General features: G+C 41.5%; 3 protein-coding genes across 3 annotated transcripts in view; 2 read left to right on the top strand and 1 right to left on the bottom strand.

Annotated features, from left to right (window-relative positions):
• Positions 1 to 17358: 17358 nt before the first annotated feature.
• Positions 17359 to 21593, bottom strand: LOC112541387 (kelch-like protein 24a). Its single transcript, XM_025170665.2, has 4 exons — positions 21500 to 21593; positions 20513 to 20591; positions 19469 to 19696; positions 17359 to 18790 (listed from the first exon to the last, which is right to left on the bottom strand). Exons 1-4 carry the CDS (start codon positions 21591 to 21593, stop codon positions 17359 to 17361), a joined length of 1833 nt encoding a protein of 610 aa, XP_025026433.2.
• A 19876-nt stretch (positions 21594 to 41469) lies between these two features.
• SRRM3 (serine/arginine repetitive matrix 3) lies at positions 41470 to 111671 on the top strand. Its single transcript, XM_088152560.1, has 14 exons — positions 41470 to 41693; positions 56729 to 56830; positions 63694 to 63828; positions 68058 to 68138; positions 74766 to 74795; positions 76693 to 76761; positions 78753 to 78788; positions 80000 to 80050; positions 83095 to 83199; positions 84293 to 84470; positions 100123 to 100469; positions 103120 to 103335; positions 104076 to 104213; positions 111399 to 111671. Exons 1-14 carry the CDS (start codon positions 41470 to 41472, stop codon positions 111580 to 111582), a joined length of 1896 nt encoding a protein of 631 aa, XP_088008686.1. The 3' UTR covers positions 111583 to 111671.
• A 27055-nt stretch (positions 111672 to 138726) lies between these two features.
• HSPB1 (heat shock protein family B (small) member 1) overlaps positions 138727 to 144179 on the top strand; it is an 11253-nt gene continuing 5800 nt past the window's right edge. The window contains exon 1 of the mRNA XM_088152256.1: positions 138727 to 139159. Within this exon, the coding sequence (XP_088008382.1) occupies positions 138787 to 139159 (373 nt within the window). The 5' untranslated portion in view covers positions 138727 to 138786. The remainder of the gene's footprint in view (positions 139160 to 144179) is intronic.

Here is a 144179-nt window from a genome sequence, read left to right on the forward strand (position 1 = left end):
AGAATGCCAAAATTAATCTTCAACTGAAAGAATTAAATAAAGCAATAATAAAGCCACATCTCCTCAAACAAGACAATAAAATACAGAAATAAAACAAAGTTCATCTTGAAATGGTGGTCTAGAGCAGCATTTCTCAACCTCAGCAACTTTAAGTTGTGTGGACTTCAACTCCCAGGATTCCCTGGCCAGAATGGGAGTTGAGTTCTACACAGCTTAAAGTTTCTGAAGTTGGGAAACACTGCTCTAGAGAAAACAATCCAGTCTTGGAGCATTTGTTATCCTCCATTGGCTTGGGTGAACACATATATTTCAGCCATCATAGAAAGCAAGACAGAGTAGTCCTTTCCTTAGGAAAGAGTTCCATAAATGGGGTGCTGTCCCTGAAAAATGACTTTCTCCTATCCACTGAGGCACCTTCAATCAGTATCATTGGGCAAGACCCCAAAATCAAGTAATGGAAGATGAAAGAGCCAAAGAATGTTGTAATTTGCAAATTTCAGTCCAGGAAGGACGTTGCAGTCCCATCTTTATCAACATTGTGTTCATTCATAAATTTGTTCCATCCTGTTTTTAAATCAAACTGTACATTAAAAAATAAGATTAAAAATTGCATTGACTTTTATTGGGAAATATATCATTTTTGTATGAGTGTGTCTATGTGTATATATGCCAAGAAGTGCATTATGAAATTCAGGGAAGGGTAAAAAATAATTACATTCTAATTTGACTAATGGCTGGGAAGGGTAAATCAGGCTGTTTGCTTTAATATGTAAAGTAGATGAATTGTATTTTTCCTATTTTTTAAAGTTATTTGTGTGTTTGTTTGCTTGATTTATGGGCCAACCAATTCCATCACAACTCTGGGTGGCTACTAAATGAAATAAGGAAGACATGACACAACTGAATCAGGGGAGGGTTCTTTACTATGTAGTTCAACCTTGCATTCAAGGAGGAGAATCCAGACCTGTTGTAAAGCCAACATCAGATAGGTGACCAGCATCTGTGAAGCTTTGTTCCCATGCCTATTTACTCAGTGGTAAATTCTATGATACGAACCTCTCAAGATGGCCCTCCTTAGACCAGTGTTTCTCAACCTCTATAACTTTAAAATGTGTGGACTTCAACTCCCAGAATTCCCCATGCTGGCTGGGGAATTCTGGGAGTTGAAGTTCACATATCTTAAAGTTACTAAGGTTCAGAAATACTGGTCTAAGGAGGGCCATGTTGCTTATTTTTAAAGAATGTGATCTCTGTAACATCAGAGATCTTTGCTGGGTCATTGTAAAGGGGTGTCTGTTCCAATATTTTGTTTCCAACTATGATTGGATAGATGCTCATGGGAAAGTCCTAAACAGGGCAAGATAAAGCATCTGCTAGCTTACTTAGCTTTTTAATACATATATTTTTTTAAATGCACATCTCTCTGCTTATTTATTTTAGGGGTCACAGCCGGAGGCCCCAGGACTTGTACGGGGTTCCCAAAAGCCTTGGGTATGACCTGCAGATCCCTTCCAGAGTTGCTGCTAAATAGTATTTTTAATGTGATGGAAAGGGGAAAGTATTAAATGCATAGGGATTATTCACATTAACTGTATTTAATTAAATGATATAAATTAAATTTAGTTTTCATCTTGGCCTCCTCTCATGTTTGAAATGCAGCCCTCAGGACACCAGTAAAAGTCTAAGTGTGGCCTTTGGCCCCAAAATGCCAACTCTGATTTATTTGATTTACATCTGACCCCCTGAACAGCTTCCCAGGGCACTTTGCAAAAAGTCAAAATTACCATAAAAAAGATTTTCAATTGGCTGTGTTAACTGCCATGGGAGAAAAATTAGTAGGATCTAAATGTAAATTATGTTTGACAGCTAATGTAAGAACTGAAGCTGACAAGGCAGAAACTAGCAGTTCCCAGTTAGAGAAGGAAGTTATGTAAATATATTTCAGCCACCCAAATGCCCATGTATTTGTTAATATAAAAGGGCAGGAGGAGAAAGCTGAGAATTTAAAATCTGGAGCATGAAGATTCTGAAATTGTCCTGCAGTGGGCAATCAACTCTTGCATTAGAGAGTTCATACTTGTCTGTAATAAACTCTAATCTAGATGAATCGTATCTGAAAATCTTCTTCCAAGACTAGTCAAGTCCTGCATATGAGTCAAGTATCTGGAGAGCTGTGATTTACTACCAAGCCTTGGAGTGAAGTCTGGGAGCTAAGGTGATCATCACACGTTGATTATTGAAATGCATTGGGGCTAAGCAGTTAAGGAATTAATAACAAGCTATGGGGGAAGGACCACCATGCCATTCTTCTGGCAGAATGATCCTATACAAATTTATGCAATGACTAGGCTCACACACTGCATCAAGCTATAATATGCTTAGCTATGCATTATTGAATAAACTATAGTTGGTTGGGTTCACACAACACATTAAGCCAAACTCTAACAAATTATATTATGGTTTATCATGCTGTGTGCATCCAAACAATGGGGCTTGCTCCCAGAACTGATCCAGGATTACATCATCATCAAAGATTTATTACTGCAGAAATTTCATCCTAAACTTTCCTGGCCACCATTAAGTCAGATGAATAATGGATTAATCCTTGCACAGTATTCTTTTAGCCTTCTTCAACTTTCTTGAGAGTGTTTTGCTTTTGTCCTTTTCCAAGACTGTATTTACTGAACATAGTTAAACTGGTCACTTTGAAACTGAGCAGATCTTTTGACACAATATGCTAAAATTGGTTATTGTTAATCTTGATTAGTTTTGTACAAACAGCCTTTCAATTCGTTTATAGTTCAATGTATTGTGGGACCCTGTAGAATGGGTTAATTCAGTAATTAGTTAAACATCTTGTTCAAACACAACCACAACGTGTGTTGGGAAGCCCCCCTTTCAGCCTACACATTATGGCTACTCAGGTCAAGGACATCTCTTGTGGTGATTTATGGGTTTCTTGGACACCAGCTGCTGTTCAGTTTTGGATATGCTTGACAGCTGTTCAAAGGAGAAACCAATTAATGTAGCTGAGTATTTACATGGCAAAACTACAAATGCAAAACAATGGGAGGTAAGGGCTTCACGAGTCCTCTCCATCACGTCTGGAACTGATACTTGCCTTAACTTTTGAACAGGGACATTTTAAATAATTTCCCCCAGATGATGGTGTTTGGTGAAATGGATCAGTTAAGAAAGTAGAAAATATAGAAAATAAAATATATTATTGGGCTGTACTAAATTACACTTATTTACAATATTTGTAAACTGACCCAATCATATCGACTCTGGCTTCATTTCGTAGGCAGGACTAGAACCAAATAAGCCAGCTCACAAAAATCCAAGAACTAATGATGTTATTTTGTTTATATAAGAAAACTTGAAAAACCGTAATGAAACAGTTCTAGAGGCTGTTGTGTTTTAAGAGTGAGCCCTATGTATCAAAACAATTTTAAACCCATTTGTACCTCCTGCATTATATTAAGAGGTGGCCTGGTCCCCTATTTTGCACGAGAGAGATTATTTCCATCGGTCCTTTGTCTTTGCAACAATCAGATCTTTTTCACTGACTGCGTGAAAACGAGCTCTCCCATCTCACCTGCTTTAACTTTGAAATTCAGCATCATAGGATGTTGAAGGCAACGGTTCAGAGTGTTTTTGCCGAATATTCAGTAGCTAAATATATAGATAAAAATGTTGGGAAGAAATCTGATACAACCTGTTTACACCTTGCAGTCCACAATGACAATGAGACAATTGTTTTATTGTTGTCCCTATGCGGGTAGAATGGAACATTAGCAGCTTGTGAATTCTTTTGTTTGGTAAACAGAGCTCAGCAGGTGTTTTCTGTTGGGAAGTAAATACATGTACTGTAAATATTCACTTTCTTTTTATATCCTATTTGATGTAAGGGGGCACAGTTAGCAATAGGGCAAGGGTAGGCAATCTATAATCCATGAACAGTAATATGCTCATAGCCCCTTTCCTTGGTATCATAAGACTTCCTGTCTCACGTGCTTGTCTTTTTTTAAAAAAAAAATCTTAATTTTAAAAAAGTAGATAGATAGGAAGCCAGCATGGGAGTTGAGAGCCAGAGTTTCTCAGGACAGAGATATCAGTCATGTCAACAAGTTGCTGTGAGAAAAATGCCTTTAATTTAGGTTAATAAGAAACCAAAGCAATTGGAGATAAAAGAATCTTTTATTGGCATGCTCAATCACTGGGCTCCTTGCCAAACACACTGCAGAGGAACCCTGAACGAAGCAAAGTTACAGGTTTGGTAACCACTGGCTTGTGACATGGGAATGAGAAAGAAAATCTTGTCAATCATACTATGACCTCTATAACTAGAATGTCTTAGATCAGTGTTTCTCAGCCTTAGCAACTTTAAGATGTGTGGACTTCAACTCATGCTGGCTGGGGAATTCTGAGAGTTGAAGTCCACACATCTTAAAGTTGCTAAGGTTGAGAAACACTGTCTTAGATAATATTTAGGGGATGACCTTTCAGCGGTGCCCCTACATTCCTCTAAACCAGCAGTTTTCAAAGTATGGTCTGGAGGTCCCCAAGATCCTTTTAGGGGGTCTGCAAGATAAATAAATAATATTTTAAAATTTATCAGTTTTAATTTGTAATATAGTAAATATCAACAGATATAACCCACATAAACCAAACCTCTTTGGATTCCTCCATCATTTTTAAGAATGTAAAGGGGTCCTGAGACCAAAATGTTTGAGAAGAGCTGCTCTAAACTAACAGGACTCTATTCCTGCTTTGGATACTAACACCATGTATCATAAACATGATTATGCCCCTATACTGCCTCTTTTCACACCATTAGGACAGACAGCTGTCTGGCTTTTGTTATCTGTCTCCTTTTCTTTTGGTTTTGGTTATTTCCTCCCCTTGAAGGCATGGAAAACTGGTTGACCAGTTTCAAGGCCAAGAATTGTAAGGCAAAAAGTCCATTACACAATGGAAGAGGTGAGAGAAAGAAGTGCCAGATTTAAATCACTGTGGATATAAAAAGGACACTTTGATGTTTACAGAGGGCACTCAACTCTTTTAGAGGCCTCTTCTGAGCATGCATTATTCTTACCAGCCATGTCATGTTATGAACCCAAGTTCTTTAATTCAACTACAAGCCTAGTCAAGCTATGTTGAGTCAAGTAACTGGAAAATTCTGCCCATGATAGGAGCCCAGAAAAAGAGAGGAAGTGAGCTGGAATAGTAGGTATCATCCTGGGGAATATAGTGAGTGATGGGGAAGAACCTCTTCAATTTGCTTTTGGGTAATGGGGTATTCCATGACAGATAGAGTCCAAAATGGTGGCCATTTTTTGGAGACTTAACAAGTTTTATCCACCCCTGCCTCTGAAGAGCATCTCTTTCCTTTTTATCAGAAGAACTGAAAAGACCAAACTAAACTAGGACAGTGCCAATTAGCAAACAAATCCATATAGTGTAATTGTACTTCCTGATGCAGAGTCAGGAGGTGCAATTACACTACAACCACCCAGATGCTTCCCAGAAGTCTGTAAGCAGGACTTGAAGGTAGAGATGTGGGTTTTCTGGAAAAATATGAATCAGAGCATTTTCTGGAAAATGCCTCTACGTAAATGAGTATGATTCAAGTTAGCATATTCATCTCAGTATCACTAGGCTGCACAAGTATTTGGGTTACATTTTTTATACAAAAAATAACGAATGCATGTAGCCTATTTTATGTGGTTTGAATATTGTATTAAAAGAAACTACCAGCTTTGATATATGGAGAATGATCATATTTATTGGGGGATGGAAATTATTCACTTGACATCATTTGTATGCTACCTGCTTGCAACTAGCAGCTGGCAATAAAACAATAAGCTGCTTCTTAATTATTATTATTTTTTTAGAATAGTCGCCTGAAAGGCAAGCATCATACAACTTGACAAACCTGTGTAAATGGAGAATTTCACATGGAAAATTTTGATCTTGGGCCTGGAAACATTTCTGACCTGCCTCTCTGCTTTAAAAGCTCTTGATCCCTGAATGCTGGGATGTAACAGTACATCCTGCACTGAAAACTTAACTTTTAGTCCTTTTATCATTGATGTGAAAGGGCAGGGGGATAAGCAAAGTTCCCTGGGCCCCAAGACAAACCTTTCAGATGAAGCCCCACAAACAAGGCCCTACAGCTTGGCAGAGATTTGAAGGGAGGCGGTGAGAGAGCTCAGTTTGGGAGCTCCCCGCCAGTGGCATAAGGTAGGGCAGGAGTGAGAAAAGGGGGAGGAAGGTCCCATATAGCTATGTCTTCCCTTATGTCCCAGCAGTAGCCCTGAGCCTCACAAGGGTCTTGCCTCAGCTCCTTAGTCACCACAAAGTATCTTTTCCCCTTCCTGCTCGACAGTTAGACTCAGTGAGGGGAACTCATCTCCCATCCCATTCAGAATACAGCTGTTCCCCATCACCTTAGAACAGTGTTTCTCACCCTTGGCAATTTTCAGATGTGTGGACTTCAACTCTGGGAGTTGAAGTCCACACATCTGAAAGTTGCCAAGGTTGAGAAACACTGGCTTAGAAGATGCCCCCGGCCACACGATGGTCTATTTCTCTCTCTACTTTCTTCACAAGCAGGAAAGAGGAGAGTGAGAAGACAAAGCAAACATCAGGGAAGCCACCAGGGCCCCAATGGGCTCAGCCTTGGCTGCATGGCCCAGACCTTCCTGGCCCCACTTGCAGCCAATCCAATGGAGGACATGAAGAAGAGCAGGTAATGGCAGCAATGTTGCAGTGATCACTGACTTAGGAGCAATTCCTTCCCCACTTGCTCCCTCCTTCCTTCTGAACAGCTCTGGCAAGGCATGGGCAAAGAGTGGACTAAGGGTAAGCACAGGGGACCCTTTGCCTGTGAACTCCAAGGCAGTAGCCTCCCTTGGGTCTTGACTGCTGTTTGAACAGCAGTTTTATAGGATGCAGGTGATGTCCTTACCTACTAAAATAGCTCTAGCCATGCATCAAGTTTGGGGGAAAAAACAAGATTTTCAAAAGCAAGATGTTCCACTTTTTTTAAAGGGGAAGAAAAGAAAAGAAAAAAAAATCACCCCAAAGAACCCAACAAAACTGATTATATTCAATAATCACATCACAGTGACCAAGTTGGGAATGATGGGAAAGGGCATGGCTGGAACCGTGAATGAGAACCCTGTGCACTGCAACATCTTCATGCAGTTTATGATGACTAATAGCCACCGAATGACCTTTCCTCCTCCATGAATTCATCTAATCTCTTTTCAGAACCATCTAATCCTCTGAAATCTCTGCTAAGCTTTAGAGAATGCACATACAGTGTCTCCGAAAGATTGTTTGCCAGGATTTATATTTATTTGTCTTTCATGCATTTTTATTGGGTTAATGAGATTTGATTAGATCTTCACTGGCTTCCTGTCTGTTTCTGATCACAACTGACAGTCCTGGTTGAAAACCCAAATGTTCAAATAAAGCCTTATAGAAATGTTGGGCGGCAGGGGCATCAGACTGGGATTTGCTGCCTTAGCAGCTTTAGATCAGGGTACTTAAAGGGCCACCTTCTCTTCATCCTGCTTCCCACGTGGTTTGCTAATCTGCTTTGGTTATCTTTGGCAACCTGATCAAAGGGGCATGACCTTCTTGATTATGTTACCCCAGGAAATTCCTCTTGCTACTTTTTTAGTGATGGTTTGATGGTTGGCAAATGCATTCCAGTTTTCTGGGCTTCTACTTTTGAACGATTCCTGAGAATTAGGGCCAGGCGTAAGTGGTCTTTCAAAATAATTCTTCCAACTTGTCAGAGTTTCTGCAACAAGTTCTCAAGGTCACTCCCAGCGGCATCCAGGGGGAGAGTCAAAATTGGTATGATGGTACAGCAGCATCAAGACTTACATTCCATCCTTTTTTGTACATGTGCTTGGTGTCAGTGAACATACAAAAGGGGTGTTGCTTGTATTGGCACCTTGCTCTGCCATCTTGCTGATTTGCTCTGACCAAAATGTTGCTGACAGTGCCAAGCCCTTCAAGTCTGGCAAACTTGGAGGGAGCAAACCTTCTTAGATTTCTGGAAATGTCTTTATTGTTAGTAGGGTAAAGTAACAGAATCTTGAAAGCCTGGCAAACTAATTCTTCAGATCAACTTATACCTAGCATAATAAAAGTAGAGTTACTCCAAGTCTCTTTCTCACATTTCTTCCCTTTCCTGGACTAAATAATGGTCCTGCTCCGTCCTTCACTTTTCCAGGAACTGTTATCATTACAGGGAGTGACAATAGCATAAATTCCAAACTTGCCACATGTAAATGTTCCCTCCTGCTGTCTTTTCTTGGGATTGAACTGAAGTATGGAAAGCTAAGATAGCTGCACATATCATTTCTGGACTGGAAAGATGAAATACAGACTGTTCTTCCATCTCTCTGTGGCCAGTTCATAACTAAATACAGTGAAACCTTAATTTAATGAGCTCCCATTTAGCAAATTCAGATGCAACAGACCACATTTCTGTCCGCACATCTCCCCAGAATAATAGTCATTTGCATCCAAGATGGTCTGAACAAAGCACTTACATTCACATTAATTTTATGCCATTCTTGGCAATTTACATCATTTGCATAACTTAATTTCCCAGAGATTCCCGTTTGTGACTTGTCTTTCCGAAGTAAAGGATATCCTCTTCCCACAAAACTGACATTTCATTGCAAGGGTGAGAATATCCTCCTCCCCCCCTCCCCAGGATCTAAATCTCATTTCCCTTTTGAAAAAAAAAATTGAAAGCGATTTTTTTTCCCATCACATTGGACTGGTAGAAAAAAAGAGCAGGAATTTTTTTCTATCCAAATCAGTTCTGATTTTTTTTTCTCCAGTTCTTTGTTCATTTTATTCCTGTTTTGTTTTAATTCCCTATCTTCTGGGGATTGCCCCTGTCCCTATTAGCCACTTTATGCTGGAGTGGGCATGCCCCACTCCTCAAGGGCCACTCTGGTTTGGGCAGTGGGAGAGCCTGGGTCTTTCTAACTGGCCTTTCTCCCAACAATTGCCAGGTCTCTGAGCCTATCCCCAGCTTGGTGTTCTGGCTTTGAAAGAAGAATCAGTTCAACTAACAGGTGGCCCTCCCTGTGGTAGAGGCTTCACAGGGCAGCTGGAGGGAGACTCCCCCCATATGGAGCACTTCATCGGTCATCATCTCCCATTTGTCAGACTATTTTTAAACGTGGGTATACCAGTCTTTCAGAAGAGCACTCAACCCATATTCAAAAGCAGCTTGAATAACAGCTGACAGGTGCAGGCAGGTAGCTTAAGCCAACTCTCCAGCTGCACCACAATTTCCTCCCGCACTGACTGTCACCTGTTAGTTGGACAAAACATGGAGCGAGTTCTAACAGATCACCAAACCTGCTGGTCTCACCATCCATCAAAACGTGCCTCTTCCCCGTCATCATCCTTGGGTAAAGGGAGTGGTAGGTGAATGTTTTCCCATCATGTTGATATTAGTTGGGAAGGAAGGGAGATCTCTTTCCTTAACATACTCTGCATACAGTAAATCAGGATACCATCTTTTGGCAGTACAGGCATACCTCATTTTATTGCACTTCGCTTTATTGCACTTCACAGATATTGCGTTTATCAAACAGCATTGCATGCTACAGAGAAATCTTTCCTGAAAGGAAGAGTCAATTGATGCAGCAAACATCATTGTTGTCTAATTTTAAGAATGTTTAAAATTAAGGTACACATTGTTTTTTTAGACATAATGCTGTTGCATACTTAATAGACTACAGTATAGTGTAAACATAACTTTTATATGCGCTGGGAAACCAAAAAATTCATGTGACTCGCTTTATTGCAATATTCGCTTTATTGCAGTGGTCTGGAACTGAACCTGCAATCTCTCCGAGGTATGTCTGTATCTTATCTGGCAGGATAAGGAGTTGGCAATGGGGGCAGCAAATTTTTATCCCAGTATAGATTTTTGCTGGCTCAAGGACTGATCGATAGCACTAACTCAGCTGTGAGAAAAAACTCTCCTCCAGCGAGCTTGCAAAAGGCGCGTCTTTAATTATTGGGCCTCTGTAGTCCAAACTATGAGCAAATTTGTGCACATCAAGCAATTTACAAGCTATTTATAATGGGATTGTCTTTGCTGTGCTTTGCAATTCTCTGCCCCTTAACCCCCACACTCACCTGTACCCCATCTGTACCTTTTGTGTAATAGGACAGTTTATATTAACTATTGGTGCTATTACTATATACCATATCATTATGGGTGTCATTCCTTCCACTGTACTCTAAATGTAAAAGGCTTTAAAAACAGGGAAAAGTGAAAACTGAATATTGTAGCCCTGCTATTTTCTTTGATTCCTCCCTCTCCATCTGACAGCTGTCCAAATCAATTTTATAACTGGCAGCTGAAGGTTGCGGAAGGCCAACGAGTTCCAAAATAAACAAGGGATGGGGCTCCATAGCCCACAAGCTTAATTGCATTTTAGTAACTCAGCAGTTTGGGTCTCTGCACATGTTCAGAGTAGAGTGGCCATGGGTGCTCCAGAGGAGAGAACAGTCCTCTTCTTAAGAGCTCTCAAGATCAAATATCTCTTTGATGTGTCCTCTACTCTAGTCCAAGGCGAGTTAAAAGGAAAAGAGTCATAAGAAAGAGAGAACGCAAACACCTGGACATCACTCTTCAACTTTTTGGCACTCGGGTAGGTGACTGAACAGTTGCAGATATGGTGTTCACCTGGCCCTAGTCTTTTTTGCCAGGGTTGGAAATACTGACCTGTTCGATTATAATCATGTCTAAAATAACATGGCTAAATTAATAGGCATGAATTTGATCCCCATATGTTGCTAAGTAAGTGGATATCACTGGCATCCGAAGGGAGAGGTGGTCAAAATTGGCCAGTGGGTGGACAAGCGTCACAGTGCCAGCTCCGTGTCTTTTTTATGCCCCCCCCCCCAACATGCCCCTGTCAGATACCCTTGTTCTCTGGGTATTTCATGCATTTCTTTCCAAAACTGACTTTGGTCGTTTTTGTGGTGGTGGTTGTTTTTTTTTCATGGGTAGGTATCTGCAAGAAACCAACAAAAAGACTCGGCCAAATCCACAATCAGTGTAGTCCAGCAGCTTGTTTTCCAGAGCACCTATTGGCAGGCTGTAGGAAGCTGACTCCTCACTGACACCCTTGGGGTCATGCAGTTTAAAGCTTTTTAGAGAACTGCACTAAGACAGGGTTCCTCAAGCTCAGCAACTTTAAGATGGGTGGACTTCATGCTGGCTGGGGAATTCTGGGAGTTGAAGTCCACCCATCTTAAAGTTGCTGAGCTTGAGGAACCTTGCATTAAGACTTTGGGGATTCCTTGTATATTGCCCTGTTGGAGCTCTATTCTAAGCTAATGCTATTGTATCTCTTACTGGTCTTTTGTTTTATATAGGGTTTTTTCCTCTGTTGATTGTGTTATGTGCAAAGAGCAGCCTTAAATGGGCGGAGAGGTGGGCAAATGTGTTTGAAATAAATTTCACTCAGTGATGATTTCGTGTCTGGGTTCTATCAGATACATCAGGAGCCTCTGGCGATTTTAATATATCTTCCTCTACCTCCTGAGGATTTAATTTCATTCTGCTTGCATCTATTTTAGAATGGTCATTTGAGCATCACCGAAAAAAGCTGACAAAAGAAGTTCAGATCTGCATAAAATTCATATGGATGAATTTAGATGTATGCGGGCACATTTGGAATCCCTGTGGTTTTAACGGAAGATAAAGTACTGTTCATTATATATTGCAGAGGACTGTGATCCCCCTGCTTGTGAACTGGGCCTGCTGTCCAGGTGTTCATTTTGCGTGGACAACTTCCGTGTCCCTCCTCTTCTTAGCTTTTTTCCATCTTTAAACCATGCTTGGAATGATCTGCCCTGAAGACAGATGATGCTGGTTCTTTGTAAAATAGGGGCCCTGGCAGCCTAATTGACCAAATATTGATTAACTTTGTTAATCTGGATTGTTTGCTTTAGCAATGGGATTCTTGAAACTGGTAGAATGGCTTCAAAATGTAGTTTTGCAAAATGGGCTGGTTCTCCTATCCTTTGCAAAGCAATTCATCTGGCAGATGAAGCAAAAAGCAAAAAATCTGACTTTTATTATTGTCGGTAGAGCAACCATTAATATTTTCAAGTGACTTTCAGTACCGGTTTGCAGAACGAAAACAATGGTTTCCATGAAGTATTCCCATAATAAACTATTTGACTAAGCACCTATTCATTTTCTTCTTCTTTTTCTCATGTATGTGTGAGTGTACCAGTTCCATTGTTTTCTCTGGGAAGCTACGGACTCATCCCATTTTAACTTGGTTTTTATTCTTTTCCTCATTTTAGTTACATGAATGTTCTTAGGCAATGAGAGACCAAGTAATGAATGAAATTACGTGATAATGGATCGGTATAGCCAATTTAATTGGGCCACATGATATTATAGAGTACAGAGAGGGAACTTCCAGCTTGCAGTCCGGATATGGCCTACCAAGCCAGCCCTTCTGGCCTAGAGAGCCTTCAGTGAAGATTTGCCCTTCCAAAAGTTCCAGACCAAACCCCTCCTAGAATCTGCAACAAGAGCTTTGCTGGAATGCTGTAGCCGTAACTTCCTCAAAGGGGAAAAATGCAGAATTACTTAAGATTGCCTGCAAGTCTGGCTTTGCCCAGTGTCTTCCCCTCTTAGCTATGACACCTGCACGAGCAATTACACAAGACAGCCAGAAGACATCATTGGGGTGAGGCTTGAATTTTAGCTTCACCTTTAAATATTTTTTTATTTAGGGTGATTATCATCCCATGCATGACAAGGAGGAAAAGAGCTTAACTGCTAGGGCTCCAGGTCAGCCCTGTGCAAATGCTAGATCCATCTAGATAGAATGCAGAATCAATATCTTATTGCTAATTCAACTCTTGTCAGGTTTTGCTGGTGAGGCTATAGACCAGGTCTCCAACATACAGCCCCTGACTGCATGTGGTCTCCAGATCATGTTGTGTGGCCTGCAACAATACTTGGTTGATGCTGGGGATACTGTCCAGCAAGGCACTGGCACTGTGCATTACATAAATACACAGCCTGAGGCTCAGGAAACACTCTGAGAAGATGAGCACTCTGATGGCAGCATTATTTCAGCTCAAAAAGCAGGTCTTCTACCAAGAGGTAGTCCTGGTTGGCCAAATGACACAGTTGGTGCCCCAATGCCTCTTGTAGTGCCACTCTCTGAGAACCCCTGCCTGCTCTTGCACTTGGTGGTGGGGGCTATCAGTGGTCAAGCACTGACAGCAGGGAGGTGAAACTTGGTCACAGGAGGTGTGTTGGAGGCTGGTGACCAAGGAGGAATGCCAGGTCTGACCATCCCACTATGAGTGGGAAAGACAGCAAGCAAGCAAGACAAAGGAAGGACGGATTCTGCAAGGAAAGAGAGAGAAGAAAAGGACAAGCAAATGAAAAAAAGATACTGGGAAAAAAGATATCTACAGTATTTTCAAAAAGGAGAGAAGTGAAAAAGAAACACTGGATTCAGGCAGCTTTTACTGGGATGAGCTTCTTAGACTATATCTTCTTAAGTATGATCTTGAAAATATATTACATATCAACCCAGTAATAAAACCAAATGTTGGTTAATGCAAAATGCTATCAGTTAAATGGCTAAAGTGAAATGGCTCTGTTTAGCAAGCAGCAATATTTCACAGTAAAGTTTATTTATTTACTTATTTAAAAGAGGTATGTTAATGGCATACTGTGCTGCTTTGTTTTGGTCTCACCAAAGGTGCGTGTGTGTGGAGAGGCTTCACTGGGGCAGCTCTCAGGCTAATGAAGTAGAACCTGACAATGTCAAGTTGAGAACCTCACTTTGGACCTTACATAAAGCCTAAATTGTAATTCCACAAATTCCCAGCCTTCAGTCCCTCCCTTCAGTCCCAGACCTGACTGGTACTTGGAAATCCAGGCTATAGGCTAGACTGGGAAGCTTTAAGATTTCTGCATCTTTTGTAGTAAATCCTTTGTCATCCCCAGAGATTTGTCCAGAAGGATCAGTGGGGCATGTTTTCTACATTTCTAAATGCTGTAGGTTTATCTCTCTTCCATTTAAAATTGTTTTCCTGCATCACTATAGGGAGCAACAGGCTTTCTGGACCAGCAAACGAAGAACTTAAAGCCTGCCCAAGAAATCTAAATCTCATTTCTGAATTTTCAGATTTACGGAGACACATGAGGCTGGGGAGATTTTATGCTCTCTGCTCTTCCTTTTCATAGATTTCAAAGCGTCAAGCAGAAACATCTCAAGTTTTGAAGAAAGTATTCCTTTTAGCAAGGAGAACTAGGACTTGATTCACTGAAGTCTATCCAGCAGAGATGGACCCCACCTTCTGAGAGGTGAGCCCTTAAAGTTTTGTGAGAAACAGAGGAGGGACAGTTCTGCTTGAATCAGGGTTGAGCTAGGAAAGAAAGAATACTGTATGTACGTGATCATGAACACCTCCTTTTGGTGATCTTTTTTCTAAAAGTCTGCAGAACTAATTGCAGAGCTGTGGCAAGAGGAAATGTTGCTGTTTCCAAGGCAACTGGGCCCAGGCTATCTCATCTCATCCTATCCTACTTGGTTGACTAGTTAGGCAGAATAAAGAGAGGATATACAGCCAGATATGCCTGCACTCAAGGGTGCATCCCATGGGAAATAACACAGCTTGGATGGATGTTACTTACTTTCAGATTAAGGGTGGGTAGGTTTATTCATGCTCTGATTCACCCCAGCCTGTATTGCAACTCGTTATGAATTCTAGTGCATTCAATCTTCTCTATTTCCAGAGTTTGGGCTTTGAGTGTCATCTGTGTAACTAAAGCAGTGCCTGACACATACAGAAGAGGGAGATGACAGGCTTAGGGACCTGTCAACATGCATAAAAGTAGGAGAAAAAATCCTAAGGGGGAACCTCCTACAGAAGTAACCTTAACATTTTCAGTGTCCATGTTTACTTCTGGAACTGGACAAAAATGGAGAAAGTAATGGAATGGAACTTCTTTCCAAGATTAGTTTGGAAAATCTCTATAGTTAATTCAAGCTCTTTCAAACCACTTTTGTCTTTACTCTCCATATGCAGAGATATACTGCATTATTTATAAAGTGTTACAAAAACAGTGGTAATGAGATCATGGTGGTTTACATTCAGCACAAGTGAATCTTCTTACTACTGTATTACTGATGTATGGTTGGATGGGAGGATATCACAACTAAAGCAGTTCCAAAGGGCTAACAGGATGACTCCAAGGCTTTCTGAACCCATTCACTCTTCTTCAAGTGCGATTAAATTAGTACCTTCAAATATACAGAATTTGTTCTGAGATAGTGTAGAGGTGATTTTGATTATTTATTAAAAGAGTTAAACCTTCCAAACCTCTCTGAAAGAGGCCCAGATTGGGGTGGGGGGTGGGAATCATGCACTTGAAATGGATCTGAGTCCCTTTTCAGATGTTACCAGGATCCACGCTTCCTGCAAATTAGCAAAGCATCTAGTACAAAGAATTGTATTGAAATCAAGTGTATGTTTATGTCAAAGATAGGTTTATTGCAGTGCACAAATAGCAATCGGGGGTGGGAGTGGGGGTGGGGGTGGGCCTTGGGAAATAATCCAAATAAACTTCTAAGAACAAAAGTGATCGTAAAGCACTGTTATATGGAATAACAAGGGATCCTAAAGTATAAGGTTAGACAATTTTGCCCCTCCCAAATCCAGAAAAAAATGGCCAAGAAGAATTTCAGAACAGTTCTAATACAGTTCTAGATCCAGTGCATATCCAGCTATAGATACCATCTACTTAGGTTCTGCCACTTGCATTTGGAGTCTTTTTTAAAACTGACCACATGTAACTACAGCTAGACCAGTGTGTTACAATGCTGGCAGGTAATGCCTCACTGCAGAAAGTGTCAGCCTGGTTCTCTGGGCAAGTTTACCTATCATAAAGCAAGCACGGGTTGGGGAAACAATGAGAGTAAGATCTGCAGATGCAGCTCGTTCTTCGGGCCAATATTCTACAAGCTCACAGACAAGCAAAGAGATTCAAAAAGTAGCAAGCATGGTTTGTTCAGTACAGACCAGAATTGCTTCTGTGCCACCTGGGTATTGAATGCATCACTTTAAATTCGGTCCCTCTGCCTCCTGCCCTAGATATGGGAAAGGAGCAGACCACATGGATTAAAGGGACAGCTGCAACTGCTTGTCATCTCCTATGTTAGAAGATTTAAAGGTATGTGCCAGGACCCAGGACCCTCTTTTCCAAGATGACTATCATAAAGGATAGTCAGTAGCTGTTGGTTATAGTAAAGGAGGCAGAGATATCACTGGGGCAATCAGCTGTTCAGAAGCTATGTTGCTTTAAGAGTTGGCACTCTGCCTGCCTCCATCCTTTTCCATAGTGATTGAGCCATCCCTTTTCCTGTCCCCATATAAACTTCCTCTTCGTGTTAGCAGAATTTGTACTGTATGAAGCTCAAGGTGTGGAAATCACATGCTTTGCCATCTCCTTCTTTGCTCCTTGGGCTTTTTAGCCCTGCTGCTTTCTGTATTCACTCTGTGCATCTCCCATAGCCATAGAGGGTTTCCTTTTGAAAACTCTCTTTGTTTCTTTGACATGATTTTGTGTTGCCTCTGGATCATTTCCAGGGTGGAGGAACCCCAGAGGGGCATAGAAGCTTCTCTTAAGGATCCTTACCTCACAGGTGATGTAGGACTCTCATATAATATTTCACATGGTGCACTAAAATTGCCTTAAGCAAAAAGTGCATCAAGAAATGGAATATAGGCTGGTCCAGAGATTCTGCTGTAGTCTGTGTACAATTTTAGAGCCTGATAATGAACAGGCTGAAGTAAAATTAGGGACTCCTGTTGACCTTCTAGTTGTTGGCTGAAATTTGCATTTCAGAGAATATGTATAAATCAGAGAAAGTCTTAAGCATCCCAATTTTCAGCAGTTGCCCTGATTTTCCCAATCCTGCAGCAATTAGAAGGTCAGTTTGATTGAGATAGAAGAAAACTTACCCAGAGACTAGAGGCAAGATGCACAAAATGTTGAGCTCTGTGGGCTGTAGAGGCGAAGAGTTGGAGAAATCAAGGAGATAGAAAGGGGAGATGAGTGTCAAAATAACTCGTACAAGCCAAAAGCAGGAGAAGCTGCATTCTGTTGGCCCCAGAGGAAGTCTGAATTAATATTGTGATCTAAGGTAACCATCAGATATCTGCCTTCAGATCTCTTCTTTTAAAAATTAACTCATTAATGAAAAACAGCAACAATAGTTTGCCAGTTATGTTGGATGCCAGGTAGCATGCTTAACTGCACGTTGCATGCTCTGCTACTGCTGTGGCAGATCCCCTATGAAAGATGCTGAGGATATGTTTTCGAGGCACCTTAAGTGGTATGCAGCCAAAGCCAAATGCCCCATAATTAGGATCAGGTAAGCTTGCTGTACACTGGGTCCAGGTGTTTTGACCTGGCTCCCAGTAATGGATAGCACTGGAACTACGGTTGTTGCTATCTCCTCCAAAGACATATATCCTCTTCCTCCAGCAGGCAACACCAGGATAAGAGATGGCTATGGGGAGTGATGGGACAGAGATGTTATGGTTGGTTTTGCCATCTCTAAGCAGGCAAATACAGCGCTGGGTGAAGTGACGGTTTCCATGAGCGTCCTCTCCAGAGAGCCCACCAACCATAAAGATGCAGTTGCCCAGTGTGATGGCACTGGCTTCGTAAAATTCTAGGGCCATGGGGATCTGGGACCAGGCTCCCGATATAACATCATAAACCAGGAATCCCTTGTGGGGAACTGGCAAGTCAGAATCACCCATCTCTCCACCAATGAGATACAGTTTGCTCCTGAGTGCTGCGGAGGCAAAATAAGTCAGAGCAAAGGGAAGGCTAGAGATGGTCATCCATTCTTCTTGCTCCAGGTCATATGTCTCTGCACTTATCAGCATCCCTGTATTATCCCAGCCACCAGCAACATATAGCTTTTTTTTGCACATGAGGAAAGCATGCCAAGCTCGAGCTATGGACATGGAGGGGAGCTGGGACCAACAGCCCCCAAGGGTATCATATACAAGCAGGTTGTCAGAATATGAGCCGTCTAAATGCTGCCCACCAGCTATGTAGAGTTTATGGCCCATGGAGGTGCAACTGGGAGATGTGACTGATTTCAGGTCAGGGAGCTGATCCCATTGATCGATGGAAGGGTCAAAGAAGTGCACATGAGAATCCAACTCCTCATCCTCAAGATTCACTTCACTCCATTTTGGGAGACCCACGCACACCATTCCTTCATGATACATGCCATGCCTCAGCCCTCTACTTGCCCACAGCCTTTCTTCCACACTAAGCTCCTCCCAAGGGAGACGCACACACTCATAAAATTCTTCGGTTTGAGCCCGGACCTCAGCAAGTTCCTCTGGAGTCAAGAGGGGAAGGCGAACATGATCCATAAGTGCTGCAAGCTTCGGGAGACGCTCATCAAGATTATGGGTGACCCAGCGGTGCACAGCTCTGTACACAATCAGTTCTGAGTCCACTGCCAAGGTTTCTGAAGCAATAATGGTAGTGAGGATGCTAACATCCAAGTATAAGAAAGCAGGAAGCTCTGAGAGGTGCTCAAAGTGAAAAGCAATGTAACTTGAGGTTGGGTGGAGGAGAGGCCGGTGATTGTGGGAATATGCCAGCACATAAAGCCCCAGACAGTTCTCCGTGGAAATCCTTTCTCTGAGAAATCTATAAAGAGCAAGAGAGGGAACATAATAGACTGATGAAAATGAACCTTGGAGTGGAGAAAATAGAGAGAAATGTAAACCTAGAATCATTCATCCACACACACACAGCTTTATTTTGTGTACTTTCTTGTTACATTCTGATTAGTTTTTATTATACTTTAATGTACGTTTCTAAATCATTCTGATACTCAAAGGGCAGCACACATGTCTTTCAAATAGAAATGATAAATTAAAAGGAATTAGACAAATCAGGAAGATCCTTAATAGGTATTGGATGTGATGGATGAATGGATGTGATGGATAGAACCTTTAACAATGGGAACACACTTCTTACAGATGGGAGCAAAATGGTATGATTTCCGCAAACAGACTTTGTCATGGCATAGGAAAATAGCAGTTAAACAGAGTCTGCTGGCATTCTAGAGTAGTCAAGCTGGTATGGTCCAGAAATTTTGGGTTTCAGTTTCCCTCAGTGCCAGCCAGTTTGGCCAATAACAAGGGATTGTAGGGGTGGTAGTTCAATGCTTCTGGAAGTTACCAAGATCCTGGTAGCTGTCATTTCTGGTCAAGAACTTCCTTGTAGAAGTACTTATCTGGGAAACATTAGGAACAAGATCTTAAGGTCCACAAAAATCACCATCCCAATTGATTTAGATGCTTAAGACCCTCCTTCTGATACCTGGTGATAATGTCTAGTGCAGAAGTAATCTGAAGTCTACTGGCTGCAGTGAACAATTCTTCTGCCTCTTCTCCAAGAAGCAGCAATTCCCCAGTGTAGACATAATCCAGGAGACTTTGAAGGCAAGTGGCAGACAAGTCCATAAGCACAATTTCTCCTTCCCGTGATTCTTTGAAGGTGCTGGTGAACATGCGCTGGAAGTAGAGGCTGACAGAAGCTAAGAGTATTCTGCAGGGGAAGCAAAGATGAAGAAAAGAAGGAGGTAATGATGGTGGAAAAGAGCACACTCTTTGCAAGAAAATTGTTCTATCTTAATTCACAGTATCTCCAGGATCTCAAAAAGCAGAATTAATAAAGACTCAGCAGAGACCTTCCAGTTGGTTTAAGTTGCAGGCTACCATAAGGCTAGATGGAACAATAATTGCACTCAGTATAAACCTATTCAACTTCAGTTATGAGTTCCTCCTAAATGTATTGTGAGTTATAACTAGTGCCAAACATATTTTTATTCAATTGGATTAAAGAGGATTTACATTCAAAATGTACTTCAAAATTGAAGAGAACTTTGGGGAAATTCTCACGAGTGCAATGTGCTGTTCTTACATTCAGTAGGATATGGAGAAGGAGTATGTGCAAATGTCCTGCCTTTCAATGGACAGCCCTCTCTTTAGTGACCTGCAGTCCCCCCCCCAGTTTCCTAAGGTAAATTCCAAAGGAAAAAATCACATGGGAACTCCTCCTATTTAGGGATTTTTTTTTTCAGTTTCAGAGACATGGGCAGTTACAGAGGCTTCAAAATGACAGAAAGATGTGTACGAAATGAACAATGCCAGCAATAGCATCTCATTTGCCTCTGACAATAAAAGTAAGTTAAAAAATACTGTCAAGAGAAGTTTAAAAAAATTCAACCACCTTGAGAATAAGATAGAAAAATAGAAACAGAAACTGCAAAAAACCTCTTTTGCAGGGAAAAATCTTTTGAGAAACTGCATAGAAGATTTTAGTTCATTCATTAACCTGTAGTTAATGTAGTTCATTGCCTACCTGTGACATGGGAACCTTCTTCCATCAGCCACCAGGGTGATGTCACAAAGCTGTTGAGTCTGGTACAACTCCTTGATGCCTATGGGGCAGAAGAGATGATGCTACTGGATGAAAGGGATTGAGGAACAAAAATATTAAATTGTACTTCCACACATCACAATAGAAGTATATAAGAATATATTCTTGTTGGAATGGACCAAGCATTTGTGTTTCCCTCAGTACCAGCCAGTTTGGCCAATAACAAGGGATTGTAGGTGGAATACTTCAATACTTCTGGAAGTTACCAAGATCCTGGTATCTGTCATTTCTGGTCAAGAACTTCCTTGTAGCAGTACTTTTCTGGAACACATTAGGAACAAGATCTTAAGGTCCATAAAAATCACCATCCCAATTGATTTAGATGTGTAAGACCCTCCTGATACCTGGTGATAATGTCTAGTGTAGATGTATACAAAGATTATACTTATATTTTAAGAATTACATCTTGTGCTGAACAAATGCTATCAGGAAAGGCACCAGGTTGCCAGTCCTTGGTATATTAGATTCTAAAAGGGCTTAATTTGAGAGAAGGCTCATCAGATTTAAGCTACTGAACTCCTTTTCATCCTGGAATAAATGAAGCAATTAAAAAAGAAAAGTCTCAATATGAGTTTGCAGGATTCCTTTCTCTAAGTTCTGGATTTATGAGAACTTCAGAATATCTAGGACTGGAAGAAACAGCTTTCTAGCAAATAACAAAGGTCTTGCTAACCAGTAATTATTGATTGTAAAATATTTCAGTACTGGAGTCCTATAAACAACTTGGACTCTACAGGTTGGTTGCTATGCAAACAGATTGAATATCCAAGGGACACAAATGTGCATGTAGAATCTATCCCCTCCTCTTTCACACGTTAACCGGCATGGAAGCTTCCCACTTTTGCCAACACTTGAAAATATTTCCCCCTGAAGATGCAATCTAAGCAGTCAGAAATGATCCAACCTTACCCTGCCCAATGGAGTGCCTCAGAGAGGAGAATTGACTTGAAGTATCATCCAGCTGCATCTCTCTGCCCCTCAGAAGGTCTGTAGCATTAGTCATTGTTTATCTAAAGATATAGAACATTAGGTGCTGCTATTGAGCTTATGAAGCAGGAGGGGAGATGGTTGGGGAGGGAAAACAATGCTTTTGTTCTGACATGTTCACACAGAGATCCTTTACATCACCTCTAAAAAAGATGACCTTCAGTGAAGATATATAAAGCCAATTACCCTCTACTGCTTTATAGAAAGGAATCTGTAAATTTTCCAACAGTGGTGTGCTTTGCAAAGATGCAAGAAGAAGCATGCATATAACAACACATGGCAGTATGAACTTAAGATGTCCTGGGGCCAAAAATTGGGTGCTGGGAACTGCAGGCTGCCTATCTTATCCAGTCTACAAAAATGGGCAACTTGAAGCTCTTGGATTTCATGTAGCCAATTAATTCCTTTTATATGGTCACCAGTATCCCCCCGTCCCAGGGGGAACTAAGGGGCAAATCAAAATATTAAGTCTATGTGATTGAAGTCCCACCCCCTTTTATGTGCATCACATATTTGATGCATGCAAAAAAAGGGACAGGGCTCCGTTGCAGGGCCATGGCAACTATCTTGGCTTTTTTTATCCCTGTCCCCCTCACCCACAGCTGCTGAAAATCATTGTCATATTTCTTTCCTATGTAAAGTGGGAAACTCACGCCCAAAAACAGCCTAATCCTAAATAGGCTTAAACTTATTTATAAAACAAAACACCCAACCTTCTAATTCCCCAATTCCTTGCCCCCACTCATGTATGAGAAAATCCCATCCAACTTCCATCATTATACACTAGGGCTTTTGCTCCTGCTTTCTTTTAAATGTTAAACTTTTCCATCCTTGGTTAAAACCATGGCAATGTTGTTCAAGGGGCATTTGGCATAAATAGCTTCTCACCCAGGTAGATGGTCTGTGCTCTTGATCACAACTACGTGCCTAAAGTGATATCTGATTTTGATGACAGTTGTAGAGACTCAAGCCTTTCTTAAGCTGGTGTCTGAACTGCCATTTTGCATCTGGGGCCTCCCCGAAGCCTCTCTTTTGCTTATGGGACAATGTTGGAATTTAAGGATCTTGTCAAAACTGGAATTATGCCCTGCTATATGGGATGAGAACGGCACGACCTGTGCCAGGAGAAGGAGCTAATGAAACCATCCAGGTGGGGAATGAACAGGTGGGCGGGCAAGAACTACCCTGGAGGAAGCAGCAGGTGGGTTGCTAAGGTAACAGGGACACATCATCCAGTGGGGTGGGATATATCAGCTTGGTTGCCGAGGTGACCAGGGCACCCTTCCATTCCACCAGGCCTAGCTCAGGCAGGCTGTGGGGGGAGAAAAATGAGAGCCTTCTCTGGTACCATGGCAACAGGAGAAGCTCTAGGAAGCTCAAGATGTGTGGGAGCATCACAGGAAGAACTGAAATGGAGGAAGACAAACACAAATATGTTTGGGACACATATTAAGTAGGGTGGTGTGTAAATAAAATATAATGGAGGGAAGAACTGGCACTTACCAGGAATGAGATGGATAAAGTTTCCCCACCCAACAGTGATACTAGTTATTTAGCTGGGCTTGTTGTAAAAGAGGAAAAATGAAATCTGGGATCATTTGGGAGAGGTACCCATAATTCTCTGGCTTTCTCTGGCAATTCTGTAAGTGCTGAGACTAAGGGCTAGCCAAATTCCACGAATGGTTTAGTTCTCTCCTCGCTGTTCATCAGCAGTGGCATCGCCCCTCAACCAATTTGCCTGAGTGGGATAGTTGACTGAATTATTTCTCAGCATCCTGGCCACTAGGTTTGTTCCTTGGGCACTTAGCAACTGCTACCTTTCCCTTGAATATCTCCTAGCAACTCAGCACCTGATGTGGTACACACTCAGATAAACCTTATAAAAGTATACAGTAGAGGAGGAAAGAAGGTTACACAGGGACTGGGTGTGCAGAACAGACTAATCTAAGCTAAAATGGGGGTGTCTAGGTTATGGCTCAGAGGGTTGTGGGAGCTAATCTCTTTAGCATGTTGTGTGAAGTAGGGCACTATGTTGAGCCATGCTAAAGTAGGCTTAGGCATGGCTTATTTTGCTAATGTATCCATTGTGTTTTATTGATCCAAGATTAGCTGCTTTTCATGTGGTATGTGAATCCAGTGAAAAGTGGGTGGATAGAACCCAAACTAAATGTGGTTACATTTAAACAAAGTTAAGTAAATCAATTGTGCATATACGATGGTCCCTACCGACTTAATTACCCCTGGCCCCACCCTATGAAAAAACTGAATGTGATAACTTTTTGGAAGGGCTCTGGAAGGGACACCCGAGGATTTATGATTCAGATGCAGCCCTTTGCCCCACTTATGCACCTGAGCAGCATCTTGTACATGTGACTCGTGGCCACCTCATCCATGATGGTGGCATACTGCAAGCTGGGGACATATACAGGCTAACCCATTTCTCATTTTCAGCTAATTCTGAAGAAGCACTCGGATGCCAAGGAGAAATATAAATACAGCTGTCTAACCCTGTTGGCCTCAGCTTTGACTATGCATATCTTTAGCCTGCTGTCGATGCACAAAAAGAAGGGAGGACAGAATATAATTAAGCAATCAGCCACTTACCGAGGTGGATTCAGCAGGAGATAAGAATGATTGTTCTAGAATTACTAGAGAAGGGATAGAGTGCTGTGTGTATGAAAACAGAAAATTTTCCTCCCTGCAAGTCTGCAAATCTTTTGGAAATAGATGCCCTCCTACACGCACTCAAATGAGTTATTCCCCAAAATTATCTTTTCTAAATGTTGAATATTCACTAGATGTCTGAACGTTTCAACACTTGCAGGATATTTGCTGATATTAGAGAATAGCTATGGGTTTGGGGGTTCTGAAATTAGTTTTAAAAATGTTTTGAAGCAAGCAGTGATAGTAAAAGCAAACTCCTTAGAATATATCTATGAAAGTACTGGGCATTCTTTAATACCTAGCATATAATCGTATTCACATTTGATAATGAACATGTAATAGTAATTAGTAGGTTATTTCTTTATTTAATTGATTTATACACCTGCTAACAGGTAATTTGCTGACATGCAATAGTGATCTCTATTTGATGACATCGTACAAATGACAGCACTTTAGGGATTTCATAACTGACATGACGAAAAACAAAGCACATAACCAACAGAATCTGAGTTTTAAGAATCCTCCTAGCAATTCTCCTAGCAATTATTCTTCACCTAAAATATGGGCAAAAGGGTTTGATTTTAAATTATATGTAGAGGAAAATTAGTACAGTCCTGAGTTCTTTAGATGAGATAAGACACAAGAACATATGAGAAAATGAGCAAAGAAGTTAATAGCAAAGAAGAAATATTGCAATATTGTAAAACCTGACCAGTCAATTATGGAGAATTCATTCAATTAACTCAGAGCATGAGGTAACCCTGATTTAAATAGGCTATACAGGCCAGTTCTATGTGTTTTTGATTTATTTAAAAGTCTTATTATGTTCAATGGGGATTGTTCCATAATAAATAAATTTAAGATTGCTACTTGAGGATCCAACTACATGCATAATCTATCATTAAAAATTATGCCAGGTTCTCTCTCTCCACCCATTTCCCCATTAACTATAGACATTGCAGATGGCAACAGTTTTGATCTGGAGCCCATCATGCAGAAAGGAGAATTTAAGCCTTCCCACCTCAGCCACATTCACAATAAAATCCCCTCCTTTTGTTGCCCTAAGATTTGCTGGGGGAGAGGAATTCCCCCTAAACTTTATAGCAGGACATAAAAGGACAATTGCACCAGGATCATGTCTGGGGAGAGAAGAGTTAAATTGCTCCTCACTGCATGTTGTGATTCAAATGAAAATTGTCACCCATCTCTATTTAAAATAAGTGGATGTGATTTCCAATTATGAATTATACTTCTATGTATTGGCTGGCTGTCAATCTGGACTAGACTGTGATTGTGGCCACTTACAGAAGTCTGATCTCTGTACATTTTTGGAACATGGTTTTTCAAGACAGCCATCGAAGACCTGGTTTTCTCCATCACTGACATCAGTCTCTGCTTGTTCAGAGGAATAATTTTTTACATCCATTTACAAGGAGGCAGGGTTTAGCTAATCAGCAAAAATGTGGCAGTATCTGGGAAATGGATTGCATGTCACATTCTCAGATTGAAATTTATAGGGAGATCTTCAGCATCTGGCATTTCAGACCTAAGCAGCGTGCACTCAATTAGAGTCATTTGCACAGGTTGATGTGCCTGGCAGGGTCTGCCAGGAGCCATGTATATCTTGGAGAGGAATTGCTATGTATGTTTTTCTTCCCATAGGCATATTAGAAGTTATTAAAGGTGGGGGGGGGGGGGGAGACAGAAGGCTTGTACATCACTGCTCCTTAAGCAGGAGCTGTCAATCTAGGAGAACTTCCAAATTACAGAACACCTCTTTGTGAGGAGTCAAAGATGGAATTTCCCTTTGGCCACAAGCCAAAGCTATTCTGGCTTGGAGAGATGCAGTCAGAATCTGTTCCTCCCAACCCAAACACTGATAGCCTCTAGGTACTTGATCAACATGTCACCTGTTCAACCCAGGAATGAGATCTATAATTGGGTATCATCAGCATATCGATGAAACTGAACCCCATGCCAATGGATGTCCTCTCCCAGCAATTTCATATAAATGTTAACAGCCAATAGAAGAGACTATATGTAGCTCAGGGTTGAACTGTGGAGTCCTTGGGGTTCTCTGAGCTTGGTTGTTTGCTTGCAGACATTTTGTTACCTGTCTAGGTAGCATCTTCAGTGCTAGAAGGGAGTGGGGTTTGCTCTCTGTTTATATACAGTAGCTTGCCCTGTCAGTGTTGGTGAGGGAGTTGTTTTCTCCTTGGTAGTTCCTAGATTAGGCTGTTGTTTGCTGCTTGTTTGTCTGAGTTGGTAGTTCTTTGATTAGGGTATTGTTTACTGATTGATTGTTTGTCTGGTGTTAATGCTGGTGTTAATCCCTGCTTATATGGGTGTTGATTGCTGGTGAGGAGGTGTTCTGGTCTTTTTGTTTCTTTTTTATTGTATCTTTTGAATAGTGTGTAGAGGTTGTTTATCTCTATGGGCCTGTTGATGGCTACCTTGTCTGAATACCAAGCTTCCAGGAATTCCCTCGCATTTTCGGATTTAGCTTGGTCTAAGAAGCTGACAGTTTCCCAGTTGAAATTATAGTTAAGTCTGTCCATGTGTTGTGAGATTAAGGAGTTTTCATCATATCTTCTGGTTGCTAGTTGATATTCATGGATGTACTCTACCAGTCTTCTGCCTGTCTGTATTACATAGTGGCTGTTACAGTCCTTACACTGTAGGTTGTAGATGACTCCTGTTTTTTCTTTTTGGGCTACTGGGTCTTTTGGTCTACTTAAGATGTTTTGGAGGGCTTTGGTTGGTTTGTGTGCTATGGTGAAGCCGTGTGGTTATAATAGTCTGTTGGTTCTTTCTGAGACATTTCTGATGTATGGCAGTGTTATTCTTTCCCTAGCTTGTGTCGGTTGTGTTGTAGTGGGTTGAGTGGTTAGGCAATTTTTGATAAAATTGCAAAGGTATCCATTTTGTTGGAAGATGTTGTATATGTGGTTTGTTTCCTTTTTCTGCTGTTCTGGGTTGCTGCAGTCATTTGTGCTCATCTAAATAATGTTTTTACACAACTCCTCTTGTGGGAGGTTGGGTTGTTACTTTGGTAATGGAGCACTTGGCTAGTGTGGGTTGTTTTTCAACAGACTTGTGTTTCTAATTTGCTGTCATTTCCTCTGCTGATGTGGATATCCAGGAAGGGTAGTGTGTTGTTGTTTTCTTCCTCTCTGGTGAATTTTATTCCTTTGAAGATGTTGTTGATTGTTTCATGTGTCTTCTCTAGTTGTTCCTTTTCTATTATGACGAAAGTGTCATCTACATACCGGATCCATACTTTTGGCTGTATGCATGGAAGTGCTATAGTTTCTAGATGCTGCATTAAAACCTCTGCTATGAGTCCTGAGAGTGGTGATCCCATGGTGCCTCTGATTTGTTGGTATATTTGTCCATCAAACTGAAAATAGGTAGTGAGGCAGAGGTTGATGAGGTCCACGATTCTGGGTATTTCAATCTTTGTGTATTTGGTTAGGTCGTGTGTTGTGTAGTGCTGCTGCCATGGATTCTTTCACTAGTTCTGGGTCTATAGATGTAAGGAGTGCTATGACATTGAATGAAACCATCATTTCATCTTCATCTCTTTTTAGGTCTTTGATTTTCCGGAAATGCTATAGGGGGGAATTGATAGAATATTTGCTCCCCTCTGTGGGATATCCAAGCTTTTTTGTCAGTTCTTTTGCTATGTTGTATGTTGGGGTCCCTGGTAATGATATAATTGGAGAGGTATGTCAGGCTTGTGTATTTTTGGGCATCCATAGAAGCATGGGAAGATGGGTCCACTGCTTTTCATCCACCACTGTTCTTCTTTTGTGATATGGTCTTTCTTGGTTAGGTCATTAAGGGTTCTCTTGATCAGGTTGCCTAGTTTCTGTATTAGGCTGGTGTTTACTAGGATGTAGGTTTCTTTATTCTCCAGTAATTTTTGTTCTGGCTTTTTGTATGTATTGTAATCTACCCTCCAATCAAGCTCACTGTCCGGAGCTTCAGAAGTCACTGGCTGAGCTCTTTCCTTCTTGACTGAATCAAGAGGACAGCAGATACCAGATGCCAATATACAAACTGCCTCTGTATCTCCAGCTCCCTGGAATTATTTGTCAGGTCCAGGATTCTCATTACTTCTCCAACTGAGTTGTCTGTCATCTTCCTGGGGACAGGAGAAGAACCATGCCTGACACCAAATCCAAAAGGAAGAAAAAGTCTCGAAGACAAGCATAGCAGAAGGTGGAGAGAGTTAATTGGTCCTTTGCTGTCTTTTGACAATGCCTGGCAACCTTCTCCACCCCTTATTGCTACCGATCAAATGTTTAGGTTTGTGTAAAGACAGTGTTATTATTTACACATTTAGAGCATTTTAAACATTCGGCTTGCCAAGTAAGACGTTTCCAGAATGGCTTATAGACAGTCAGGGGGTCCACAGGGGGGTCAAAAAAGTCAGGGTGGCAACCAAAACCACACCTCAAAGCCCCAACCTTCTTTACTTGTGTCGATGCATGTAAAAAAAAGTCAGGGCTTTGATTGTGCAGTTGTAGGCTCCATCTTGACTCTTTTGACGCCATTCCTACAGACACTCTACTGAATCGGTGGGAAAAAGACAGCCCCAAACCATAGGCTTACACTTTAAAAGACGTAATACTAAGGAAAAAGGAAAACTAAAGTATAACCAGTATGCAATATTAGTGTAAGATTAAGCAGTCGTGGTATAAGCCGTAAAAACTGGAAGGTGTTGCAGGAGTGAAATTGCTTTCCTTAGTGGCATCCCTTTGGTTAGGTAAGTAAAGTTGCGGGGAAAAACCTCTCTGGGCTGCAGCCCTCAGAGGATGGTTCTAGTGGTAGGAATTCGGGGTTTGAGAGTTAATGTAAAGTTTCATATTTTAATTTCCTGCTCTGGGCTTGAAAGAAAAGATTAGAACCTGGGAAGAAGAGGTGTCCAAAATAAAGCACCAAGTTCTTTTCTGCTTGTCTTAAGAGAGCTTCTACCATTCCCTCGGCCTCTATCCATGTCTGCCAAGCCCTTCAAGTATCTCTCTCGGCCAAGCTTTCTTGCTAATTCATCCGGCACCAGATTCTGTATCCAACTAAAACTACCAGGTTTTACTCCTTTCAGGCCCCACACTAGATCCACCAAGAACCATCCTTTAATATTTTGTCTCTCTCTCCCCCCCTCCATCTGTCTGAATGGTCAGACGGGCACCATTTTTCCTCTTCTTTCAGGCTAAATATTGTGACACAATGAATTAGAGCTACAACCTGGAATCAATGAAATAATCTGCAGGTTAAACAAAGGTTAGTGTTAGTTAATTCATCAGCAAGAACGATTTTATTTTATTAGGCCAAGGGTTAAGAGGACACTTGTTTGTCCTGGGAAGCTCTTTTAATGTTGGTGTGTTTCTCAAACAGCGAGCAGAACATATATATTTTAAAGATGGCCTTATCATATGCATATTTTGCTTCTTAAATTGAAAGTCATTTCATACTTCCTTTGAGATCATTAAAAGGCAGCTGCAGTGAAGCTTTAATAATGGACATGTTGATTTAAATTTACTTAATTAATCAACCTGAAGATAGGTGATCAATCAGCTCAAAAGATCTTTAATGAGCAGACAGCCCTAAATACAAAGCAATAGAATGATGCTGATTGAATTTTCTATTCCTTAAAATAAATGCTCTACCAAAATATAAAGTGGGGCAAAGGTAGGGCAAGGTGAAGAAGTGATATTTGATTGACATTGCTAAAAGGAAAGTGGTAAAGTGACAAAACCAAAACTGATATGATCAGCAAGGAAAAGAAATCTGATTACATCAGACTTCCCCAGTCTGATGCTTTCCAGATCTGGTAGAGCTGAATCTCCCAGAAGTTTTAACCACTATTGCCAGGGCTTGGGAATTTGGGAACTGCAGTCCCTATACAACTGGAAGTCACCCAGTTATGAAAGGCTTTCCCAAAATCCCTGCAGGGGGTGAACAAAAACATTTATTTATTTCCAATATTCAGTTGAGATTCTGGGTGGTGTACAACATAGCAGAGTAAGATTCTAAGATATAAACAAAAGTAAATAAGAGAGTATTGTCCAGTATCATTCAAAGCATGTTCAAATGGAACACTTTTAACAGTCTTACAGAATCCCAGGAATGATGGGCTCAGAAGTACTTCCAGATGTGGGCCAGAATGCAATCCTTTTCAGGACTAGATGGTTTAGGTAGGGTTATAACTGGCACACCAGCTGAAGCTGGGCAATGTTCCTGGCCATGGCTTTCATCTGACTGGAGTTAAAAACATTGTCCCCAGCATCTAAGGAAATTAGGTTGCAGTTGCAGACAGAATGCTTGAAAGGAAAAGCATGAGTGGATTTTTGTTGGAAAGGGTTCTTAACTGGCACAGTATTTTGCATCTGTCCATGGTTGGTGGATCGTAAGATTCCATTGAAAACGGAAACAAAATCAGTCCTTCCAGTCTGAAGTGTGCTTACCATCTGCCTACAGAAGTATCTCATCCAGCTTTCTCAACCCAGTGCTTTCCAGAAGTGTTGGAATATATATTCCATCACCGTCCTCCAGCATGGAGCTATAATTGAACATTTCTGCAGGGTTCCTGCTGAAGGAAGGTTGATTTAGCCATGTTGGGCACAAAGTGCATTGCCATACACTGGCACTGAGAAAATGGTTCTGGTGTCTTGCGCTTGGAGTTCACTTCACCAAGTCACCGCAACAAGTAAGCCGTGCTCCCTGGAGTAATTAGCTCATTAGCAGAATAGCTTTCCCTGGCTCATGGTGGGGTTGCAGAGAAGGCTAGCTCCCACATTACAGAAGGCTCTTCTCATCTCCAATTAATCTTCCTTGCTTCAGAAACACCTAATTTTTAGAAATGCTTGTTTATTCCTCTCCCATAATCCCAGAAGTCAGAATCCAGCAAGAAAGCCAGTGGGCTGGCATGGCACATAAATGCCCCCTTGTACAAGGGGCAATGGCTAGATTCCGGCTTTCCTTGTGTCACGCTGGCTGGAGCACTGCTTGCATGATTCTTAGGCATGGTCATCCCAGGGGATGGGGGCAGTGGGCTACACAGTGAGTAAGGCCACATCACACAGATGGCCCAAAATAGCAGGGAGTAAGAGTACTGTATTTGTTTTTAAACTTCAGTCTGATGATGTAAAGATTTATGCTAGTTTTCATCCATTCCCCACCTCGAAATGGTTATGTTATGTTTTCAACAATCATGGCCAGAGAAGTACTCAAGGGCGCCATTAAGGGGACAAAGGCTGTGTGCGGTCCTGAAGTCATGGGTTTCTCATCATTGATCTAACAAGGTGATTAACAATGCTAATCTGTATATTACTTTCTCACAATTAATTACCCCCATCGCCCCCAAAAGGGTGCTTTATTTATTTATTTATTTATTTTGTATGCCTTCAAGTGAGTGTTGACTCCTGGTGACTCTCTATATGAGTCTCTGCAGTTTTCTTGGCAAGGTTTTTTGGAAGTGGTTTGCCATTCTTCTTCCTAGGGCTGAGAGAGAGTGACTGGACCAAGGTCACCCAGCTGGCTTTGTGCCTAAGGCAGGACTAGAACTCACAGTCTCCTGGTTTCTAGCCTGGTGCTTTAACCACTGCATCAAACTGGCTTCTTACTAATTTCTTACAGATTAATCCCAGATTTTGCTGGATATAGTCAGAGTTCTCAGAGTTGGAGGCATAGTATACCAAATTAAGCCACTTTCTGAGTTTGACAAACTGTCTGACTCTCACACACACAATATAAACAGGGTTAACACTAATGAAGCTTAGCATGTAACTGATCTGGTTAAATGTATTGTGTGAATACACTCTGTATTCACACAATCTGAGATTAACATACCCTGAGTCTTATTTAGAAGTAGGACATCAAATTTCTCAAGTGCTCCAGAGCAGATCAAAGCCTAGATGGTGGATTGGAAAGTGTAGCTATAAAGCTGCTCAACTGAAGCTCATATAATGCTGGAACAACAGTTAAATCCTGCTGTCAAACAGCTTTCTTGCTATTCTTTTGCTTCAGGTAGTCCTTGACTTATGACTACAATTGGGGCCTGAGCTTCCATCGCTAAGCGATGTGGTTGTTAAATGAGTCACGCCCGATTTTATGACATTTTTTGCCACGGTCATTAAGCTAATCTGTCTTCCCCCATTAACTTTGCTTGTTGGAAGCTCCCTGGGAAGGTCGCAGATGGTGATCACATGACCCCAGGACGCTGCAACCATCATAAATACATGCTGGTTGCCAAGCACCAAATTTTGATCATGAGACTCTGGGGACACTGCAATGGTCATAAGTGTGAAGACTGGTCTTAAGTCACTTTTTTCAGCACTGTTGTAACTTCAAACAGTCATTAAATGAATGGTCATAAGACAAGGACTACCTATACTTCTCTTGACATGCTGGACAGCTCCTTGCAAGGCAGGATTGATACACATGGCAGTGGTGGCAGAAACCCAGCTGTATGTAAGGGCAAGTATTATCTAATTTACCCCCTGCCCTATGCAGGAGTTCATCATGCAATGCACATTTTATTTTATTTATTTATTTACAGAATTTATATGGCCGCCCATTTCATACAATGATTCTAGGTGGTGCACAATAAGCAATAAAAACAGGATAAAAACAAAATTATCATTCCCCTCAGGCACCAGACCAAACAGCCTCCCAGCTCAACCCCCATCCTAGCGCAATGCTTGGGGGAAGAGCCAGGTCTTCGGGCCTTCTAGAAGGCTAAAAGGGTAGGGATTTCTCAGATCTCAGGGCCTGGGGTGGCCACCAAGAAGGTGTGCCTTTGAGATCCCATCAGGTGACAACATTTAAGAGAGGGGACCTGGAGTGTGACAACCCTATCTAACCTAGTAGGATGGGCAGATACCCTTGGGGAGAGGTAGTCCCAGAGATAACCTGGCCCTGTGCCATGTAGGGATTTAAAGGTGATAACCAGCACCTTGAATTGCTCCCAGAAAACTGGGAGCCAGTGCAGCTCATGCAGCAGTCATCTAACTTGGGTGAACCATGAGACACCCAAAACTGTGCATGCTGCTGCATTCTGGATCAGTTGCAGATTCCAGATGGTCTTCAAGGGCAGCCCCATGTAAAGCATATTGCAGTAATCCAAATGGAAGGGGAGTAAGGCATGACTTCGACCATGAGTAAGGCCCCCTGGTCCAAGAATGAATGTTAACTATTCACTAGCTAGTTTTGTTGTTCTTCAGTCATTAAGTCATGTCCGACTCTTCATGACCCCATGACCCATATCACAGCAGGCCTTCCTGTCCTTCACTGCCTCCCGGAGTTTGCTCAGTTTCATGTTCATTGCTTCATAGCTAGTTAGATTCATACAATATGCTAAACCCTAAACTGTGGTTAACATAATGCAGTATCTAGGTTTACATAACCTGCCATCCTCAGACAGTCCAGATTATGATTTTACATGGTTGCCTACTGAATTTCCTCAGCCAACTGAACCAGAAACTATCTGAACCCATTTTAATCTAGTCTACTGTGTTATGAGAACCTATCTACCCTGTCTGTCTGATCATTGTTGATTCCAAATCCCTTTCTGTTCCTCATGATGAGATTAGTGTCACATCATGCCTGGAAGTATAACCTATGAATTGGAAAACTCCCTGAGTGAATTTCAATCACAAATTAATAAGATAACATTAAGAAAACCATGGCAATGGAGAATAACAACAGAGTAGCTGAAAAAAGGACAATGGTTTTGTGCAGGATTCCTGTCCCTGCATGGCTTATAGAGACAAAAAGGTTAATTGTTACATCTGGCTTTCTAGAAACCACCCTTGTAGGGCTGATGGTACGGGCAGTTTGATTTGGGAGAAATTGCTGCTTTTTGTAAAGACCAGCCACCATTTTTACCTAGTTGCCTATCCCTTCTCCTAGCTAGCTCATATACTCAAGAAATAATCTGAAGTTACAAAGCAGATCCCAAGTCTCTGGTAGAGATTAAAACCAACTTTCTGCACAAGAATACAACCCTGATAAACAGCATTGGAGACTAAAAATAGATTCCCAGCTTAATACTTTCACTTTCTGATGAGTCCCTCCTTCACTCCATTGTGAATGACACTTTCTTTGGGCCCCTTATTTCTCTCCCTAACCAGGGTTTTTCCTTTGGGAACCAAGTACTGTACCTCCTGGTGCACAATGCCATTCATTCATTCATTCATTCATTCATTCATTCATTCATTCATTCATTCATTCATTCATATATATTTATTCTAATCTCCTTCCTCTTGCCCTACACCCCTCTCTGCCTGAAACTTTGCTCCTGGTGCATTGCAAGGTGAATGACTGAGCTGGCAAATTAGCTTCTTTTGTTCTGCGGAAGCAAGGAAAATGAAGCATCTTGTCTTCCATTGTGTCTAAAGCAAAGAGTAGGAATAGGGAGCATCATGCATGCAGGCGATACAAGCAATTACAGCGCCCATAATAAAACGCTCATAAAACATCTAAACAGAATTCCCAGAAGGATCTCAACCGCTTGTGCTTCCAAATCAGAAGCCCAGGAACAGAGTCTGATTGCTGAGAAGAATGCTGATAAAGCTCCACAACGAGGCAGTCTTCCCAGCCTAATTTCCTTCTGCTTGGTTTTTGTTTCCCTTGCTCAGGTTCTTTAATTAGCATAGCCTACACTAGCCTTTGGCTTGACGCAGATTAGAGTACATTTGTGCCCGGTCCTAGTCTGTATGGAACATTCTGAATCTTGTCACAGCTGCTACAGATGCAAAACAACCCACTAGCTGAGTACCGCAGCTCCAAGGTTGCCGAATGAGAAAATCCTTCCTTTGAATCTCACCTTTTGAAATGTTCTCACCTCCATTCTTTTGCTAAAGGAAAAAGCAAGCTAGCTGCAAATATGTGATAACATATAATCAGCAAACAGAACACATGATCTGAGCATGGCTTCCCTGAGTTTCTTTTAAGCAGCCAGACGTTTGTGTGATATTAGAAACCATACAATGATGGGCCCACAATGGAAAGAGTCCCATTCTTCATTCCTTCCCATTGAATTCCAGTCAGCAGGAAACTTTTGATGTCTAATGGATTGCGCAGGAAAACAGAAATGGAAGAAGGATGTTTTTGAGTCCCACACCAAGTGCATTAGGCAAGCACTTCTTAGCTTCAGTGTAGCTCAGCTGTTTGCAACAAAGGGACTGCAGACAAGGATTTGAAGTGGTGGATTGTAATAAAGTCTAAAAAACTTAAGCTTGTACTCCAATCCCATAATATCTGCTCTATTGAGGGAGGAGATAATGAAGATACCGCAACAGCCTACTTGCAGAGCCCTGTTGGATAAAAGCCATATTGAAATTAAATGAATGACGATAACACTAAGTTATTAATGGTTATGCTCACTTCACTTCTTCAAATGAGGAAAGAAACTCCAGGGTTACGTAACTTGTCCAGCTTTCATTCTCTTTTCAAAGAGGCCACTGAAGGTTTGTTGGGATTTTGGCTGATTTGTATTTATTTGCAATAATACAAGTTAAACATGGGTGGAAGCAGACAGTAAAAATTTCAGCACATATTGGTAGCCAGTACCTACCAAAATAATGCTAATTTTGGATAAGCTAAAGACAGCTCACTGTGTGGGTATTTTTTCCTCCAATTTGCTTGAATCTGCAGCTTTTCCTATCTTCCTCTTCCTCACATGCAGAATTCTTAGCTAAGGTTTAGGATTAGGAAGACCTGGCAACTTTCTGACAGAGCCTCTGACTCCCACTATGGTCCCATATCTAAAAGCAATTGGCTAAGAATCTAGTTTCCAAGACAACATATTGCCAAAAGGCTGTGTGTTGTCTTATCCAATCCCTTGCAATAGTGCAGCTCTACAAAGCCACCCTCCTCTCTCTTATTCCCCTATAGCCATGGGGCAAGTGTCAGTGATTCCCACAGTGTAATGGTCTGTGAGAAGGTCCTTGAGAAGCAGAAGGAGGAGGAGGAGCAGACTAGGCAATGGTCAGATAAGCAGCAGCTGAGCCCACAGAAGGAATGGGGGTGTAGCAAATGTTCCTAGTTTCTTGGACTGTAAAGGTGAGAGGGGAGAGATGTACTTTCAGACTTGCAAGATTCTGTTAGTGTAACCTTACAATAAAGGTAGTGTTAGTACTTATGACTGGTGCTTCTTGTTTGGACTACCTCTAAGGGCTGACACACAACTGGCCAGTAGGGAGGAGCAGAACACGGCAGCTTTACCCCAGCCTTCATTCTTAGCTCACTTTAGTTTCATTTCATGGTGGTTTCATTAAAACAAAAAGCAACAAGCCACAATGTGGGAAGAGTGGTGAAGTTGTACCTCCAAACAAATATGAAGGACTGGAGGATAGCACAAGGGTACAATAGATCTTTGCCACCTGAAGTGTGGGGAGGAGGACCTTGAAAGATGGGATGAATTTTCTTTGGAGCAGCAACTGAGCTATAACTCTGAACCCTCACAGTATTATGGGGACATCACAGGAGCATCCACAACAATGATCAGGCTTCAAAATGGGGGGCACGTGACTGGGGAATCATAGCCGTGTCCACCTTTACATTGTGCAATAGATGCAACACACATTACAAAGGGGCATAGCTTTGATTGCCTGATCATACCCTCCAGTAAAGTTAATGATTGTTGCTGTGGGTTCCCTGGGGACCCAATCCCCCACATGTGGAAAGAACCATCATCTTTCCCAATCTGGCATCTCTGTTGGGTTAGAGATGTGGTTTCCAGGGTTTGGTTCCTCCTTTGACCTTCAGATGACTAGAAATTGAAGGAATAGCAGGTCCAATCTCTCTTGAGGTCATCAGCAGATGTTTAAACCTGTTTAAAACAGCCTAGTTTAAATTATTTTGCAGCACTGCATATACATCATGAGGTTGCAGGTACTTTCTCAGCACTTCTTCAATGCCATCTCCCATCTCTTCCTCGGCTATTGCTGATTTTTATTAAACTGAAAATAAACTTCATGACTTAAGACTGGATAAGATAAGAGAGGGTGGGAGTGAGAATCAATTCATTAAAAAAAAGTGGATGGGCCTTTTTAATCAGATCTATTTGTCATACAAAGGTTTTGCAATTGTTCAAATTGACAATACAGTAGCTGAATTCTGGCAACCAGGTTTTGACAAAATGTGATATATAGCAATCAACATTTGACTGTTTTCGGTTACTGATACTGATATGCAGCAGTTTTGAAGATGTGGGTTTCTGATTGATGACTTGCAATAGCATTGAGTTAATTTTATATTAACTTCATGTATTCTAATCAATAAGATCTCACTCTGCTCTCTCTTCCCCCATTCAGTTTTATTCTCCACAATGAAATCAGATTTAGACTCTGAAATTCAGACACTCTGATTTGGCTCAGGCAATTTATCCCAGTTTCATTTGTTGGATATATTTCTCAGTGTCAGTATCAAGGATCAATTCAGATCAATTCTTTTAGTACTGGATATCTGTTGGTACATAGGATTACAGTGCTGTGCTTAAACATTAAAGCCGCCAGTTCAGCCTTCCTTAACCTGGTGTTTTTCATGTGTTAGATTTGAGATTCCATAATCTCCCAGCCAGCATAAGGATTAAAGGGTAACATACCGGAGGATATCAGGTTGGGAAAAGCAGTCTTAATGGCTTGAGAGCAAAATAAGACATGAATCACTCTGATATCAAGCTCCCCAAATGTTGAATGTAGCATTGGGAGCCCCTTTTTTTTTTTAATTCCCATATGGTAAATTTGTGAGAGACAGGACCTTTTCCATGGTGGCATTCAAAATGTAGCATGTGTTCCTTAAGCAGATCCTCTGTTTAAGTGGGCTCTCAAGAACCACTTAATGTTTCAATAACAAATGATTTTCAGATGCTTTTTTTTTACCTTACTACCATGTACATTTGAAGATGTTTTAATTTATTGATTGTCATGGCCATTTCTTAGCTCTCTAATTTTATGGGTCCTTGATTTTCTTTTCTTCCATTGTTTTCTTTTTTTTTTTTAGGACGAAGCATTCTGAGTGTGCTTGTGCATGTTCCTGAGAGCAAGAATTTTACCTGAATAATTATTAGTGAAGCAGATGTTATCACTATAACAGATACAATATTTATTTATAGGAAATGCATTCTAGGGAAAAGCGACACCTAGTATCTAGCTAATTACATCCTATCAGAAAGAGAGTCCAAGAGCATGTGCTTGGTGTGCGTGTGCGTGTGTGCGCGCCTTGGAAGAAAGGCAGAAGGGGAGGCAACACAGAGTCAATCCTTAATTCTCTAGCTACACCCCACTGCCCCTTTGTGGACAGAAAGCCATGAGAAGCTGAACACTCAGTGCCACTGAATTCACACATCTGCCCAACAATGTTTTAGTTGAGAAATGTCATCCAGAGGGGATAGATATTAATATAAGGGAACCTTTGACTCAGTGGCAGAGCACCAGAATTGAATGACACACTTCCAGAGTCCATTCCCATCCTTTGCAGGCCTGGCCTCGGGAAGACCTATCTCTGAAGCCCTGGAACACCTTTGCCAATAAGTGTAGGAAATGTTGACTTAAGGCAGATCTGAATTTTCTGCTGGGCCATCACCAGTATGGGCCACTCACCACTTCCTGAGTGCAGGAAAAGATGACATTGTCCTCCACCACCTCCCAGCTCATTGCCAGGGTGTTTTCCAGCTGCAACCCAAAACTGCTGTTTTCTGACCCAAGGGGTCTTAAGCCCTTCTGAGCAGATGGTCTCCAGGGCTGTGTTCCATTCTAGTAGCAGCCCCAGCTCTGATGGGCTGCAGTGCCTGGCGTTCCTCCTCCCCTTGGTCACTGCCCCGTGCAGCCATTTCACCCTGGGCTAGTGGGCTGCTCAGTTCTCTGCTGGTCGGCAGTTGCAGATTTTTAAATAATCTTTCAGTTGACCCAGGGATGACCTGTTAAGTCAATGACCTTAAGTCAGTCAACCCTAGAAGCTCGTGCACCATTCAACCCTTACATCTCCCTTTTGATTTCTGCCCAGGCTGGGTGAAGCATGTTCCCTTTGCTTTCCCACCCCCAGCCTAAGTTCTTCAAAGTTTCCCTTCCCTTCCCTATATCTAAATACCTTTACGTTGCAAGGTAGGACTGTTGCTACTTTGCTTCTGTGAAGCTGAACTCTCAGTTTTTCATTGCTACCAAGTTTCCATGGATCTATAGAAGGACACAGGAATGGAAGGACAACTTGTTTTGCTTTGATTAATGAAGCCTCAGAGCTATGATGCTACAGGAAGGTGAAAAAAGAAAAAAGAAAGGGCCTGTGTTAGTGTCAGAGAACATGTGGGAAGGGTTGTCTGTGAAAGCATCCACAAGTGCAAACATCTAAGAAAGAAAAGAAAAGGCCCAGGGACTAGTGAGAAGAGAACAATCCCTAAAAGGAAAAGCCAGGCCTGGGCAGATCATCCACACAGCAGCCAGCCAGTGAGGCCTGCCTTGCATAGATGGGAAGGCCAAGAAGCAGAGAAGCTTCCAATCCGCTCTGGTGGTGGGCCAAACACCAGCTTGCCCTGTTGCCAACCCGCTGCAATCCAGACTGGAATTCCTGAAGTTTGTTTAATTTATAAGCCACTCAACTCCTAAGTGTATGTGTATGTGTGTGTACATGAGTGTAAAAAAAATGGACCAGAAGAGCAAACTACCACAAAAGAGTTCAAACCAAAATAAGACAAAACTAAGCAAAGCAAAACAAAAGGGGGCTCCACAGTCCCCATATCTCCAAGTCCTGGGTGGACAACCAGGTCTTCAATGGTTTCCTGAATAATGTAAGGGTGGGAGCCATATGGACATCTGAGGGGAGATCATTCCAGAGGGCAGGAATTACAACAGAATGAGTACACTTCCTGGGTCCCACAAGATGACATTCTTTAAATGACAGGACCTGGGGTGCACCCACCCTGATGGACCAGATTGGATGAGCACAGACAATAAGTAGTCCCTCAGGTAGCCAGCCCCTATGCCATGAAAGGCTTTAAAGGTGATAAACAGCACCTTCATTTGCACCCAGAAGCCAACTGGCACCCAGTGCAGCTCATGAAGCAATAGGATCACATGAACCTAACATGGTGACCTCATCCCTGCCCATGCCAGCTGTAGCTTCTGGATGGTCTTCAAGGGCAGCCCTCTGTGGAGCGCATTGCAGTAATCCAATTGTGAAGTGACTAGAGGTTGAGTGACTGTCTGAAGTAGACTTCAGAGACTTCTGGGAGGAGTATGGAAGAGTGAAGAATTGTCCTTAGATTGAGTAGGAGCATTCTATGCTCCTAATGAGAAATGGCAAAAGTGCTTAGTCTGCAACAGTTCCCAACCTTCTGAAGAAGCAGTTACCTGTTCCCTTTAAAACAATCCATGTTCCATGCAGAGACCCAGTTTGGTGTAGTGGTTAAGACATGAGGCTAGAAACCAGGAGACTGCGAGTTCTAGTCCCCCTTAGCCACAAAGCTGGCTGGGTGACCTTGGGCCAGTCCCTCTCTCTCAGCCCTAGAAAGAAGAAGGAAAGGGAAATCTTGCCAAGAAAACTGCAGAGGATTTGTCCAGGCAGTCGCCAGGAGTCAACATTGACTTGAAGGCACACACACACAAAAATAAAAATAGAAAAAGACAACATTTTGTTTTATTTTGTTTTGTTTGTCATCTCCAGAGATGTTTGCCAAAATGTTTGGCTGGCATGATTACTGAAAATGGACTGTTTCCTCACATTTTCAGGCAGCAAAATAAAATAGATTTAATAGGTCAGAGGAAGAAGGAAAGAACTCTCAAAGCCAGGGAGAATAGTGAAATCTTGGCTCTGCCCAAATGTATGAAACAATCCCACCTATACTGCATTATTGCCTCTCTTTTGGACCTTAAAAGTATTCAACCCACTTAACCAGGTCAGTTAAAGATTGTAGTTGAGTCTACATACTACACTTGGGTTGTTTGTTTGTGGCTTAGCATATTGTGCAAAACTATCATGTTTAGTTCAAGATTCAATGTATTTTTCATATTCAGAAATGAATTTAGTCATCAGTAATTCATCAATCAAGTGTGTTGTGTGAATACATCCAGAGCGTGATCCCAGTGAAATTATCTGTCCCACTGATGTTAATTTTAAGTAAACTGTAAGTTGTTGAGAGAGGTCTTTTTCCTCCAGGATGAAGTAGTAAATGTGTGCTTTTCCTCTCTTCCTAGTCTCCAGCCTGTACCAAAGACCACCCAGCTTACATGTCTGTCTATAACAACGGCACCAAGATGCCTTCACCACAGGAGGCATCCAATGGCTTCCCCCAGCCCAGTGCTTCAGGCACTTGGCACAAGCCAGAAGATGAAGTGCGGCTGGTAGAAACTGGCTTGGTGAAGAAGGCACACCGAGAAATCCTGGACCATGAGAGGAAACGGCGGGTGGAGCTGAAGTGCATGGAGCTGCAGGAGATGATGGAAGAGCAAGGGTGAGTGAGAGTTGAGTGAGGGTTTGTCTGACCTAGTGCCCAGGTTCCCACAGTAGCTACCCCATTGTTTCTGAGAGATCTACCCTGTCAGGCTTCTCATGATAAACTGGACTGGAAACGTATAAACAGGTTCAAGAGCTTCTAGTAAGTAGATTTATTGCAGAGAAAGTAATGACGCTATTGTGAAAGGATTCCAGTAATTGCTGTGCATTAAATGCAAGTCCTATTTATAGTGAAATCAAGGATCAAATTCCCATGCCTCCTCCTGCTCACATGATGTAATGGTTTCCATCTACCTCTTGTTTTGGCAATAGTCTGGCCTTGTTTCTGGTTGTTTGCTTGTGGCCTTGCTAGAACAGGCTGTCATACGCTCATATTGTTCATACGAGAAAAGAGCAGCACGCCATGCAGAAGAACTGTCCCTAGGAGAGATCTACTGACTGAATTTCCTTTGGATGTTCTGCCCTTTCCCCATCTCAACTTCTGTCCCTTCTTGCTTCTGATCCTGCCACACTTACACAACTAAGCTTATACACCACATCAAAGCATAATGTAACGATAACAATAACACAATAACCATTGTGTATTGAATAAGCCACATTTGGTGCATTCATAAACTATGGTTTATAAGCCACAATAGCTGGGTTCACACCACACAAAGCCCAAACCAAAGAAGTCATATTATGCTTTAGCAGGGTACATGAACCAGCCACAGATTTTGCAGAGAATATTTTGATAAGCAATAAGGATTGACATGAAAACTCTAAAGTTCAAACAACTGTAGAATGAAGATGCATACCCAGATTTATAGATATTGTAACAGTTAAAAGAATGGTATTTAAAAAACAATCTTCCCAAATCATCTAAGGTAATTGTATTGCAAGTGCACCCACACAACTAATCCATCCATGTGAAAACTAGTACGTGAAGGAAAAGCATCTTAGCTGAGATGCTAGTTTTCTATACACTGAGAGCTAATTTTTTTCCCTGCAAGAGAGTAGTAAAAAATGCAGTTCCTCTTCTCATCACACGAAATTTCAAGTATTATGATGTATCCACTAGTCTACCACAGACTTGCATAGTCCCCTATTCAGGTTAAATCAACCTGAACATGAATCTGTGTAGTTCACATTTGCTGCAGGGCATCTTCTGCTTGAGTGATGGGTCTCCTGCATCTTTGAGAAGAAAATCCAGTTAGTGGAAAAGAGGATTGTTTGCTCTCAATGTTGGAAAGAGAGATCTCCAGGCAGCGCTATCTTCAATTTCAACTGTGCTTCGCTTTTCTGTTTTCACTCCTGGTGCACAAAGGGAGCGATGCGTCACAGGGATTTCCATGCTGGGGAGCAGAAGGACACTGGGAGGGTGTGACGTACGTTTTTCTGTCCTCATAAAGGGAAGCAGCTGCTTCTAACTCAGCCAGCTGGTTTGTGACTCAGATTTAGCCAGCAGCAGCAACGGCCTTAATAGGTCAAGCCTGTCAGATTCACTTCCTTGTCATTGGCAGAAGCCCAAGGGAGGGTCTGTCTTCTATTGCTCTCCGCAGAAAGACAGCATAGTAGGAAAAATATATACCCAAAGGGACATATATTCGATTAGAGGTTCCTAACTAATCAACTAACTGAGCAGGATTTTTCAACAGTTTAGGCATTCATTGGGAGTCATCAGCCTAGTAGAACAGATCCTTTGTATCTAGATATGACACTATCACTGTCAATACTTATCCAGGATTCCCTCACTGAGGTTAATTGCTTGGTGGACAATGCAAAATGCAAAATTCATCATGGCCCAAATGGCAATAATGTACTGTGATGGAATGTAAGGGTGACTTTGGAAGATGGGGGGAAGAGATGCCACCTAGGGAACAATCAGATAAAACAGAAGGGAGTCCGCAACAGAGTAATGGCCAGAAAAAAAACTCAGGAAAGACCTGCCCTAACTACTCAGGCAGTAAATAGGGAGGGTGGGAGATTTGTACTTTCAGACTTGCAAGATTCTGATGATGTAGCCTTACAATAAAGTAGAACTATTGTCATGTTTCCTGTCTGGTTTGCCTGGGAGGGCTGACATGTACACATCTGCTAGCATTCTTTATTCTTCATCCCCCACGTTGTATGAAACAATATATGAGGAAGAAGCATGAATAAATAATCAGAGTATATTACTGAAAGCGAAAAACATCCTGATGGTACCTGAAGTAAAACCTTGGATAAGTCATGTGCATGACTGTGCATCTTAGGCAAAGCTGTGTATGAAAACACACAGATTTTCTTTAAATACAAAGTGCAAAAGAATTGATGGAATAAAATAATGTTAATATATGTGATGCTTAAATGTATCCTGCATTTTTTTAAGACTCCAAGAAGCCTGTGGACAGAACATTCAGTTGCAGATCCCCCCCTCCTCAGTCAATGTCAATGTGTTTTTTTTCATAATTTTTTTGTCCACCAATATAATTGGGGGGGGGGGTAAGTTGGTACATGGGGAAAATCCAAAATACAGAGATGACTGGAAATACTTTGGATGAAAGTACTCTGATAAGTGAAAATGCAAATGATCAGAACGCTCTCCTAATGAAAGTGAAGAAGCACCATGAAAAAATGGGACTAAGCTTAAAGAGAAAGAAGAACAAACTATGACAACGGGTACAACCTCCCTTAGAACCGACAATAAAAATATTGAAGTAGCGGATCAGCTATTAACAGTAAAGGAGCCAGTAGCCAAGTAATATGCCACAGGGTGACCCTGGTAGGGCAGCAATGAAGACCTTGGAAAAGATACTCAGATGCTGTGATGTGTCTGTTCTTACAATATCAGAACTGTGCAGGCAATGGTTTTGCTTGGGACACTCTATGGAAGTGACTTTGGAAAAGCAGGATAGCCTTTTTTGACACCCCCCCCCCTTACACTCCTGATTCCATAATTCCTTCTCCCTAATGGTCTGTGTGAAATTCTACAGATTATTTATTTAGTGGCACCTCTACAATGTTCCCTGGGTAGAAATTGTGATGCAAATACCCACTTAACAAAAGTTAAGGATGCTCCTTGCATCTGTCTGTCTGAAATGCTGCAGATTTTTTTCCTGGATATACCCCTACACTGTATGTCATTGTCCTACACATCACTCACAAACAGTAGGAATGCAAGCAAATTTTTCTTCTATATTCTTTTGCATAAAATCCCTGCATCTATATGGCTGATATTTGGCATACCATCTCTTTGGATAGGGTGATCATGCCTACAGATTACTTCCAGTTGTGTCAAAAATGTAAAGTTACAGCTGCATATTAGTCTCCTCCTGTAAACTCCTCTTGGATGCTCTGACAAATGGCCTATTTTCAACAGGGCATACAGAAGATCATGATCAGAGCAGTTTAGAATTAATCAGATGACATCCCAAAGCATTAAAGGACTCTGGAGGACTCCCCTGATGAATATGCTCACATCCAAGAATCAGGCATAGTTTATTTAATTGGTAATGCTCTGTGTCTACTTCCTACTGAGCGTCACAGATTCTCTTCCTTGTTTATGATTCAGAGCTGTCCTACCAGGTTTTTTTTTCCCAACCAGCTCCATCTGCAAATAAATAAATAAAACATAAAGGGGCTAATAAGAACAGTGGCCATCTGTTGCCTCCCATATGGCACAATCTCTTGACATCCTGTCACCAAGTACATTGTTGGTATGAATAATGTGCAATGGCAAATATTTACCTCTTTCAGCAAGATCTTTCACCATCCAATGGGTGACTGTTGGTTGTTTTTAATCTCACAGGTCTGTCTCTAGAGGGCTCCATCTGAGCTGGATTAGTCACTGTGCTCACTAACCACATCCTACCAGTGTAGGTTTTGGGCTGATTGCAAAGTGGAAGACAGCAGAGCTCCACCTGAGGCTGGACTAATCACAGTCTACTAGATTGGCTATAGATTTCAGGCTGAGGAGAGTTTTCTTTGCCTAGAAGAAAGCCCCTTCTGCTTTCTTATTCAGATCCTACTGCTAAAAGTCAAGAACGGGAGCTTTAACATGGAAGAAGACAGTTGGAATCTCTGTTAAAATGGATCTCCTGGTAATTCCAGGGAAAAAATTCCATCTGATCATTGAAATCATTTTATTTCATGATCAGATGGAGTTTTTTCCCATTGGAATTACTAGCAGACCTTAAATGTTAACTTTAACATTTTAACTTTAAGAAATGGTGCCTGAAGTTCTTTTTTCTTCTTCCCAACCCAACACATCCCTTTATCCTTTCACATTATGGCTTTTAAATGGTAAAGTTTAGACTGGGACTGTTCCACCCTTACCTATCCTTGACTGTATAGAAGTCATTCAAGGAGCCCTATGCAGTAAAAGGTGTGATTAAAATGGAAGCATGGGTGAGTATTGTAATAGAGCAATGGAAGTATTGTATATAAATCCTGCCTATTATACCAAATAGTCAGGGTTATGGGAACTGTCATGCAAGTCACATCTGGAAGGCACCAATTGCCTACTCCCGATGTAGTTTCTACACATTGGTTCCACTCTCTTAAGCTTTCTGTTATGCAAGCAGATCCCCCACACAGGCCAGGCCTCACTCAGGAGTTGTAATGCTAATTAAGCCACTGGAGAGAAGCTGAATGGCAACTTGTTCTCCTGGATCTGGAGAGATGAATTCGTGAGTTATTTGAGGGATCCCTTTAAATTAGAGTTTTTCAAACTTGGGAACATTAAGACATGTGGACTTCAACTCCCAGAATTCCCCATGCTGGCTGGGGAATTCTGAGAGTTGAAGTCCACTCATGGTGCTCAGAAGATTGCAGACAGAAGAATGATTGAAATGGTGCTCAGAAGACTGCAGGCAGAAGACAACAAGCTTTGGGGTAGAAGATATCTGACCGTAAAATGGGCATAGTTCAGGGTAGTGAATTGTTGCTTGCTATGCACATGGTGTGGGATCCAATCCCAGGCTTCCCCAGATAGGTCTAGTAGAAACCATATCTGAAATTTTGGAGAGGTGCTTGATGACCCGGGCTCAGCATGTGGCAGTGTTCCAGGAAGCTGTCTTCAGGAGGTCCAATTCTGATTTTAAAAATCTTGGGTAACTAATGAAGCCAGAGGCAGGATCACTATAGAATCTAGAAACCTGGGAATGTGGCCTATAGCTCAATAACAGCTGCCCAAGATTTGTATGCGAAAGGTTCTGGGTTCTTAACCTTTTCTGACTGAAGCTCTGGAGAACAGAGTAGCAAGTTCTCCTAGACAGTAGCAAAGCTCTCCTAGGCTGATCTGAGGCTGATATCAGCAGGGGAAAGATAATGGATTGGATTCTACCCAGGAAGAGACGCATCAGACAATAAAGTACAGTAGATGTGAGAGTTAGCTCCACTGTAGCCTTTTTGCTCCTGTCAACACTGTTAACCCCCACTCCTCACCACAGTTAAATTATTTTCTTAAAATGTAAATCTTGCAAGATTTCTGTTTGTGTAAGATTGTGGTGGTCTTCCACAAAATGGAGACATCTTACTAGATCACTCATGAGACCCCCCACATCTTTTTGAGATCTCATGGGAGGACACTACAATTTCACATGAGCTCTCACTAAGTGTCTGCATTCTTACACCAAAACTCAAAACAAACTGTATTTATTTATTTAGAATTTATTTTATCACATTTGTATAGCCGCCCATCTCACATAGTGACTCTGGGTAGCATACATAATAAAACAAAATTACATATAGACCATTAAAAATACAATTTAAATTAAAAAACAAAATTAAAAGCAAGAAAACTTGGGGCAGTTTTGAGGAGGACATGCAATGGTGACCAGGACTGAAAACACTGCTGATCTCAGCAGCAAAGGCCAGTGATGAGGGAAGAGTTCTGCTTGATTCAGAATCAGCTCTTTAGTTCAGGAGGAAAAGAAGGCAATTGTTTTCTGGCTAACCTCTCCTGCCACATAGTGTTGGCACACTGGCATCGCTCTGCTTGATCTTGCTTCTTGACAGTGAGGAAATTTGTCCTAACGCTCAGCACTGCTTATATTATAGCCTCAATAGGCAAAGGTGTAAGAACTGTTGCCATAGTTATGGCATTCTTCAAGAAAACAGACTTGGCATTTTGCCTAGCAACAGCAGAGATGGAAAATGTCCTCCTTTGGCAGATGTGATAATGGCAGTTGTGTCCATTTCCGCTGCCTTCATACGCTGAGATGGAGGGGCCATTCACAGATAAGCACATCAGTGTGCAGAAACACACCACAGCCGAGCACATGCAAGAGAATACAACAGCAGCTTGCCACACAAAACTGTATCTAGGAAAGTAACACCCTGGAATATTCGTTTAATTATTTATTTAAATAATGTATATGGAGTCCTTGGGGCTGTCTGAGCTGGGTTGTTTTCTTGCAGACATTTCATTACCCAACTAGGTAACATCATCAGTGTTAGTGAGTGTGGTGGGGTTTGCTCCCTGTTTATATGCCATAGCTTCCTCTGCCAGTGTTGGTGGGGGTGTGATTTTCTCCTTGGCTGCTGGAGAGGATGTGTTCTGGTCTTTTTGTTTCTTTCTTAGCTTTTTTTATTGTCTCTGAATGGTGTGTAAATGTGGTTTATCTCTATGTGTCTATTGATGGCCGATTTGTCTGAATGCCAAGTTTCCAGGAATTCCCTAGTGTTTTTGGATTTAGCTTGGTCTAGGATACTCACATTTCCCAATTGAAACTATGGTTGAATCTGTCCATGTGTTGTGAGATTATGGAGTTTACATCATGTATATGGCCACCCATCTCATGTCAGTGACTCTGGGAGGTGTACAAAGATTAAAAACCTACCAATTACAAACAATAGCCCATGACACTCAAAGTAAATAATCCATTCCAATTGTAACATCGCATCAACAACAGAGCTTGCAAGCCTCCTGGCCCAAATGCCTGAGGAAACAGCCAGGTCTTCAGAGCCTTAGAAAGGCTAATAGCTTCAAGGCTATCTGGATCACCTGGTTCCGCAGAGCAGGTGCTGCCACTGAGAAGACATGACTCCTGGGTCTAACAAGGTGACATTGTTTAATAGAAGGGACTCGGAGCATGTCCTCTCTGCTAAATCTGGTGGGGTTGGCAGAAACAATGGGAGAGAGGCAGTCCCACAAGTAGCCTGGCCCTATGCCTGGGAGGGCTTTATAGGTGACAATTAGCACCGTGAACTGCACCCAGAAGCCTACTGTGAGCCTGTGCAACTCACAGAGCAGGGTGTTACATGGGCATAGCGAGAGATACCAAAATCTGCCCATGCTGTTGCATTCTGGACCAGCTGCTTCTTCTGAATACTCTTCAAGGGCAGCCCCATGTAGAGCCCCTTACAGTAATCCAAACAGGAGACTAAGACATGAGGAAGGCCTTCTAGCCCAAAAGGGGTCACAGTCTTCTTCTGTGTCTTTGTACTTGGCTGGGGAAGGCAGCCTACTCTTTTGTTGTCCCCTCCATTTTTATCCCTGCTGCCAGTTCTGCAATTGAACACCACCTAAAGGTGTGCAAGCTGACTTTGGTTTGTCACCAACAACGTTTAGTGCTAAAGAACAAAATAGCTACTACATTTTCCCAGCAGCTGTGGGGAAATTTAGGAATGTTGAGGAGGGGTCAAAATGGTCTAGACGATGCTGTGATCATGCAATGCCCCACCCCTTTTTACAAGTTTCATCTATACCTGGCAGATGAAAAATCTAAATCCAGGTCCTGATGCCAGAGGTCAGCCCCACAAGGTAGGCCAGATCAGGAAATCAACTGCATACAAAAAAAAAAAGCTAAAACTACTTTTATTGGATTTGGCTATAGTAACAGAATCTTGCAAGTCTGATTGTGTTATACTTTCTCCCTCTTCTTATACTCCAGTGAATTGAAGAGGTGTCTGCCTGAGCAGTTTCTGAATGTTATCTTATTGTTCTGGACTTTAAAAATGTTTCAGCCCCTTTTGCCCAGACAACAGAGCTGACATCACCATCAAAGTCATCTTCCTTACACTCTACACCACTGTCCACACCAACTTTAAAAACCAGGCTAGTTCAAAACACTCACCTGTTATGAAGCTTAGGAATTCATAGGTTGTATATCTTGGTTTGTAGCCACTTTCTCTCCCCCCCCCCCACCATTGAGCTGCTGAATTTTGATGTATATTTCAAAGACAATGATTTAATGAGCCAGTTATTTCTTGCCTTTTTTCTCTCTCCTCTTTGCCTCACCAGTTCCCTTTCATCTGACAATCCTCTTGTAATATCTCAAACCTGCGAGATAGTTTTCATGTTGTGGGTATCTTCCCCATGAGCTACTTCAGAGAACTGGCATGGTGGCAGTGGGGATAGATGGGGTAATCACAGGGAAGGAAGACCCATGGAAGCCAAAGCTGCTATTTATTCTGGTAATGTGCTGTGAATAATGGATTTTTTTCTCTCCCACTCTGTCATCAAAATCATCCTGAAAGAGAGAAATAAGCCAAGAGAACAGATTCATCAAGGTTGCACCTCTCAATGGTTATTAGTGATGATACTTCAGTGTACTAGGGGCTGAAGGAAGGCAACAGGAGAAAGCTGTTCCCTTTGGAACTTATATAGAAAATATTTTATGGTGATAGAGTTGTTACATTGCTAAATGCTCTGTAACCGGTTATCAAGCCCCGCGCAGCTGGGCTGAGATCAAGGAAGAAAGAACAGCATAGATATCAGGAAGCTGTCTTTAATGTATGGGGTAAATCAGTGTTTTTCAACCTTGGCAACTTTAAGATGTGTGGACTTCAACTCCCAGAATTTCCCAGCCAGCCTGCTTGAAGTTACCACGGTGGAAAAACACTGAAGTAAATAGAGAATCTTCGAAATGGTAAAAGGAATTTCCCACCCTCATTTTTAATGAATTTAATAAGTGTAGAGGGAATAGAGAATGGCCTTGAAGGACAGGAGGAAGAACCGCTATCAAGTCAACAGTCAGATAAGAGGGGCCTGAGCCTGGGCCCAGGAGGATGAGAACTATGCCAGAGGTTCAATCGTACTGGACAGGTCTCATCAGAGGAGTCAGACAAAGAGTGTCTTTCCCAGAAACAATATGGTGAGATGTAATTTACAGAAACCTTCTAGACAACCCATGACCCTTTGGGTCATCATTTCAGAGATATTTCCTTACCTAAACAGAGAAACAGAATGACCAAGTGCAAAAAAGCAGCGGAAGTGTGAGTGACTTACAACTTGCTGCCGGCTTCCCCATTGACTTTGCTTGTGGGAAGCTGGCAGGGAGCGTCAGGAATCTCCTTCCCTCCTTCCTTCCCTCCTTCCCTCCTTCCCTCCTTCCCTCCTTCCTTCCTTCCATTAATAGATAGGAATTAAATCCCTGTGTTCAGGAGCAGGGATGTCTTTATTTCTCTGAAACATCCATCTGTTTTAAGCTGAAAAGGGCTCCTGGAACTGCTAACAGAAGCAATAAGAATAATTCCTTAGGCAAAGGATTGGATGAGAGGACATAAATGACACCTTCCAATTCTATGATTCTATAAAAATGCAACATAACAGAAAATGTTTGTTCATTGCATTGATTGATACATCACCATCTCTCAAGGTTCCAGGTGGTTTATGAGCATAAAATTAAGTGTGGTTAAGGCACCAGGCTCAAAACCGGGAGACTGTGAGTTCTAGTCCTGCCTTTGGACTAACCCTAACCCTAACCAGAAAGGAGGGGTACCTTTGGTTTACAACCCTCTCCCTTCTCAAGTAGCTGGGACTGCGAGTATCCCCTCCCTCAGCAATTGCACAGGATGGGCAGAATCTATTTGGAGGAGGCTGTGCTTATAACCCAATGCTATCAACCTCAGGAATAAGTTTCAGAAAACCTCCAGGGCAGTGTTTCTCAGTCTCAGCAACTTTAAGATATGTGGACTTCAATTCCCAGAATTCCCTAGCCATCATGAAGTACACGCTTCTCAAAATTGCTAAGACTGAGAACCACTGCTCCAGGGAATAGCACTGTTATTTCTATTGAACTCTGTTCCTCCCAGGGCCATAGGACACCCAGCTTATTTGTTTCTGTGAGGTACTAATTGACCTATAATTAATAATCCTCACAGCTAACATAGAAAAAACATGCTAACATAGAAAAAATGCAAGAAAAACTTGTTGATATTGTTAGCCTTTTTGAGGTAGGCCAGGCCAAGAAACAGGCATAGCAGGAATGTTCTTTACTGCAGTAGGGTAGGATAAAGCCTATCCAAGTTTCCCTCTGTCCCATCTTATACTAAACAATATCAAGGTAGTGTTATGTTGAGTCTCTTTTTCACTCTTCCCTCTTTCTCCAGACTGAGTAATTTCTTCTGCAAGACACCCCACCCCATTCTTTCCCTTTCCCCAAGATCAACTCTGTATTCCTTTACAAATTAAATCTCTATAATAAGCAAAATATAGCCCAAATGAGGAGGGCTGTGCAATGTGTGATTCTCCAAAGATTTTAATTCCAATTAGCATCAGGTCTTGCCAGCTGGGCAGTGGTGAAGGAAGCTGGAACCCAGTGACATCTGCAAGGCTACCCAAAGCACACTGCTCCCCTTGCCATAAAGTGATAAACCGAAGGAGTATAGCAGAGGAATTAAAACTAGCATCCCTGCCAGAGACAGATCAAAATACAATATATAAAAATGTGAAAAACAGAGAGAGCCATATAGTTTTATATAGAGAAAAATAGGAACTATAATGCATCCAGTATTATCATCATCATAATCATCTCCACGGCAATGATCCCTTACATCTGGTTCGGCAGATGTGTCTCACCTGCCTGTGGGGAGTGAGAACTATGTGGAAAAAGAAGGGGAGTTGCTTTGCGCATTTCTACACCCTGTTCCATGAAGAGAAGAAAAGGGTCACCCACAATAAAAAGATGCAAGGCAGACGGAGGGCTGGCGACAGAGGTGGGGAAGAGCTGACAGTCCCTTCTGTATATCTGAACGCCAACACAAAGTCAACTGTTCTATTATTGAAAAGCCAAGCGTGCGAGGAAGCCATGAAATATTCATCGGGGTTTTGATGGCAGCTGAGCCATCCGCAAAAGCCCACACAAGCTTTTTGCTTCCATCTTAATAGCAGAAACAAGCTGCCTGCTTTGGAATCAGTTTGATTCCTCCATTTCTCAGTTGGTAGGATATCTGAAGCATCGTTTTCTACCTTATTTCCTTAACTGTATTTTTATTTACCTGATTGAATTTGTATGTATGTATGTAAATATATGTATATTTAATATTGTGAGCCACCTAGAGTTGGTTTGGAGTTTGGAGGCACTGAAATCAAATCCAAATCAAACCAGTCATTTGGACGGGTCTGTTTCTTCTTCTGGAAGGCAGAAGAGGAAGCAAATAAATATGCGAGTGCCTGTGAGCACGTATAAAGAAAGCTTGCCTTCATTGCCAGTCAAAAGGACTTGTCACACACTTGCACATACATGTGGTGCACATGTAAGCAAAGCTCCCTGATAGACAAAGTTGGTATTAGGGCTAGGCCATGTGACGGGTCTTTGATAAGAAGCACAAAAAGATCCAGGAAATTTCTACAATTCAGAAAAGATGCAAAGGATGCAAAGGCAAGAATTACACTCTCAAAACACCCAAATCTGTCTTTTTCTCTGCAAACATGGGTTAACCATGGCTTACATTTGCTTCATCATTCACCCTACTATGGTCTTCACCCCACCACACACACCCAACACCAAATATTAAGTGCAGTGCCTGCATGTTCTATTCTGGGAAGATAGACTCCAAAATTTCATAGAATTATACACTGGATTCACATAATATAATTAACTTGGTTTCTGAATTAAGCTATTTTCTGGGTTCACACACTACATCATACAATTAAATAATAATCTGAGTTGGCTTCACTCAACATGCTAAGTCACAACAAAGTTAACTAAGGTTTACACTAACCAAAGTAAGCAGTGGAGTGTACAAAAACAGCTGCTAGATCTTCATCAGACCAGGTTAAATGCAATGTGGGGATATTGTCTTCCATCTCCTTTCATTTCTCCTGTCTTGGCTAAAGAGAGGGTTGACTCTTTATCTTGATACAATAGCAGAGCAAAAACATCTTACAGTTAATTATTTACACGCCCAAATAATTCTGCAATCATTCCTATTTTCCCCTTTGACATAGCCTTTATCTTGTTCTCAGTCCTCAGAATGAGATAACCTTAAACAGTTATGACGATGTTTCTCAACCTTAGCAACTGTAAGACGTGTGGATTTCAGCTCCCAGAATTCTCCAGCCAGCATGGCTGGCTGGGGAATTCTGGGAGTTGTAGTCCACACGTCTTACAGTTGCCAAGGTTGAGAAACCCTGGGATATGAGCTGTGATGGTATAAAAGTAGCATTTTCCACTTACTCCAGCAACGTCCAACAACAGCCTCACAGTCTACAATATAAAATCTGTTAAATGTTGTTAGCCTTTACCATGGAGAGAAATCAGGTGACTTGCCATGATTGGGAAAAGGAACAATCGAAGCAAGATAGGGACTGTTAAGGGGAACATCAGATTTAATGCCTTCTGCCAACTCAAGAGTAAAAAGCTCTTTAATTCATTTGTGGGGAAAGATGCTGCATGGAATTTAGTGTTTATGCCATACCTTTAATTGTTCATGCAGGATATTTGTTTATTTTCATTTATTCAATGTCTATGGCTTCCCACTTGCTAAGCAACTGTGGGTACCTAGCCACACTGAAAACAACCCCTCAAATACATCAGTAATAAAAATTCAACAAAGCAGTAGAAACACACACAACACCTATCTTATAGAGATAATGGATAGAGAAGTAAACCACTTCATATTTGGGATTTAACTTCTAGGGCAGTGGTTCTTAAACTGTTTGACCCAATTTCCTCTTTTCCCAGTCTCAAACGATGTCATTAACCTCATAAACATCCCAGACTCCATTATTTTACACAAGCATCTTAGCAGCAGCAGCAGCAGTCTCAAACAGGATCCTTGACTCACAAACAAGCAATGCCAAATTGTTCCACTACCCCTAGGATATGCCCAGATTATCCCCTTGGGGGTAATTCCCCCAGTTTAAGAACCGCTGTCCCATGGACATTCTGAAGCATAGATGCACACAGAAATCAGGTCAGTGGCTGGCTTCATACATTGCTTTAAGTCCTGGTTTAATTTAAATGGGATTTGTTGAATAACATCACACTGAGCTAAAGCTAAACAAAGCACATTAAGGCTGAGGGTAAAGTGTGAAGACAGTCAGTGATTTGCCAGGTAGATACTGGCATCAGAAAATAGGAGAAAGATGAAGTTTTGAATGAGGGAATTTCTGATTTACAGCTGATTTCATTCATTCATTCATTCATTCATTCATTCATTCATTCATTCACAGTTGCTGTAAAATATATCACTGAAGATGGAGGGGGCAGTAGGAAGATTGGGGGGATGAGGGGGTGATCAAAGGACAGGCTGGTGGGAAGTTGCTGGGAATATTGGAATGGTGGCCAGCGAGTATATTGGGTAGCAGCAGTTGATGTTGAGAAGATTGCGGGTGGACTATCTCCAGACTGGTTGTCGGGAATATAGGTGACACCTCTGCCTCAATAACAGTAAGTTTTATTTGACCGGAGCTGTTTATGTAACACAACAGTTTCTCTATGCAAACACCATTCCAAAGGCAAAGCTGTAATTTGAAATACTGCCCGCTTTCCAATTTGTGTGAAAGTGCATTCCAGTTCTTTTAGTATCTATGCCTTCCTCATTTCCTGGATGTCTGTGAGGTCTGTTCCACGTTGTTGAGTCACTATGAAACTCCCAAATGTGTTGCTTTATCCTCTTTGAAGTTAGATGAATAAGAATTATTGATAGCCTAATCCCTGGACTTTTTATGTGCACAGCTGAATCCCAGGGGCTCTGCTATGGAGACCAAAGGCAGACGAAGCTGCTCAGCCCCTTACAGCATCAAGGATGGGATGCTCCAGCAGACCAACCAGAATGGGGCTGTTAGTGCAGTTTTGTGTGGGCACCACAGCTCCAGCAAGCCATCCTAGGACAGTATTGTTACTGAAGTAATGTGGGCAGATAGAAGGAGATGTCAAAGGAAACCAGCAGCCCTAGATGCTCAGCATCCTTAGCAGGGGTGTCTGTGGGGGAAAGGTGGTGTCAAAAAAGTCAAGATGGTTGAGGCTGCCATCTTCCCTTGTTTGACATCCCCATGGCCGTCCTTTCTAAGGAGGCAAATGCTAGAGCTCCTTTTTGGAATTAAACACCATTAATAAATTAAGGGAGCAATATATGCAATTTCCTTAGTGTGCTAACCTGCAGTCTAAACACTTAATACAATAGGACTTGGTCCTGAATAGATATGCCTAGAATTATATTCTGAATAACTTTAAACCTGTCAGATGGACAATTTGATTTTTGTCCTTACCTTGGATTCACTTCCCTTGAGCCCTCGGGACTCTTGCATAATAGTTGTGGCCTAGAACTGATAGCTGCATAAGCATTTCTGAGCAGGAATAGTCTATCTGAAATGTGCAATGATCTTAGAGGTCCATAACAAATTCACTTCACCTCTTGTGGCATCATGGAAGAGGTCTGATTTTGGCACGTTGGAACCTGCTTTAGTCCGCTGGCCATTTGGCTCAGGATTCTCTTGAGTGTTTCATCCTTTAAATGGGAGAGACCAAGGACTTTTTCCTCTTACCAAAAAGGTACAAAAATTAGTTACAATTGTTCCCCAATGCTTCTCGGGGGTAGCCCCCACTCAGCAGAATATCCTTCCCCCTGAAATGCCTACGGGCCACTTTGTGGATGTTCTGGAAGCAAATGAAAGTGGTTTTATTGCAATGAGCCCCATTGACTGGTTGTGGGGCACGGTAGTCTTAAGTTTGGCTTTGCTTTTTGATCTCCTGATTGTGATTTGGAGGAGGTTCCATTAATAAAGGAAAGATGGATATCTGTAGGAGGGCAAACCCTGAACATTGCTGATGTGCTTCCTGTCTTCCTCCCTCTCTTCTCCTCCCTCCCTCCCTCCCTTCCTTCCTTCCTCTGGAATGACAGGTATTCCGAAGAGGATATCCGGCAGAAAGTTGGCACCTTCCGGCAGATGCTGATGGAGAAGGAGGGTGTCCTCACCCGCGAAGACCAACATGGACGGCATATGTGAGTATGGAGAGGTTGCTATGCAAGCAGAATGCTGAACAATGCAATCACATCAATTTGGTTTCACTTTCTCCAGCTCTGCGGAGCAGACTCAGAAGAGTCTAATTGCCCCCAAATCCTTGCATGTAGAAACTTAGCAAGCCAGCAAGAAGGATGAGCTGGATTCTCTATCCAGCATTCACACACAGAGATAGACATGCACAGCTCTTTTTTGTCTCCTTTGTAACCTAAAAGTGTTGACTCTGCCTGGCTGGTTTTCATCAATCTTGTCATGGAATATTGTTACAGTCTAGAAGACTATTAAGGGAGGGGTCTAGCTGTTCTTGGCCAGTTCTTGATCATGGAAATTCATGTCTTGTATCCAGCAGTTGTACTTTGATCTTCTCCTGGTCTTTGGTACATCATTGTTTTAGTCCACCCTCGTATGTTGTTGTATTTCCACGCACTGGTGCATTCAAATGCATGTACTTGACTGAGCATTCATTCAGTTCAATATTCATCATGGTCACTAGAAAAGGTTATTGGCTGGGTAAGCCTGCAAAGAGATTTCTCTCTGTTGAGCTAGCTCTTGGTTTCTGTATGTCCAAAGTACCCTTCCAACAGTGTGGATAGATTTTGCCAAGGGCTAATTCAGGCTAAAGATGGGGGCTTCCATCATCCCAACCAAAGAAGTCTTCTTCTGTCAAATGGCAGACCATCCCTGCTGTCATTGGTTGGTTAACCAATCTGTTTCCTGCCTGCTATCAGGAAGCCACCAACATAGAAAAAGGAGGAAGCAACTTGCTTTAAACAGTACCATAGTCTTCTCCTCCGCATCTCTGGAGTTTCTGGGTGCTTTCCTAAGGGATGAGGAAGATGGTGGTTCTGCTTCCCTGCTCAACCCTCTTCATCATTAAGGCTTGTTGCTTCTCCTGAACTAACAGGGATTGTTACTCAGTGCCAAGCAAGTGAATTGCATGTGACTGTACAGCCCATCAACCAGGGTAGCCACCAGGGAGGCCAAGAGAGAAATCAGGAGGATTTTCAGCACAGGAATAGTCACTGAGTCCCTGATTAATATGAAGGCTTCATTAGGGCTGGCCATTGGGGGCAACAGAGATAAATTAGCCACGGCGCTGAGGAAGGAAAGGAGAAAAGCAGGCAACATGAACAGAGTGGAGTCAAAAGATACAAAAGGAGTCTTAAGCTTTAGTTTCCAAGGTTAGATCAATTTCTTTTTTTAGCAACCTCCATCTGCTTTGCTCATAATCATGAGCTTGCTGCAGGCATCGTGAACTTCCCCTGTTTTCAAATAGGGGTGGGCTAGCTATGTTTACATAATATGATTAACTAGGTTAGCTAAGGATCTGCTGGCAGCATCTGCATAACGTGTTTGCATTTGCACCACAAAGGTTAGTTAGTGCTGGCCTTGGTTCGGTTTGTTTGGTAGGTTAATGTGATGTGAGAACCCAGCCTGTTTGGTTAGTTTATGGGTCAAAGTACTGCAAGGTTAAGCGCACTGTTTAAACCCAGATGATGGGTTATTGAGAGCAGATTGCCTTTGCTTCTCAAGCTCCACTGACACCCCCAAAAGTTTCATTTCAACCAAGTTCCAAAAGTTTGTCCTATCAGGTGAAAAGCAGCTAAAGGAGTTCATTTGGAGATTGAAAACTGAAGTGCTTCAAAACCCCCTCTTCTTCCTACCTGCCCCATTTCTTCTATTTTATATATATACAATACCATCATGTATTTTAAGGCAAATCATGCCACCTCCTATGTTCTGCATATGTGATGGAATGGACTTATGAAGGCCAGGTTCAGGGAGATAAGCATGTTCTTAGGAGTGTGGGAAGTTCAAGAAGATGAGGCTGGCACCTCCCTAAGGAATTCATGATGTTGTGCCTGGCTGGCTTGGGAACTAGGATTCAGTCTGGTGAGATTGATGTCAGGTTCAGCCCAAAGAACTCCAAGAGACAGTGCAATACAGTTCTGTTGCGTTTATTAGCTTCAACCTCAAGACAGAAATCTCACCAGACTGAACCCTAGTTCCCAAGCCAGCCAGCCACAACACCGTGAATTCCTTAGGGAGGTGCCAGCCTCATCTTCTTGAACTTCCCACGCTCCTGTTGGGGGCTAAGAACACGCTTATTTCCCTGAGCATGGCCTTCATAAGTCCATTCCATCACAGCATTACAACATCGTATTCTCCATTATTTTGCAGATGAGAATTAAGGATACGTTGTTCTCCCACCAATGGCTGGGTACTTGTAGATGACCTCTGGTAGAAGCGGGATAGGGGTGGTCATAAATAAATAAATAAATCCTGTTTCCTTCTTGAGCTCTTGGCAGCTTTCATTAACATTGATCACAGTATCCTTCTGGATCAGCTTTGGGGATCAGGAGTGGGTGGCATTATGTTGTGCTGGTTCTCTTCCTTCCTCGAGGGCCAGTTCCAGTCAGTGCTGATGGGAGGAGAGGTCTAGTCTGCAGCCCATGATTTACAAGGTCCCAAAGGCCTCAGCACTCCCTCCACTCCTGTTTAACATCTACATGAAGCCTCTGGGTGAGGTCATCTGGCGACAAGAGGTGAGGTATCATCAGCATGCTGATGATACTCAACTTTATATCTCCTGGCCACCCAAATGATACCGTGGAGGTTCTCTCTTGGTGTCTGGAGGCTGTGGGGGTCTGGATGGGAAAAAACAGGCTTCAGCTCAAACCTAGCAAGACCGAGTGGCTCTGGGTTTTAGGACTCCCCAGTTCTGGAGAGCTTCCATCTCTTGCTCTGGATGGGGTGGTGCTACCTTAAAAAGCATTGGTATGCAGTTTGAGAGTCCTCCTGGACTTGTGACTGCTGTTTGTGGAACAGGTGGCAATTGTGGCTAGGAGGGGTTTTGCACAGCTTGCGTTGAACACCAGTTGTGCCCATTCCTGGACCAAGAATCTTTACTCATGCTCAGTCATGTTTTAGACAACTACTGAATGGACAACTGCAATGAAGTTGACATGGGTCCATCCTTGAAGAGCATCCAGAAGTTGCTGCTGGTTCAAAATGCAGTGGCATAGGCAGTTATGACTGTTCCTTATGAGCCTTTTCTGTTGTGGCACCTGCTCTTTGGAACATCATCCCCCCAGAGATTAGATTAGCCCCATCCCTACTGGCCTTTCATTAAGGCCTTAAAAACATGGCTGTGTAACTGGGCATGGGGATTGGAACATGTGGCAGTGCTCACAAGATAGTTATGTTGATGGGTGTTTATGGTTTTATCTTGGCTGCCAATTATGTATTTATTGTTGTAGTGTTTATTATACAGTGTAGTTTTTTAATAGTTGTTAGCTGCCCAGAGTCATCATGATGAGATAGGCAGCCATATAAGTTGAAATAAATAAATAAATAAAAGCTACGGCCTGAGAATGAGATAAGAGAACTACATGGGATCCTGATACTCTGCCTCTCAATACCTGTTGCTGAAGAAGACAATGCTATTGGAATGATGTCTTCCCTGTGGTTTTCCTCTTAGCATCTGCTAGAACCCTACTGGAATGGAGTGCTGGATCAGTTAGGCCTTTGGCGTGATCCAACACAATATTCTTCTTTTGGCTGATCTTGTGAAAGAACTAGAAGGATGTACAGCCTGCTTTATGATGCTGTAGCTCACAACCTATCCAATATGGATATATGGCAGTACCACAAAGCCAGATCCAAGCGAGAGCAATGAATTTAATCTTTTCTCTCAACTGAAGAACATTTGTATTGTGTTTCAATCTTCTCTTGCCCATAAATTATTGCAAAAAAAGGGCACGCATGGAGGATGCACCCCCCTTTTCAGTCCTCTGTATATGAGACAATCATGAACTGAAGCTCATGAGCGCTGTACGTAACAATTAACCCTCTATTTACTCTCCAATCACTGTAGAAACGGAAGTCTGTACCAGAAGGCTGCATGGATATGTCCATGAACTTACCAAGGGACAAACTTGACTCAGAGGATACTTTCACTTTTATCCATGGAGAAAACTATGAATAGGCTTTTTACCCATCCAAAAGCTATGTTCTCTTTTCTATTTCTCCAGTCCACTAATATCTCTCTCCCAAACATCCTGGGGTTCATTTCCTTTAAAACAGCCAATTATTCACTTGTCTTATAATCGGGTTAAGCTTCTTGAACAGCAGAGATTAATGTCTCCCAGCCGGTATCTGCTGGGTTGTACTGCCCTTGCTGCAATTTCCCCCTTCTGATTTCTTTCTAAGGGAAAGCTGGTGAGTTCCACCTCCAAAAAGCAATTGTCAGCCACGATATTGTGATTATATGCTTTTTCTGAAAAAGGAGGGACCAAGGCAGAGGGAATGACATTTCCAAATGTTATTATAGTGATTTTTCTCTTGTCCATGATGGATTTTTGTTGGTGAGGGGGCATTGCTTACACTCTGATTCAATGCTTTTTGAATTGTAAAGATAGATAGCTCTCACTAAGGGATTCGTTCTTACTGACAAAACATGGGTTAAATTTTAATAAATAAATAAATAAATAAATAAATAAATAAATAAATTTAAAGGGATTCCTCTTCCCATGCTACCTAATCCAAGGAAGAAATAATTTGGAAAGCTAAGGCCAGATTCTCAGATTTAAAACATCATCTGGTTTATGAATAATGGTTATAGAGATGTCATAAGGGCTTTGATAATTTGTGGGATTGATCCAAGATATAGCACCCAAGTCATATTTTGTGATTTCTCTCTCTCTTTTTTTATTAATATAGCAAAGCAAAGTAAGGTTCAGTTTCAAGCAACATTCATTACAACAACTTAGCTAAGCAAGCAAATTCTGAAATATCCAAGAAGTGCCAATAAATCCATAATGCAAGGTCAGACTTGACTGATGCATGCCAAAAATTTCTAAGCTAAATTACTTTCCTACTAACAAAGTAAAACTTTCTCCTTTAGAATTGTTCTTGTTATGTGTATGAGTCTAAAAGTTTAGCTAAATGAGAAATTTTCTCCTCTTACATTCCTTCCCTGCTTCCTACTTAGAGATAAGTAGGATAGATTGTCATAGATCATCATGGAGAAAATCTATCTATGTGGTCTCTAGGAGTCGAAAACCGCCTGATGGCACATACTCAGTCAATCAATCACTTAGAGATAAGCAAGGGGGTTAATTACTCCGGCTGCCATTCTTTCTCTCAGGTTGGCAGGACATAAGTCTCTCTTCCTCTCTCCTGGCTTCCCACAAGCTATCTGTCTTGGGTAGATTTGTCCTATGACAATGTTCTCCTTCCTTCAGTGGATCTTCTCCCCACTCAAGAGTCTTCCCTGGGCGGTCCTGAAAAGGCTGTCCTAGAATTTATATTGGTCTGCTAACCATTAGACTTCCATTTCTCCTTCTTCTTCCCATAAGAGTTTTCTTTAAAACTCCAGCCTTTTCATCCTCCTCTTACCAGCTCAGCAGCAGCCCCTTTTTTCTATGCTATCTCTACTGTCAGGGTTTGGTATCAGCTAGAAAGAACAATGGGTCAAGCTGGGTGTAATTGTGACATGATAGCAGAGAGCCCTGGGCAACTGCATGCTGACACAGGAGGTCTTTGGGCAATGCTGGTCTTTGCATAAGTATAGTGTATGCTGATTTATACATATATGCTAATTTATACATGCCAATTTAGAATGAGTTATAGCAACATAAATATAGCAATATAATACATTTCACTTTAATAAGAAATACTATGACCACATGAATTGTCTGCTTCCTCTTCAGTCTTTCTCCAGATACTAAAGACTGGTGGGCAACTTCAGTTCCCCTGACCGTTCTCTTTAGTTGAGATCTTTTTCTCATTTTAGAATTATTGCTGCACTGTTTATAAATGTGTAGAAACAGCAACTGTAAAATACAACAAATGTTACATTCATTAAGGCAAACTTCCATTGGGTCACAAAAGCAGATCTTTCAAGCTGATTGTTCCAAAATGCAAGTAATATTATTAGATATATATTCCTACATTTTTTTATAAAAGCGCTCAATTCATTTAATATTTGTGCATTTCTAAATTGTGTAAATTCCAATGTGAGTTGTCAGTAGAAAGTAATTATCCTTTGGGTGAAGACTTTCCCCAGATTTCGTGATGTAATACTCAGATACCTTAAAATATTTTAAAACATACATTTCAACAACAGGCATACACTTAAGGAGATTTGGAAAGATAATTTCTTCAAAAACATACTTAAATACAACTTTTCAAATGCATTTTAGAAAAATATACACTCCACCCATAAAAGTAAAAACGGAGTGGACAGACTTATGAGTATGTGCGAAATTAACCTGAACTAGGAATATATTGATCCCTGCAAATTTGCTAAAGACTGAAATTTGCTCAATCTCTCCATTTTCCCTCATAATTAAAGTGGTTATGTGTGTTTGTGTGTGTGTGTATCTATCTATCTATCTGTCTGTCTGTCTGTCTGTCTGTCTGTCTGTCTACCTACCTACACACACACACACAGGGAAACATTACAAAAATACAGTTTTGATGTGACTGTAGCACATAGTAATAATGAAATTACTTTTGTACGGTGTTTGACAATATGCACACCGTAAAACCCACAAAGAACCCAAGGCAAGCATGCATAAAATCATATTCAAATCAGATAATGTTTTTATTTTAATAATATCCTTTTGTATGCCTGTTTTTATTCACTTGTTATTTTATTGATTGTTGTACGCCGCCCAGAGTCATTTTCGGTGAGACGGGCGGCTCTATAGATGTGATATATAAATAATAAATAGATAGATAAATAAATAAATGTTCAGAATGGGGCTTTCCCCGTAATACCAGATATACGGGTAAGCTCTGAAGCAGAGCACTGTTTCCCTCCTTTTTTCTTGGACAGAGTGATAGAAAATCATCAGATGGTGGACGGAGAAGAATACGCCATACAGTACGCAGAGTATGAAGAAGGTTGCCCACTGCAGTGTGACTGTGCAACTGACTGTTACCAATATGACAAAAGTCACCAGGAATACAGGTGAGTTTCAAGGATATCAGTAGAGAGTGTTTCTCAACCTTGGCAACTTGAAGATGGGTGGGCTGGGGAATTCTGGGAGTTGAAGTCCACCCATCTTCAAGTTGCTACGGTTGAGAAACCCTGCAGTAGAGGCTCCATGGGCAGCTCTTTCATCACTAAGGTGCACTGATTTTCTAGCAAGATCTTAATGTTCCCTGAAGTTTAATCAGAACCCTTTTGGAACACAAAGCTTAATCTTACAGATAAGAGCTTTATTGTTGGTTCACTTCAGATGGCAACTATGGATTTGCCTCTGCCAAACAAGAACAACCAAACAGATAAAAAACAATTCCTGTGCTACACACAAATGGTTGCTTAGATGTTAAAGTGAGCAAGTCAAGGAAACAGACTGAGCAGCTGAGCCAATTTGCCTGGGAATAGTTTTTTTCACAGTGAAATTTTGGAATGAAATACTAGCTTCCTGACAAACAGAGGAAACCATACTTGTAGTAAATACTGGTAGAAAATCTGATTCTTCTACTTTTCTTAGGATAAGCCCGCACATCCACCAGTGACATCTCAATGCTAGCTAACACAAAGGCTCAAATTTCAGCTGTCAGTTGGAATTTTTGACTTTGGGAGACCAAGTTTGTTGTGATTTTGGAAATTGTGAGAGTGGTAACGTTTCTTGTTGTTTTATCTCCTTGCCCTTGTTCAGGACCAGCCTTCTGTGCAACACCATGGGACTAGATCTGCTAGTTATTTATTTTCTGTGTTGAAAAGTTGAAGGAGTTGGATATGTTTGGCCTGGAGAAAAAAACAAAAGATGACATTGTAGCAGTGGGACTGTCCATGGGGAGGGGAGTGCCAGTTAGAGCCCCGACCCTTTTATATGTACATTGATGCTACACACGTGTAGAAAGGGGTGGGTCTTTGTGTGGTTATAGCTGCTACCTTGACTTTTTATCCCCCACAATGAATGCCCTCATCTAGCAAGATAAAACCCTCTAAGTTCTTAATCGTATTTTACCTTTTTTCTCTGGACTGTCTAGTTCTTGCTCAGAATATCCAGATGTATCTTCTTGATGCATCTCTCTGGTAAGATACCACTACCTGTTTTAATCTGGGGAATACAGTCTTCCTCCCTGGCCAAAACCAAACATATCTTAATCTTTTTTATTGTCTTCTGACAAAGTTGCCAGCACTCAGGAGACTAGACTGCAATGACCTGATTAATCCCCCAGCGGCCACATTAATTACATACGGTACAGGCTGCTTCACACTATATGAATAACCTGATTCCCCTACATAGAGCACAAATGAACTGAACAGGCTGGGTTTATGCAACACGCTAAAGCACAAAAGAAATGAAGATTCCTGCAAATGTGGCTGTTAGGTTTTTAACCAGGTCCACGTGTTGTACGAATGCAGCCAACATGCTGCTATTCACACACCTCTGTTGTGCTGTTGGGGCAAGCTTCTAATGACAAAGTACTTGAATGGAGAATAAATTGTACAAATGTAACCAGCAATATAACCTCAAATCATGGTCTAGTGGGTATCCACCTTCTGTACTGATTATGTAAGGGCCTTTTCATCATTGTAGAGGGATGAATTTAAGAGAATTCTCCAGGGATGTCTGCAGGGTGTGGTGGAAAAAAGTCAAGATGGCCAAGATGTCAGTGCAATTGAAGTTCTGCCTGGTTTTTATGTGCATCACACAATTGAGGTCACCATGAAGTTTTTGACCACACCCTTCAGATGCCCCTGGAATTCCCTCTACACCACATCTGATTCTGCCTTTCTTTTTCTTTCTTCCACCAAACACCGACCCTTTTCCTCCCTTGGATCTTTTTCTTCCTCCTTTCCTAGTAAGGAAAAAGAATTGCTCTTACAGCAGCGATTAACCACTTTTTGCTCCCAAACGTCTTGTTCCGCAGCAAATTACAAGAAAAAATGGTTTAACTTTCCAGCATGTGAGATTGCTCCAGGCTCACCTTTGCTACAGATTCTTCAGGCTGGATGATCAAATACCAAGGATTCTGCAGTGATGAGTTAGTCATTGGCAGGGCTTAGATAGTATGATATTTCAAGACCTTTCCAACTCAGGGACCGGGTTCACACAACAGATTAGACTATGCTAAAATAAAGTTGAGCATTTGTGGTTGAGGGTATTGTGGAAACTCAGCCATGGTTGGAGCATGTTGTGCGAAGCACGCCGTTGCGTGAAGCTGTCAGATGGGATTTTGGAGGAGCATAACATTATGCTGTGTGAACACTGTCCTTGTGTTTTGTTGCCCCCTTCCTCTTTAGGACTTAGTGTGTTGCATGAATCCAATGCAAAATTCTAGGCTTCCACGTCCAGCAATTTTAAGGACCAATAATTTTACCCGGCAGTTAATTCCATATGAAAAAGGCCCTGACAATTTTGAGGCTTATAGCTTTCCATTTAATTCAGGTCATTCTCTGATTTATCCCTCACGGTGATATGAAGAAATATGCAATTCAGGCACACGAGACCCTTTTTGTGAAATAAATGAAGTCATCCTATCTGCACTCCCTGTAAAGGGACCCACTTTTATTTATTTAGTGCTGCAGATACCTTAGGCTCTACTGCTGCTGGCTGAGTTTCGCTGCTCTTTTAATGTGCTTTTAATCTTACCTTTGTTTTCCATTTTTCTATTTTATGGTTTTAATTTCTGCCTGCATCACCCAGAGAGCTTACTAAGAGTGCTATAAAAATGCTGCTGCCACCAACACCCACAGATACATTCATATATAGGCATTTTTATTTTAAACACTTCTCTGTGGCTTCCCTTCTGATGCATGTTCTGGAACAGCAGACAAGAAGTAGAAATAATTATTTTTTTATATACCAGGAAGCTTGAAACTACGATAAAAATGTAATATTAATATATTACCTCTTTAGAGAGACGATTCCGTAAGGGAAGGCAGCAAGACAATTGCTGAGGGACCCTGTGAGGGAAAACCTTTCCCAGAAGTAGCTTAAAACCATCAACTGAGGGTCTTCTTCAAATGGACAAGCATCCCCTCTGGCTTGAAATATAGGTAGCGGCAAAGATAAAGATGTATTTTCAACCACTGCAAACATATCTTTCTAAAACCAGGCGATGCCTTTTCTGTTTACACACCCCTTTTCACATTATGTGTCTAAGCTTTATTTTAAAGCAGACATTATTATGTTTGTCTTTGCTCCAAAAGTGTTTGAGATCTCTCTTTCTACTCTTCTGGGATTGCTGGAGTTCCCTTTTATGCATCTATAATTTTTTTGTATTGGAACCTGTTATTTCATTTGTTTTACTGCAGCTTCCCCCTTCCCTAAGCACCCTGGAGAGGTACTAAAATTCCCAGAATTCCAAGTTAGCACTGCTGAGAATTCTGGGTATCTGTCATTCCAATTCATTTATGTTTGTCTTGAATCAGCCATTGTACGTGGACTGAAAGTATGCAGGAATAGACCACTAATAATGCAAATACATAACTTGGGGAACAGAATATCTATCCAAAGAACAACTGGCTTTGACATTCACTTTTATTTAGAAATAGTGTGTTGTATAGCTTTGGAATTTGGGGCAGAGGGCACAATTAGAAAAATATATTTCTCTTATTCCTTTTTTGAGATGCAGAATTAGAGAAACTCTTATCTGCAAGTATGGTACAGGCCTGCTGGTTCACTTGGGAAACAGTTTCAGAAGATGCCTTCCGTCAACATAGAATGATATTTGGATCCCAAGCACCTTAGGAATTTAAAGATGGTGGGCACAGGGAGGTTCACAGACATGATTTGGTTAATAGAAGAGAATATGTGTAGCTCAGGGTTGAACTGTGGAGTCCTTGGTGTTCTCTGAGCTTGCTTGTTTTCTTGCAAACGTTTCATGACCCGGCTAGGTAGCATCTCCATCGGATCCCTTCTAGCCCTGATGATTTGGTTGAGAAAACTTAAGCAGGTGAACTAGTGCATCTGTTTCAGGCTTGTACTGTATCAGTTAGATAGTAGTGGGGATTGGGGGAGGGATCACATAAGGTAATAGACTTGCAAATGAAAATAAAACCAATGTAGCATGCCAGGAAATTAATTAGTGGTTGGTATAGATGAGTATTTAGGCATGAGTATGCAGTCCAGATTCAGACATATCTTCTCTTCTGCTGTTTCGCAGATTGGCCCTCTGAGAAATTGTTAAAGAAATGGTGAATGTCTTCTACAACTGTACTCCCTTCTTCTTCCTTAGGCTGAAGAGACAGTCCAGTAGCTCCACCTCTCCACCACCAAAGAAGAAAAAGAAAAAAAAATCAGGTCACCGACGAAACCGGTGAGTCTCTCCAATGGAACTTATGTCTGGAGGGGAATATGCAGGCGTATGACTTGAATCTGGGGCTATCCAATCCAGCTGCTTCATTTACGCATTTAAATTCTAAGTGCGATTCCTGGCATCTCTAGCTAGGGCGATATCTAGGGCTTCCAGATCTAGGCTGCAATAATCAGAATGACTCCTAGATGGCGGGAAAGAGAGTTTTCTGTATCTGTACCACCATCCAGAGCTTGTTTGCATTTTGGCATTGAAAATAGTTTTATACTGCTGCCAGTCAGAATAGACTATACAGGCTAGATGAATCAACACTTTGATAGTCTTCTCTGACCTGGTACTCTCCAAATGCAATGGGCTACATCTTCCCAATGATCTAGACCTTAGGGAAGTCATAGTTGCCAAGGTTGAGAAACACTGGTCTAAAGCATCTTGAGAGCTTGAGTTAGGGAAGTTAGGGAGGTTGTATTGCCTGACCACGGGGCAATTAGACTCCCTAGTTAGCTGGAAATGTTGGCTGATGTGCTGATTCCACTCTTCACATTTCTTCATCTAGAGAACACAAAGTGTTTAAATAGACCTCCATGGTCGCCATCTTGTGGGCAATCCAGATATGACATTAAATGGCCCTTTATTTTCAGCATGCATATTAATAGAGCTACTAGATCTGGACTGCCTAAATCAGGATAATCACCAGATGGCAGAAAAGGGTTAGAGTGTTCTGTATCTTTTTGCTACCATCTAGGGGTCATCTGGTTTTCTGCAGCCCAGATCTGGTAGCATCAATATTAACAACACACACACAAAGGAAGCACTATGGATATGAATGCTGCGAGATGGAGCGAAATGAGACTTTTAATCCTTCCCTCTTCTACTCCAGTCCCTGAGAAAACTCCACCTTGAAAACTGTATCTAAACTGGAAGGAACCCCCCTGCCTATGCCAAATAAAGTTTTTCCCATAAAAAAACATGTATTTTAGAGCAGAAGAACCACCAGGTGGCTAAAGGTTGTGAAGGGCTCCCAAATTGCCCTGGAAAAGTTTTGTTGTAGGCCCCCTGAAAGGGCAATTGGCTTCCCCACCTACCGTAACGTCCATCCCCAAGCAATTTCTGTAGCTCTACAGAAGCAAAGGGAAGCCATCACCTGAAGCAGAAATGTTAGGAGATTACAGGAATGAGCTGTCTAGATGATCTCTCACTTCCCAAGCTGTTCTATCTCATGGAAACAGAGCCGTTATCTCCTAAACTAGATTGTTGCCCTCAGCTTTGGGCAAAAATGCTACTCTGTTGCCGGAGCCTTGAATTTCTGCCGGATAAGCAGGATATAAATCTAAATGTCATTTTATACAAATTCATTAGGGCTCCCTTACCAGTCAAATGGCCTTCCGTACATGGAATGGGGTGGGAGGATGGCATCTCACTCTTGCTTCAGATAGCAGAACATCTTGCATCAGTAGCATCTGAGAATGGTTGGACTTCTGTGAAGGGGCCGCCAAAGGATTACCTGACCTTGTTGCCTTGTTAGAAAGAGCTGGGCCTCTAGGAGGTTCCCTGTACATTTGAGCATGATGTCCTTTGCACTAGACCTAATTCATGACCACTGAAGAAGGAAGGCAATGCTTCGCATTCCATTGGCCAGGGACATGCACTTGGTGGGTCCCAGGAGGTGGGCCTTCTCTGCGGTGGCTCCCTCCTTGTGGAACATTCTTCTTCCTGGAATGAGGTTCGCCCCTTCCCTGCTGTCATTTAGGAAATCCCTCAAGACCTGGTTGTGTCTTTGTAAACCAGAGACATTCTTAGATGGTTCCACTGTAACTGATATTCTGCTCTCTCCGTGGGGTTTGCATATTTTAAAATCTATTTTTTTAAATGTGTGAAGATATTTTTATTCTAATAATAGTGTTTTATCTTTTTATAATGTCTGTTTTTATTCACTTGTTATTTTAATTGTTGTACAGTGCCCAGAGTCACTTTGTGTGAGATGGGCGGCTATATAAATCTGATGTATAAATAAGGAAGGAAGAAAGGAAGGAAGGAAGGAAGGAAGGAAGGAAGGAAGGAAGGAAGGAAGGAAGGAAGGAAGGAAGGAAGGAAGGAAGGAAGGGCAACAGGAGTGGTTGTGCATGGAGTGCAAAAGATTACCTGCAGAACAGGGCAGCCTATCACCCTTATTTCTAAAAGCATCCTTCCTCCAGCTGTTGGCTACCAGATGTGTTGGGATTGCTAGCTGGGAATTCAGGGAGTGGCAGTTCCAATATCTCAAGAGGATGCCAGATGCAAGATGGAGCATATGAGATGTCGTGAAGCATCTCATATGCTCCATTAGTCATGATGCAAGCGTGAGAGAGAAATGCAATTTGCCACATTACATTTTGCACACTTTTTCAGTTTTGCTAGCCATCAGGAAGAAATTCCCCAGTTCTTAGACATTTTCAGGCAGCAGTGGGGCTGTCCCGGATCTTCATGATGCAATTAAGGCTGAGGCCCCATACATTAGCCTGAAATGGATCAAAATGAGGTGCTAAGGATACCACAACCACAGCTGACATCCCCAGTTTCTCCCACCCAACGTAAAGACCAACCTGTGTCCATGTCACAGATCTATTTTAATATGAATGGCTGCCCTGCTGTCTCAGTAGTATTTCCAGCCTGACAGTGAACTTCAGCCAGCTACTCTGCAAAAGGCAGGGTAGACCAAGGAGGGCGCCACCCACCTCCTTTCCTTCTCCTTCCCACCAGCCTTCCGCGTCCTCTGTTTAGTCGTGTTCTTCTCCTCAGAGCACAAGGGTCATTTTAAAGGGTAGGCTTTTTTAGACCCAGCAAGTGGGAGCGAGGCACTTAAATGGAGGAACTGTGGCTTGACCTGTCCTTCTCAGTCTGCTTCTTCTATGGGTCTTGCTTGCTTGGTGTCCGCCAAGCAGGATATCGTGGGGGGAGAGGATGTCAAAAAAGTCAAGGTGGATTTGTTTGCATCCACCATCTTGAATTTCCCCCCCTACTTCCGCTGGCCTCAACCCTCACCTGGAAGCTCTGTCCGCAAATACAGCATTTCGGAGTTTGAAATGATTGAATCGATGGACGCTTTTCATTCCAAGTGGTACAGCTAGAATGCGATACCAAGAGTTAGTGGGGTTTCTACACACATGCCGTTATATTGGGCCACTGGCTTCAAAGGACAAAGACAATGGAGAAAAAATATATATTCACCCAGCATGAAGTGAGGAAAAAGTGGAGAAATGGGTTGGGGGAAGGAGGATAGGAACAACAGATTTCAATTAAAATCCTCCCTTCAGATCTCTCCAGGGATTTTAAAAAGACTTTGAGCATTTATAGCAGTGATGTGTTGGTCATTTTTTCCTCCTGCATTTGAACAACTATTTTAACCATTTTAGCAGCTTAATCGTCTTCTCCTCCTTCTCCTTCTCCTTCTCCTTCTCCTTCTCCTTCTCCTTCTCCTTCTCCTTCTCCTTCTCTTCCAATCTGCATGTTAATTAGTGAAATGCAGATTAAGGCAGCTTTCAGGAAGATTTGCAAAATTTAATTCTCCACAGGTTCCTAAATTCCTAGGCAGTTTTTTATATCCCTTCTGAGCATTTACAGCACCTGCTGTATGATGTTCCTTCAAACTATAACCTCCTAAGTGCATTAAAGCAACATTAATTGCATCCACAAATAACTTTTGTTTTAAAAAGAAATGACCCTGAATCATGGGCAGGGAGCAAAATAAAAGTGGCAGCTGACAGGTCTTCAACCGGGTGAAATATAGCGCTGCCCTGGTGAATCCTGGTGGAATTCCTGTAAGTGTCAGGTTTCCCTTACGTTTTGGCAGAGTAGCATCCATCTTGTTGCATCTCCCTTCCAACTTTAGATGGCACCAGGCCTTCCATTAGCGCCTTGGGTTCTGAGTGCTGCAACAATACAGCAACGGCCCTCACGGGCAGACAAAGTGAGAGGGATGGACCAGGACTTCTACAAAGAATTTCATTCAGGCGGAAGCACTTTGTTCCCACAGCCCTGTCCTCCTACTGTTCCTAAGAAAAGAAGTCCAGTTGCCATGACTCAACCTCCAGATTTCTTGAATCAATTTATAAGCTGCTTCAATTGCCGAGCCAGCTCTAGATGACATGCAATACCTTAATAAGTTGTGATGGAATGGATCTACAAGGAGGAGAGTGAGGTGGGAGATCAAGGCTATCAGGAGGGAGGGGGGCATTCCAGGAGGGGAAAGGAGGCAAGAGACAATGCAGTCCTCGAGGGGAGTGTGGGAAGCGAAAGGGGTTCAGGATAGACCCTCCCTGGAATCTCCCAGGGTGTATCCACCAGTTGCTATAGTACAGATCTAGTTTGGCAAGATTCTGTCTATAAGGCATAAGCAAATAAAGGAACCGTACTCGACTGGACTGTTTCACCGTTGTTCTTGGGCTGGGCCTGACATAAGCAGAGTTTGAAACAAAAGAAAAGAAAGCTAAGAAATCAGTCACAAAGAGAACTGCATTAAATACCATTCAGGGAAAATAGCATGCATCCAACAGGAATTAAAATATCCCATATCAAATGTGGGATGAAATCTTATTTTCAGGTTCCTGACTCCATCCTTGTGTTTTACTATTAGAGTTTTGATTTTTAGGGTCTCCGTGCTCAAAACGTGTTCCTCAAGATCCAGATCCAGCACAGCAGTTCTAGACAATTGCTAGAGCAGACTTCCTCTGGAAATCTTTGTATTACCACATTCTTAACCTCTGCCAGCATGGCTAGTTGGCACTGGTGATGGGTGCTGTTGTCAAACGCATCCTGGAGTGCTGAGATTGCAGACAGTTGCTGAGGAAATTTACTTTCAGAGCAGGAGGCAATGGATCTACCTCATTTCTGGCACACGTGTCTATAAACCCAGGCTGTGAAATGCTAAGATGCCACCTAAGTGGGCAATTTGAAATCATAAAGCTCTTTTTAGAGAAAGGATGTCTGAGCATAAAACATCTGTCATCTTCTAGCATATCTTCAACCCAAAGAAGAAAGTCTGCCTTAGCTTTGGCACATTGCCAGAGGTACCCTAAAATAAATAATACCGAGCCATAGAGGGTGGCATGTGGAGAACCTGAAAGATGCAACCCAAAGAAAGGGAAGATAGGAGCTCCCGTGGTTATTTTCTTTTTTAATACTACTTTGCATTAAAGGAAGGGAGGACGTGAAAGCAAAAAAGATTATCTCAGATTACCAGATGCATTGAGGTGGTTGGGAATTCTGAGAGGCGGAGTCTCCAAATAGTTGAAACGGAGCATCCCGTTGAGGGAATGTGGCATAAGGGTGAGAGAGAAACATGGAAATCTTTCATCGCCCTGGAAAGCTCGCCCTTTGTCTCTGCAGAGAATCTCACTGTCCTTGAAACTCCACCTGTTTTTTTGGGCATCCCACATGTAACACACATAAAAAATGGATGAAGTTTTGATCACAACGTCGTGGCCACCATCTTGACTCTTTAGACCACGCTCCGCAGAACGTCCTGATTAACCCAATTGGTGGTTGGGCAAAAGCGGAGAGTAAGAAGGCCAGAAATCCAGCTCCTCAAGAAAGGAGAGATTTCTTTTCCTCCTGCATGTGTCTGTCTTGGGAAGAACACCCTGCAGCAGGAGACTCTGATTCTCCTCCCAGTGCTGCCTTCAGCAAATGGATTACAACCCTGGCTATGGGAGCACTCGAGACGGTCAGCAGCCCGGGTTGGCTCCCTGTTGGGAGGGCTTCAGATCCTACCGCTTCACAGGAGCGATAGGAAGCTCAGCCTGGGAGATCAGGCTCCTTGGGTGGGCAAGAGTATCAGATCTGACACACATCCTGATTCCAAATGCTGCTCACTCATGAAGTGGACAAGGAAGCTTTCAGTTAATTGTTGGGAGGGGAAAATGCAAAATTCCCTGAGTTTCTTGGAGAAAAGCATAGGATACTAAATAATTAACTAACTAAAGCAGTGTTTCTTCACCTTAGCAACTTTAGGATGTGTGCACTTCAACTCCCAGAATTCCCCAGCCAGCCATAACCCTAACCCTAACCATGCTGGCTGGGGAATTCTGGGAGTTGAAGCCCACACATCTTAAAGTTGCTAAGATTGAGAAACACTGAACTAAAGTCTTCTAGATTGACTGTGTTTCTACGTCACACTTCCCCATGGATAACTTAATCCCATGATTTTAGCCCAATTTCCAGTATGTGCACCACATGCTGGATCAAAAACTGAACAAGTGGTTGGGTTCACACAAAAATTAGGCTGAAAGATGATCGGCTACTTTGCATTTCAGTTATGCTTTGTCACCTAGCAATGCTGCAAAATCCTTCTGTATCTCTGAGGATTTCCTTCAGACAGGACCTTCAGCTTCTGAAGCCTATTTTCACCTTATTGCGAGCTAATAACTTGTTCAAGAAGCCCAAGATCCTTTGGATATTTGCGGGTTTATTCGGAGCTTCTGCAGGATGACAGAATTTGTAGAAAGTTAATAAATAGAACCTGCAGGATGACGAGAGAAGGAGAAATTCCCATCTTATGCCAAACCCAATTTAAGGAGCTGGTCCTTTTCCGAAACTTTCTTTAGGAAGAGATTTTCCTTAACCTCTGCCTTGTCTGTTTCTGTTTTGCAACCTCAGCAAAAAAAGGAAACCTGGATCGGAGCGTAGGTGAGTCTTGGGTATTTTGGGGGCGGTGGGGGGGGGGGCAACAGAATTGATATTGTGTTTTGTTTTTTCCAGTGACCTGAAACCTGGAGGTGAAAAACCTGTCCATAATTCTTTATTCCCATGTATTTGCTCCTGGCTCTTTCTGAGGTTTTGAAAATAACTGGGAATTCTTTTATTGGTTAATCTGACCCTTTGGTTTAAGTTGGTATCCTTTAATTTGTACCCTTTAATTTTCTTGTCCTTCTGGAAAACATACCTACATATGATCATACACTCCCCCTCAACTTTTGTGAAGCAATTTGTCCTTTGCAAAAATAAAACATTTTCAGAGGAGTAGGTGAATATCCTATCCCTCTTGAATGGGGAGAGCATTTCCCAGAAATGCATGACCTATCATGAGATTGTTGCAAAAGAGTTCTTCTTTATGAATTTCCCTTACAGATTAGGTATCCAACAGGAAAGGAAGGATAGGACTAGGGCTGGAGACCCTGAAGCAAACCCCCTCCTGCACACATTTGTTTTCCCCCAAAATCTTCAAATGGTGGAATTCTCCAATCACTAACAACTGTTACAGAGATGTTATAGAGCTAACAATACAATACACTCATAATTACATGCTAAGGTGGTGGAGGTATCCTAAAAGTCAGGACTTCTGTAAGGAAATTTGATATACAGGTAGTCCTCGACTTACAACCACAATTGGGACTGGAACTTCTGCCGCTAAGTTATACAGTCGTTAAGTGAGTTGTGCCTGATTTTACCTTTTTTGCCCTGGTTGTTAAGCGAATCACTGCAGTCATTGAGCAAATCATGTTGTCGTTAAGCAAATCTGGCTTCCCCCATTGACTTTGCTTGTCAGAGGCCCCCTGGGAAAGTCGCAAATGGTGATCATGTGACCCCAGGATGCTGCAACCATCGTAAATACATGCCAGTTGCCAAACACCTGAATTTTGATCATGTAACCGCAGGGATGCGACGATGGTCATAAGTGCAAGGAACAGTCATAAGTTACTTTTTTCAGCACTGTCATAACTTTCAATGGTCATTAAATGAATGGTCGTAAGTCAAAGACTACCTGTACAATACCATAGAGGTAGGAATAGAGTTACCAGATCTGGGTTGCACAATTTCAGGTGACCACTAGGTGTCATCAAGCAGTTCCAGTTTCCTATACTTCTTTGCTAGTATCTAGCAGTTGTCCAGAGCAGCGGTGGCATGTGTATGTCTAAAAAGGCAAGATGGAGGAAGGTACATGGCAATGCAAGCCCTGTCCCTTTTGCATACACATCCACATGTACTGTATAAAAGAGGTGGGGCTTGCATTGTGACACTCTTGCGATCTTGCCTTTTTTGACACCCCACCAACCCAGACACCACTGATCCAGAATTTTGTAGCTCAGATCAGAAAGCCCCAGCTGGGATTTACTAAGAAATCCCCTTGCATGGGAATATAGAGGAGTACATCTATGACAGGGGTCCTCAACCTTGATGACCTGAAGATGTGTGGACCAACTCCCAGAATTCCCCAGCCAGCATGGCTGGCTGGAGAATTCTGGAAATTGAAGTCCACACATCTTCAAGTCACCAAGGTTGAGGACCCCTGATCTATGAGGTTTTGTGATTGTGTGTGTACATGTGTGTGTGATCATTAATTTTCTCCAACTTGGTGCCCTTCTTCCTGCCCCTCTCAGTCGTGTGGGGACTGCAACTCCTATGATGACTGGACATTCTGGCAGTTATAATGCCAATATATATTCTTAAAAGAGCGGCAGCACTTTATATAATGCGCTTTTTGTCCTTCGAACTCATAGATACATACATCTTAATCACCCCCTGCCTTGACTTCTTCCTTCCTACCTTTTACTAACTAACATCTAATGCTTGTTATTGCTTACAGTGGGGATAGCTCTTCCCCGGTTCGGAAGGAGAAGAAGAAGAAAAGTGGGAAAAAACACCGGAGAGACAGGTAATCTGTTTTGCTACCTCTTCGTTCAGTGGCTGAGCACGTTCTCGTGTATCTCCAGTTGAAAAGAATCTGGCCAGTAGGTATAGCTCTTTCTCCGTGAGAGATTGAGGGTGGCAAAGAAAACATTGGGCTGGCCTAGACTTTCTAACCTCAGCAATTTTAAAATGTGTGGACTTCAACTCCCAGAATTCCTCAGCTGGCTGGGGAATTCTGGAAGCTGAAGTCCAAGCATATTAAAGTTGAGAAACCCTGGGCTGGACGGATTAGTGCATCCGGTCACTCCAAAGGTAACCTCACGAGGGATTAACAGGCCAAAGGAAATCTCTCCCATTTAAATTGTCTGCTTTTGGGGACAGATTTCCAATTTAGCCAAATGAGCAAGTGTTTATTTTGGTTGCAAAGAACTTTGTCAGGCTTGGATGGAGATAGAATTGCATGTACTTTACAAATCTCAGAAAGAGAATTCTTGTCTTCTTTCTTAACTTTTAAAAAGCCAGCTCAATGTACCATGTAACACATGGCATTTGTTAATGTATTGGTAACCTGGCTGTCTAACATGTAGCCTGCATCTGTATAACTACCCTCTCTTCTCCTCCTTCCCCCAGCATCCCAGTTTAAATCCTACAACAGTTTAGCCACTCTGTAAATCCGGTGCACTGAGCTGCAGCTCACGAAAGCTTATGCCTTTTAATAAAATTTGTTAATCTGAAAATAAAAAGGCTCCTGCTGATCTTTGGCTACCACAGACTGCAGTGAAAAACCCAAATTCACTCCCACCAGAATTATGGTAGCATTTCTTTTTATGCTTTTATGCTTTTATGTTTTTTTAATGCTTTTATGGCCTTCATAAAGTTTGGGTTTGGGTGCAGATTGTCAAAACATTCCCTTTCTCATATTCACACTTTGGATTTAGTTTCTCGGTCGCACTGAAGTGGGATGGGATTTGGAGAACACACACACACACAGAGAGAGAGAGAGAGATACGCATATATACACAATCAAAGTACACACAGGAATTTTTATACAATGTCGAATATAGGAAAATAGTGTATACTTCAGGGACTTATTGGAAGAGATAATGTATCTCTGGTTTGAGGAGCAGCTGTAACTCAACTTTTGCCATTAAGGAAAACGGTGCTGATCCAGCCTTCTGACATCTAAAAGGCCAAAGGAGCCACTGATGCCAAAGACTCAGAAAAGCTACAAAGGGTCAACCTCCCCCAATTTAGTGTCCTCTTAACAGTCTGGACAGTATCCCTAGGATGCCCAGCCACTTGGCCAGAAATGCATTAACTTACCCAGAAAGCACTAGATTAAGGAAGGCAGGTAGACTGAAGGGCTGGTAATATTAGGGAGACAAATGACCGCCCTATTTTTTAAAAAAAATTATAGTTATTTCACAATGTAAGAAAAAAAAAAGGGCAAAATGTTACAAGATAGCCAAAGCTTGCAAGATCTGTCTGTACTTTAATAGGATCTTGCAAGCTTTAGCTATCTTGTAACATTTAATAATTAATAGGAGATTTTGGCTACTGATTGAACTCCAATTTATTAGATTTTTGTCAATGAAAAGCAGGCCACTTGACATGAGACAGTGTGTGCGACTTCCTTCCTTCCTTCCTTCCTTCCTTCCTTCCTTCCTTCCTTCCTTCCTTCCTTCCTTCCTTCCTTCCTTCCTTCACACACACACACACACACACACACACACACTGCAATAGGTATATGACACAATTAAATGGTGCACACTTCTGAGAGAAAGCTAAAGCTTCATCTAGAAATCTCAGTCATTCAGAGTCAACATTGCCACACCTGCGCTGTCTCTCTCTTGGGTTCCATTTCTGCCATATTGTCATGTGATGGAATATAGAGAAAAGGGCTTTTAAACATTCCAGTTGATATTTGGCTGTGCTGTTAATCCTCTGACTGTTTCAAACAACGTATCCCTCTCCCTTTCCCTCCCCTTTGTCTTCCTCTGGTTGGTTGCCCATCAGGTCTGGATCTGGATCTCATAAGAAGAGGAGGCACAGGTGAGGGCGGCGGTCTAGCTTTCTCCCCCTTCGGTTCCCACTTCTCGCTTTCACGCTTCACGCTCCAGGGCTAGCACTCCTTTCCTCTTGTGGTCCATAGATATTAACACTGCCCCCGATCAAGCTTGATTCCTGGTGATTACATGGAGGAACCATGCTTTCTTGGCAATAACACCGAAAAGATTTGTCAGTGCCTTTTCTGGAAGGTTCTTCCAGCTTCCTGGTGGTCTCCCATTTAAGTACTAACCAGCTCTAATCCTGTTTAGCTTTTGAATTTAGCCAGGGTCAAGTAGGTGCTGCTGCCTGCTTTATAGTTAGCAAGATAGACAGTAAAGTGCCTTGTAGTTCAAGGATTAATTTAATCTTAATTATTTGAACATTATTTAACTCCTTTTTCCTGTGATGGGCTTAAAACAGCATGGCATATTCAAACAGATTGCTTTGAAATGGGCCAGGAACTGTAGCAAAGATAGTTTTAGGGCTGTAGCCAGTGGTGTGCTGATAAATGTATAACAACTGGTTTTGCCAGCTCCATGTCCGCCACTACACTGTGCTGCTAGGCGCAGAACAAATAAGTGGCTTACTAAGTGTTGTAGCTCAGCTCTACTTTTAGCCAGCTTGCAAAATTCTCCAAAATTTAACCATCAGTTCTCATGAGCAGGTACAAGCCAGCTCTAGCACACCACTGGCTGTAGGTCCCTTACCATCCTGAGTGAAAGATTCAAAATTCAAAAGCTGGTAGCAATGGGAAAACGTCTTCACTTGGCAGAAAGGAACCCTCAGGTGATGTGATAAGAACTGCCAAGAAATCTGATCTTGATATCCTAATGAAAAATCCAGAGTCGTAGCTCCACAGCAACCTCGTAAGAACCTAACCATAATGGAGGAATTGCATGTCACGTATTTTGCCCACACAGCTCTCCTTGCTGCCTACCACATCCCCATTCATTTCAGCAGCATAAAAGGTCTGCACGTGCAGAACAATGGGAAGTGGAGTTTCATAAGGACCCTAGTAAAAATAAGCTGGGGTGGAGTGGGGAGGCAGGATGGCATCTGGTAAGTGAAGAAAAAAGACTTCAGGGGACGGGACTATCTGCAAATTATCAATAGGCCCAACCAAGTGCCTGTTGCTTCTGTTTGTTTTGCCCACCTGTGCTCTTTCTTTTTCCTTTCTCCTTGTCCTGAATATTCAGTTTTCTGCTATCTTGTAGGTCCAGAAGTCCCAAGAGCAAAAGGAAAGAGAAAAACAAAGACAGAAAAAGGTGAGTTTTCAATTGTCAACCTGCAATGCTTATAAATTTCTTAATCAAGAGAGTAGTCTAAATAGGTAGGGTAGGATGTTGGAGTCTACAAAATGCATCTGGGTGGTAAATGTGATATAAAGTTGGTGTCTTTTTGTCATCCAATAAAAGCATTCCTTCCTGTGGAGAAAAGAAGGAAGTGGAAATGCCAGACTTGAGAAGAGGCATTCTCTCTGATGTTAGAAGCGTGCTTCATCCAAGAAGAGGCACTTTTTCCTATATATCAGAAAGTGGGGAAATGCTTCTTTTAAGACAGCCTTTAAAATCATGCAAATTTAATCTGTTTTTTTCCATAAACCTCTGATTTAAACAGTTTTAATTCATCAATAATTTATTTTTCTTCCTGTTAACTTGTTTCTTGTGTCGGCTCCAAGAACATAGCATTAGCAGATGTAGCAGTGCTGACTTTGATACTGGAGTAGAGTTTACAGAGGTTGCCAGAACACAAAATGAGAGTGAGATAGAAACATGGGGCAGGGCAAGAAACTTTGCTGAAAGGTCTCCTTCAAAGCATTTCAGTCTCTGTGTCAAACTATTGTTTTAAGCATCCTGGCTAGGGAATTCTGGGAGTTGAAGTCCACAAAGTTGCTCAGGTTGAGAAACACTGCCATAAAGGAATATTCCTGGCAGAAGCCATTGTGCTGCTACTTGGTAGAATAACATTAAGGAAGATATGGCCAATATTTTCCAAGATGCAACATCCCCTTATTTGAACATCTCCCCAGGTACCAATAAAGGTGAATATGTGTCGCTCAGGGTTGAACGGTGGAGTCCTTGGGGTTCTCTGAGCTTGGTTGGAAAAGAACCAAGCTCAGAGAACCCCAAGGACTCCACATCTCCCCAGGTTTTGCGATTGCAACCTTGCCTTCTTTCCACACTGGAAATTCTCTACTGTTCCTATTCCTAAAATTAGTCTCAAGTGCTGCATCCAGATTGCTTTGGGTTCCTCTACATATTGCTTTCACCCCCAGATGCATACAGTTGTAAAAAAAAAAAAAATCCCACTGAACAGCGCTTCTGCTGCATTTGCACACAGAAGTACTGAGATTCTTCTTGAATGATAATTTGCCTGGGTGTGGGAGGAGGAGCACATGCAATGCAGGAAAAAAATATTGATTACTCAGTTACTTCAAGCTTTTTTTTTTTTTCTCACTGAGTTTCCTTAACACATAACCCCATTACTAATAAGGGGGAAAGATGTAAATGAATGGGGGATGCTGGAATCTGCAGTAAACTGAGCCTCTTCAGCATTCTGCTGTGAGAATTCTATGCTTCATGGAGCTTGCAGGAACAATGCCTTAGAGCAGCGTTTCTCAACCTCAGCAACTTTAAGATGTGTGAATTTCAACTGTGGGGAATTCTGGGAGGTGAAGTCCACACATCTTAAAGTTTGCTGAGGTTGAGAAACACTGCCTTGGAGAATAGCCACTGAGGCTGCAATGTAGGTCACTCAGCAAGATGGAGGGGGTTCTAGGTACCCAAGAAGGCTGATCTCCATTATGCAGGATGCTGCTGTCATCACAAAGCGTTGACTCATGTCACCATGAAAAGGGAAGCAAAATAGTTCCCTCAGGGAAAAAAAAATGACTGGAATGGAGAGTCACTTCCAGAATTTGCTTGCTTATGTCCCAAAATTGCTAGATTCTCCTAGGATGAAATGCTGTTTGCTGCCAATCCCACAAGCAGAAAGATGCCATAGGAGTCTAAATGATACAGCCTTAAAGGCAGAGGTGGACATTTTTTCCCCTCTGGGATGCTGCTCAGATGTGCATGTGTATAGTTGTATAGTTGTGTGTTTGTATGTGTGCATGTATAGCTTCTAAGGATGACTGGAGGCATCACTGATGGTGGAGCGAAGTCTCCAGAAGGAGCAGGGGTAAAATTGCAGCCTGATTTTTTTTAAAAAAAAAATAGTGGGTTGGGGAAGTCCTTTTGAAGAAAAGCAAATCTTCAAATCCAGCACCTAAATTCCAGGTTTGGGGCACTGCCATAATGGGGTTCAGGCTGTTGCCTCTTCCTGTCTTAATCAGCTCCTGGCTGCCCGAGGACCCTGAAGAGAATCTGACCCTGAATTTTTTTTCCTCTGTTCTTGTTCAGAAGCCTCTGGACAAGAGTCCAACATCTTTGTAGGTTGTGCTGCTGAATACGTACTTGTTTTTTTGTTTGTACCTACTTTTCTGTTCCAACATTTAAAGCTACATATTTTCATAAGAGTTTCATTACAAGCATTTAAATACTTTTTCCATTAAAATCTCTATGCAAAACAGCCAGTTAAGGTAAGGATTGGCATTGGAACACCCCAGTTAACATCCAAAGAATCCCAAAATTGAACTAAATATGGAAGGGCAAAAGAAATGAAAATGAAGTGAATCTTGCACACCTGTCAAATCTCCCAGTATCTCAGCACATTTCCTATGTGAAATTTCAGGGTGAGAGTGCTAAGAAGTCTTGCAATGTTTTGGCTGTAAAATGAGATTCCACAATGACATCCAATGTTAAACAGCTTGCCTATCCCTGCAATAAGACAACAAGGTCAACAGCAAAAACTGCAGCACAATAATTAAAGCAGTGAAAACTAAAGCACATGATCTTCTACCTATAATATAAGTCTGATGGCTTTCAGCCGCTAGCGAAAACCAGAAAGTTAGATGGGGCAGGATTGATTGACTGATTGATTATATGCAATCAAGTCATTTTCACCTGCTAGTGCAGCATACATAGATTTTCTCCATGACAATCAATCCCTAACCTGGTCTTTTGGGTCTCCCAATGGTGCACCCATCACCACTGTAACTGAGTCCATCCACCTTGCTGCTGGTCATCCTCTTCTCTTCCCTTCCCTTCCACCTTTCCCAGCACTGGTGTGAAAACCAGAAAATTAGCCAGCAGCACTCAAGGGACAGAGCATTCCATAATTTTGGGTGCAGCCTTGCTAATCCCATGACAGATTACACTGTGTTCTGCTTAGCTACCTTATGTTTCTGCTTCTCACTGCCTTCTTACAGATCTCACAGTGAATTGTCTCCTCGCCGCTCCCACAGACATAGCAGCTGTAGTTCTCGAAGCATTTCCCTTTCCTCGGACTACAGTGACTGCAAATCCACAGGCAGGTAAGCTGTGGTTGAATCTGATCTGGCACATTTTAAGGGGAGATGCAGTATTATTTATGATTTTATTTAGTCAATTTCTAAGGCTGCCTGATCACCAAGCAACTCAAGGTGGTGCAGAAAGAGGATTAAATTGTCATCACCATAAGAAATAAAAATCATAGCAGGAAATAGAAAAACTTAACATTCCATTAAGTTCACAAATTGCTGTGGTCCAGAACTTGCTGGATGAGCCAAGGTTTTAAGGTCCTTCTAAAGGGTAGCAGCGTTGCTGAAAGAGGAGGGACGCAACTAAACGGAGCACATTTTTTTAAAGGCAGCCCCTGAAAATCCCTCCTAGCTTTGGCTACGTCCCTACACGCACGGATATCTCCACATGGTTGGAAATGAAATTTGGCACAAACTGTTTTGCAAAACTGAATTACAACATGGCTGCTGTTGAACTAGAGTCCTGAGCTGTAGCATTAACATTACGTGGTCAGAGGTGTGCCAGCAAATGGGTGAGACCACTGGATTCAAATCTTGTAAATGTGGCAATTCAAAGTTAATACTGTAATGCAGTATTCCCAAGTTTGATATGAGGAAGACATTAGACTGGGGAAGCTGGTCTTGTATACCAATTGGTAAGGACAATAATGTCCCACTTTCTGTAAAGCTTTTCCACAGGTAGATTTCCTCTGATTCAGGGGTAGGCAGCAGAAGCCCCAGACTACCTGCAGAACCCCCCCCCCTTCTTTTTCCTTTTTTGCAATCTTCTAACTCTGATTTAATCAGAGCAACAAGGCAACAAAGCTTTCCATCGGTCTGAGAAAGGTCATATATAGAAACCATAAACCCCAAAATAAGTGTCATACAGTTGATTTTTGAAAACCCCAGACTCTTGATCCCCCTCTCCCCCACACACATAAGTATTCAGGGGAAGAAGGAAACTCCCAGCCCAGCCCATACATGCAACATTTTGCACCACTGACCCATTGCCAGCAGCAGCAGCAGCAGCAGCAGCAGCAGCAGCCGCAGGAGCCTTTCCCCTCTGCTCTCTGCCTTCAGGATGACTTCTAAGAACAGTCAGTTCCTCTGCCTTCCCTTTTGTCTACAGACTCAGCCCCAAATACAGAGAGGATGGTCAAAGGGCCAGCAGCCATGGATCCAGCCAGAGCCCATCCTCCTCTTGTACTGGCCACAGCCGATCAGCCACGCCTCACCAAAATGGGCACAAGGGCAGTGCCCAGAACGGCCGCCATAGCCATGGCGCCCTGTCGGAGAAGAAACAGGAGGTATGGATGCTTTTTTTTTCACCACGATTCAAGCCTCTCCCACCCCTCCTTTCCAAAGCAGCCTCGTCCCCTCCTTTCACTCCTCCCTCGCTCTCTTTTTGACACTTTGCTCAGGACATGATAGACGGCAAAGGCTCCGTTGATTCACAGGGAGATTCTCCTCTAACCATCATTCTGCTATTACAATTACAATCCAGCAGCCTACACCTGGGCAACTTCATATACCTGTGCAATATAAAGGGGCTATAATGAATCCATGGGGAGAAATCAGCCCTTTCTCAGGTTATCAGTGAAGATTAGGAATGAGGGAAAAGCTTGCTGGCGAATCTTTTCAGTTCAAAAAGCTGGGGTGCTGTAAGTGCAAAACATTCTTAATTACATTTCTCTCTCTTTCTTTCTCTCTTTTTCTCTTATACACACAAACATGCATACACACACCCCTCTATCACCCTCTTTCACTGCCTGTTCATGATTCCTGATAATTATAGAGATTGTTAACTTTTATCTACAAGCCACCGCTTTGAAAATAGGGACATACTTTAAATCAGTGGGAGAGCACATACTTTCCTTACGAATGTCCCCAGATGCAGTCTCTAACTGCTTGAACCCCTCAAAAACAGTATAGAGTCAGTATAGATCATCCTTCTGCAACCTCTAGATGTATTGAATTACAACTCATAAAATTCCATGGCTCAGTGGCCAAAAACCTGGGAGTTGTAATTCAGCATCTTTGCAGGTGGCAGGCTGAGAGAGACTGGTATAGATAATGCTGTACTAAATGGACTGTATAAGGCATCTTCCTATTTTGGAAGTATTGCCCACACTGGCTTGGTTTCATGATGTCAAAGCATAGCCAAAGATCTGGGCTCTACATCTATGTCTAGATCTCTAGTGGGAGGGCAGTGGTTCCTGTCACTATTCTGACAGTTCAAAAATAATACTAAATTAAAAACTAAAGAATTGTCACTGGGAAAAAAATGGGGAGCATGATCATCTGTATAATGGATAGGAAGATGATTCATCCTTGATCATATACCCTCCTTTCTAAAAAGTCAGTGAAAGGAAGATGCCTCCATGACACCCTCATCTTCAGCTTCCTGGAACAGTTGCTTATTTGTTGGTGGGCCTTTCATAAGAACATCATCCAAACCCAACCCAAACATGGTTGGAAATAAATAATTACGTTGCTCTTCTCCCACACCAAAGAGTTCAAAGTAGCGTTATAGAATCATTGCTGGTCAAGTAGTATCGACTCCCGTCTCATCCCCATGGTTGCCTCTGGTCCAAATATTTCGTAAGCATTCTGAAAACTCTCAAAGCTGATTTTGCAAGAGACAATAACAGGAAATCAGAAGTTTTTCAGTTATGCTTTGTTTTTTCAAAATATATAATAGAAAGAAAATATACAAATCACTTAAAATAAAATATGACTAATAAATATCAACGTCTCCTCCTGACAGATTACTTTTTTGTCTCCAACCATTAGTGGCATTGCTGGTTGTTCATTCCTTACATTGTAACAAATGTGTCCTTCTGGGGAGAAAGAAAATAATCTACAGCAGGAAGAGGAAATCTGTAGACTTTCAGCTATTGTTGGATTCCAATCCTACCAGCCCTAGCCAATATGATCAATGTCAAGGATTCCCAACAGATTCCCTGCTATTTGTTTTCCCCAAGAATCTTATGGCAGAAGACATAGTTTTCATACATGCAAACATATTATATTCTCAGGAAATCTTTGACATAAATTAAATTGGGAGGCAGTAACAGGGCCAGAATCATCCAGTGAGTTTCACAGCAGAACTCAGCCTGTGATTGGCTATTAAAGTGAGCCAGCACTGAAGTGATCTGGCACTTACGTAATGATCTGGCACTGAAATTTCAGCCACCATGTCCTGGATTCTGACATGGGGTGGGGGTGTGGAAGGGAAGGGCATCACATTTTCAGGATGACAGAAAGCACTTGAACCAAGTCTTAGCCCAAATGACCTCAGATGCCTTAGCTCAGATGACCTCAGATGAAAAACAGCTTATTCACTGCCAAACTCTTACTTGCAAGTTGGTTTGACCCAACTCTGGCTAATGAGATAGTGGCATTGGATGGCACTGCTTCTCTATTTGAAGAGGCCGAGACTCTAGCCTTAGGGGCAAAGTCAGGCACGAGACAATTTCCTGATGGTTGCCTCTCCAGGAGACATTTAGATTTATTGAGTCCTCTGCCCTCACCCCTGGCTGAGTTGCTTTGAGGCTTTGGGCTGATCACAACCACTGATGCACTATAAATGTAGCATCATATTCCAATGTGGAGTCCATTACCTAAAAACAGAGCCCCGATCTTCCCAATTCTTAATAGTTTATAAAAGCAAGCCCCCCGAGTCTATTTCTGCTCAGTGTACCCATTCTCTTTTCTTGGTCATAAGCCTTACCCCCATTTTGTTCTCAGATAATCACTCGTACTCTCTGACCCATTTGCTTGTTGTTATTCTTATCATTTCAATTTTTCTTCTTTCCACGTATGAAACATATGTGCATGCACACATAAGCACACAGTGATGTATTTATTCCATTACGCATTTCAATTTTATGCTCTCTGCTTTAAAAAAAAATGCTTTAAAGCATATTGTGACTTGTATGCCCTGAGATATAGATCAGTTAAAGAACAAAACAGGCTTTGGAAGCCTCAAAAGAGGCTACCTAATTTTATTCTCTGCCTGAATCACTATTTCAGCATCAGTTTTACTGGACTGGATGACTTTTTTCTCCTACATCAGCGGTGATTGGGCAATCAACTCACTATTAATGCAGAGATCCAAGATAATGGCTTAATTTCAGAAGAAACAATCAGCATCTGGACGACTCCAAGTTAGGGAAAATGGCTTACATCCTCTTAACATGTAATCAGTTAATATGCTTCAGTTCTCTGAAGTTTGGGAATGTTGATTTAAAAGATTTTTTTTTTTAATAACCAGTTTCAAGGGTTCCAAAATAGAGCCCTTCTTGTCTTGCTTTCCACTTTCCTCTTGTTAACAACTATGGCCAGTGCCTTTCTAAAAGTCTTTATTTTTATTTTTAATCCAAAACTGTGCTTTTCTTTAGCCTCCAGTCTGAAATATGGTAATATAAAGTTCAATTCCTTGCTCAGTAGTAATAGGAAAAGGGGTCAGTGGGGCCTTCTAGATTCCTTTATTTCATTCTGATTTCTTCTACTTTGTAATGTACAGAAATGCAAACCGTTCACTTTTTCTTTTTCTTTTTAATTGTTGTCATTTGGATCTAGGAATATATATATATTTGTGTGTGTGTGTGCGCGCGCGCACGTGCGTATGCGTGCGTGCTACTGTAGAACCCTCCAGCCAATTAAGAAATGCACAGATAACTTTCTATACTTGTTTATAATTGTTAAACTTTGTGGTCTGTTTAGATTTCATGTTTAAAAGGGAAGACAATTATGTATATATTTTTTTAAAAAATTAATTAAATTTTAACTTTTGCCAAGTGGAAAGATCTGTTAAATTGTTCCGGTGATTCAGTTAAGATAAAAGATGGAGCTGAAAGGGTTAGAACACAATCCAAAAATATGTGAGTCCAAAACATATTTGAATAATTGCCTTAAAGAAATAAAATTATCAGGAAAATTCAGAATCTGAATTATCTTTCTTGATCTGGTTGTTAAGTTAATAAAAAGATTCCCTAACTAAAAAAATTCTTCCCAAGTCATTAATTTGCAGATTTAGCATTTTTTTAAAAAAATATAACTTCTGATGGGTGCTATTGAAGTTATGATGGTTGTTCTTTTAATATACAGGTTCACTTAAACATCAATGTGTATTGGATTCAATTTTCTTTACTCATCTATGGCAGTTCAGGTTGTTGGTTTAGGCTATTAACCAATAATAGAACTTCCAATAAGGTGGCCCCCTGTGTAAGCAAATTTTATTATCAGTTTTATCTGTACCTGACTGCTGGCCTTATGGTCCTACTAAAGATTTGAATTGATTGAATTCAGTAAATTGAATTTGATTTTGAATTATTTCAGGGACGAAAATAAGCTCTCTCGGTGTCATGGCCTTGATCAAAATTAGGACTAGTGGTTTGCTTTTTGAAAATAAAAATAAGAAAAATAAAGAAGATTCCTACTGGATCAGCCCAAAGGCATATCTAGTCCCCATCCAAAGAACTGTCATTCTGGTCACCCAATGGTCAATCTCGTCCCTGTGAAAAGTGCATGGGTGTTATCCTGATCTCTGGTTGAGAGACACTGAAATTAGGAATTCTTTTGGCTCTAAACCAGAGAGGTGCACATCCTGATACTCCAAATAATCATATTAATAATGTTGAATTTAATTTTAATTAAGGTAACATTAAGCAAACTCAAAGTTAGTTTTTGTTCTGCCCAGCCCTTTCTTTATCCACTCACATTATGAAATAGCCCACAGCACAGCATTCAAAGATGGCAAGCAGTCCTGTGCTCTCAGCTATTACCTTCGCATTTGGTACATCTCCAAACACCAGCTGCTGGAGAATAGGAGTGGGGGAGGGCTGTAGCCATGGGCATCCATGGGTGGAAAGGGGTGGGGGTAGTTGAGGAAACACGCATCCCAGTATTGTAACACAAATGCCATGCCTCTGAGTTGATATCTTTGGCAAGGTTTCAACTTATGGCTGATAAAACCAGCAGTGTTGCTGCCTCAAATCATCCTCTCCTCTTTGGGAAACCCATTTAAACCATCTGAGATGTAGAAGAAGGTATCGCAGGGCTAAAAACTCTGTTAAACTCAGGAGATGTTGACTTCCCTTTTAAAGAGATCCTTTCAATGTTCATGTCATCTTTTCATGCCAATGGATTTCCTTTACAGCTCTCTCTTTCGGTCCATACGCTGCCCTCCCCTTTCCCGCCCTCCCCTTTCTCTCTCTCCCTCATGGTCACCCTCTATAATTCCTCCTTCTTTTGAGGGAGGTCACTTCTGGCCTATTCCCCACTACAAAGAGAACCTTAAATCTTGACATCTCCTGCTTTCATCCGCTGCTTTTCTTGCATGCTGCTGGGACTTTTTTTTCCTTTAAAATTTTTAAATGTTACGTAGTAACTTTTTAAAATTTTATTTCCCAATGGCTGTGCTATTTAGACAATTGGTAAATATGCCGATACATAGATAGCAAACATTAATGACAAGAAAGATGTTTACCTTGATCGATCAGGAAAAAAAAAAAAAGCTGAGTCAAAAGAAAGTTCAGAGCAAAGCAAAGGGGTCTGAAGTGCATTACTAAAGAGTCATTGTCTTTTTCCCATTCTGCCCTCCAAATGTGGAGATTATTGTTTCTTTTTTTATTATTGCATTCCTGATCAAACAGAAGGTAGGTATTTTTCTCCCTCCGCACGTTCACTTCTACAGATCAGCCTGTTGAAAAGCACCGTAGTTTGATTAAATGTTATTTTTCTGTCTTTCTATTTCTTTCTCTCTCTGTATCTCTCTTTCATTCTTTCTCTCCCTCTTTCTCTCTCCTTACGCTTGTCTCTTTTTGGTGGCTCTGTACAATTTTCATTGTATTTTTTTTTAACAGCTACAAAATCATGCTTTTCTTTTTTCCCCATGTTTTTTCTTTCTTTCTTTTTTTAAAGAAAATATTTGTTATATTGTTAGAATGCATTTCTGTGTGTTTTCAGCTCTTCGATCTTGTGTTTGTTTTCATAAATGGTATAATTATGTCAGCTGATTTGATTTCCTCTGTGTGGTTTAAGTATGATTTTTAATATGGCTGATTAAAAAAACAAATCATTTAATGATCCCCCATTAAAGCATCTTTAAATAGAGGGACTATCCATAGAATCCTGATCATTGTACTTATATATTGATTTGGTAGTTACTGACTTTGCAGAAACTGTGAAAAAGAATTCCAAATATAGTGATCACTGAACTTCATATACACAATTCAGAAACATGGTAGTTTCTATTTACACCAAAGCATCAGTTTCAAGGGAAGAAATAAGGCTTTTGATAACCTTAATATATTACCTAGACAGGGATTGGTAATGGTACAGGTAGTTCTTGTTTAGCGGCTACAATTGGGACTGGCAATCATTAAGCAAAGCATTCGCCAAGTGAAACCATGACTGCTTATGACCTTACTTCAGCTTTCCTTTGCTTTACAGACCTGCAAAGGTCGTAAATGCAAGGATTGGTCATAAAGTTACTTTTTCATCACCATCGTAACTGTGAATGGTCGCTAAACAAGGACTACCTGTATATATTCTTGAGTTAGCCATAAACATTTACTTGTATTTAAAATGGTGGCTCCTGTTGGGGTTCCACGTTGGGCCAGCCTTCCTAGGAAATTACTTTGTGAAAAGTTAAAAGAGGTTAAAAACCAGCAGAATAAGATAACTGTCAGTGTATGACAAAAATAATGCTGCTTTGGAGTGACTCGTTTAGAAACACAAGCAGTACTCCATTGGCTGGATCTGACTCTGATTCAGTCTGAAAGCAAAACTTTTGGGAATTTTTAGAATAAAATAAGTCTTCAGATACCTTTTTCCTTCTTGGCAAGTCATTGTCCAACAAGTGTAGGATACAGCTTCTCTGTTTGTTTTTTCTCCCACTCACTCCTATGTGGCCAGTCAAGGAAACCACCCCTCCTTCCACCAACTCCTCCCCACCTCTACCCCATATATTTTGGATCATCTTAAGAAAGGCAAGAAAAGGGACATGATTAGCTCCAAGGCATTCAAAGTTTAAAAAATGTCCTTGAAAATAGAGGAAGGGATAGCCATTCTAAAAGTTCTTGACCTAAATCAGGTGTTTTCCTCTGCATTTTACACTCTTCTCATTTAGCTTTACCATATTCCAATGAAATACTTCATAGTAACAGTCCATAGTAAAGGTCCATAGTAAAGATCCAATGAAGATTTGAAGCAATGTGGGGGTTTTTTTCCCCTGGCCCTGACAGCTTAGAGGCCAATGCCCATTCCATAGCCACCTACCTCGAAGGCTAGTAAGAAATTATGCCCATTTTTCTTCTACTATGAAGTTTAATTGGTCATCCTTCTGTACACCCAGGTTGTTTCCTCCTTAGCTTTGGTTAGGGATAAGGCAGCCTTCCCCAACCTAATGTCCTCCATATTTAGCTTTGGTAGAAGCCCAACATATCTGGAGGGTACTGGATTGGGGAAGATGAAGGTAAGGCAGCTGGTGGGACTGGTCATCAACCTGCTCCAAAGAATAATCCCCCATCCTCTTTGCTGTACCATTTTGCCCCGTATGTTCTAATCTCTAAAAAAGGATTCCTCAGTCCCTTATCCTCAGTTGTATGAACAGTAGCACTGATCGGGTTCTTCCCCAGTTAAGCAAACTCATTTGCTTGCCCGTTGTGCTTCACACTTTGGGAACCAGCAGCAGAAACCTAAGCATCTGCTTCACAGTACGGCAAATACCATATCAGCCTCCTTCCAAATTTTAATCCTAGAAAATACTGAATGCCAGAAATCTTGGGCTATGTGGTAGATTCCAAGGTCTGCCTCTGTTATTGACTTTATGCAGTCAATTGACCTTACATGAAATACCTAGACAACTGAATTGGGCCAGAAAGTGCACACACCCCAATGGATTTTGAGTTTCATACTCCACTGTGCTTCCAATTATTTTTCTGGGGATAAATTTACTTTGCTCCATTTAGTGCATGCCTATAAGCCTCCTGTTCTCCTGGTTCAAATCAGACCCTCCTTGCTATTCCATGTTGTGCTGCTTATTGCAAAGGGACATTTGTAATGAAGTGCATCTGACTTGCACCAAGAAACATCCAGAAGGTAAAGGATCATTACAGGTTCCTGCACCTATACAAGTTAGGTCACTGATATGAGGACCAGTTCTCCAGTAATGCTCCTCTGAGTTAATGCACACATTCGTAAACACACACACAAGCACAGCCCTTCAATAAGCTCAGTTAACAACCCTTTAATTAACAACCAAGTGCAAAATAATTTACAGTCTATCAAAACAGCCCTTAAACTCAGGTTAAGAAGCACAGAAAGATTGGAACTGCTCATTCACTGCTTGCAGTATTGGATTCCCCCGTGCATGTCAGAGAGAATCCAGAGATGTCACAACTGAACACAAAAAGGATTTGAGGACAAATCTATGGATAATGAAACAGAGCTTGGAAGGGATGAATATATTAACAATGAACTCCACAACTGTCTAGCTAATTAACTCTTCATTTAGATTAATTGCATATGGGACAGAAAGAACAATCTGCTCACCACTTCTTGATCAGTTTTTCCATCATTACTTGACAGATGTAATCCTGCTTGACCAGGGGTGCAAGCCAAATCCATCATGGAAAAAACAATATTTGGCCTAATGCCGGCACCAGAAAAGTCAAGGTGCGTGCATTGAATATAGACAAAACTATATCATTTCTGCACCTCATGCCCTTTCTGGCCTGAATCAGATCGTTTTCACAATCACCACCCCATTTCCAGTATGTACTTGCAATTCAAGGAAGTTAAAGACTGTTGCCTGAGCTCGTGGTGATGCTAGTTTGGTGGTGGAAATGCTAACTTTTCAGAATGACATATACTGATTTCCTTTTGTTTTCTTGTTCATGCTGAAGCCTCCATAGGGTGCCTCACTGGTAGGTATATGCATCTTTAGAAGGATTGCTAACTCTCTTGAGATGTAGTTGGGCATGCTTGGAAAAGGCAGATTGGCCACCAGTTGAGCCCAGGCTGAACCGCCTCATCTTCCGCAGGCAGGATTGTCACTGACTAGCCCCCTGATGCTACAGTTGACCAGCAGAGCTCTTTAGCATCCATCAACCCAAAAGCAAAGGGCAAAGTTTAGACATGTCCCTTTGCAATCACTGCCCTTTGGGAGGCCATTTTGACTTTCAGACCTAACATACATATTTTTGCCAATGGAATAAAATTCAAGCGATTGAAATTTAGAGTCCAAGAGGTAGAGAATCCTTTCGTATCCTGACTAGCTTGCTAAAGGCTTTCCAATCCTTCCCTGATGTTCCAGTTATCAAATCATTACCCCATTTTTCTTTTCGGATTAGATAGGGGATATTTGTCCTTTTCATAGATGCATGCAAACTGTTATTATTTTTAAAGTTCCAATCCCTTTCCCCAGATTTCTACAAGTTAACTCTGAAAAAGTGGGGAAGGTCTCTTCTATCTTTCTTTAATTTTTAATAAGCCCAACATCTGTATGGTAAGACTTTGTAGAGAGTAGAAGCATTATCCCTGCTGTTTCCCGGAATAGTCTTGCACCACTCAACCTCATAAACAGGTTTGGTTTACAAATTTTATTTAAAAAACAACAACAGAAGAGACCCTTCAAATATCTCATCACCCACTGTAGATGTTTTTCCAGGAAAGGACAAGTGCTAGCCTGTCATAATTATGGCTAGCATTTGTCCCATCAGAGATCAACTGGCAGTGAAATATTTAAAATAGCTTCCAGCAGGAGCCATGGTATATTTATTTTAATTCTTCAGAATTACTAAGATCCATTTGCTGCCCCAGCAATTATTATCTATCATATATTGTTCAGAGAATTCAAAGAAGATAGCTAAGTAAATGGAAACAAGTAAAGAAAGATTAAAAGGACAGGGCATGCTTAGCTTGGAGAAGAAAAGAGTGAATGTGTACATGTTAACTCTCCACAGATTCTTAAAGGACTATCATCAAGAAATAGAGATTTGTTCATTGAGGCAGATATGAGGAAGGGGGAGGGGGTTAGTTACATTTCAAGGTAAATTTCAATTATAGTAACAGGAAATTATTGAAGATAAAATAATTGACAATGGAACCAATTCTTCAGAGGATCAGTGGGCTCTCCCTTGCTGAAGATTTTTAAGAACAGCCTTAGCAAATATCAGCTGAAGATATACTAGCTCTAAATCAAGTAGAGTTTGAACTAGATAGCCTAAACGGCCATCCCAACTCTATGATTTAAATATAAGTGTTTCACTAGAAAGTTAAACAAGAAGAAAGGGAAGAGAGAAAAGAAGAATTGAGAATATTGGTACCTCAATAATAATCTTTAGTAATGCTTTAAGAGTAAGGAAGCTCTTAGTGAAAGAATTCCAAATACTGTACAGTGGTACCTCTACTTACGAACGCCCCTACTTACGAATTTTTCGAGATACAATCAGCTCCAGCCCCAAAAATTTACCTCTACTTACGAACTCGCCTCGACTTACGAACCGGATCCGCGGCCATTTTCCGCCCATTCCACATGGTCCGCGGCCATTTTCCACCCGTTCCACATGGTCCGTGGCCATTTTTCCGCCCGTGCCACATGGTCTGCGGCCATTTTCCGCCCGTTCCACGTGGTCCGTGGCCATTTTTCCGCCCGTGCCACGTGGTCTGCAGCCATTTTCCGCCCGTTCCACATGGTCTGCGGCCATTTTTCTGCCCTGCCACGTGGTCAGCGGCCGTTTTTCCGCCCCTGACGCGTGGTCCGCGGATGCCAGAATGGATTAACGGTAATTACATTGAACCTTATGGGAAAATTTACTTCGACTTGCGACCAACTCAGCTTGCAATCAGAGTCACGGAACGGATTAAGTTCGTAAGTAGAGGTACTACTGTACATGATTGTTGTTCCTTATTTCTATAAGTGAATGTTGAAGGACTATGCAAATAATGTTTTGACTTGAGTCAGCCTCCTCCAACTTTCCAAAAATGGTGTACTACATCCTTTATCAACTACAGCTATCAGGTCCCTGTACAGAGTTATAAGCCAACACATCTGCGGCTCACCAGGCTGGGATAGACTGCCTTAGATGACCAAGTTGTATTGGAATCACAAAGAATTGTAATATTGGTAGAACATGAACAAAAGAATCAAAGAGGTCCTCATTCCTTAAAGTTTAAAAAAGAAAGTAATATCTATACATTTGCGCTTATGTGGCTTAAAAGCCACAAGTAACAAGTCCTGTGGAAAGAATATTTTGACTTCTGTATTGTCTACATGATCATGGATCTTAGACTTTAATATATTTGAAGATTTTGCAAAAAGTGTAGTAAAATTCTCTGCATGTGTGCCCAGAGTTTTCACTGAGTTTAGTAGTTTTCTCCATTGCAGAAGTTGTAGTGTTCACATGCTTATCATGGAAACACATGGAAACAATTCAGAGTAAACACAGGTCACTGAAACCCCTCCCTTCCTTCTGACCCAGCATTCTTCCACATTCCCAAATCCAGCCTCTGAGATTTCTCCAGGTGTTGTCCAAAGTCTATTGTGCCTACATCCTCAGCCAAAAGAGCTAGAAATTTGGTGGTTTGGGTTTTTTGTTTTTGGAGAGTTGATATTCTCAAGCAATTTCCCAAACTTTAGCTTTCTGAAGCCTTAAAAAGCAAATCCTTTTTGATGGAATATATAAAAAAGAAAAGGTGCCCTTGAGTAAAGGTCAATGTCAGATGACAGCCTCCATGCAGTTTCTTGCTAGCATTACAGAAGTGGATTGCCCTTGCCTTTTTCCAAAATATTTTTTCAACTTCCCACCTGATCCTGGAATTCCTAGGTGGTCTGCCAGATGGAAAATAGAGCCTTTTCTGAGATAAGAATAATTATTTCTGACCCTAAATTGCAATATACCAGGTAGAAGCTCTTGGCAATAGGTAGCGTTCCTCATTTTTGTTGTAAACATGTAGCACTTCTTAAAGCAGAAGCCTTTAATGCCATTTTGCCCATGACTGTTTTCAGTTCTTTTATTGTATCCAAGAAAAAGCATTAAGTTCATAATTTTCTGCTTTATGGATATGTAAAAATCATAATGCTTTGACAGTGCTACAAACCTGAGCATCTGTGCCTCATTGCCTTCCTGGGGCTTTAACCCCATAACACAAAATTTCAAATGCTTTGGATCCTGGGAAATACAATTTGCCCAGGACATCCATCTTTAGTATAAATGCCAAACATCCTGGAAACCACATTTCTCTTGGAAATTACTCTTTTACCTGCAATCATCAAGAGAAAATGCTGGTGGCCTATGTCTCTATTGGTTGCTAGATAGTCAACAATTGCACCTTTGCAAGATGCCTCATATCTTCTCTATCTACCTCATAGTTTTCCATAAGAACAACTTCCCCTTTGGCTGTCCACCAGAGAGTCACCCTATAGCCACCACTTCTGAACAAGGTGTTATTTGTAAACATCCCTACCAATCAAATTTAGTCTGAATAATATACTTGCCCAAGGGCATCTGGCAGGCTTCAGAAGTGGGAAATGTATTTATTAGATGTATATCCCACCTTTCTTTGTACAACTTAAGTTGGCATATATACTACTTCCTCTTCCTATTTTCCTCACAAAAAATATCCTGATAGGTGAGTTGGGCTGAAAGAAGACAACTTCTTTGACTAGTTGGTCTGGCCCAAGTCAACTAGCCAGCTTCCATGACTAGGGCAGGACTAGAATGCACAGTCTTCCAGTTTCTGGTTTCCAGCTCCTTAACCATAACACCAAACTAGGAACCCAGTACTTTTCAGAGACAAGGTGCCCAGGGATGCTTATTATTTTGATATTCTTTAAGAATAATTCAGAGGTGGAACTTCATACATAGGATGACCAGTTAGTTGAGACATTTTCAGATAATATCTGATGTATTGCTTGTGGTACTAAGCCACACACTTGTTTTTAATTCCATTTTGGAAAACCTTGAGATTGTTAAGCTTCTCAGCAGCTAATGTATATTAGGCTGTAAAAGCCTCAGTAATACGAAGGCCTTTTCTGGGCAAGAGAAGCCATAAGGGGTTCCTATCAGCAGCATGATTGGTATAGACCAGACTTCCCCAACCTGGTGCCAGATGTGACCAGATGTATTGGACTGCAACTTTCATTTTCCTCATCCAGCATGGCCATTGGAAAGCACCATATTGGGGAAGGCACCATATGTAAACTTATTACTGTTTTCATTTCACTGGCTAGCAAAAGTAACCAGAAACATGGAAAATATTACTTTCTTTTAATGGGAATAAGGCATTACACAGTGTATTTAATTATATCAAGCAAATGGGTGTTTGTAGGCACACCCAACTTAACATGACTGGGGCAAAGTATAACTGGGGTCCAGAAATTTGGAGGATATCGTACTGTGTGTGTTCAAAGAATTTGAGCAAATTGTTAAACTTTTTAGGAAAAGAGATTTGCTATATGATCCTCTTAGCCTTGATATGTGGGTCCATGTAATCAACAGCCTGCCATAAGTTCCATTACCTCTAGTGAGCATAATTATAGGCACACACTAAATAAAATTGCTACTATTATGCTGCAGGATTGCTAATTTGTGGAGGTATCTTGGAAGGGAATAATTTGCTTTGGCTTTAGAAATTAGAGTTGTCTGTGCTCTTCTTACAGGTTGAGTACAGGCCACCCTAATTTCTACTTTTTAAGAAAAAAGTTCTAGGGTAGCAAGGGTGCTGCTGTTCCTCTCATTCCCTGTTCCAACCTCTCTAGCAAAACAGGGCTTCCGTTTTGCCCATAACAGGAGAAAAATTGGTAGAAGACACAGTGAACGCAACCTCTGCTATTATCTTTCCAAAGCTTATCTCCAAGCCACATGCGCCTCCAGGCTCCCAGCTGGCCACCACACACAATAGCGTTCTGCCATTTAGGTGTTCAAGGAGAATTTACATTGGTACATTCTAGCGAAGGGATTTTTGAAGAGGGAAAACTATTCTGTGAAGAGGGAGACTGAGGATCCACGGGAAATTACAACGACCAGGGTTTCTTAGGAAAAAAATACTATGGTAACATTGGTACAAAGCTGATAAATGCCTATAAATACAGAGATCCTGATGATCTCAGTTTATGCTGGTCTATGACCGTAATAAAGATCTGATTTGATTTGATAATGATCTCTGTTAGCCTAGCAACTTTTATCTTGCTGTATTATTTATAGTGATAGAATTTTGAAATAGCATAGAATCCATATTAAGCTGTTCTGTATCACAATAATTCTTTGTTAGAACAGAATAACATCTGAGAAATCTCTGCTACGGCTACATACCTTTTCATTTGCGGGGAAAAAGCATATCTCCTAAAGTACATGTTTCCATACTAATGATTCCATGGCTAGTTTTCCAGTGACTGCAGTTAAAAGGGGTAATGCAGCAGGTGGAGGGAAACATTTTCCTCTGCTAAGACCCTGGAGAATCCATGAAGCTAGTCAAGACTAGGTTAGATGAAAGGGGGAAATGAAGTGAAGGAACATTGCTGTTCTTCTAAAACGTTTCTCAAAATACACCTGGTGTTGCCAAATTTAATGGTGGGATTGAATGGATGTCACCAGTATGGTATCCTTTAAATGCACAATTTCCAGTATTCCCGGCCACCATGGCTGTTGAGAGTGGAGGAATTCTGAATTAAGGGATCCTGGTTGCTGAGGATCAGAGATAAGGATAAGGAGAGAAGCTTCCTGCTACATGTCTGGAGGTTACAAATTTCTCAGATTCCAAATCTGAATGGAAACAACATTGTTGGTTTGGTTGTGCCAGTAAAACACCAACCATTTGCAACTCTCCAAATATCTATGATAAATCCTTATTACCCCTATGTTGTGATGCTTCTCCATGAGAAGAAAGTCAAGGCACAGAAACCAGTTTTTTTTAAAGAAAGATCCAAACAGAAGTCCGATTCTGTCAATTTACCCAGAGAGAGGAACAAACATACTGTTTCTCTCCTTTCCCTAATTGTTTGTTGCAAGGCCCTAGGAGACAAGGATGGTTTTGTTTTTTTATTTCTCTTCTCTCTCTCTCTCTCTTTCTCTTTCTTTCTCTCTCTTTCTCTCTTGCATTTTTGTCAATCTAATGATTCACTTATATTGCCCAACTTTTCCCTTCTCTTCATACCTTACCTACTAAAGGAGGAAATGCCACTTTCTTGGTAAGTGGACGTTAACCAAGAGGGACTTAAAAAAAGTGGTAATTTAACAAAAATATTATAAAATGAAATTAAAAAAGAAATAAAAGAGAATAGAACGCTGGTGGAGACTCTGCACAAAGTTCAAAACCCAGGAAGAGTTCAGAAACTTTTCTTTGTTTATTTTCAGTACTGATGACATTTGTGGAGTTTCCTTTTTGTTTAAATTTTGTTTTTCCCCCACCATCCCTTACCCCCTCCATCATTTACACCACCATGCCCCTCCCCATACTTCTGTCTTCTCTTTTACTCCTTGATTGGCTACCAACAAATAAATTTATTTTTTTAATCCAACCCCCCACCTGGACCTCTGTTTCTAATCCTTTCTTCATCCCATAACATTCCCCCATCCATATCCCCTCCTTCTCTCTTTTAAATATCATTTTAAATCATTAAAAAAAAATCTATATCATGTAATTTCATTTTTCCAAGGTGATTCCCTCCTCCCGATTGAACTTTCCCTCCTATTTACATTTGGTTTTGGTTCATTTTCTGTTTTGCATGCCAGAGATTTGCATGAGCTGCGTTGTTTAAGGACGAGAGATTGAACAGGGGATCGAGGTGCAGAGTAGTTTCTGTGTAGCCTGCCTTATTCAATCATTGTGCATTGCCGTTGTGAACTGCAGCTTTCCTTGTTGGTGGGGGGTTTCTTTTAAAAACCTCTCCTTTCCTTTTTTCTTTCTTTTTCCTCCCTCTTGCTCGCTCCCTTTTTTTCATTCTGCCAGAGGTTGGGTTCCCTGTCGCCTTCAGCCAGAGGGCACATAAAGACCGAAACCCTATCGCTCCACGCCAAAGAAAGCAGGGGGAACAAACATGGGCCCAAGACCCCTCGGAGGTCCACATCCCCAGGGAGATGCTCTGGAGGAGACAGACCCTCCCACAGGCGCCACACCAGATCCACATCAAAGCACAAGCACAAAGGGCGTCGCAGGGCCAAAACCTCTGCAAGCAAGGAGTCTTCGTGGTCTGTCAGCCATACAGGATATAGCAGTGACTCAGAAGGGTCTACCTATTCTCATCAATACCACGCAGCCACCGGGGCAGAAAAGAACCACAGGGTACATCTGAAAACGTAAGAGCCAAAGATTGTGGTGCATGTATGAATCGTTCAGTTCAATCATTCAACCCTATGGTCAGGAATACCTCCTTGGATAAAATTCCAGCTGGGGGTGAGTTCAGCATATCTCAGTAGCTAATGGGTAGCTTTTGATGGCCAACGTTATGAGTTATCCATGTGATCGGACTTAGCAGATGTTTGTTGCCTAAGTCACATTCTTGGATTCAGTACAAATCTGCAGTGATGGGTTTTGCATGCTCCAGGCCCCTAAAACAAAAGGCCATCTGTTTTGAAAAAAACTTGGGGATTGATTAAAGTCCTTAAACTCTTTAAATTCCTTTTCTTTAACGTAAAGTATATCCTGTTTCTCAGAAAACATTATTTGGAGCAACAGCCGGAACAATCCTGGCTTAAAGATAAAGAATAATTAAAACAAAGAACAGCTTTGAAATGTCCCACAGTGAGATTTTGGACGCAGATTGTCCAAAATCAGTCTATCACCACAGCAAGAAAAAATTTAAATTTAAATTATAATAATTGAGTACTACCATTTGCAGATAATACCCTGTACCTTCAGCAGGACATATCTCAGCCATTCTAAGATATATGTTGCCCAGAAAATAGAGGTATGCTGTAAATCCTGAAATATTCTGTTTTCTTCCTGTTCTTTGCACTCCAGATCTCATTTTAGGTAACATTCTGCTCCCTGTCCTGCCGATGGAAACAGCCCTGTCCAACAAAAAATTGAATTGGAATAGCTTTATAAATGAAGGAACATTCCCATTTGTGAGAATTTAATTCCAAACTGAAAGCTGAACACAGGTCTAGAAAATGTAACCATCGACTGCTTAATGATTAAAACGGAGTTAGACTGCTTGACTACTTTTTCCCCACCCTGTTTTTTTCATTAGGTGCCCCCTTTTTTTTTTTTTTTAGTCATTCTAACACCTTATCCATTTTAGAGCTGTCTCGACTCTCCATTCCATCTGTCCCTAATTCTGGCATCATGATAAAATGCCTTTATAAAGAGCCATTAGTGAGATCAATGGAGAGATGTGACTTGGCTTTACAGCGCCTTGGATGGCACAGTGGGACAGATGATGGCGTGGCAGAATTCATTCTTTCCACATTTGAGTCTGTTCATATTAATTAGCATGTGCACTTTTATATAAATATGTATGCACTTTGGTGATATCTATACAGCTATCATACTTCCTGATGTTTTGGGTTGCCCTATGTTTTCAGCTGCCAGTGAGAAAATAATAATCAATTGTCTTAAGGCCACCCAGCTCCAGAACAACTGTGTAGCTTACCATATATCCAATACATACATTTTTTGAAAAAGCACAAGTAAAACAACATGAGTGCCCGGACTAAAACAGCATTTGCAACATGCAGAAAAGGCTTTACAGGAGCTCTGCAGACACCCTAATTCCAGCCTGAGAACACTGCAAGGTCATAAGGGACTTCTACAAGTCTCTCTTCCATTAATTTTTCATATACTCTTTTGTAGCTGTCTGAAGGGTGCCTATTCAAAGTCAATGTGCTTTATTTTGGTCATTGACCAAACTTATAAAACCTAACAGAATAAGCTTAATAAAATAAAATTAATAGGATGAAAAGGAAAACAAATACAGTCAAATTGAATTGTTCCAGCAAGGTCGTGACTGATCTTGGCAGCCATTAAACAAAATTTGGTGACATCATAAAGAAAGTACACACTGAGAGTAATCCTTCCTAGCAAAGGTCATTCAAGGATTTTAGAATGTGATAGCATCTCTGGGGAAGGAGTGGTAGATCAAGGAAACATCAGAACTAAAAGAGAAAGTGGCTGTTCACAGGGCTTATTGTCCACCTTCTTCCCACACCTCTGTTTCTGGCATGTTACCCCATGTCTTTCTATGGGAGAGATTGACAGAGAATGCCACAATAAGCTTTTTTGTACTTTCATGGGGAAGAAGTCCACAGTATTCAGTGGCCCCTGGGTCATCATTCTAAATAAAATATCCCATTCTGTTCACAAAGTTAGTAGAATTCCTATCAGTTCTTTGGAAAACATTTAGTATGAGTGAAACAAATTACATATACAGATAATAAAATATCTGTATTTGGCTTTGCATCTCTTCTAAAACAAATCTAGTGCGTATTTTCCAAAACTGGTACCTTTCAGATGTGTTGGGACTCCAACAACCAACATTTCCTACTGAGAATCCTGGGATGTTGGAGTCCCAACATATATGAAATCACCAGACTGGGGAAGATAGATTTAAATAAGAGGATTTTTTTTTTTTGGTGACACACACAGTATCTGAGAAAATATGCAAGAATAATGCACATTAAGTTATTATATTTATATAAGCATGTGCACTGGAATAAATATAATGAATAACTAAACCAGGTTATCAGCTGCTTGGGACCACAACCAAACTGAACCTCCAGATTCATGAGTGAAAATGTATAAATAACAGCTGGGGGTGCAAGTCAGGAGGACTGCTGTAGCCACTACAGGAAGTGGGGAGCTGAATTAGGTGAACCTTTACTCTAACCCAGCAGGCTTTTCCTAGGTCTTTACCTAGGTCCTAACAAGGTCCCCTATTTTGTATCCATACCCTTGCATGAATCTGATCCTCAGGTGATTTAAATCTTAACACACTGCGTCTTTTAGGGCAAAAGAGAAGCACCACCGGGGAAGGCCACATAGTTGTTCTCCGACTTCAGCCAAACACTCCAGGCACAACTCTGAACGAAGGAGGAGTCTATCTCGCAGCAGCTCCTGGAGCTCTAGCCGGTCTCCATCAAAATCCCGATCCCGGTCCCGGGAGAAGAGAGCTGGACGCAGCCGGACTCGATCAGGATCACAGAAAAAAACAACAAGCAGCAGGTATGGAGGCCGCAGTTCCTACTTCTAACAATGGGGAAAAGGTGGTAGCTCTTTGGAGTCCTTGGCGCGCTCTGATCTTGGTTGCTTGCTTGCAGACGTTTCATTACCCAACTAGGTAGGGTCATCCGTATGAGTAAAGGTGGGATTTGCTCCCTGCTTATATACAGTAGCTTGCCCTGTCAGTGTTGGTGGGGATGTGGTTTTCTCCTTGGTAGTTCCTTGATCAGGGTATTGTTTTCTACTTGATTGTTTACATCTACACACCATTCAAAAGAGACAATAAAAAAGCTAAGAAGGAAGCAAACAAACAAAAACAGAACACATCCTCTACAGCAGCCTACACCCAGATAAGCAGGGATTAATACCAGACAAACAAGCAGAAAACAATACCCTAACCCTAACAAAGAAACTTTGAAAGCCATGTGTTCAGAATGATAGTTTCCTTTTCAATTCAGGCAATAGTCGAATACCTGCCTTCTGCAGTGCAGTTTTAACATTAATATTTTATAACCCATGCAGAGCCATTTAGAAGTAGACAGTACATAAACATGTAAAATAAATGTTTTATCAGTGTTACAACTTGCGTTTGTTTCTAGGCCTGATGGGAGCTTGATTATTATTTTACCTACCATGCACAGCCCAGGCTGACAGCAGTCTCATAAATTGAACTCCCCAAGCCCAGAGTCTCTTAAATATGTATGGAAATAGCATTTAAACATTGTTGGTTTTTTCACAACTAGGGAGAAGGACAACGAGCCACGAACACGTCATAGTGACACAGAACCAACCCGTGCCCGACGCCGCTCCCGCAGCTACTCCCCCATCCGAAAGAGAAGGCGTGATTCTCCCAGCTTCATGGAGCCTAGAAGAATCACTAGGTAATTATTATATTATCCATTCCTATGGTAAACCCCTGTACATGTGGAACAAAATTTGTTATTTAGAACAGATCTTGGAAACAAGCTTTTGAGTTATGTAGAATTGTTCTTCAAACAGAATGAAGAATAAAACTTTTAAAAATAAAATAAAATGCTTGTAGAGCTCACGGCTGATAACAGCTGATTTGAGAACTTTTAAAGTGTACAAACACTAAGTGGTTTCAAATGGATTAAGGTTTTCTCTGAAATATTCGGAAATTTGGTCCTATCTTGGTCTCTCAATTTCCTTGATCTGTATGATCAGAACTTCTACATTTCCAGAGGTAGGGATGCAAAAGATATCTAGCCAGACAAATTCCACTGGAAACAGATTTACACGATCTGCTTCATAGTAAAAAGTGTCCTAAAAGCCTGATGATATTGATATTCTTCAATCTAATGTCTGCAGCTAAAAAACAATACACACTTCTGAAAGCATTGTACAAACAGTAGCAGTTGTATAAAAACCCAGCCTACGTTGAAGAAAGCTGTAATTAATAACAGGAACTCATAAAATTAATATAATAAATAACATCATAGAAATTTGCAGAAGGCAAATTTATATCTCTGTGTGTTTGGGTAAGATTCTACAGATTTAAATCATCATAAAAGAAGATAGGCCAGAAGATTATCCCATGTTTAGTAAAATGGAGAGCTCCAAAAAAACCCCTTAGAAGTGGTTCCAGAATTAAAGTTCAACTCATATTGACACCAAACAAGCCAAGATGACTGTGAAGCGTTACCATCTTATAATTTCAGGAATTTGTATAATGTTTTGATAATGTATTGCATTTATACAGATAATACTGAGATTACGGGCAACACTTTATTGTTGGTATTATCTTAGAAATTAAGGATCCAAAATACATTTTCGTCCCCTTGATTTCAGTTTTATTTTAGTCGCTATGTTGTCTTAGGGTTCTCCTGTTGTGTCGTTATGAGTTTTAAGTAGTATTGGACTGTTGTTTAAAATTGTTTAGTGTGGGTTTTAAACATTTTTCATCCCTATAAGAGAGTTTGGAAACAGGCATCTACTGGGGGAAGGGGAGGAGGCGGGGGGCTTGAGATGCAGTCAGATCTCTGTTGGGGTAAAGGAGGTTAAGATTTCCAGTAGAAGAGATGACTAAACACCTTTTTTCACTCTCATCTGGAACTTGCCTCTAGTATCATGTCTAACTCTAAAGAGCGGTCTGCCCCAAACCTGACCACGTTCACAATCTGCATGTGTGTTTGAGTCCAAGTGTTGTTCCTGTATGTCAACTGACTTCTTTGTCTAGAAAAGCTTTTGCTTTGTCTGGCATGCTAACGTCTCTCTTCCTTGTGAAAAGAAAGCACAACTGGCTACAGCTGCATGTCTAGTTTAAGTAGTACAAGTAGGTCTCAATTAGTGCGGTTGATGAATCCCACAACACGGTTGCCTTCTGCGAATTCACAGTATTCAAAATGATATTTCTGTGGAAAGGAGGGTAATTGACTCCAGCTTGACAGAAATGAAAAAAATTAAACATAAATTTTTATATGTATATTAATGAAATATTTCAGTAAAGGATTAAAAAGAATAATTTTCTTTTTATTTTTAAATCAAAATTTTTTAATTTTTGATTTAAATTTATGGGTAACAAAGTCACAGGGTAGTTGTAGAAAGCAAAATAAAAACAAAAAAATTCTACCATAGTTTCAGGCATTCCAACATCTCCTATTTTAGTGTTGCTATGACCCCATTCATGTTGTTCAATTACATCAAATTTTTACTCTAATGTAATCATAAGCCTCTTCTTTTTGAAACTTTTTAAAACTTGTACTGTTTTCCTCTTTTAAACTTGTACTGTTTTCTTCTGATGCGATCTTCCTTTTCTCCATTTTGCACACACAAAGATTAGCAGTGTCTAAAACTCCAGCTGCGATGGCACATATGCTAGCCCTCACATTAACTGAATTTTGGGTCACCTTAAATGCAGCCTGGTATCAATTTACAATTCGCACTAAATCAAATATCACATTATTCAGACTCGCACTAATTGTGACCTACTAGTATCTCCAAAAAAGTTAGATGTAAACTTCCTCACCCAACTTGTCCAAGGGTAAGAAAGTTCTAGCCCAAAGCATCTGGAGGACACTAAAATGGTTGTTCCTGCCTCGGTTGCAACCAGATCAGATTACTGTTTTGCAACCAGTAAATCGGATTACTCTTTGAAGAGTGTTTGCAAATTACAGCTAGCACAGTGTCTGGGCTTTTCTAACCACATTCAGTTTGATTTCTTCAAACTGCACTGACAAATGATCATAAGACCAACTTTTTCCACATAGAAAGCCTTAATAGCTTTGGTCTGGGATGTTGATGGACCACCTCTTCCTGCACTAACTTGTCAGTTGCGTTCCTCTGTAGAAGGTCTGGTTGACAGGGATGCAAGATAAGACTTTTCAGTGATAATGCCCTAATTCTGGAACCTCTCCCATCACCAGAAGATTAAGCTCCCTCCTTTGGTGTATTTTAAGTGGTCCAGTTCAGCCATATTTATTCTCTAAAACCTTTAAGGCATTTGTTTTAAGTGTATGGAGTTTTTACTGGTGAAAATACCAAAACACATTAACATGCATCTTTTTTTAAAGAAATAAATATTTAAGGCCCATTGTTTTGGACAGAGGAAGCATATTCTGCAGCCCACACTCCCAAGATGGTTATTATAGAAACTGTCTGGGGCTTGAGTCAGTCAGTCTGTTTTTTCCTTCTGCCTTCCATGTTCTTTGTTTTTTTCAAGTTACACAGGAGCAAATTATGGCTCGAACTACAGTTAAACACAAAGCTAATTAACTCACAACGTCGATGTAATTCCTTTAGTTGCCTTTCCAAACCAGGACTACTCCAGATCTATCAGACTGAAAATCCTATTACACTCAGTCAGAATGACTGGGATAATGGGATCTTTAGTCTAGCATAGTTGAAGGATACCAAACTGGGGAGGTGTGCCTTAGAACTAACTTCCCTCCCCTCCCCTCCTCCTCCCTTCTTTTTCTTTTCAGCTTCCACCAGCACTTTGTAAGCTCATAGGTTACTATTAAGGAGTTTGGGAATTTTTCTAATCAAATAATTTATTTTAATTCACAAGTTTATTCTTCTGCATATACAAGATGCCCTACAATGCAAAATATTTAAAAGCCACTACCTTATTTTGGGGTGGCTTGGTTTCACTAATAATCACTACTCACTCAAACCCAATACTGGAAGGAGTGATGGTTCAGCTTCATAGGTTGATGAAAACATTTAGTAAAATCCTAGAAGGCAACTCCACAGTGTTCATTTATCTTGTGCAAATGTCTACTCCCTTCTCCTACCAGTTTAGCACGTTCTTACTGTCTTCTGTTTTGCTCCCCCCACTCTTAAAGATGCAAATCTCTCCTTTTCCATCCTCTCTCAAGGTTCTTCCTGGAGAAACTTCAAGTGAAGCCCATAGCTGCAAGGCTGGGTTACCATGGTAACCTTCCTTTCCATCAGAAACCTGCTGTGTGTCCTTGAATCCATCACTTTGTGAAGCTTTGTAGAGCTATGCTTTACCTCTGCTGTTTCTCTCTCTCTCTTGTCTCATTAATAATGAAGCTAGGATGATGGGTACATCTGATGGTTCAAGAGTTGCTTTGATTGGTATCTAATGGCATGAGAAAATTATGGATGGGCTTGGTGTTGATGAAACAAGCTGGTTTCCTTCTAGTCCCTCGTATCTTCCTCATACATCTCCTGTTCTCCACAGGGCATTGCTTCACCTTCACGTTTCGACATCAGGAGAAGTTTATCTGGCTGCAGATGGGAAGAATGGGACTTTTTCTTGTCTTCTAAGATTAGAGGACTGGGATGAAAAAAGGGCTATATTTTTCACATACTCTAAAAATTGTCCCCTGGGAAACTTCTCTGTCTCCATGCTGTAGTGACAATTTGTCAAAAGGGTAAAATGTTTTGAATTTCAAAGAGTAGGAAATGTGGCCCTCCTTCTGATCTGGCTGTGTGATTTCATCACACAGCCAAATAAAACTGATTATCTGCCACCATGACATAGCGCTGACTCCCTAATCTCTGATTGGTTTATCTTGATAGTCAGTAAGGGCAAAACATTGCAAAAAGAGGTAAGTTTTGAAGCTGTATCAGGAATTATTTTCTCTTCCACTCTCCTTTTCATATGAAAAATATTCCCTAACAAAATGTCTATTGTTGTGGGGGGGGGGTTCTCTTTGATGCTGAAGAGGGTCTTACTTCTTTAATCTCTATGGGCTCTTTTCCCCACTAAGGAGAGTTGGGACCCTGCTTTATACCTCTCAGCAAGCGTTCTCGGGCACACTCACATGCCTCTGAGCTCATACCCAGAGGAAGCATAAGCAGGTGGTCAAGAACACGAGAGTAGCTCTGCCGAATCAGGCCAGCCAGAAACCCCTTGAGGGCTCACAAGCAAGAGATGGAGATTGACCTCTCCTGCCACTGTTCCCCTGCAATCAGTTCAGAGATCTCCACTGGCACAGAAGCAGTACAATTGCAGGGGGGGGGGGCAGTAATAATGGCAACTCTCTCTCTCTCTAATGTGTGTGTGTCTACATGTATGTATGTATGTATGTATATAGAGAGAGAGGGAGAGAGAGAGAGAATATGTGTGTGTATGTATGTATGTATGTATATATATATATATATATATATATATATATGTATATGTATATGTGTGTGTGTATATATATATGTGTGTGTGTGTGTGTGTGTGTATTTTCTCTCTCTCTCTCTCTCTACACACACACACACTAGTCCAGGCGGTTGCCAGGTGTCAACACTGACTCAAAGGCATACACCTGGCGACTGCCTGGACTAGGCCCTGCAGTTTTCTTGGCAAGATTTCAGAAGCAGCTTGCCATTCTTCCTAGGGCTGAGAGGGTATGACTGGCCCATGGTCTCCCACTGACTTCATGCCTAAGGCAAGACATCTCCTGGTTTCTAGCCTGATGCTTTTAATCACTACACCAAACATTCCCAAGGCATCAAATAAGTTCCTCAGGCCTAATTATACGACAGCTTTCTATCATCATGCAGTTGGGGGCAATTTAACATACATCCAGATTACCTAAGCAATTTGGTCTCATCTTGCAGCATTGATTAGCCATTAATTTGTGTCCATTGTCCCTCGTTAATTTCCAGCCTGTGCCAAGCCCTAGAAAGAGAAGGGTTATTTCTCAACATTGTACAGCATAACAGCATTGTGAGCCTAGCTTTAGGGGCACATTTGGAGGATGAATGAAGATATTCTTTGTATACCAGCAGTGGAGATATCTAAACTGGACTGCCATGCAGAAAAATAATGGAAACTCAAGTGGATTCTAAAAAGTTCAGGATGACTCTGAGGTGCATGTGTCAGGTTATCTGAAGCTGGAGGAATCTGAAGATCTGTTAGAGTGACTAAACGCAGTTTCACACATACCAATGTCCAGAGGTGGGATGCAGGTATGAATATGCACCACCAATCTAACCGATTTCATGCCACCCCCCAGCATGAAACGTAGAGTCCATTCACTCATTTAATTGCTAGTAATCCAATGCAATCAAGGCATGCCTTGACCCAGGACACTCCCAACTGTTTCTACTGAGCCCTGATTCAAGACCGTGGTTCAGATCAGTGACTCCTTCAGCACAAATTAGCATTTATTACCAAATAACAGATGTAAATATCAGCTTCCTTCCCAGCTGAGCATTTTCTGTATTTTATTTATGCTTTTCACAATGTTCTGGGAAGAAACTAGAGGAAAATATCTCCCCTAAGAGTTACAAACTGGCTTAAAATTATATTAAATTATATATATATATATATATATCCTGGCTTGGGACTGCAGTCAATGTTTATAGTTGGTCTACTGAATCTCCTGGGACTTTAATTCTGTGGAGAATTACAGGTGGGCTTTTGGCCAGGAAGTAGCGCTTGTTGAGGGTGGAGCAGTGCTGCTTCCAGGAGAAAGTCTGCTTCTGACTAACATCTAACCTCTGTTTTCCTACAGCTTTAACTCTCCAGTGTCTCCAGCAAAACACAAGCATCGTTAATTCTTTCACATTTGATTGTTTTAGCTGGCTAATCCAGGACTAACCACTGGTGGGGCTGCAGCTTTAGCACTGAAGGGTCCAGTTTAATAGGAGGAGATATTATAAGTCCATTTAGTCTGATCACACCAAATGAAAAGGACCACATCTGGAAACTCTGTATTTTAATCTTAAACAATTGCAGGTTCTGTCTTCAATTGTTTGCCTAAAAAATAATAATAATAAGTATTGTGAACTGAAAATTTGAAACTCCTGTTAGAAGATCTCTACATATTACCATAGATATGTATATCCCATCTGCCTTTCTTTCAGAAAAGATGTTTCAATTTAAAAAAACAAATGAATGGAAAATTGGCAGACTAGACAAATCACTTCTAAGAATTCAAGGTTAATACGGTGGAGGGGGTGTAGTACGTTTTATATTTGGGGTTTTTATTCCTGTAAGCCGCCCGGAGTCACCGTGAGTGAGTTGGGTGGCCATATAAATTGCTTAAATAAATTAAATAAATAAAATATGGTGACATCATGGCCATCTGCCAATCTGCAGTGTGTGTTAGTAACTATTGGAGAGCATGTTTTTAGCCTCTCTCTCTCTTTTTTTTAGGAACTTAAGTTATAAATGAAAACATGATAACAAGCACAGCTTTTAAATTTTATTTTTTAAGCATCACAAACACACAGCCTTCAGCATAGCAGTCCTCAGAGCAGTGTTTCTCAACCTTAGCAACTTTAAGATAGGTGGACTTCAACTCCCAGAATTCCCCAGCCAGCTGCTGGCTGGGGAATTCTGGGAGTTGAAGTCCACCTATCTTAAAGTTGCTAAGGTTGAGAAACACTACCTTAGAGTCTTTTAACCTTATCAAACAAGCGCATTTAGGGTTAGAATAAGATCCCCAGATCATCTTTTACACAGTGCAGATTTGGTTTTGGCTCTCTTCCACATTTTTTTTTTAGAAAATCCCCTGTTCCAGGTCCATAAAGCTCCCCTCTGTGCTAAAGCCAACGCCCCTACCCCCACCATCAGATCCACCCGCTGCATATGCCACTGTTGCCCGGGCATGAGACTGTCTCCCTTTTTTCTCCCCCAGTGCTCGGAAGCGTCCGATACCCTACTATCGGCCCAGCCCGTCTTCTTCCAGCTCCCTTACCAGCTACTCCTACAGCCGCAGCCGCAGCTATGACAGCTACAGCAGCAGCAGGAGCCGGACTCGCACCCAGAGCCGCAGCCCAAGCTACAACAGCCGAAGCAGTTCTGAGAGCACTGGATTTTGAGCCCTCCCTGCCAGCCCCTTGGGGGAATGAGCTGGTCCAGGTTTCTTTCCAGCCCGGTCTCCATCCCCTTCTTCCAAGCGTGGCCCAGCTTAATTCCTCCATCAGTGCTTGCCTCTGTCATTTCTCTGGTCCCGTTCGGGGACTCATCCTGGCATCCCTGGAGATGTTGGATGTGTCCCGTTGGCAAGGGCCCCATGATTCTTGGCCTAAACCTTAAGCGGGGCAGTCAGAAAATCTGCAGGCGGGACCCATGAGCTGTAGGGAAAACTACAAAGCCACCTTTTGAAATGCAGCTCAACGGGGAAGATGAAAAACTCAGATAGGATGTGACATTTCGATGAGGCTCAAGTCTTTCCCAACAAGGACCCAGAGATACGGCTGCTTACATGGAGGAGAGGCACCCTGGTCTCATTTCATTCTTTTAATCTAATTTCTACCAATCAAAGGTAGAAAGAACTCTCCAGAGGAATAATGCACCTATGATTCCATAAGATATGTAGAACAAATGAACAAATTTCAAGTCTAGCAAAGAACTTTGGATGCCAGAAAAGGAAGAAAAGCAGGGCGGGGGGGGGCTTTTTAGTTTTTTGTTTTCCTGACAAACAGCTCACAGAAGGTACTTCCTTGAGGTTGACTTTTTAATTTATTTCTTGCAGGTATTTATTTCAATTTTGGTACCAGTCAGAGAAGTTTGGGGTTTAATTTATTTGGACAAAAAGGAGATGGGTGGGAATGGGCATAACTCTGTCATGTTCATAGGGGAAGAAAAGTTCTGATAGCTGTTAAAAATTGAGGTGGGTGTATGGAGAGGGAAGGAAGGAAGGAAGGAAGGAAGGAAGGAAGGAAGGAAGGAAGGAAGGAAGGAAGGAAGGAAGGAAGGAAGGAAGGAAGGAAGGAAGGCGGGCAGGCAGGCAGGCAGGCAGGCGGGCTCAAAAAGGATGCAGAGATGAATACTGGATTTTCAGCTTTCAAAGAAGAGCCACCTCTGTGGGCCTGGAACAAGCCACAACTTAATTGCTACAGCATGGGATTGTTGAATACGGTCACCAGTAACGGATGCCAAGCACTTCCTGGTGGATGCTGCCACCTGCAGAAATTATCCGATTCGATTTCAGGTGTATCTGTTGAAAAGGTCCAAGTGATATTGCGAAAAATTTTCTCTGCCTAGCACGTTGGAGAACTGCTGCTGTCAGAGCAGACAATAATGAGCTGGCTGGACAAATAGTCTGAACCGGCATGTGGTAGTGTCCTCTGCCCCGTGCCAGCAGGATGGCTGAGATGCCAAGGGTTGTTGGAAAGGATGGACTGTCCACCTGATGTAGTATAAGACAAGCACTTTGTATGAATATTAATCTACACAGCTTGAGCTGGTGAAGCTTTGGGTGGCAAGTTCTTCAATCAGCTAAAGAAAGCCATGAGAGAAAGGGAGAGATTGAGAACAGCTAGTCGTAAAGGTGAGCTGTTCTGGAACTGGCTCTCATATAATTTAGCCTCCTTTAACCATGATGACACAACCAGATACCTTCCTTGCAAACAGCGTCAAAACTCAGTTAAGTTCACAGTATACAAATAATAGCTTTAATACGAAATGCCCAAGTGGGCATAAACCGCAACCTTTCCAAGTGATTAACCTGGTCTTGATCATGCCACAGCTGTAGAGCACTAGTTAACATGGGGGGGGGGGGGAGGAAGGGGAGACAAGAAACATGTATCTATAGGACTTCTTTGACAAGCCTATGAAATCTATTAAAAACCTCTTCTATCAAGTCAAAGGATATTTCTTAAAAAACCGCCCACAGAGAGACATAATGAGGACTAATAATCTGACAAGCTGAATACTAGAATAGCAGAAGATAAGCAGAATATAGGATAAGAAATATGAGTTATACCTACTGGTAGATACTTGGCTAGGATCGTAAAAATAAAATTATGGGAGTATGACATCTATGGAAGCATTTTTGTATTGGTTAGGTTATCTCTGTTCCATAGAAATGAAATGCAGAAACCATTCCATTTCGTTTTAAAGTTTCTCTCCAAATATTGCACCTGTAGAAACTGGCATGGTTAATTCCTGCAGGTAGCCTTTCCAAAGCCAAAACAAGGTAGAAATCTTGAAATCTTGAAAAAAAAAATTGTCATATGAATTCAAATGCTATCATTCTCCAGTTTCTTAGGCTCAGAGCCTCCAAATCTGAGTTCTGGACTTTACAAGCCAAATTTTAGACTCTAAACTAGTGTTTTGAAACTCAGTGTAGAAATATTGGGGGATGGGGCAGAGTTGATAGATTGACAATGGACAATATATTTTGGCCAAATCGTTCTTCCCGTGGCACTGAAAACTATGGACATTTATCATTTTGAACCTATTTACTCAGTTTGGGTTTGGAAAGATTTTGAAGCAAAATGACCTGTTTACCTCTGTTTTTAAGTGGCACGCCAAGTACCTCTGGGATTGTCAAGATCAAGCACTGCCAAACACAATTATAACATAAAAGAAGGGTCTGGCTCTGTTGACAAGGTGAAATGGAATAACGGGCTCCATTTTTAAAATATGACTTGAAGCTTCTCTGTTTGCAGAACAATTCCCTGTCTAGTGTCCAGCTATTTATATTCTTAATGTTTTTGTAAGTGCTTGGGATGGGAGGCAGGCAATGAGACGGGTCGAAACCTCTCCCGTTAAATCACACACAGAGTTTCCACCTTTGTGTGGGTTGGCACTCTATAGCCAATTTGACAATATTAAGCATTGATTAATGGGGCAGCGGTTTCCAAACAAAGCTAACATAGACTGCAACAACAGCGCTCCACCCCAACATTACATCCCCCAGGTTTTCTGGTTCAGTAAGAGCAAAACCAGCCAGCAGTAATGAACAGAGAAAGAGGGTTTATCAGGGAAAATGTTCAGTCTTCCTAGCATTCTTTTGCAGTTTCTGCAAGAGATAGCTAACAGGAACAAAAGATGTTGTAGAATCTCTCTCTCTCTCTCTCTCTCTCTCTGGATTGTGAGTTAAGCTGTAGATTCAATGAGCTGGTTCAATTATAATAAAATGTACAATATCTATATTGTAATGGAATCTCCATGATGAAATATAGTCTTTGCTTGGTGACGGTGACAGTGTCAATGAAAAGCCATAATTCAGTGGCAGAAACTATGCTTTGCATGGAAATGTCCAAGGTTCCAAGGTAGAGCTGGAAAAGACTCTGGTCTGAAACTCTGGGGAGCTGCTGCTAGTCACTGTAGACAAAAGTGCACTCCATAGCCTGACTCACTGGCAAGGACATTTCGGGGTTCCTGTTTCAAGAAACCCTTTACTCAAATGTATATCCAGATATGCGTGCAAAGGATTTCTCTCCAAAATCCTGGAGGACACCCTTAAAGATTCAGCATAGATGTAGAATGTGGAGTGGAACCCAAGGCTTTGCAACGTGAATGAAGACCCCTGCAGTCAGTGCAGCTCTTTCTTAGTAGATGGTGTCTCGAAGTGGCAGGCTGCACAAATGAGACAGACAGCTGTCCAATGTTTACCATCTGGTAAACTCACTGAGTTTTTTTAACCATCTTTCTATGTCAGTATTAATCTGTTGAAATAATCAAGCACTTTGAAACATTTACATCTGCAAACAAATACAAATTCTTAGAATATTCATTCCAAGATATTTACAAACACCAAATAAAATTTCCATAAATACATTAGAGTTTATAGGAAGTGTATGAGACTTAATCCAGTTAAATGAGTAACCTGATCATTTACTAAACTTTTTTTACCACATTAATGAATTTTGGTATACAACTTTCATAATAATAAGATATCACCATGTAGTAATAATTGGTATTCAATTCCAGCTGGCTTTATGCCCAGGCTTTCTTTCTATTGCCTGATCAAATAGATCAATGGTTCCAATATCAAATTAAATATAAGAGGATAGAGGTAAAGCATATCCTCAATAAAGGTGTGTCCTTTATTGCAGGTTCCAATTCTTCCACCAAAATTGTGAAACAAATGTTGCACTATTATAATACAAGATCTGCCCATTTTGTATGTGTGTGTGATGTCACCATGCATTTACAAAAGATCTGGAGCCTCAATCACAAGAGCACCATGCTCATTTCATCGTTTCTTCCCACTTCATGAATGCCTCTGGTCCTTGATGAGATCAATACAAGGCATTAAAAAATGAGGAAAATTCTATTTGTGATCATCCTGGATGAAGAATTAGAATATCACTTTTTATAAAAAAAGGACTTCTTTACTGCAGTCTGGAATAGCCATAATATTAAAAAAAAAATCCAAGAGCTTTGATTAATATTATTGTCAAGATTTCCTCCTAGGAGTCTGGAGAAGAACCAGCTAATCCAAAAAGGAAGTCCCCTGAACCTGCAATAAAGGATACACCGTTACTGAGGATATGCTTTACCTCTATCCTAATAAATAGTAATATTTATTAGATGGAAAGTTAAGTTAACATACAACACAAGAATTCCTTTGAGTGTTTTACTTTCAGATGAGACATCTCTGTATATCCAAGTGTGGTGGCAAAACTCTTTTACATTTTCTTGTGTATGTTTTACACTGGAGGGAGCGGCAAAGGGGCTGGAAGCTGGCTGTTTTTGAAAAGGTGAAGTCTGATAACAAATATTTATTAGAAGGAAAGTAATAGTTACAACACAGAAACTCCAGCAAGTACTCTACTTTCAAATGAGAGGCCAATGTATAGGCAATTTTTAAGGAACAAAGTGCTTGTTGGTTTCCTCTCATTCTTTCTATGCAGAGAGCTGGAACTCCCTCCCCCCTTTGTGAGCAAAGGAAAGTTTCCATCTGTTTGCTATTTTGATAACTGACACCCTTTTTATCAGTGTGAGAAAATAACTCCCAAAACTGATATTGGGCCAAAATCAGCTGCAAAAATTTCCACTGTACAATATCAAATAACTGTTCTGTGTCCAACAAGACTGCAAACTGCTGATCTCAATTTTTAGAAGTATATCTAAAATATCTAGTACTCTATCTGAGGCATGTTGCCCTTTTATGAAATCATCTTGTACAGGACAGACAAAGGTAATTTTGTCTGTGGTCTGGGTGCCAGGATCAAAATGTTGGCATTTAACAAAGAAATTGGATAATTACCTGCAGAATCAGCAAGCAAGTCCCAGTTACATAGACCTCATTAAAAGAAGTTGGGAAAAAAATTATTCGAAAAGCATCATTATAAGCTTCCAAAAATAACACAGCAAAAAAATTTATTTATTTATTTGTTTGTTTGTTTATTTATTTATTTATTTATTATGCTCAATCCAACAAGGCTCAAAGCAGTTTACAACAGGAAAAATCATGCCATTAAAACAAAAATAATAATAAAAATTGAAACAAAGCAACAGTAACCCGAAGAACAGGGTAATTATATCCATATCCATAGTAGGAGGGTTTCACTCATCACCAGTCTATTCCAAGGCTCTCTAGAGGAGCCAGGTTTTAATGGCTTTCTGGAAAACCAATTAAATGGATTTAAAAAAAAAAATATTTCATGAAGAAATGAAGGAATAGTTAGACAAACAATATGGCCATAGGTAATCATAGGTAAGAGCTATTTTAATTAACTTTCTTTCTTTTAACTGTGCCTCAGTATTATAAAATAGATGATAAAACTGTAAAATTTGCTGATTAGAGTTTTACCTATTTTGCCCTGAGCATCCTTAATAGCAGAAATTTTTGTTGTTGCTGTTTCAGTCAAGAGACCAATAATTTACCATATCAAGCCTTTCCTCTTACTCTCAATATTTTTGCATTATGCAATTCAATTAATATTCTGTATCAAGTGCATTAAAGGAATTGTTCCAATTAAGATATAACATTTTTATATAAGCATAGTATAAATTAAAAGTTCCTTAATTTATCTTCCAAAAGTTCCTGTTTAGTTTTTATATTCTTTTTCCATGAAGTAATGCAATAATACATCAGTGAATATATTCCTTAAATATGTGCCTTAAAAACTTCCCATACTTCCATTGAAATCTACAGATTCACATTTAAGAAATGTTTTCAAAAATTCATTTCATCTCTTTTATAAAAAGTTTTAAATACCATCTTCCAAAAAAATAGGATGAGTCTTTCCTTGCAATAATTGAGAATGTTACTGGACCATGACTGGATATTGTAATAGGACCTGTATTTATCTATTTGATCAACTAAGGATCAAGATGCTAAAAAATAATCAAGTTGGGAACAAGTCTGATGTAGTATTAGGGGAAAAAAAGTATATTCCTGCTGTGAAGAAGGCCCACAACTTAAATTCTAACATCTTGTAGCACTCTCCATGCATGAGACTTAATTTTAGCTTGAACAGAATTACAATTTAACAAAGCCTCTAAAATCTTTGATCCACAGCTAAACTAAAAGATACTCAAAAACCTATGTAGAACATCTGGACTGTCTTTAATAGGGCCATGGTAATTAATAAAAGCAATATAATTATTAAATCATTTATTTACCAGTATTAAAAAATATCCTTCTGGATCGCTTATTTTTTGTTCCACTACACATTTTGAAGATTTATTGATCAAAATTAATACACCTCTAGCAGATTTTGAATTTCTAAAAAATAGGGGGGAAATATTAAATATTGAGAAAGAATGTTCCTTTTTGTTTCAATTAATCCCCAAATAATAACATGCTCTGAAGCCTCTGCATTTTAAAAAAAAAAAAAAAAACTCTTTACACCAGCATTCTGGAATAGACAAAAAAATCATTGAAAAATGAAAAAAAAAGTGTAATCTCTTTTTGTTTACTGCCAAACAAGCTTTACTGAATAGCTTCCATTGTTTGTAGATGCCTCTCTGGAAAAAAATATCTTTCCATTCCAAGATCCAGCTTCCTAAATGCAGCATATATCTCATACTGCAGACTTTAAACATTTTAACAATAGAACTTCGGATTTATCCTGAATAGAAAAGGAAATCTGCATAATGAGGAATTTTCATTTCAAGTTTATATTTCAACTGCAGTTAAAAAAAAACATATATGTTGTATATATATTTCTCTTTAAAGACTGCTATTGGCCAGGATTATAAGGAACATTTAAAGATATAAATTATTTCTACTACAATAGAATCTATAAATAAGCCACTCCATTTGAACATCTTTCAACATTGTTTCAACATCTGTGGCACATTATTTATCAGAATGTTTAAGTTGAGTAATTTCATGTGAATCAATCACCAAAGTTTCAACTCTGCCATTTTCTGATCTAAGACATCAAATCTCTGTTTCAGCTCCAAAAAGTTCTGATTAACATCATACACTAAGGCAGCGTTTCCCAACCTAGACAATTTTAAGATGTGTGGACTTCAACTCCCAGAATTCCCCAGTCAGAAGTGCTGGCTGGGGAATTCTGGAAGTTGAAGTCCACACATCTTAAAATTACTGAGGTTGAAAAACACTGCACTAAGGTTTTGTCTGCATAAATCCAGTCTTTCTGAAAGACCATAAATCACAGGAATGCTAAAAGCACTCCATGCAACTTTACTGTTCTGTTACTTTCTCCTTCTTGGGTGAGTAAAAAATAAGTTCAGCTGAAGCTAAAACTTTTGGCTGTTCTTCAGCAAGGAGGAGGAGAAGGAAAGAACCATAATTTGGCTCTTTGGGCAGTAATTTAGCCCCACGAAGCAGAAATTTAAACAAAGTCAAACGGAGTTTTTCATGTATCAATTAAGCAATAAAATAATCAAAAATTAAGGAGAGTTTTCCTTAACCTAGGAGAGAACCAAGAAATCAGTTTACTGCTATTCCAGCCAGAGGTCTCATCTGTCCTAAGACAGTGTTCCCTAAGCTGGTTTGCTCCAGAAGGCTAGGACTTCAGATCTCATCATTTCCAACCAGCATGGTTAAATAAACTGCTTGGTAAGTATTTGTACCACTCTGTTCTCTCTGCCTCTGTCTTCGCACAGCAAATTACTGGAAAAGACAAGATCAATCTTGCTAGATCTTATTAGCTTTGGAAATCAGGCCAAGGACCACACGTGGTCATACTATACTTGCAGGTTGTCCACCCCAAATTATTCAGACCACCAGACATCTATGGTCTCATTCATGGTTCTCTTGAAACCAGGTCATTTTTTCAAAGTCTGGCAAGAATTCAGACTTTGTGGGTACCTTTAAAAGAAAGCTTTGTCAGACAAGTCTTGCTTCTTTGGACAAAGGAACACACTGATATGTACTCTTGTGTTGTTGAACCCCTGATAGTATGACATCTTATTGAGCCATCAGCTTAGTTCACATTAAATTCATACAGCTCTGAATATATATATCTTTGGCCCTCCTTTGGTTATTCTAGAATATAGAATATTCTATAATAATGAATAGATATATTGATGGCAACACTACTGGAATCTATTCTTTAGTTCCCAAATTTTTCGTCCCCTAAGAGTTTTATTTAAAACAAAAATCTTGTACTATGGTGCTCTTGGATTTATTCTAGTATTATGTTGGAGTTGGTAAACACAGAGTTTTTGTTTTCAGTGACCCTGTCTGTATTGTTTTGAAGTCTCCCAAAGTGGCCCTGTTTCCTGATCTGATAAAAAAGGCCTCAGGTGAACTTTTTATAAGGCAGGAAGGGGGGCACACCACAAAGAGAAAGATAATTTTGCAACTACAGACAAGACCATTCTCATACACTTAGTAACTAAGGTAAGTACAAGAACTAACACCCTGCCCATGAAATTTTTCTAATATTTTCTCCTTTGTAGAACAATAATTGAAAACAATTTCTTTTTATCAGAGTGAATGAGAATGATCTGGAGGAAATTATATGAAAGATTCATCACATCCTCATGGTTCTCAGTAGAGAAAGCTAAAATCCAAAGTGACGTTGAACCAATAAAAAGCCAAGTATGAGCACCACAAAATAGCCTTGTTCTTTTTTGTTTTTTTAAGAATAGTTTAGAAACAGACTATATTTTATACGCAAAATTAGTTTATTTGGATATAGAGGCAATCACTCTATCACTGAGCAAACCGCAAGCTGTTTGTTAGATCAGTTGTTTGGCTGTCAGACTTCTATATTTATGGACTCACTCAGATTGGAGTGATGGAAAGATAGTGAGAAGACTCTAGAAAATGAGACCTGATCACATAGGAATGTATCGCCCTCCTTCACATCTTTTCACAGAAGGGGAATTTGCCTACATCTTTTGTGTCTGGAGCGTGAGAAAAACCTTTATGAATCCACTTAAATATCCACCAACTTTTTTCACCCTAAGAGATCTCTCAGTTGCCTTCAGGGAGACCACCAGAGCAATGCATTCTGGAAGACAGAAGTTCCACAACTCTCATGCTAATGAGAATAGACTCTAGCCAAAGTCCATTTAGTCCAGCATCTGGTTGCCAAAAGGGGTTATTCAGATACTTTCTGGAGATGCCAGAGAAGGCCTAATGAACCTGTAGCATTTGATGCCTAAATGTACTGCCTCTGAGCATAGCAAATGGTTCAGCCAACATGGGGAATAGCCACTAACAGTCAACAGTGATAATTTTAGATTCCTACATTTTACATTTAATACAATCTTAGTGACTATACTTTTACCTAGTATAGACTGCACCTTAGATTGCACCCATAGAGTTTAGTTAGATAGTTTTATAAATGCATTTTAATTTAATTTTAACTTTAATTTTATTTTATCCTAGGTTGCTATCATTTTAAGATAGACTATGTATACTTTCACAGAACATTATCCTTGTACTGGTCCAGGATCACAATAAACTTTGACACTAACAGTCAAACCCTTTTTATGAATTTGTCTACTACTGTTCTAAAGTTAACTAACTCAATACTTGATACCAGCTCTTACAGCCGTGAGTTTGATATATAATGGATTGGATGGAAAATTCCTGTCTTTCAACAATCATAAATTTGTTATTCAGCTCTGGCTTGAAATGGCAACATGTGCTATAGTATTTCATTCATATAGAAATGAGGTCTTTGGGCACATCAGTGTTGGAAACGTAATAAAATAAATGAGAGAGGATTTAATCAAAGTTGATTGAAAACTTAAAAGGACTTCTACATTGTATCTGGCAGCCAAGAAGGAAGTCAAATAACTTCACAATAGGTCATACACACCTTTAAAAGTATAAAAAGGGAAATTGGCTAAATATCTCACATGCTGCTGTGATGATGTCATGGCTCCCTTGTCAACTTTTCTGCTTGGGCAACATTTTAAAAAGTAAAATCACTGCCCTCCTGCCCTACATACACACTTCCTGGAGGTACCCAGTTGATTCTTGTGTGGCACAAAATGTTGGACTAAATGGGACTGATCCAGGCTCTTATGTTTTGAAAAGTGTGATTCCTGGACACAAGATTGTGTTCGCCCCTACACTGCACCACATGGGCTCTATAAAGAGAGGATACAAATTCTCTACCAGTGGGTGGGAGATTTCCACATGCAAAAACAACGATAGACTAGAATCCTGTGACAAGAGACTGCTTGCTTATCTCCTCTAATCCTCTAATCATGCCCAACTCCTCTAATCATGCCCAACTCCTCTAATCATGCCCAGCTGAACCACCATTCACCATGTGACAAGAGACTGCTTGCTTATCTCCTCTAACCATGCCCAGCTGAACCACCATTCTCACATTAGATGGTATGCCTGGAAAAATCCAAGACATGAAATGGCAGAATCCATGCAGTGAGATAAACTAAGGGAGGTAAAGACTTAACCAATACATTTGTACAGCATAATAAGCTTAGTGAATGCTAACATAAATTAACTAAGGCAGTGTTGTCCAAACTTGGCCACTTTAAGATGAGTGGACTTCAACTCCCAGAATTCTGGCTGGGGAATTCTGGGAGTTGAAGTCCACTCATCTTAAAGTGGCCAGGTTTGGACAACACTGAACTAAGGCATGTAGTTCAATCAGAAGACTATTAGGTTGGAGGAAGCTATATTAATGTTCTTTAATTGGACAGCTTTTCAAATCAAGTAGTGGTGGGCAGGAAATTGAGCATAAGTATTGCAGTGAAGGAAAATATATGTGTAAACAAAAATAAAATAGATCTACTCCCACATTAAGGCTCAGCATGTTCTGCAACATATTAGCAATAAATTACTGAGTCTAATTTCACAAGAGAAGTTTGCCCCATGTAAATTGGGAAGCTGAAATGGAAAAGTTTATTGAGACAACTGGGGATAGACTTGGGTGCGAAAGGACTGCTACTTCAGCTCCCATCCAAAGAAGTATTCCTGGATTGCGTAGGTAGATGTAGCAAGCCCAACCAATTCCAGCAGTAGAGAATGTCTTTGAATAGAGAATTGACTTTTGAAAAACAGGACGCATAGCTAGCACCCTGTTGCTGTGCGCACATCTGGCCGGCAGGGGGAGATGAAGGCTACGGTTTCCACTTACGTGCTGGAAGTTGTTCTGCAGGTAAGCAGTTGCTGCTGCTGCTGCATCTGACTTCTCTCTCCCCAAAACTATGCTGGCTTTTCCTAGCCTGTCCATGACATAATCAACTTTCTAATCTGCTTTAGAGCCTTATGGGAATCAGATGCATGGAAGATGGGGGTCTGCCCAGTGAGGCCAGAGAGATGTTATTTGCCATCTTCAAAGGTGCTTTGAACTTAGCATTGCTCAACAAGTGGAAGTTCGTTTTCTGAAGGCTAAAGGGCATTGGCTGCCTACAATTACAGCCTGGCTTAATCGCCTTTGATTTGGTTGTCATTGTTCGGTGTTTGGATCCCTGTCCTACAGCCACGTACTTTGCCTATCTCCACCCCAACGGAATGGAATGTTGGAAAGAAATTATGATATTCTGCCCATTCGTCAGCAGGATAATTCTCCAAAAACTGAACAGAACTGGCCCAAGTTTGGGGAAAGCCAGAGAAAGAAAGCTCGGGTTCAAAAATGGCCCAGAGCCCACTTGGAGTTGTAAAGAAAAGCCTTCCAAAAAACGTATTCCCATTTCCATTGCAAAATCTTTGGTTGGATGGTGTTGTTATTTCCACTTTTAACACTGAACATTTTAGAAGGTTTGGGGAAAGATATATTTCCAAAAATAAAATGCCAGAATCATCCAATATCCCTGAGCAGGTAAAGTAAGGCTCAAGGATGCTAAAGTAAATATCCCAAATTCTGCCCAGCTAATAGCCCAAAGGATCACTGCTAATTCTGACCCTTAGGATTCAGACTGGGAGCTTTTCAGGAGATGTCCTTGGATCTCTGTCTTCTCCATATATCTGTGATGTATAGGATGAACGGGGAGGACTGATGCTTCAGAGTGAAAGAAACATGATTGGTGCATAGCTTTTTATTTTGAAGGAGTTTAAATCTTCAGGGCTAGTTGAATTGCTCCACAGGATATTAAAGGCATTTGTTGATGGTTGGGCTCAAGTTTTATGTAGCATGCTTACTGGGTTGAGTTTGGCCCAGTCACTATCTCTCACCTCAACCTACCTCACAGGGTTGTTGTGAGAAAAAAATGGGAGGGGGAAGCACTAGCTACAGCCTTGAGCTCCTGCAGGATGTAGATCTGACAAAGAAACCGAACAATCAAAAATCCTGCAGAACTGGTGAAGTGCCAGATAACTAAGGGAGGGCAAATCTTCTCTTCAGGAAGAGGATTCGGGAAGCAACAGCGCGAGGGAGTGAAGCTGGGGTTGCTGTCTGCGCTTGGGAAAAGTAGCTGCAGCCAGGCAGAAGCGCTTCTCACCCCTTTTCCCTCAGGCATTCATTCATTAACTCAGACTTTACTCACAAGCATCCAAGCCGGCCTTCCAGCTGCCCGTGATCACTGAGCCACACCCAGCCGTTTCAAGGGCGAGCTGGGGTCACCCCCCGCCCCAGGCTCTTAGCTTGGAGAAGCAAATGCTGAGACAGAGTGGGGAGGGGTCTGGGTGGAAGAGGAAAGGTGATAAGCAAACGCCCACAGACGGGGAAGCCGAGGCGCCGTCTGACGATTGGCAGCTCTTACAAGCAGGCAAGAGGACTATCATTCACCTGCCAGGACCACAAGTTTCGGTGAGCAGCATATCCCGGTGGGAGTCCCGCCTGGAGCTGGGAGCTTTGCTGGGAGCTCCGTAGCAACTGGAAGAGGAACAACCACACTGAGTGAACAACTGCTCATCCCAGCGAGGGCAAGACCAACCGTTTGGAAAAAGGCAAAGGTTGTGTGCTACTTTATAGACTTTGAGACTTTTGCTTGAACTAAGTGTTAAAGGACTGAGTATTAAAGACGTATTTATGTGGCAACATCACCTCGCAAATCCTAGAAGCGGGGAGAGCAATAGTCTGTTGTGGGGGAAGGTGTGTGCTGTAATAAAGCATTTTGTACAGATTTGCTACGCTGTGGTGTGTCCAGTCCTTGGAAAGCAAAGACCCCTCCCAAACAGAACAGTCAGTCTGACGTTTTATACCAGAGAAGATTCTAGAGCAGATCCTAAAGAGATCGCTCTGTAAATACCTTGAAAATGATGCAGCAGTCTTCAGAAATTGGAAAGATTTATTTATTTGACTGACTGATCGATTGATTGATTGATTGATTTATATAGCCGCCCATCTCATGTACGTGTCTCTAGGCTGCTTACAATAAAATAGATGAAATAGATAAAATACAAAATATAAAAATATTTTTATTAAAAATAAAAATAAATAAAAATTTGTCAGGAATAAATCTTGCAAACTGACTTTCTCTTCTTGGTCAAGCAACTTCATTACATAGCTCATCCTCTCTTTCCCCAACCACAACCTGAACTTGCCTCAGTTACAGTTCCTAGATAACATGGCCTCAACCCACAGCTAAGGCAGCTTAACGCCATATTTAACTACTGTATTCCAGTTGTAAAGTAGTGTTTTCCCTTTTCTCCTGACACAGTTTTGCTGTAGATCTAGCACGCTTTGTCAGTGATGATCAGAAGATCAGGAATAGGATCTGCCCAGCATTTCATGGTCACTTGAGGCTGCTGCCGGTCCACCCCTTCCCTCTGTTCATTGAGCACTGCCCTCCATGGCTATTCGGTCTTGGGGTGTAGAAGAGACCAGGCAACCTCCCAAGTAAGGCCTGACTGATGCTTTCTGATGTACTTCCCCGGTCTTCTTGTATACACAGGTTCAGGGCTCTTGTGAAAGAATGGGCCACTTCTGGATGCTGCTGGCAAGACCCACACTAGTCAAGGATGGCTTTGCTTGTTCTTGTCTGCTCCCTCCCATTTAGCCTGATTGCCCTTTCTCCACCCTGGCTAGCCCAACTGACAAGTCACAGGTGCAAAGGAGGGCCACAGGGCAAGTGGGAGGGAACATCCCTGATGTTCCTAATAAAGCCTCCTCACTCCTGTGATCTTTCAGTCATGCTATTTTTGAACATGGGTCTATTGCTCTTAATGCTAGCCTCTATTCAAAAACTGTCCAATAGCTCTGCAATTCTGTCCTTTTGACCCAATAGGAACGTGGATGGGTGGCTAGGCCCACCATTCAAAACACTTGCGCAAACTCACCCAGCCATGTATTAAGGAGAGCAATTAATGGTTGTTTTTCATGCTGGCAGATGACACTCTATGGTAGTCCTTTGGGTTCAAAGAAGACATGCTGTTGTGCAGTTCATCTGTGGACACAGAGGTGGCTCTGCAGGCCCAATCTGGAACCACAGTGTCTAGCACAATGGGGGCACTGGAAGTCTATTGTTGTAGTAACTGTGGGTGTTATTCTGTGACACCGCTCACAATTTTCTATCAATTTTTGGCAGTGCCTGTCTTCAAAGCCAGTGGAGGCATCATAGCACAGGGCTCACCAGCAGGTTCTGTCAGCAGTCGCAGCTTCTAGTTCCCTTGGCTGGATATCACAGTGGTGTAGGGCTTCTTTCACAGTGTCTTTGTAGCACATGCATGGTCGACCTCGAGGTCCCTTCCCAGACTCCAATACACTACAGAACAACTGGTGAGGCATATGGTGGTCATCCATTCTGATGATGTGTCCCACCCACCACATCTGGGTTCTGATAATCAGGGATTCTCCATGATCCAAGACTTCCAGGTTGGAGACACGGTCTTGCCAATGAATGCCGAGGATGGAGAATGCATGTGAAATTTCTCCAGTTGTTTAATGTGCCTTCAGTACAGAGTCCAGGACTCACATCCATATAGGAGAGAAGGGATAACCACAGCTCTATAGACTTTCAGCTTTGTGGAGATACAGATGTTGTATTGACTGAGCACTCTAGTACACAGCTGCCCCAGTTCCTGGCTGGCCTTGCTGATCCTGGAGTCAATTTCTTTGTCCAAAGACCCATCTCTCAAGATGATGCTTCCCAGGTATTTGAATCTGTTTACATTGTCAACTGGGTGTCCTCAACAGTGATTTTTGGTTCTACAGGGTTGGTATTTGGCACGGGCTGGTATAGTACTTATTCTTGTTCAGGCTGATAGCCAGGCTGAAGAGCATAGCAGCATTTGAGAATTTGTTCAGCATCAACTGTAGATCACTGTCTTTATGCACCAGGAGCACACAGTCATCAGCAAAGAGGATTTCTTGGATGACTGTATGGGGGCACTTTGACCATGCATTCACGTGGCAAAGGTCAAAGAGAGAGCTGTTCAATCAGTATCTGATGTACACTCCCTCCTTCAGACTCTGGACAGCACATGACAACATGCAAGCGAAGAACAGATTGAACAGGACTGGGGCTAGCACACAACCCTGTTTTATCCCATTGGAAATGGCAAATGCAGCTGATGTTATCACCATTGTAAAGAACCTGTCCTGTCATTCTGTCTTGGAGTAACTGAATCAATTTCACGAATTTCCTTGGGCATCCATAACATCTCAGGATGATCCAGAGAGCCTTCCTGTTTACAGTGTCAAATGCCTTTGTCAGGTCAATGAAGACAGGGTAAAGAGGCTTGTTCTGTTGATGCACTTCTCCTGGACTTCTCCATGGCAAAAGTCATGTCTGGTGTGCTCTGTTTTGGCCGAAAGCCACACTGCACCTCTGGGAGGTTCCTTTCCAAGACAGTGACAAGTCTGTTCAGGAGAATGTGGGCAAAGATCTTGCCTGCAATGGACAGCAGTGAGATGCTCCTGCACTGCCTGCAGTCTGATTTGCTTCCTTTATTTTTGTAGAGAGCCACAATGAGGGGATCGTGGAAGTCATCAGGAATCTCCTCTGTGGACCAAATGTCTTCCAAGATGTCTTGGAATGCCTGTAAGGCGTTTGGGTCTAGTGCTTTGTAGGTCTCAGCAGGAATCCCATCCCTCCTGTTGCTTTATTTGAGTTCATCTGTGAGATCGCTTTCTTGATCTCATCAGTAGAGGGAGGCAGGTCTAGGGCATCAAAGACTGACAGCTGAAGAATCTGCTGTAAGACATCATGATCAACTGTGGACAACCTATTGAGTAGGTTGGAAGTGTTCAGCCAAGCAGTTTTTCTGTCTTCCCTGGACTTTGATCAGGCTCGACCCATCAGATGACAGCAGGGGGGAGCATCCTGAATTAGAAGGACCATAAACTGACTTTATGGTGCTGAAGAACTCTCTGGTGGCATGCATGTCTGCACAGTGTTCTACCTGCTCAGCCTTTCTCTGCCACTACTTGTCCTGCATTTCTCACAGTTCATCTGTACCTTGGACAGCAGGTGCTTAAAATTGTCTTTCTTTGAGACAGATGATGAATCATTCTGCCAGTCTACATAGGCCTTGCTCTTGGCCTGGAGGGCTGCTGAAATGGTCTCGTGGTTTTCATCAAACCAGTCTTGATGCACCCAGGTTTTCAGTCCAAGTACAGTTGTTGCAGTCTGTGTGATGACATCTTTAAACTGCATCCACTTTTCAGAACAGGTTCCTAAAAGCGGTAAATTGCCAGAGAGTTTTTCATTAAGTACATCTTGGAAATCTTGGATTTGGCCTGGCTCATGCAGTCTGCCAATGTTGAATGACTTTCTGACAGTCCTTGATTGTTTACAATGTAAAGGGGCTATGTGCAGGTTGAGGACCAACTGGATATGCAGGTTGAGGACTGACCCTGTGATCTGTCCAGCACTCAGCACCTCACAGGGCTTGGGTGATAGTGACATCTTTAAGGTCACGCTGACATACTATGATATAGTCAAGTAGGTGCCAGTGTTTGGACCTGGGATGCATCCATGTAGTTTTGTACTTGTTTGCAAGTCTGACATTGTGTTAGTGATGCACAGGTTGTGTTCGGCACATTTGCTTAGCAGCAGCAGGCCATTGCTATTTAGTTTCCCACCCCATGTCTCCCAAAGACTCTGCCCCAGTTGTCACTGTCTGTCTCCATCCTAGCGTCGCCCAGAATGATGAATTTGTTGCTGGCGGGGGTTGTTCGAATAATCTGGTCCAGGTCCTCGTAGAAACCTTCCTTGTCTTCATCTGGACTCATGAGTGCTTAGGTGCTGACAATGGTGATATACCAGGACCTGCTGAAAGGAAAGCGGAACTTCATTTATTCCAGTGGGTAAAGTAGAGATGTTCTTCAGCAGAGCAGTTCTGATTGCAAAACCTACTCCGTGAGTCCTGTTGTCAGTCTGTGGTTTCCCTTTCCAAAAGGACATATATCCACTCACTGCTTCCTGTAATGAATCCTCGTCTGCCAGCCTCATCTCACCGAGTGTAGCAATGTCAGTGCTACAACGGCGAAGTTTGGCTGCTATGAGTCTGTTTGCCTTTCAGGCCTTAACACTCTGTCTCTATCCAGCAAGGTACGGATGTTCCAGGCTCCAAAAATGAGTTTTCTTTGATTTGTTTTTCTTGATGTTCGTCTGCTAAGGAGATGATCTGCCAGCTGCAGTTAGCTAGCCAGATGTTGTGGGGCAGACAATGTTTACGGTATATTTTCTAATCCCCTCCTTCATGTGAGGGTGGGCAGTGCTATCCTAAAAGGACTGCCTAGTTGCCCTGGATGCTGCCAGACATCTCTACTGCCCCGGGTACTGAGATGAACAATCACTGGTCCAAGGGCTGCTCATGTGCAGGTTTGTGACTACCTGTTGCTTTGCCACTCCCCCATGGCCTCAGGACTCAATGAATTAGGCTTGGACTGAATTGATTTGCAGATGAGTTGTAGATGAAGATGAATTGCACAATAGAAACAGCCGTTGCACAGGGGCAGTCCCACTCTCTCAGCATAAGATACCTTAATTCGGTGGCATGGAGAACCGTTATGGCTGGAGACCTCTCCTGCTGCAGTGGATGACCACCACGTCTAAGTGTCTTGTTGTGCTCTTAGCACTCACAACACCCGCTGGGCCTGCCTTCTTGACTGTTGGACCACTGATCAGTCTCTAGTGCTCAATCTGCCAGGGCTAGACTTCACACGCTGGGATAGACAAATCCCCTATCTCATCAAGAGTCAAAAACCCATTGGCTACCCTCATCTGGTCTGGCCCATCTGCCGAGACGGTTTACTGGGGTGTGGCTGCTGTGCATGTTACAGTTACTTGGAGCCACAGGTGAGAGCAGAGCGCCAGGTGGATACCAAAGGTGAACGAGCAGCTCTAGAAAGGGTATGGCAAGCCCCTCCACCAGAGGTGCCAACCTTCCCTGGACACCCCATAGTGAGAAGGAAAGGGCTGCCAGGAGAATCCACCAATCAGTTTCCTTAACTTGCCCCTTGTAAGGACAGGATGATGTAGGATAGGACTCAGCTATTGAGACAGCATTCCTTTTTGCCAGCTCAAGGAGCTGCACTTCAATGCAGCCACTAGCTGTGCCAATATCTTGGGGCCTTTCCCTGCAGATGAGCTGAAGTGCTATTCAGCTCTCCCTGAGTCAGCAGGAAACTATACTGAGATAAAATGTGCTGCCTTTTTTATTGGATCTTATTCTGCCTTTACTTCCCATCTGGCAGGCATCACCCCACAAGCAGGAATGAACCACTTAGGCAAGCTCACCAGAAATTCAGAAAATCCAGAGAAGTAGTATGGATTGAAGAAAGTTAGAAACCATACAAAAATTTCAGCCACTACTGTGATTGAAGAATAAAGTACCTCTCTATAGAAACAACATTCAAACTCTCTTGCATTCAGCTTTCCTTCCCACCCTAACTAGTGGACTACTTGGTTTCTGCTTCTGAGTGGGCCTGTCTCCAGATGTCCACTCTTTTTATAATGGACAGATGTGCTACCTTGTTTTTCACTGATTGGGTGAGAATTAATTCTGACACTTTCTAGGTAAGAGGTGGCAAACAGCTTTTGTACACCTGGAGCCTGTCTTTGGACAGTACTGGAGTAAGGAGGGAAATACAGTAAAACCTTGGTTTGCGAGCATAATTAGTTCCGGAAACATGCTTGTAATCCAAAGCACTTGTATATCAAAGCGAATTTCCCCATAAGAAATAATGGAAACTCAGATGATTCATTCCACAACCCAAAAATATTCATATAAAAATGATTACAATACTGTAATATAATACAAAATAATAAAGAAAATACAAAATATAAAGAAAAATAAAACAAATTAACCCGCACTTACCTTTGAAAACCTTCATGGCTGGTGTGAGGGAGACAAGAGAGAGGAGGGTTATTGTGTAGGACAACTTTCACTATCACTAACGGAATCACTGCTATCTAAATACAGTACACAAGTGCCAGTTGTGGGCACCTCCCAACATTCTGAAAAATCACTGATTTCTGCCAAATGCCGTGGCCTGAGACCGAGCATCCGAGCATGGGAGATGATCACCCACAATCCCGCAGTGAGAGAGAGAAGAACCAATGATGAGTTGTGATCATGTGACGTTCAGCGTCATGTACTACTCATATTGCAAGACATCATTCGTTTATCAAGTTAAAATTTATTAGAAATGTTTGCTTGTCTTGCAGAACACTCGCAGAACAAGTTACTCGCAATCCAAGGTTTTACTGTACCAGATTTTAACGTAGTAGAGCAATGTTTCTCAACCTTGGCAGCTTTCAGATGTGTGGACTCCAACTCCCAGAATTCCCCAGCCAGCCTGCTGGCTGGGGAATTCTGGGAATTGGAGTCCACACATCTAAAGGTGCCAAGGTTGAGAAATACTGCAGTACAGGATGACTTACAAGATGGCCACACAGCAGGAAACATATTATCAGGGTGTGCTTCACTGTGATTAGGTGTAACTAGGGAAGGGTACTCAATTTCAGCAAAATATTCAATAAAATGCCCCGTGATGTTCTGTTTAGTAAGCTAGTTATGTGTAGGCTGGATGGCATGAGAATTAAGTGGAAACAGAGCTGATTTGAGAATCCTACTCAGAGAGTGCTAATTAATGGTTTCTCATCAAACTAGAGTGCCAGAAGGTTAGCTCTTCATTTCTGTAGTCTTCAATGTTGTTATTAATTGACTTGGATGAAGAAACCGAGGGAATACTAATCAAATCTGCAGATAATACAAAATGGGGTAGGAAAGCTCATTCTCTAGAAGGCAGAAATAAAATTCAAATCAATCGATATGCTAGAGAAATGGACTGAACATAACATCATGAAGTTTAATCGAATTAAATGCAACGTTCATCACTTTTAGGAAAGAAAAATGAAAGGCACAGATATAGAATCAGTGTTTCTGGGCTTGGTAATAATATTTGTGTAGAAAAAGCTATTTGCTGGTGGCACACTGAAGGTGAGCCAGTGGTGTGATGTGGCTGGAAAAAATTGACTGCAATTTTACACTGCATCAGAACTAGCATAAATTCCAAATCATGGGAAGTAATGGTGCCACTTTATTTTGGGTTGGTTGGTCCCATCTTGAGAATTGTGCCCAGTTCTGAGCATCACACTTTAAGACATATTCAGAGAAGAGCAGTAACAATTATTGGGCTTGGAAACTAAGGGTAATAAAGAGAAACTGAGGAAATGGGAATGTTTAGTCTTGAAATGACTGAGATGGGATATATTAATACTCTTCAAACACTTTAAATACTTGAAACCACACAGAAGAATGTCAAGAAACTGTTTTCTAATGTTCTAGAGTGCAGGAGACAGAATACAGGTAGTCCTCATTTAGCGACCACAATTGGGATCAGCAACTCAGTCATTCAGCAAAGCAGTTGCTAAGGGAAACCGCAACTGTGCTTACAATCTTACTTCGGCTTTCCTTTGCTTTTAGAGACCTGCAAAGGTCGTAAATAAGAGAACTGGTCGTAAAGTTACTTTTTCATCACTGTCGTTACTGGGAATGGTCACTAAATGAGGCAGTCACTAAATGAGAACTACCTGTAGTGGATTTAAAAGAAAGGAAAGCAGATCCCAGTTGAATATTAGGGAAAAAAGCTGACTGAAAGAGCAGTTCAACACTGCATCCAGTTACCCAAAGATGTATGGATTCTCCTTCATTGAGGAGGTGAAGTAGATGGTTTAAGGGGGATTGTAGTCATTGTCCAAAATGGCTCCTTGCCACTCTATGATTCTATCCCACTATGGCTTCCACCTTTGGCTACCATATTGGGTTCTGTTGAATTGTGCTGGCTATAAACACTTTTTCATTTGTAGAGCAACAAAATGTAGGTCTGCCATGTCATCTGCCTTCCTGTGGGTTCTCTGTGCGTGTGCACGCATGTATAGTGTCCAGAGCTTGAAGGGAGGTGCTTCCAAATTCAAAGTAAGAATTCTTCATGGGGTGGAAACGTACTGACTGTTGCAGAAGAAAGAAACTGAAAGAATAGAGAACCATGGAAATAGACATAGTTAACTAATTAGGATTCTCAGCTGGTCACAGAGAAACCCACACTTTGCTCTGTTATAGTTTGTGGGGGTTGTTCCCACCATAATCTGTAATAATTTGCTTGGGAACTACCTCTAGCCATTTAATTTTTGTATTAGATCTGGGAGGGATCAGGCACACTCACTCTTTTTCAACAACAACAACAAAATTGGCTTAGGGAAAAATGAGTTTATAAATCAGTATGTCGTTTGCGTGCCCATCAGCAGCTGCTCCCCAGAATATATTAACACCATCAGCAACCAAGCACGGAAAATTGGCTGCCCGTCCACTAGTGACTCATGCGCCAGTCCAGCTGTAGGATAATCTCTAATGCGCAGAGGACTCATCTCACAAACGTTCATCATGCAGGGCAGATGCTCCAGTTTAGATAGATAGATAGATAGATAGATAGATAGATAGATAGATAGATAGATAGATAGATAGATAGATATGACAGACAGACAGACGGACGGACGGATGGACGGACGGATAGACAGATAGATATAGATGACAGATGATAGATAGATAGATAGATAGATAGATAGATAGATAGATAGATAGATAGATAGGCAGGCAGGCAGGCAGGCAGGCAGGCAGGCAAGCAGGCAGACATAGATAGATAGATAGATAGATAGATAGATAGATAGATAGATAGATAGATAGATGACAGATAGATAGATGACAGATAGATAGATAGATAGATAGATAGATAGATAGATAGATAGATAGATGGATGATAGATGTATCAAGATGGGTAGATAAAAAGATGAAGTTGCTGAATGGATGTAAATCCTATGAAACCAATCCTTAATTAAACATGAGCTCTTTAAAAGCTATTTTACGCTGCCCTGCCAAAAGAGCATAAAGGAAAAGTAGGATGAGGGATTTAGATGGGTTTAAGTTGCAATTATGCAATTACACAAGGCAATGTGGTTCAGGGCAGGGAGAGGGGAAACAGGATACAGAAAGACAACTGCTGTCAATGGTAACCCAACAATTATGGCCTTTGTAAGGGGGGCACTGGGCCTCCAGGGCCTCAACACTGAATTAATAGTTTTAATTCAGGGCAGCAAATCTAATAACTTAAAATAGGATGGCAAAGAGTTATTTCAGTATTTCAGGCCCCCACAAACTCCACATAACTCTGCCCCACCTTCGTGATCTCTGACCTGTTGGCTTCAGTGGGTGAATGGGAATAAAGTGTGCTGGGGAGGGGACAGTCAGATTAACTTTCTTCCCCTGGCCCATCAAAGTCTTAAACAGACCTTTCAGACCATGATTTTCATATCAAAGCCCTTTTGAAAGTAAACAGGAGTGGGAGGATTTATTTCATTATCATGTACAGAATTGCTGGGAAGAACAATCTCTGTGGGCTTCGGGATTCTGCTCAATGAACTTATTAACATTAAACTCTGTTTTCTAGAGATTATTCACACTGTTATTTATTAGAGAAGCTGAAAGTAGATATTAGCCATGAACATGTAGCAACATAATGAATTCCGAAAAGATAATCTTTGTGACATTGAAAGGATCGGCTGAAGGGCAGAAACCAGAATACTGGGTCTCCTGTCCTAAGCCATAGGAGGAGAACAGAAATCTGTTTCCTGTGCCACTTTTTCTCATGCTGATCAGTTGGCCAGTGGGAAAAATAGGTGAGGCTTGGCACAACACCTTTTGTACCCAAGGTCTGCATGTGGTTGCCAGTTGCTCATTCATGATTTAGACCACTGTTTTTCAAATTTGGCAACTTTAAGATGTGTGGACTTCAACTCCCAGAATTCCCCAGTCAGTATGCTGGCTGAGGAATTCTGGGAGTTGAAATCCACACGTCTTAAAATTGCCAAGTTTGAAAAACACTGATTTAGACTAGTAATATACTGTAAGAAAGAAGGTGGGTTTGGTATTACAGTCTGCCTTTCCCTCCCTTAAAAAAACAAAACAAAACAAAAAAGGATCGGGTAGTAAAAACTGTTTTTTCCAAAGGTAAAGCAATGTGAGATGGGCAAAAATTACCTCTCCCCCCGCTTCCACCGAAACTGCCTACTGTTAAGTAGTGAAGTCCTGCAAAATCTGGGCACCCTCAGAAGCTGTAAAGCTGACATGGTCTTAATCTTCCAAATAGAAAACAGGTCTATTTATTTTGGGAACCCTGGAGGATGGCCATATGTCTTCCTTTGTGGGATGGCTGAGGCTGCTGGGAGATGTAGTTCAGTAATACTTAGAAAACTGCAGGTTCTATCTCTGGGCCAGATGTCCACATAATGTTAGGCACAAAATCTGGAACTATGTTAATGGATGAAGAGACCCAGTTCAAAGTCATGGAAAGTCACTCATAATGTACTTAGCTTGCTACTGAATTAGTCTAATTTTCTGGATTCACAAAACATATTGAATTAACCAAAAAGTTCATTCTTACCCTTTAAGTTAAAGTTAGCTTTGTGGAAGTGTTATTATTAAGTCCTTAACTGACTTGGTTACCAGCCACTGAGTAGCTTTGGGCCAGTCACCAACTCTTAGCCCCAACTTATTTGTTGGCTGCTGTTGTTGTTTCTTAGCTTTATATCCCACCGTTCATACAGAAGCTCAAGGTGGCTTAGAGAAGTCTTCCTCCTTCTATTTTCCCCCACAAGATCAACCTTGTGAGATAGGGTAGTCTGAGAGAGAGTGGGTGGTTGAGGGTGGAGTTTCCTACTCCTGGTCCAACACCTGTGCTCATGGGCTCTCTTATAACCTGTCTTATAGGGTTATTGTTGTGGGGAAACAAGGGAGAAAAGAAGTGCTGTGTATGTCACCTTGAGCTTCTATATAAAAGGGGGACATTAATTTAACAAAATAATCACAAATTTTAAAAAATGTATGGCATAACCTTGTTCCAGCATGGAAGTAGATGATAGAAATAGGTTGTCCCCACATTTTTTATCTGCCTTCCCTGTCTCACCAAGGGCAGCCAGCTATGTTATTTTGGACCTGAAGGCAGGTAACCCCCAGGCATCTCCTTCCCTCCCTGGCAGTAAAATACTAATTATTTAAATTGCAAACCACTGCCCCTCAACATCTCAAACCAGTCTGTTTCTGCTGAAAGTACTTCTCTTTGGGCCTTAGGAGGAAACAAACTACATTATTAAGCACCAGGCTAAAATATTCTGTACAGTCAAAAATATAGAATGTGCCAGAGAGGCCACTGGATCCGCTAGGGATCATCTTGGCTGGATGAGGAGGATGACTTCAGAGGGTCTCTTCATTCTGAAGTGGCTGCTTTCCACTTGATGATTCATGGTCAGTAGGAAGGTGTAAAAGATCTTCATCTCCCTCGAGAGTTTTCAAGACCTTTTGCTGCCCAGTGAAGGACAAGATGGCACCTCTGTCCCCCTATTCCAACAACTCACCAAGAGAGAAGTTGACTAGACGTGACCAGACATGGAATGACTGCAGGTCCAGGGCCATCTACTTGGCACCCCAGCTCAACAGTCAAACATCTCACATCCCTCCTTCCCCCACAGTATCTGCTACCTGAGGCAGCTGCCTCATCCTGCTTAATGGTAGGGCCAGCCCCATCTCCGATAGTCATTTGCTCTTCACTTAGATCTGATTCTACCCATCACCTATCACTGCTGCATGAATATATCATAGCCATTCAGGAACAGCCTGAAAAGACATACTTGGAACATTATTAAAAGTAGCAAAGAGGGCACAGCCTGACAGAAAGGAGCTATGGGGTTATCAGCTGGGGTGTTTTTTCAGCCATGGCTCAAATGAGATAAGCAGTAAGAGACTGACTCCCAATGGCAGAGCAACAAATGGTAGCTTCCCATTACAACTCTTGTACTCACAGTACAATAGGCAAGTAATTTGGATACATGAAACAGAAGATCCCACAAGCACCTCTGACCACCCTGGCAACCACAAAAGACGCAATGATAAATTAAGTGACTCACAACGTGCTGCTTTTTCATGTCACATAGGACTCTCTGGGCCAGTGAGGCTGCTCTCTTCAGCCAAATGTTAGGGCTGGCCCTGATCCCCATTCATTTCCTTGATGCTTGTGGAAGAGATTGCTGGATTGTGTCCCAAAACTTAATTAGACCAAAAGAGGGTGACATTCAGATTTTCTAATCCAGGTGCCAAAATGTGTTCAGCCAGACCATAATTCATGAGGACCACTGACCATTCACTACTAGTTAATAATTCAGAATTGGATTCTGTTCCAAATGATGTTGGGTTATCTCTAGAATCAGCATTATTTGAGAGAATGAAAGTTAAGTAATATGGAGGGAAAGTATGTGTTATTATTTTTTAACCCCCCTCTTTAACTAGAAGACTACAAGCCTCACTGACAAAGATCAGAAATAAAACAGGAGAAAAAGATAAATCCAGGCACTCAGTAACAAAATTTAGGAGGTAATGGGCATACATTGGTACATGAATCTCTACTAACACAGTTACAAAACTTGCTGCTGTGTTTTCAAGCTTGATTCAAGGTGCTGCTTTTTAGCTTATATGATTGGAACATTATTAAAAGTAGCAAAGAGAGCACAGCCTGGGAATGGGATATTTGGGGAATTTCTCTCTCATGCCAATTTTCCCAGAGCTAAAGATCTTCCAACAGAGCATAGATTTCTATATTAATTGGAGTCCTGTTTGGTCACAAAAAGTAAAGCAGTGCCTTTCTGGTGGTTTTCCCAGCCTGAAGATTTTTTCTTTCTTTCTTTCTTTCTTTCTTTCTTTCTTTCTTTCTTTCTTTCTTTCTTTCTTTCTTTCTTTCTTTCTTTCTTTCTTTCTTTCTCTCTCTCTCTCTCTCTCTCTCTCTCTCTCTCTCTCTCTTCTGCCTTTCCTTTCCTTTCCTTTCCTTTCCTTTCCTTTCCTTTCCTTTCCTTTCCTTTCCTCCTCCCTCCCTCCCTTCTCTCTCTCTCTCTCTCTCTCTTTCTTTCTTTCTTTTTCTTTCTCTGGAGTATCCCTGATTTTCTGCTTTTGAAATTGAAAAAACATTTCATTTGATCGGTTTTATGGGCATTTTAACACGCACGTCTCTCAGTGAGTTTTGTTTTATGTGCTGCTAGATTGGGAAAAGAAGCCAAGAAATGCTGCACAAAAATAAACAGCCCATGTCACTCCTTCCTGAAAGTTCTGATATTGCAAGGAAGATGGGGTAATTTTTGCTGTACTCCAAAAATTATTTCCTTCAGTTAGTCTCAGCTTATTACCATACTGCTGAGGCCAAAAAGGCAAGACTGGAATTCAGGCTCCTGCTGTTCTCCAATGAGAATTGTTCCCCTGTCCCCCTCCCTCCCTACTTGCTCCCCCTCCTGCAACCAAGAAGGCCGAGAATGACAAATGCACAAGGGGAATGTCATTCAGACCTGTGTAATATTCATCAACTTCTTCCAGCCAAGCGTAATTTCCATTAATAGAGAACTGGAATTCTTGTCCCAAAATAGATAGCTCTGTGTTGATAAGGGCCAGCTGGAGGGAGTAGATCTTCGCAGTCCAGGTCTGGGCAGAGAGCTCTGGGACGGCTCTGGAACAGGACATGTCGGAACGCCAAGTGCCCTTCACTTTCCTACGCAGCCCCAGCTGGTACAGGGGCAGCAGGCTCTTGGATCAGTCTTTTGGGATGCCACTTATTCCCGAGGACTGGTACAAGTGGCCTGCAGGGACCACCAGCTGGCCAGGCTACGTACGGCCTCTGGTCAGCTCAGGTTCAGAGCCAGTGGCCGCTAGCCCCGTTGTCAGCTCGCCAGGGGCCAGCCCTGCCTACAACCGGGCTTTGAACCGCCAGTTGAGCAGCGGCGTCTCTGAGATCCGGCAGACTTCAGACAGCTGGAAAGTGGTTTTGGATGTCAACCACTTTGCACCAGAAGAGTTGGTGGTGAAGACGAAAGATGGTGTGGTGGAAATCACTGGTGAGTAGCTTTTCTTTAGATCCCTCAAACATCTCCCCTCTCCAAGTCGGTTCTCCAACAGCCTTTGCTTCCACAGCACGGTCCAGTGACTTTGAGCCGAACTCCAAGGTCACTTAACTGTTTCTGCAATGCTTTCGTGAATCGCTGGGGTGCATAAGGAGGTTTACACTTCATAAACGATAGGCTGAGATATACAGCCTCCAGATGTGGAGGCTCCATTGTTTGTAGGGCTATCAGCCAATGAGAAGATGCTGAGCTGATTAATCTTCTGTTTTTAACCACTTAATCCATTCATTTAAAAAAAAAAATCCCCTTTGATCTTGTGGTTATTAAAATCTCAACATAAACACCAATATACATTGAAAGAAATCTGAAAGAACACAACTGCCTTATATCACTTAGGCTCTAGTATACTCATTTGTCCTATTTATTTTTTAAATTCTATCTTTTTAATGTTAAGGTTTGCACATCTTGTTTTGTTAGCTATTTTCCTTTCTTTATAAACTTTATTGGAGGGCCTTGTATTGACCCATCCTTTATAAACAGGGTTGCTTCTTTTATAAATAAGATAGATACTAAAACTGCATGAAATAGGAAAATCTTTAATACTTGAAATATTAATCTCCAAGTTCAGCCAAACAAAAATTTGCATTCAGCCAATGCATTTCAAATGGGAAAAAAACGAGCTATAAATGAACCAATCCATCAATGAGCCTTTTTGAGGATTGGTCTAATGTTTAAGTCAGCTGAAGCAGGCAGTCCTTTTTCTTAGAAAGCCTAGTCAACAGCTTTTGCTAGACTGGTCACAGGAAACTTATTATGGGGACTGTACAGAAGGATCTTTGAGTGCTCAACACACTTATCACAGGGGCCGGCCAGAAGGAGGACATAATAGAGATGCTCCATTCTTTAGCTCCAGAATGCTCCCGTCCCACAGAAAAGGTGGCATTTTAATTTTAATTTATTGTGTTATTTTAAAAAATGCATCATTTATTTATTCCACAGTTTTTAGGGCCTGCCCCAATCAAGTCTCTGATCAGGTCACCATGCATTAAACTTTTTAAAAGCAACAATAACAATAAATCAACCCCACCCAAAGATGGGTGCCAGTAACATTTAACTGACGTTAAAGGCTCAGTGAAAGAAAACTGTTTCCAAGGGTCTTCTGAATGCCGTGTGGGAGGAGGCATTACAAACCTCTGCGAGTAGAAGTTTCAAAGGGAGGGGCCACCATAGAGAAGACCTCATGATCTTGTCCGTATCTCCCTCACTTCAGATAGAGGTAGATTTTTGTTAAAAATCCCAAATCAGTTTACATTAAAAATAGTTTTAATAAGCAATACTATAGTATACCAAAATACTTTAACAGTCGTCACCAAAAAAAAACCAAAAAACCTGAAACCATAAAATAATGCAAACATTATTAGGGGCAGCTGTGCAAAATAATCAGAGGAATTTCTCAGCCGCAGAAGACCCCTGGCTGGTCTCTCTCTCTCTCTCTCTCAGCCCAACCTCCCTCACAGGATTATTGGGACAATGGGCAGAAGAATACTAGGTGCACTATCCTGAGCTCCTGAACAAAAGGCAAGATAGAAAACTAACAGAGATTGATAGATAGATAGATAGATAGATAGATAGATAGATAGATAGATAGATAGATAGATAGACAGACAGACAGACAGACAGACAGACAGACAGACAGACAGACAGACAGACATGATAATGTCAGGTTCAGCCCAAAGAACTCCAAGAGACAATGCAAATACAGTTCTGTTACATTTATTAGCTTCCACCTCAAGACAGAATCTCCCCAGACTGAACCCTAGTTCCCAAGCCAGCCAGCCACAACACCATGAATTCCTTAGGAAGGTGCCAACATCATCTTCTTGAACTTCCCACGCTCCTGTTGGGGGCTAAGAACACGCTTATCTCCCTGAGCCTGGCCTTCATAAGTCCATTCCATCACAGATAAATAGATATAGATTTAGATACTGTATAGAGATAGATGATAGATAGAAGAAAGAGAGAGAATCCTTTAATTACTGGCAGAAAAACTTTACATGGGGACCCACCTCTTAGGAAGTCGTACAGTGTAGTGCCTTCATAGCTCAATGTCAATAGAAAAATACAATATAAGTCAAATGTTTCGGGCATGGCTGCACAGCCCAGACTGTCCTGGGTCTTCCAGGAGCATTACGTGGGCAGGGCTGGTCATTCCAAATCTGCTTTAAAGATAAGCATCTATTCTGCAAAGGACTGGGAGAGGTTTAGATAAAATGCCCTCTAGATAAGAATAAGAACCCCATCCACACTTGAGCAGTTCTTGGTCCATTGATGCCCTGCGGTCCTGGTGCTCTTTCATACAATTTTCTCCCTCCTCACACAGCCTCTGTCTCTCCTTCTTGTTTCTCCATGCTAAGAATCCTTTCTCCCTTTCTGACCCTTTTGTTCCAGCATTAGTATGTACTAATAAGGGTGTTTACCAGTGTCCATCTTTCCCTTTTAGGGATTGTTCTCACTAGTCCCTGTGATTTTCCTTTGCTTTCTCAGATGTTTACACACATGCCCACTTCCTACACCATCTCCTTTGACACTATCATGGGTCCTTTCTCGTTTTTTTTAACCCCCTTATTTGCAATATCACAGCTCCCAGGCTACAGTAATCAAAGCCAAACAAGGTGTTCCTTGCTGGCTCCATGAAAACTTGGTAGTAATGAAAAACTGAGAGTTCAGCTTCATAGGAGCAAAGTAGCAACAGTCCTACCTTGCAACGTAAAGGTATTTAGATATAGGGAAGGGAAGGGAAACTTTGAAGAACTTAGGCTGGGGGTGGGAAAGCAAAGGGAACATGCTTCACCCAGCCTGGGCAGAAATCAAAAGGGAGATGTAAGGGTTGAATGGTGCACGAGCTTCTAGGGTTGATTGACTTAAGGTCATTGACTTAACAGGTCATCCCTGGGTCAACTGAAAGATTATTTAAAAATCTGCAACTGCCGACCAGCAGAGAACTGAGCAGCCCACTAGCCCAGGGTGAAATGGCTGCACGGGGCAGTGACCAAGGGGAGGAGGAACGCCAGGCACTGCAGCCCATCAGAGCTGGGGCTGCTACTAGAATGGAACACAGCCCTGGAGACCATCTGCTCAGAAGGGCTTAAGACCCCTTGGGTCAGAAAACAGCAGTTTTGGGTTGCAGCTGGAAAACCCTTTGGCAATGGGCTGGGAGGTGGTGGAGGACAATGTCATCTTTTCCTGCACTCAGGAAGTGGTGAGTGGCCTATACTGGTGGTGGCCCAGCAGAAAGTGAGGATCTGCCCTAAGAGTTTAGTTTCTCCAAGAGGTCTCTAGAAAGCAGAAGATGAAAAGGACAGAATAGGACTGCTATTGTTGCTGAATTTAAGACGTGTGGTGTTTGTTTGGGACCTCTGTGAGCATTGCAGCCTTGGGCTGACCATAACAACATTGCTGAAGTTAAGAAAAACAGGAGGTTATATTTGCCTATCAACCATATAAGCAGGAACACAGATCACCTTACTTGAGCGAGATATAGCGCAAATCCATTTAAATGAAAGTAATGGCTTCCAAGTCTATGACTCTAGAAAAGTTTGTGTGTGTGTGTGTGTCTTTGAGTCAGTATTGGCTCCTGGCGACTGCCTGGACAAGACCCTGTGGTTTTCTTGGCAAGGTTTTTTGGAAGTGGTTTGCCCTTTCCTCCTCCTGCCTAGGGCTGAGAGAGAGTGCTAGCCCAAGATCACCCAACTGGCTTCATTTCTAAGGCAGGACTAGAACTCAGAGCCTCCTGCTTTCTAGCCTGGTCCTTAACCCCTACGCCAAACTATCTCTCCTAGAAAAGTTCGTATATGCAAATGTTATTCAAATCTTTCTTCTCCTTTTGGAAGTGTTTATCTCTTACCTCTTCAAAACACACAAGCGGACACCATGGTTTTTAATCTATCCCGCCCATTGGGCTGTCCAATGCATTGTTGTCGTACAAACCACTCTGGATGTTGGCAAAGAACAAACTGGACCAAGCTTAGCATGTTTAAAGTCTGTCAGTCCTGTTTAAAAACCAGGGTCTTCTGATGTTGGGTTACTCTACTGCCGCAGAATCAACCCAAAGGCTTGCGTCTTGAAAGACAGATGTGTGCCATCTAGCAGGACCTTCTGCAGAGGCCATTTTATCGGATGCAATCGTGCAGTGCCACTCCTCTGCCTACGGGCAGAGATTCAGAAGAACAAGGGTGGGTGAGATCCAAGGAAGCAAAAAAAGAAACTGCATGGCTGGGAAACTTCACTTCCCTGTCTCCGCTGCCAGCTGGATTGCAGCTGGCCTGTTCTGTGCCCGATTAAAATCAAGGCGTCTGATTAGGTGCCAAACAGATTTTTTTTGAAGTGTACGATCCAACTTTCCTATAACATAGGTCTTCTGGACTCCACGTGCACGTTTAAATCTTCACTGAGGCAAAGAACGTATTTCTCACTTTTCGCTAAAGCACACCGACCAAAAGAGTTTCAGAAGATTACAGCAGCAAGTTAGCCAAGCAGCCCATTCACCTAATCGCTTCACTGAGACATTTCTGCACCAAAGCTTATAAAAATAACTGCTTATCAAGCAAGGCTGTCGGGGGGGTGGGTGTCAAAAATTCAAGGCAGAGGCTATTATCATGGGATCGAAGCAGCCAATGCATTGCGCTCAAAAGGGGAAGGGCTTCAATCATGTGATCATGGCTGCCATCTTGACTTTTTGATCCCTGCTGTGAAAGGGAGGGAATCCATGGGGGGGGTCAAAAAAATCAAGATGGTGGCTACAACTATGCAGTGGAAGCCCTGCCCTTTTTTTAAATCCATCAGACATGACACACGTAAAACAGGGGTGAGGCTTTGATCACGTGATCATGGCTGCCCCCTTGATTTTTTAAAATTCTCTCCCTATGGACAGCCCTGTCCAACCTGATGTCCTCTATCTTAGAGTTACAGTTATTGCATTAGAGCAGTGTTGTTCAAAGAGGCAGAGGAACTAGAG

This window comes from Python bivittatus, unplaced genomic scaffold (genome assembly GCF_059951505.1).
Source record: "Python bivittatus isolate LINGU-HERP-01145 unplaced genomic scaffold, Pbiv_v1 ctg000690_np1212, whole genome shotgun sequence".
NCBI lineage: Eukaryota > Metazoa > Chordata > Lepidosauria > Squamata > Pythonidae > Python > Python bivittatus.

Excerpts from the sequence above, each read along its gene's own strand:
- LOC112541387 (XM_025170665.2), bottom strand. The coding sequence starts at position 21,593 with ATGACTAATGCTACAGACCTTCTGAGGGGCAGAGAGATGCAGCTGGAT. Across the intron at positions 20,592-21,499 it reads GAGGCACTCCATTGGGCAGG|GCATCAAGGAGTTGTACCAG; the intron begins GTAAGGTTGGAT and ends TCTGCCCCATAG. Across the intron at positions 18,791-19,468 it reads GCACTAGACATTATCACCAG|ATTTCTCAGAGAAAGGATTT; the intron begins GTATCAGAAGGA and ends TGCTCTTTATAG.
- SRRM3 (XM_088152560.1), top strand. The coding sequence starts at position 41,470 with ATGTCTGTCTATAACAACGGCACCAAGATGCCTTCACCACAGGAGGCA. Across the intron at positions 68,139-74,765 it reads TCAGGTCACCGACGAAACCG|CAAAAAAAGGAAACCTGGAT; the intron begins GTGAGTCTCTCC and ends TTGCAACCTCAG. Across the intron at positions 104,214-111,398 it reads GAGCCTAGAAGAATCACTAG|TGCTCGGAAGCGTCCGATAC; the intron begins GTAATTATTATA and ends TTTCTCCCCCAG.